Source organism: Haliotis rubra, unplaced genomic scaffold (assembly GCF_003918875.1).
Source record: "Haliotis rubra isolate DU_JTF1 unplaced genomic scaffold, ASM391887v1 Scf138, whole genome shotgun sequence".
Classification (NCBI taxonomy): domain Eukaryota; kingdom Metazoa; phylum Mollusca; class Gastropoda; order Lepetellida; family Haliotidae; genus Haliotis; species Haliotis rubra.
In genome coordinates this window covers 290,295-411,583 of record NW_025765314.1, presented here as the reverse complement: position 1 = coordinate 411,583, position 121,289 = coordinate 290,295, and the positions used below count along the sequence as shown (strand labels likewise).

The window sequence follows — 121,289 nt, the reverse complement described above, 5'->3', positions numbered from 1 at the left end:
CTCATGTACAGAGCAGTAGAGCTGCAGAGCTGAATCGTCCTGTACACGCACGCACGCACGCACACACACACACACACCACCACCCACAACCATCTCCAGATGCGCCCCTCCAACAGTTAACACAGATATGGTGGTGTTCAGTCACAAAGCTGAACACAGGTCACCTGCTTTGCTGTATATTCAGTCTCTTATGATGTAAAGAGATGGCACAAGCTGGATAAGAGTGTTTGCTCTGCAACATGTTCTTTAAATCAGCTATCTTATAAGGCCATGGAGCACCTGGCCAACATTGGGTCAACAGTTTTGTTTGTGCCTTACAAAAGATCTTGGGCGTAATAGCATTCAAGGTCGTTCCACCGCGGAGCAAACACGTTGCTCCTTCATTACCATTATAATAGGTACCATGTACGCCATACATCCAGTCTGTACACGGTGCATGAGTACTGTACAAACCTGAATAGGGCCAGGGTACAGCTTAACATCTAGTCCCTGAAATGAAAATAGTTGTTTTTTAAGCTGTAAAAAGTAGGCCAGCAACTTTCTCCAGTTTACAAAACTGCTGGAATCTCGAGTGAGTGAGTATGGTTTCACGACGCTTTTAGGAATATTCCAGCAATATCACGACGGCAGATACAAGAAATACGCCACATTCTGCATCCCCAAACTAAATAGGAAGCATCACTTATTGTCAGTTTCAACTAAGAAATACCCCAAATTCTAATGGTTGACGGATTCGTCTTCCAACGGGTTTGACAAATACAGAATAAACCATAGTCTGGAGCAAAAGACTCGTTGTTAAAGGGTAATGCCAATTGTATACACAAAGCTGACATAGAATAACCAGGTCTCAGTGTGTTAACATCAGTTTTATGTAAGGCGGTGGAGTAGCCAAGTGGTTAAAATGTTCGCTCGTCACGCTGAAGTTCAATTACCCACATTGGTACAATGTGTGGAGACGATTTCTGGTGTTCCGTGATATTGCTGGAATATTGCTAAAAGCGGCGAAAATCGAACTCGCTCACACACTTGTTTTAAGTAGACCCTCATATGTCTCGAAGTGGACCCGTGTTCTGGCAGTCCTATGTTTAATATTATATTACGTTTTTTCATTGTACCTCCAACTCAGAACACTGTCATTGGTTCACTTTGAAACATGTTATTAAAAGGTTACCTTATTCCACCCCACCGACCGTATGTCGTTTTTGATTTTGCTTAGGAAAGAAAACAAAGCAAATTAAATCAGAAAACTGACGCCTAACTCTGTTTGTCCATTTGTGCTAGACTAGTTAGTATGTTGGTTGGGTTGTTGAACGTACTCAGCAATATTCCAGCTATATGGCGCCGGTCTGTAAATAATGGAGTCTGGACCAGACAATCCAGTGATCAACAGCATGAGCGTCGATCTGCGCAATTGGGAACCGATGACATGTGTCAACCAAGTCAGCGAAAAGTGAGTGAGTGAGATTAGTTTTACGCCGCACTCAGTAATATTCCAGCTATATGGCGGTGGTCTGTAAATAATCGAGTCTGGACCAGACAATCCAGTGATCAACAGCATGAGCATCGATCTGCCCATTTGGGAACCAATGACATGTGTCAACCAAGTCAGCGAGTCTGACCACACAATCCCGTTAGTCGCCTCTTACGACAAGCATAGTCGCCTTTTGTGGCAAGTATGGGTTGCTGAAGACCTATTCTACCCCGGATCTTCACGGGTCTCAGCGAACAGTCACCGAAACAATAAAGCATAAAGACCGAAACACAACTATATGATATCTGTATCAGACACATCGCCATCAAATAAAAGTTTATACACACCATCAACTACGGGCGTATACTTTGTTTTGCCCGAGAGTGTATATCCGATTGAATTCCCGTGTCAACGACCAACATGTGCAGAACATCTATTTAGTTTTAATAGTACACCATCTCCAAGCCTTCCTTTACAGCTAGAATACATTTGAGTAAACACGTAGTTAAGTATTCCCGTCGTGACTAACTTTCTAAAGCTGTACATACCTGCATTGTTATAATTGTCATTTAATTTCTTCTCGGCGATGGCACGGACTGTCTCCATTGACATGATCGCTGAAAAATGTATGGAACACCAGTGTGGTGGAACTGGACCTAACGCGTGGTAACTCTCATCCGGCTTGTTGGTTAAGGCCACACTCAGCAGTGTTACAGCTATGTGACGGCAGTAAGCTCATGATCGAGTCTGGACCTGACAATTCAGTGATTAACAATATCACAGCTATATGTCGGCAGTTATCTCATAATTATGTCTGGATCTGACAATCCAGTGATTAATATCATCATTGTTTGTTTGTTATTTTAAGCAGCACTCGGCAATTTTCCAGCAATATGACGGCGGTCTGTCAATAGTAGAGTATGGGGCAGAACATCTTGTGATTGTCATAATGAGCATCGATCTACTCAAGTTTGATTTGATGACAAGCATCAGTAAAGTCAGCGAGCCTGACCACTCGATCTGGTTGGTCGCCTTTAACAATAAGCTTGGGTTGCTGAAGTTCTAATCCTTATCTTCAAGGGTACCCTTTATGTATTTACATACATATTGCGTTTGTTGGTATATTATATCTCGCTCTACAATAAACATACAAAGTTCTACCCACATGGACAACAGCTCCCGATAAACGGATTCTCACCAAACGCTGCAAAATATCTCCCCACTATAATGCGTTTTGTTTGTTTGTTTGTTTGTTTGTTCAACGCCACACTGAGCAATATTCCAGCATCTGTACGGGTCCACTATAATGCCATCTAGCAACGTTTAGCTAAATGGTGTTATTTGACCGCCTGGTGAACCTGATTTTATCTCAATATTATAATTTACGTTCAAATATATTAACCATCTTGCAGGTCATATATCTGCTTCATCCACGCTCGGGCACACTCACATATCACACACTCTCTCAAACACACACATACAGCCAGCAACAGTTACAATCAAAACATTATAGTCTGTAATAACCTTTCGTTTCAAACCGGATGCACTACACTATAACTATAACACAGCAAAACAATATTATTGACAAACATTCTTCCGGCTAACCGTATGTAGGTGACGTCATATATATATATACTTCCATTCAAAAGTTTAGACTCACTAGTGTAAATACAGTCACTTACATCATGCAAGTTTGTTCCAAATTACATATTTACTTAAAAAGCAACTGTTCCCATACTGTTTAAAAATATCCCATACTATTTAAAGGTACTGTTTACACATGAACTGATGTATTGTAAAACAAATTCGTAACGTTGAAAAGATTATTGTCATTAGTTCAATAAAAGATAAAAATCAGTGAAAATTAGCGAATTCTTAACAAAACTTTACACCAAAACGCAGCTGTTCACATGCACGATATTTGCACATATATTTATAGTGAGTGTTTTAAGTGAGTCAACTTTAAAAACTAAGTATATATTACGTCATTTTCATAACACTTCGCCATCTTCCAACGCGGTACTCTCTACATTACAAAACAATTCTCGTCACCGGAGGTCCACCCAAGTATGTTCTCATACACATTGGATCCAACAACTTGGGAACATACCTGGCCACTTGCTTCACCAAAATATCAATGAAGTTCTGTTTTATGCAAGACTGATTTTTCCAATACCCCCACCTTCTGGTCAATGGATGATGCCACGGCGAAACTGAGTGGAATGCGGAGAAGTTTGAACTGTCCTGAAAGAATCTGAACAGGCACGTAGTTAGAAGAGTTGGGGAATTAAAGGGACTCGTCGTGCGCCATGACCATGTAGCCCTAACTTATTCCTGGTCATCAATAAACAGATGGCGTTCACCCGGGTGGCAGTGCAAGGCACGTGCACAGTTACGTGCATAACCTTGTACCTAGTGCTGTGTCAAACTGCAACATGGTATCTTCGTAGACAAATCCGGAATATTACAAGCTACCAAACCTACGCCTACATTTACATTGCTATGTATATTTGATATATAGTGAAATTGGCCTACCTTTAGAATACAGCACCACTAAGTTTACAAATTACATCACAATACCTTATGACATAATTTGTGAAATTTTGTTACCAAAAGCAATGCTCTTTGACGTCAGTCTGTTGCTAAAGCTCCTCTCAGTGTTCTGTCGTCTCTATACGCATTGTCATTGAGTAAGCCAAGGGATGTAGGGAGTTTGTGTGCTAAAACATGGACGACGGCGGCGCATTTTACAGAAAGAACTTTTATTTTAAATATATTTTATAGTTCAGACAGACAGAGACAGTCCGAACGAGAAGTTGTGGTGCTGTATTCTAAAGGTGCTCCGTGAAATTATCTGAACGTGACGTCATACACGTAACACACAATAACGCACCATACACCAAGTCTCACCGTGCACTGTATCCCACAGAACATACTAACCACATTATCAATTATTTTACTAACTGCTGTCACATAACTAAAAATTACTCGTCAAAAACATCTCTCCATTCCGCCTGGCATAATTCAAAGTAAACCATATCTCACTACCCAACAGTGCATTAGTCATGTATTGTGGTTTGAATTCAAATTGGTTAATGTGTCTAAATCAATCTCACCTATTAAATCTAACACCATATTAATGCAAACATGGCAGTTGGACCACTGTTATTCTTTACCCGTGACGCATTACAGAGTCATCTTATCCCCAAATCAATACGCGTTGTAAAAGAGAATTATGACCCGTACAGAAAACCATACATCGCTGTATGCAGCCAATCATTTAAACGCTCTATATTTAGATCTTGAGCTGCGCTTAAAGAAAACAGAATCGGACAGATACCGTGTGGACCAAGAACAGACAACAGCCCCCACGACGTGGTAAGTAAATCATGTTTAACAAGACAAGAATGTTTAACTGTGTGACGCTTTTCTGCAACACTGTTTTACTGTGTTATATCGGTTTGCGGTCATTATGACGTGATATTCACCAGGATGGAATGAAAACATTACCATCAGTTTCACTCCCACAGACATCCATGTTATTACTTTGGTCCATTACTTGCAGCGGGGAATGAGAAAATATATCATCAAACATTTCGGCTCCAAATTGCCTCAAATGCTGTCATTCTTGAGGTGAAGGTGTAAGGGTTTGCTTAGATAGGAGTGTTTGTAAAACCCATGTCAATGTGTTGATGAGCCATTATGTTTTGACATTGTGACTGTCGACAGATCACCAGCTTCCGTTACTTACCTTGTGGGTAGCACTGTCAACATTGTGGCTGGTTAATTGCTGGGTATACCGGCAAAGGAATGTTCCTGGAGAGTAACATTATGTTACATTCCTGTTGACAAATCATGGTACGAGGAAAATCGTTAATTTGCCATCTTATGATTTACTCCGATCGTGGGAATCTCGTTAATCCATTCGCGGCACTAATTAAATAACGAGACATTTGGCAACCTAACAGTAGTTACTCACAGTATTATATTCTTTCATATGTTTTTAAATTATCACTGTTGTTGTGTTCTTGTAGGGATTGGGAGTATATCTCAGTGTGTCAGTTCTCAGCATGTAAACAGCAACATGGAGCCGGGACACATGCGTTGGCACTAGGCCGTGAGGTAGTCTCTCTTGGGATGTTTCTGTAATACATCATTATGCATTAAGATAAATTACGATAAAAGGTTTTCGAAGTGAGCAGTGTCAAAACATATAGAGTGTATTCCCTAAAATATACAAAAAATTAGTACATTGACACCGTTGCTGTTGAATTAACTTTAGTCTAAAACAGGTATTTTATTACCAACAAAAATGCATGGTATGTGACATAAGACCATGGCCTAGATTTTCGAACCTCTCTAAGCTAATATAGTCGTAAGTTAATGTTAATATATGGCACTTATGACTATCTTAGTGCTAAGAGAGCTTCGAAATTTTAGGCCCAGATCTTGTAAACATCCCTATACCAGAATCATGTCCACCTCAACTCAATAGTGAAACCTCCAGTCATGGAGGCAGTCCAGGAACCAGTTCCAGGCAACCCTGATCTATATGGTGCTCATCCTGTGACTCACAATGTTATATTGATGATGTGATATATGTTGATGTTATCAGTGAAACATGTTTCTATTGGGTATACTCTTATCATCACAGATAAGGAGTATCATTACTCAAAATATTAATCACAGGATTGTCTGGTCCAGTCTCCATCATACAGTTGGAATATTTTTGAGTGAGATGTTAAACAAAAAGACAAACATACACCAAGTAGTGTTTTGGTACGACTAATACACACAGAAGTGTTGAACATGCATTTGTTTAGTTTAAACATATTTTATTCACAAAGTGAAAAGGATCAGGGACAAGTTCTTACAACTTATAAAACCCCTCTCCAAAGATATACAATAACAATTACATCACAAGCAGTTATTAGAAACAGAGACAGAAAAAGATTGACAGTTCAGGGGAAATCTTATAATACGAAAGGTGTATAGAGAGGAGTTTACTGGAATCGTTTAGATTTGCTTATATACTGATGTACGTTCTTTAATATGGTTTCATTTTTATGATCTGCAATGCCTTTTAAAATAACAGATAGTGTAATGCATTTGTCACAAGTGGTGGCCCTTCAGCGTGGTACATGCCAGTATTTTGGACAGGTAGTTCTCCACCACAGACAGGCTTGTTTACAACACACGAAGCCTGAGGCAGTGCGTGTGACACTGTTCCAGTTGAGTGCATCACCCATGCAAGCCCGTCCCTTGTGCACACTGCCCCAAGCGACTGTCATCTCTTACTTACTCACATGCCTTCTACATTTACAACTGTTTTCAACATGCAAGTAGAATAACACACACACTGGCAGGGTCATGTGATCATATGCAAGACTGCCTCCATCTCACCATATGGCGTGATGGGGTAGCCTAGTGGTTAAAGCGTCCGCTCGTCACGCTGAAGACCCGGGTTCGATTCTCCACTAGGGTACTATATATGAAGTCCATTTCAGGTGTCATGTTCCATGATATTGCTGGAATATTGCTAATAGCGATGTCAAACCATATTCACTCATACCATCTCACCATGGAGCAGATAGTCGGTTGTTCGACCCCCAGTTGGGGTTGTGTGTGAAGATGTAAACATATGGTAATTGTTGTTACCTTGCCTAGTGCTAGCCATTAAGGGGATAAAACATGAACTGCACAGCTCTTTCAGTGTACTGTGTCGGAATGGGTATCTATGTTATTGTATCTCAGTTATGTTGGGGTAGCCCAGTGGTTAAAGTGCCTGCTCATCATGCTTAAGACCCAGGTTCGATTCCCAACATGAGTACAACGTGTGAAACCCATTTCTGGTGTCCCCTGTGTGTTATTGCTAGAATATTGCTAAAGGTGGCATGAAACTACTCTCACTCACTCATTTGACCTAAAGAACCTGCATCTTGAGACAGACCACCACACATGATTGTGTGTAACTTGCTATATAACTGCAATAGTCCTGCATGGGACTTTAAATGTCATTTCACGGCAGCATGTTGAAAACTCAAGATGAACTCATTCTCTTTTATTAGAACAGGGGCGGTAGGGTAGCATAGTGGTTAAAGCGTTCACTCGTCACGATGAAGACATTTATACATGGGTACGAAAATTGCACATTTCTGGTGTCCCCCACTGTGATATTACTGGAATATTGCTAAAAGCGGCATAAAACTAAACTCACTCACTCACTCACTTTATTAGAACAACAACACTTGCCGCTTGTCATATGCCCGTACATTATTTCAGGAGCTGTTCAGGACTACTGTTTGTCACAGCCCACATCCACAGGGATTCATAGCTGGACACAAATAAACATAGTATATATTCCCCTTATGTCCTTCCACTCAAAGGTTATATGCTTCATAAAATATTCATGGTTTTTTTTTATTTTCATTTTTAGTACAACTATGAATTTCCTGTTTTAAGACTCCAGTGAGAAAGCTGGCTAGTTCACAATAACACAAACACCTGCCCATACATTTCCCTCACCATGTAATACTTGCAAAAAGTTATTTACTCCCAATGTTAGACATTCTTGGCCTTGCAAAAGCACTTGGTTTAACCGGAAACAAAATAATACAACTTTTACACATAAAAATAGAGAATGAGTACCAGAGGATACAAAAAAGTATGTTTGAATTATTGCAACCTTTCCATTTGTTGCTATGGTAACATGTGCCAAACAATATTACTTCGCCCCACACAAAGTAATTGTAGCACTATGGTGATCATAACTCCCACCATAACTCCCATACATTAACATTAACATAGAAATATGACAGTTGTAGCGCTAAGTAACGATCGCTTTGAGGAACGGGCCCCTGGACATGTCTGATTTTCTTCACTCAGTCATATACATTTTTTTCAAACCACACTCTGAATGCCTATGATAAACGTTAAGTTTCACACATTCAATTTGTTGTTGGTTAAACTCTTGGCACTGGGTCCCTCTATTTCATGCATGAGACCCCCGGGCAACATTAATTAATGATCATCTCCAAGAGTCACAACTAAAAGACCTACTTTGGTTTGTTGGTTGGTTTGTTTAACTCCAAACTCAGCAATATGCCAGCTCCTTGGCAACGGTCTATAAACACTTGAGTCTGGACCAGACAATCCAGTGATCAACAACACGAGCATCGATATGATGACATGTGGCAACTATGTCAGCGAACCTGACCACCTGCCGTAGTTGCAAGCATGGGTAGCTGAAGACCAATTCTAACCCAGATCTTCACATGTCAGACTGACAGACCCCGAGTAAATACCTGCATTCAAATATATATGTTATTCAAGGTCTTCACTCAGTGTGTGGAATGAGGGAAATTTTCACTTGGGCAGTTTACAATTTACATGCTTAAATATCTCCGTCATTTTACAAACTGAATCATATGTCCTTGTATTTCAGAATGAAAGTCGGTGTATATCTCTTCTGACTTCTATTCATAGCTTCAGTTTATTGTGATGTTTAAATCCTACTGAACTTTTGACTTCTTAATAAATTTCATTCGGTCTGTCAAATAAATGGACAGACATATAAAGTGGGTGAATCACACATCACTCATACACATTATCTAAATCCCCTCACATTTCTGGTTGGACTGGTCGATCTGTAATTAATCCTAAACATTTGTAATTGTCTGACATTATGCCACAAGCAAATGATGGAACTGTCCTTGTGTTTGTGTACGTAATGTGGATTGAGGTTTAGTGACTGTGTAGGCCCACAGCTTCATCCAAGCTATTAGATGCAGGAATAAACCCATCCATCTAGTTCCTAAGTAGCATGTGAACCGGTCAGGTATGACAGTTATACTACGGCCCATTAGCAATGACCTTGTGATACCATGAATAATGACCAGTAGTGGACAGAGGAGGGATGATAGGGTCTGACCAAGTATGTACCTGGTAGACAGGTATATCTGGAGGAGGTATGTGACAGATGAGGATGTGGACACATCCAGGATGAACTGACATCAGCCAGCCTCATGTGACAGTACCATCTGTCTTCTACATGAGGAAGTCTCTGGTGACCTTGAACTTATCAGCTGTTAATCAAGTTAGGCTTCACTTTACTCCACTTTAACCAGTGTTTCAGCAAGTAAGAAGGTAGAATTCAGAGGTGGTTATAATGTTGTAGTGTTCTTTTTTATGCCTCACTCACTCAAGGGAAGTGTGTGAATTAGGTTCATTATTGGCGTCTTCCAGGTCAGCATTGGAATGCTGATAATCTTGGCGTGGGACTTTGCAAGCTCAAAAATCTTTCATACTTTCCTTCTTAATTTACACATATAATTTTGTCTGGCCTCAGACACTGATGATTTAACATGTAAACACTGCCTGCAAACATGCTGTTTCTTGATGCAAGCTAAACCTGAAGCATAATGCATCAATCATGTAGCTATTCCATACTGTGAAAGTTAGCTGTTCAATAATATTTGTTTTGGCCTAGATAAGTAAAGTATTGTGACCATAATAACAAAAGCTTATTATGATGTTAATGTTTTCTTGACACGCTCAGGGTTCTTTGATTTAGGGGCTGCCATGCCTTTTATGATGCAAATTTACATATGTGTTGTGGCCAAAGCAACATCTAGCAAAATGTCACAGCGAAGTTGTCAGTGCGTGAGAAGTCTATGAAATAATCCATGTCATACCAAAAAAAGAAAACTTGATCGTCGAATCAAATTTCAGATGGAAGTAGGCATGCATTATGTAAACATATTGCAATAAATATATAATTACTGCAATTAATTGCAATTCAAAAGTGTTGGGAATTGGTTAAAATCTCATGATTGATGATTAGTTTATTACAACCAATCAATCATTGAAAATAGTTGGTTAGCACCTTTTATCAATGTTCCTGTTATGTTTGTTAGGGCACAAAAATAAAGAAAAAACACGTAGTTCTTTTTGCAAATTGCACAAAATGCATTTGCAAATTTCACATCTTGAAAGGACGACCAGTATGTTAAGGAACATAAATTTCCTTGAGTCTTCAAGATAAATTCAATCATGACTTTGAACAAACCAGTAGTTAAGGACACAGACACAACCAACCTTGTGAAAAATATTGTTAATGCAAACAAGTGTTCCAAAATTGTTTGTTTTCAATTATATGAAAACATGATCAATTGTTTGGTCATTTAGTACTTGAGACCAATCTTCGATTATTTCAATTAATTGGACCACCATAATTCAACCATAATGTTGCCATTAGTGTAACAAGATCTAAAGATGTCCTAAAGCATGAGGTACTCCTCTTGTGATCTTGTTCATTATGATCAGCAATGTAGTATGAACTGAAGGCCAGTTAAATTATCAGAGGAAATTTAACATTAACGCAGTCATGGAGACCATAGTCCATGTAGCATTTCAATAGATGACCTTGGGCTTTTGGCATGCTTCATGCATTTTTATGCATCTAAATCATTTAGTATGCAGTTCATTAGTAATTTAAAACATAACTGTTGGCAATAAATTCAATATTAAGCTTCGCATCAAAGAGATACTTTTTTGTAAGTGGATTCATCTTGGCAATATTGTCCGTGTGATGTGAATGCTATGTTGCTAGCCATTGTCAAGAGAGTTGTGAACTCACCAGCTCATGTTTCTATGTCCACTATGTTTTAATTATTAGAGTTTTATATTTTTTAAATAACATTTTGAAGCAGGAGGAGATTTGTTTTGAATAGTTTATTGTAGTTAGCAACACATTTCAAGGCATATATGTACATTTAATGTACATGTTATGAAAGTAGGGTGATTTAACATACCTGTGGCGTAGTTGTCATGCTTTTTAACGAAAGAAATACTGGAGCTAGCATTCAGAAAAAATAACAAACATTTTTTAAAGAAAATGAACTCTCGAGATCCAAATTGGGTTAATCAGGAAACCATAAAAACCTGTTTGTTGTTGGTCTAAACATGATAAAGGGTTAGTCTTGCTTAAAGACTCCCTGTCTGGGCTAGGCTGTGACAGGTTCCAGTTGAAACACAGCCCATTGTCGTCATGACAAGCTTCAGGTAATTTAAATTTCCATGGAAGTTTTTCAGTTTTTACTGTGATATGCAGAGCTTGTGTAACCTCATTCCCATGACAGGTTGTATGAATAAGGTGAAGACATAATATTGATAAAAGATCATCTCAGTAAGTGCCTGTACCAACATGCAAACACCACCACGTTGTGCCAGGCACTAGCTGCTGTTGGAAGAATGGAGGAGGGATGGACAGAAAAAAGCAGTTGTCTTAACACATTTGTTTTTTAGTTGTTTTTACGTTATTTTTTAAGTGGGTACAAAATTCCAAGATGTTTACTTAGTAACAAGTTGGAGACAAGAGAGTAGTGTTAGAGTGTAACCATGGTGACAGGAAGTTGGATGTTTCGACTAATGACTCAAGCCTAGGGAAACACAATTAACTGGACCATTTCTTCAACGAAGAGGTGTTCTCGTTCAGTAAGTGAGAAAGGTATTTCGCATCATCCAGGGGCTGGATGCATGTGAAATGAAGGAGTGTCATATCCCAATCCGCCAGAAGCATGGACGGGATGTGTGGGCCAGTGTCATCCAAGGAGCCACTGATCCCTTGTAATGTACTTCCTGTCTGTAGACCTTCATGTAGATCATTACAGACTTAATGGCCAAGCAGCCATCTTGAATATTTTCAAATGTCTCTGTTTGTACATGGTTTCATCTATAGTCTGTGAACCTTACTTTTGACGCCCAGTTTTAAGCAGATGATGAAAATTAGATATATATGCTATTTGTATCCTTTGACCTAACTAGAAAAATCAGTATTACTGTTTGACATCACAAATATTGATTTTTCCTTTCATTGTTATCCTGTCATTTCATGACGAGATTCGCGTTCCCGTCATGGGGATAACATCAGATGATTGAATGTCAACACTGACGGAATGTTTGACAGATACTCACCTACGTTCATGACAAACCATCGGCTATCATACTCAAGCAAATTAAATCGCTAAAATCTGTGTGCCAAAGGTAAGGTTAGCGGACTATTAATTATGTTTGGGCAGGAAAGCTTTAAACATGATAAATACACCTGCCAGCTGATAGTATTACGCATAAAAGAAAGTTCAGACCACATTTATCGTGTATATATGTGTATATAATACTCTAAAAAGTGAATGAGTGAGTTTAGTTTTATGGGATCGGGTGGTCAGTTTCGCTGACTTGGTTGACACATGTCATCGGTTCCCAATTGCGCAGATTGATGCTCATGCTGTTGATCACTGGATTGTCTGGTCCAGACTCCATTATTTACAGACCGGCGCCATATAGCTGGGATATTGCTGAGTGCAGCGTAAAACTAAACTCACTCACTCACTCATACATTTTCAAAGGTAATAACCTTGCAAAGAGAGATAACTTAATCAGGGATTGACATTGACATCCAATGATCGAGGGAGAAAAATACCAGCACCCTGAGCATGCACTAGTGCGTAGATATGTGCGCTATATAAATATCTAATAATAATAATAATAATAATAATAAATTAATATAACTGGGCCAAGTTGAGTTTCCACTTCAGTGAGTATGGAGGTTTGGAAGCAAGTCTGGATACTGTGTGAATTAGTTGGCCACAATGTCTCCTGACAGTGGGCAGTGATAGTGTGTAGGAAGAGTGCTATCATCCATTCAGGGACTGTCTAACATTCAAAACCATTTTGCCTCCGCAAATCCATGGAGAAAAATGCTTGTTCAAAAAGATGGATTTTAAAAACTTTATATGTTCTGTAATTCATATTTAAACATTGTATTTTACCTGTACATTAAATGCAGTAATGTAAAACTGAGCAGTAAAATCCTGTTTGCCCTATGTTTGTCCTGACTGGTTTCTGTGAAATACTGACCTCCTTTGATATGTCAGAATAATAACATGTCATAATCAAACAAATACAAATAGCTAAATATTTTATTGTAGTTAGGGAATATTTACTGACATTTCCCGCAGTCTTCAGCCAAATATTGGCCATTGAGCATGTTGATCAAGCCTATATAATCCCTGTGATGACACGATGCAGGTCTGACATCTTCTGTGCTATATACCGTTGTATTGATTGACCTGCTTTCTGTGAACTGCAGAATTTCACTTAGATATTTTTTTCAGTTCTGTTGACAGTCGATCTGGAGAGTTAGATGCATGATATGAGTCAACTCACCCAGGCAACTGAATGTCAACAGAAACTGTCTAAACATGCTAAATAATTGAATACTTTGTTCCACGATCTGTCCTAATGATGAACGTGATAGGTGTGGCTCTAGATAAGTGTTTGAGAGAGCGTGAGCCATGCTTTATGTGATATTCCAGCAATGCCATGATTGGGTCAACCAATATAGGCTTTGCACAGTGTACTCAAGTGAGGAATTGAACCATCCGTCGGGACTGACGAGCAAACGCTTCAACCACGAGGCTACTGCGTCGGATGACTGTCATCGATTGATTACTCACAAGTGGTTATTTACGTTCAGTATTGAGAATTGTCTTTCGGTAATCATTATATTTTCATTCCTCAGTCTGTTGTTTTTTTTCACCAAATGAAGAATGTGTTTGAAATGTTTCTGTTTAAATGCTGTTTCAAGTGACTTCTACTTTGTATCTGTTCATGTGATGCCCTATTTAAGCTTGTAACATACCGTACAAGTTGACAACAGTGGCCATGGTGACTAGGACTGGCTATTGATATAACCGATCATTGAGATCAATGATTCTTTACTAAATCATATAAATATCAATAGATATCTTGATAAATACCAGAAAAGTAACTTTGAGCAAAAATGCCAGAAAAGTATGAAATTATTAAAACTGTCATGCATATTTCTGTGGAATAACTGAAATAAAATAAGATTGATTAATGATTAAACATTTTGCAGTGTTAACACAAATATTCAGCTTTTCTTGAAACAAATGGTGTGTTTCCAAGCATCATATTTGTTGTAAAAAACATTCATATGAGCTGCCACCAAGCTACAACTGTCTTCAAATTATGCATTATTTATAAGATGTTAGGAAATCTCTGAATCTTCAAAAGCGGTACAACAAAAAGAGAAGTGGGAGATTTAAGCAGCGTCGGAACTGTTCTAACTGAACACAAAAACAATGTTAGACGAGGGTTTGAAGAGGGCACTGACTAAACAACACATGCAGTACAAATGTTTTGAGAATGTCTGGCCAGAATGAAAATCTGATGTGAGCCTATCCCGCTGGGCCTGTTTGGACGTTAACACGCCACCTGTCCAGGTGAAACTAAACAAGTGTTCTGTGTTCCCTGCCAGTTTTACCTGTATCTGGCTGATCGTTACTGCCACTGATGATCACCCTAAACCTTGAAACACTCATTATTTGACCGTTGATTGTTCGCTGGTCATTCATGGCTCTCCATTCCGGGACTGACCTTGCCATGGTGGAAGATTGCATCGCCTAAAACAACAATGATGTTGCCTGTATGTGTACCATTACATTACCACGTGCCACGGAGCTTGATGGTATGATTTGTACTTTGCCTCACTGATTTGTGTCAGTGTTTGTAATGACCCATCATGGCTAAGTTATTCTTTGTGATTAACAGAACAATTGACGTGTTGGTCCTACTTCCTTTCTTCCATCAATTTAGTTCAATGTCCATTGTGGACAGCTTTCTAATTCATTTCTTTCTTTATTACTGATTTACTTTATTACTTTATTACTTGACTGAATATGGTTTAAAGAAACCAGTGAAGCTTAAATAAGTGCTAAATCTCTGGATGAGGCTCATAGACAAGAAGGAACAGGATTGGGCTTATGATCTTGTGAGATTACACAAAATACATAAAAAAAATTAATTCTCTGAAACAAACATTTTTGTAATTATGAAATCTATAGTATTATCTTTCTCTCTGACACTTGTGGTAACAATCTAAAAACAGAAGTAGGAAACCTGTTTCCTATATACCATTATATATTCATTATGTTCACGAGTCTCTTGGCCTCCATAGTCAGCTCGTTTTGTGGCATAGCCTAGTGGTTAAAGCGTCCACTCGTCACGCTGAAGACGCAGGTTTGATTCCCCACATGGGTACAATGTGTGAAGACCATTTCTGGTGTTCCCCGCCGTGATAGTGCTGGAATATTGCTAAAAGCAACGTAAAACCATACTCACTCACTGACTCTACACTCAGCTGCCTTTCATGGAAGGCTTCACCTGATGTACGGGAAGATGGGATGGCCCAGTGATTAAAGTGTTTGCTCTTCAGGACTCGGGTTCAGTTCCCCACTTTTGAAGCCATTTCTTGTTTGCAACCAACCTTGATACTGCTCAAACATTCCTAAGCATGCTAAAAGCACTGTAAAACCTTCCCCTCACTTACTATTCCATATAAAAGAGCATCGTATCCCAATTGCCTAGATCGATGCTCGTGCTGTTGATCCTCTGGTTTGTCTGGTCCCGATTATTTACGAACGGCCATCATATACCTGGAATATTGCTGAGTGCAGCATTAAACAATTAACAAACAAACATATAAAATTCAACAGGTGCACATGAAATTCTACAAGACACAGGTGATTGACACATATTAATAAGCAAATATGAAATAATAAGTTGACCCTTTTCATCTTTGGCCAACGTGGTCATGCTACACACTGAATGAAGTGTGATACACAATTTGACAGTGCTGTCAATTTGTGATATACATAAAATGGTTAACTGTGAACAGCATAGATTTTACTGTTCATGGATGTCTTTGTCTGTATGCAGACTGTCAGCATGGTTAGGTAGTGGAATTGTCTTACTTTCAAAACAGTGTGATATAATGCCTGTTATGTTTGGCCAGCACAAACGTCAGTACATGACTGAGAGTGATTGTCCACATCGGTTTTGGAAAAGTGTCCCCTGGATGAACTCGCAAACAATTTGTGAACAATCTGTTTAACGACCCTACTACTTCAGCTCAATTGTCCATGCCATGCTAAACATGTGTGATATGCTGCTCTCATGTTGCAGAACAGTGTATAATGGTTCACAAGTTTTGACTAGTTGTCCCATGGTCACACTCATATATTGTGACTTCCCGAGGTATATTTTCACATTAACTCAACGGATGGACCCATGAAGATCTGGGTTAGAATTGATCTTGGGCAGCAACTCATGCTTGTCGTAAGAGGCGTCGTTAACGGGATCGGGTGGTCAGACTCACTGACTTGGTTGACACATGTCACCGGTTCCCAATTGCGTAATTTGATGCTCATGCTGTTGATCACTGATTTGTCTGGTCCAGACTCAATTATTTACAGACCACCGCCATACAGCGGAATATTGCTGAGTGCAGCGTTAAACAACAAACAAACATTGTGTATTTGTGTCTATGGACTCATGAAGATATTATTTGTCCTCGGCAACCCATCCTTAAGCTTGTTGTGAGAGATGACTAACCAGATTGGATGGTCAGACTCACTGTCTTGCTTGATGCATGTCATATTATCTCAATTCAGTGGATTGATGATCATGATGTCAATCACTGGATTGTCTGGTCCAGGGTTGATTATTTCTGAGTGCAGCATTAAACAGCAAACGGATGGTGTTTAATGTTTAGAGATGGAGAGCAGTGGACTAAAAGATGGAAGAAATTTATCCATACTTCAAATATTCTCATGATCATGATAAGATGAGGTACATATTTGTGTATGAAGGTGGAATTATTTGTTTCGGAACATGATAACCCATAATAACTTGTATCCTGCACATTATGGTCATTTAAGAAAGGCTGAGGATGAGAAACATACAGATTGTCTATTATCAGAGTGTTCTGTCTGGTTACAACAATGGATCCATCACAAAAATGGGGTCATTTTCAGAAATGGCGGAAACAACTACCACCCACCCCTTTTCTTGGAACAAAGAATAATCTGAGATTATCCTAGCCCATTGTCATCGGCTCAGTGTTTGACATTTTGTTGAAAGGATTTTGCAGTGGGAAGCTTTATTTGCACTATCATATTCACCACTATCAGTTTCAATGTAAACAATCAGACTGGAAGATATGCAGACAGTTGTGTAACAAGTGCACGGGATGTTTATGATCTCTGTTTATGAAACCACGCCCTACTACCACAAGACGGTGATACGTCTTGTGCCACGACATATTATGATGATGCTATTGATTCCTCAAATATGACCTTGTACACAGCTGTTTCTCGTGTCACTGATGAGTCAAGACTTACGGAATTAACTATGGATGGATCTACTGCTTAACTTCCTATATATTGTTTTACTGTAGATACAGATGGTCACTCTATCTGTATGTATCTGTCACTTATACAGGGTATTTGTAGTTGTCTGTAAATGCTACATACAATAGTCCTTCTATGTGACAGAGCTCTGTGTACAGTAATAGCATTGTTGTAGGCAATGTGTGTTAGTTCATCTAATGATTTGTAGATAACAGGAATAATGAGAACAGGCTGTCCACCTTAAAAGATTGGCATCCTTAGAGACTACTGTCCACTCCACTAGACTTGGAGAGAATGACTATACATCCATGAACTTATCATTCAGCACAGTCCCAAGATTAAGCTTTACATTGCTGGTGTCCAGTTCAAACTTGAAATGCCAAGGGGCTAGCAATTGATGACATGGAATTAATGACTTAATATGACCATACTGTACCTCTGCATCTCACATGTTTAACACTGTTTACCAAACTGGAATCCTCAACGGATTTCTTCTGAGATCAGATTTCTTTTATTTCTTGCTTTATGATCTGCTTTCCTTATAGAGGCATAAACTGTCCAAGTTAGAATGAGGAGAACATTTTCTTCTTGCATTGTGATCTGTGTTATAATGATCCGAATTAGAATTGGTCTTTCTTAACGAGTGCTTGTCATATGAAGCGAGTACTATAGTGGGTGGTCAGATTGTTCATTTGGTTGATGTATGTCATCATATCCAAACTGCATATATAATAATAATGAGAATATTTGTAATGTGCCTTTTCCAGGCTAGATGTCCTGCTGAAAGCGCACAATCTGATCATTATTACCCCAGATAACCCAAGCTGTCGGTTAGGCGTTGGAAGGTTAATTGCCTCGATCTCGCCTTATTTCACCCGGGTACCCATTTTCTGCTGGGTGAACTGAGGCAATTTTAAACAAACTCACTGGCCTAAGGTGAGACCACATGTATCACATGTGCTTTGTTTTAGGGCAGGACTGAAGTCTTAGAAACTGTTAGGAGTCACCCATCCAAGGACTCATCGCGCCCAACATTCAGTTGATTGTGACCTGAACTCTGTCCACAGGACCACACAATCAATGCTGATAGTGTTGATCACTTGAGACTCTGGTCAAGATATGAGACATTACAGACTGCCTTCATGTAGCTTGAATATGTATGATTGGTGTTAAACATCAATCAAGCAATCATATCTATATTACTTTGAAATGCATCCTATTGTAACATATGCCAGGATGGTCACAGGGTAGCCTAGTGGTTAAAGCATTCGCTCGTCACACCGATAATCCGGGTCCAATTCCCAAAATGGGTACAATGTGTGAAACCCATTTCTGGTGTTTACCCTGATAATGCTAAATTACGTTGCTAAAAGCGGCGTAAAACTAAATTCATTAACTCTCACTCACTCACTCACTCACTCACTCACTCACTCACTCACTCACTCACTCACTCACTCACTCACTCACTCACTCACTCACTCACTCACTCACTCACTCACTCACTCACTCACTCACTCACTCACTCACTCACTCACTCACTCACTCACTCACTCACTCTTGTGACATATACAAGATTTTCATTTTCTGGTGAGCATGACATGACTTAATAGTTCTGTTGTGTTGTAACACTGTGCACCTTGTCCTGTCCAATATTAAAATCAATCAGTTTCCTTTAAGCATGTTAGTTGAACTTTCAAAAGAAAAGAAAATGTTTGCATGACCGGATGACAGAAGAAGCCAAATTCAAGCATCTCGCAAGAATCTGTCTCGGACACACGATGTACAAATAACATCAAGTAATTGTAGGAAATCATTACACAAAATAATCTGACTTCAAGAAGGCAAGTTTTGGGTGCAAATGCAAAAGTTACAAAGGTCATTTAGAATAGTCGCGTTTGACAATCAGAGCATTGGTGTATTTATCATGATATATATTGAAATCTTTTGTGTTAACCGATGAGTCTGTAGATTCACCAAGTTGTTTTGTCTTATAGCCTGTATTTCTACGTCTTAAGTCAGAAGGATTTTTAAACCTTGGTTTATGATTCTCATTTTCCTATATATTCAAATGTTTTATAATAAATGAAAAGCAATATCTTTAGATTTTGCAGACCAAAAACAGTTAAATTTGAAAACAAATTGCTGTTTCTATCCAGATAATATATATTACTGAAAATACTATAATCATGTTAATTAAAACTTGATATCAAGGTAAATAATTTTTTTGTCTAAAACACTACAAACTCCCTTGAAATTTAAGTTCAATAAGCCTATGTTTTTTCTCTTGTATCGAACATTTTGGGAAATGACACAGAACATGTTTGAAACACGCTGTGGGGGATGTTTGTCAAACAGATAACGATCATGTGGCCTGCGTGTCTGTTGCAGGGCTGCAGTCACTTCAGTCAATAGTGGCGTCCTTACTATGTATTGACAGGCTTATAACTTGGTGAACCATCAATATTATGACAGTTTAATGCCACGGTGGCCAGTAGGTAATGGGAATTTGAACATATCATGCAGTGTACAGCATAAGCATTGATCATCACCATTAGGTTGTAAGGAGGCTTTTACTGGACGAGGCAGAGGTTAGTTAAGATGGCATAAGCCTTGATCTTCACTCTCGGGCTGAAGTGGGTCCTTTATTGGACGAGGCAGAGGTTAGTTAAGATGACATAAGCCTTGATCTTCACTATAAGCCTTTGGATCTCGGGCTGAAGTGGGTCCTTTATTGGACGAGGCAGAGGTTAGTTAAGATGGCATAAGCCTTGATCTTCTCACTCAGGCTGAAGTGGGTCCTCAGGCTGAAGTGGGTCCTTTACTGGACGAGGCAGAGGTTAGTTAAGATGGCATAAGCCTTGATCTTCACTCTCAGGCTGAAGTGGGTCCTTTATTGGACGAGGCAGAGGTTAGTTAAGATGACATAAGCCTTGATCTTCACTCTCGGGCTGAAGTGGGTCCTTTATTGGACGAGGCAGAGGTTAGTTAAGATGGCATAAGCCTTGATCTTCACTCTCGGGCTGAAGTGGGTCCTTTATTGGACGAGGCAGAGGTTAGTTAAGATGGCATAAGCCTTGATCTTCACTCTCAGGCTGAAGTGGGTCCTTTATTGGACGAGGCAGAGGTTAGTTAAGATGGCATAAGCCTTGATCTTCACTCTCGGGCTGAAGTGGGTCCTTTATTGGACGAGGCGAGGCAGAGGTTAGTTAAGATGGCATAAGCCTTGATCTTCTCTCGGCTGAAGTGGGTCCTTTATTAGGACGAGGCAGAAGTAAGATGGTCTTTGATTTATTGGTCCTTTATTGGACGAGGCAGAGGTTAGTTAAGATGGCATAAGCCTTGATCTTCACTCTCGGGCTGAAGTGGGTCCTTTATTGGACGAGGCAGAGGTTAGTTAAGATGAGCCTTGATCTTCACTCGGGCTGAAGTGGGTCCTTTATTGGACGAGGCAGATAGTTAAGAGCATAAGCCTTGATCTTCACTCGGGCTGAAGTGGGTCCTTTATTGGACGAGGCAGAGGTTAGTTAAGATGGCATAAGCCTTGATCTTCACTCTCGGGCTGAAGTGGGTCCTTTATTGGACCCGAGGCAGAGGTTAGTTAAGATGGCATAAGCCTTGATCTTCACTCGGGCTGAAGTGGGTCCTTTATTGACCGAGGCAGAGGTTAGTTAAGATGGCATAAGCCTTGATCTTCACTCTCGGGCTGAAGTGGGTCCTTTATTGGACGAGGCAGAGGTTAGTTAAGATGGCATAAGCCTTGATCTTCACTCTCAGGCTGAAGTGGGTCCTTTATTGGACGAGGCAGAGGTTAGTTAAGATGGCATAAGCCTTGATCTTCACTCTCGGGCTGAAGTGGGTCCTTTATTGGACGAGGCAGAGGTTAGTTAAGATGGCATAAGCCTTTGATCTTCAGGCTGAGAGTGGGTCTTGATCTTATCATTAGGTTGTAAGGATACAGGCAGAGGTTAGTTAAGATGGCATAAGCCTTGATCTTCATCATTAGGTTGTAAGGAGGCTTTTACTGGACGAGGCAGAGGTTAGTTAAGATGGCATAAGCCTTGATCTTCACTCTCAGGCTGAAGTGGGTCCTTTATTTGACAAAGCAGAGGTTAGTTAATACAATGGGTCTTCACTATCAAACTATGGTGACAATCAGTTCGACAAGACAAAGAATGTCATCATGATATGTGTGGTCAGTTTTGAGATTAGGACAACCAAATGTTGTATTAGTATGAACCTTGCTGTATGTTAATCCTCAAGTTAGTGAGTCAGTATGGTTTGACACTGTTTTGACAGCAATTTTACAGTAGTTTTTCTGCCACGTGGGGTAGCCTTAGGTGGTTAAAGCGTTCGCTCGTCACGCCAAAGTTCGATTCCCTACATGAGTATGATGCGTGAAGCTCATTTCTTGTGTTCCCCGCCGTGACATTGCTGGAATATTGCTAAAAGCGGCATAAAACCAAACTCACTTACTCACTACAGTAGTTCTTCGCACATTTTCCACATGTGGGGAATTAAACCAAGGTACAGCATGAAGGGAATATCTATGAAAATTCAAAATTGACCAATACCTATACAATATTTAAGTTAACTGGACTTTTCCAAAGGAAAAGAATCCAAGAAAAAATTATTATTTTGCCTCAAGTGTTACATGTAAAACTAATTCTTTTTGCTGAACATGTTTGATTTTCTGAAAAGAAGAAGTTTTCAAGCAGTGACCTAAAGAGAATTCTGACTCCTAACAAAAGTATGTATCCCACCTTCAGAATGGTTTTTTGTGTCTGTCATGCAGAACAAGTTTTACTTGCAATTGTCATGATCATTATATAACTATCACCATATTAGTCCATGCGGAACCTAGTTGGGGGTAAGTCAGTAACCAGCTCATCGTCAACACCCAGGGGTTGTCATTAGCTCAGGTATCACCTTCCTCAGGTCTTCCTGTCTAGAGCAAACTTCCAAGCTGTATATTATCCTTTACATACACTGTCGGTCTTGCTCTAATAACCAGCTACCTATCTCTGGGCTGTTATAATGCATGGTGTGTATGGTGTGATTGAGAAAATAGGAAGTTATTTTCACTGCTCAGCTTTCTGCTCTAATAATCAGTCACCTATCTCTTGTCTGTTTTAAGTGGACATTGGTTCAAATGGTGTGACAGAACCAGTAGTATATCCATAATTTCAATTCGGACATTTGGAAAGGTTCTGCTTGATCTACCTGTCACGCTACAGGTGAGAAAGATTGACAGATGACCCTGACAGAAACCAGGTCATCAGAACAGGTAGGGCGAGATCCAATCACCGCAGCCCGTCAAGCATTGTTGCTGCTGGTGTCTAGTTCTCCCAGGTGGGTTCGCTGTCTGTGAACTAGTTACTGATGTCATTTCTTTCACAAACAACCATGTCAGGGCCGGATTCATTTGGTTTTTCAGTGATTTGTTTCCTCAGTGGAGTGGTTTGTAATTCATTAGTCTCAGCATGGCCAGCAAGTAACTGCGGTAACTAGCATGTCAGGATTATCTTAGATACATGAATCAGTTGCATGGCAACAGAGTCCAATTCTCTTCCAGATGAACATGTTGAAAGAACATTTGATATTCTACAGCGGGATTTGGTGTGGTCACTGTATTTTTTTTAGCTATTAATTGCAAAACCAGATATTTTATTAATTAACAGTATGCCCCTAAATATTATTTTTTCAACATTCTGAAGCATCCATGAAAATCCAGGTTTGAATTGGTATTCAGTAGCCCATGCTTGTCGTAACAGGCAACTAATAGGATCGGGTGGTCAGGCTCGCTGACTTGGTTGACACATCATCATATCCCAGTTGCAGAGATCGATGCTCATGTTGTTGATCACCAGACTGTCTGGTCCAGACTCAATCATTTACAGACCGCCGTTGTATATTTGGAATATTGCTGAGTGCGGTGTTAAACAACTAACAAAACGTTTTTCCAAGCATTTCCTGGAACAGTTGGTATCTTGTTGAGAAAGCCCCAACACGACAAATGCCATTTGTTCCGTGCGAGCCAACTAAAACACCATGCCAAAGTTGAACGCACCCCAATCTGACACTGTATATTGACATAAGCCGACCAGTACTATTGTTATCCTCTGATGCCAGGTGGGGTGGTGGGATAGCCAAGTGGTTAAAGCGTTCACTTGCCACGCCAATGCCCAGGTTCGATTCTCAACATGGGTACAATGTTTGAAGCCTATTTCTGGTGTCCCTTTCTCACTCTGATGCAAGTCACAAGGCAGGACTGACTGAGTGAGTTTGGTTTTACGCCGCTTTTAGCAATATTCCAGCAACATCATGTCGGGGAACACCAGAAATGGGCTTCACACATTGTACCCATGTAGGGATTCGAACCCGGGTCTTCGGCGTGACAAGCCAACACTTTAACCACTAGGCTACCCCACCGCCCCCACAAGGCAGGAAAACGAGTATCAAGGTGAATGGTTTGACTTGTCCAGCTATGAAACTGTGACTCACTCACTCTGGAGTCACGATATGGCTGAAATATTGCCGATGTGACGTTAAATATTAACTCACTCACTCACTCACTCTGGCTAATGCTTTATCCACTACACCATGGACACTAAAACAGGTTAAAGTGGACCCTTGTCAGGTCACTAACAGACTGCATGAGGAGCAGATTATGGTAAGATGCCAGTTGAGCGTGTGGTTAAGACCATGCATTCTGGTAACCCCACTTTGTTACAGCAGTGTTGCCAAAACATTTCTTATGAATAGATTGCTGGAAAGTGCTCCCGCTACTGTATCATGCTGTGTGACAAGCAGGTGTGTGTGAACTCACCTTCTGTGTACAGGGGACAAAAGAGACGTTTAGAAAGCTCTTCAACAAATGTAGAGTGTGAATCGTGTATTGACTGAAGTTTCAGGAGGACGGCTATTCTTAGTATTGATCAAAGAAAGGCGAGGTTTTGCAAATGTGTTTGCCTTGCAAATATTATATGTCATTCAATGCATATCTTTCTATGGGAATAATGCCAGGCACAAAAGAGTGAACTGAAAACAGAAATCTTAAGCAATGCTACATACATGGTTATTGTCTTGTATATTTTTGAGGTTCCATCTGAGGTTAAACATGCGTGAATGGCATATGTCTCCTTTGTGATGTCATGGCATTTATATAAGCTAAATGAGAAATGCAAATCTGACTCCAGACTGACCTTGACCTCCTATGTAATGTTTGACATGTTAATGTTTTGGTGGTGGTGCCTGGTACTCAGGACTACTTTCATTGTTCAGATTTCTAGATAGGTGTAGAGTTGCAGTGCTGTGACTGGTGACTTGTATCCTTGTGTCCCGGGTTTGGGAATTGCAGAAACACCCTGATTCATCTGGGTCTCGCTGTGTGTGTGACAGGTGACTTGTATCATTGCTGCCCGGGTATGGGAATTGCAGAAACACCCTGATTCATCTGGGTCTCACTGTGTGTGTGACAGGTGACTTGTATCATTGCTGCCCGGGTATGAGAATTGCAGAAACACCCTAATTCATCTGGGTCTCACTGTGTGTGTGACAGGTGACTTGTATCATTGCTGCCCGGGTATGAGAATTGCAGAAACACCCTGATTCATCTGGGTCTCACTGTGTGTGTGACAGGTGACTTGTATCATTGCTGCCCGGGTATGGGAATTGCAGAAACACCCTGATTCATCTGGGTCTCACTGTGTGTGTGACAGGTGACTTGTATCATTGCTGCCCGGGTATGGGAATTGCAGAAACACCCTGATTCATCTGGGTCTCACCTGATTTTTTAATAAACAACATAATTAACATTGGAAAGTCAACTGGACACCGGTACAGTGTGATATACAAATTTGCTTGCCCGACAGAAAAAAACACTGGACTTGGGCGTCGGGCAATGGGTTATTTCCACCCCTGACCATTGCTGCCTGGGTATGGGAATTGCAGAAACACCCTGATGCATCTGGGTCACACTGTGTGTGTGACAGGTGACTTGTATCATTGCTGCCTGGGTATGGGAATTGCAGAAACACCCTGATACATCTGGGTCTCACTGTGTGTGTGACAGGTGACTTGTATCATTGCTGCCTGGGTATGGGAATTGCAGAAACACCCTGATACATCTGGGTCTCACTGTGTGTGTGACAGGTGACTTGTATCATTGTGTCACGGGTATGGGAATTGTAGAAACACCCTGATTCATCTGGGTTTCACTGTGTGTGTGACAGGTGACTTGTATCATTGCTGCCCGGGTATGGGAATTGCAGAAACACCCTGATTCATCTGGGTTTCACTGTGTGTGTGACAGGTGACTTGTATCATTGCTGCCCGGGTATGGGAATTGCAGAAACACCCTGATTCATCTGGGTCTCACTGTGTGTGTGACAGGTGCTCACATACCTTGTTGTTGAAACTTAAGTGTTGTTAAATCTGTTGTTGAAACTACAGTGTTTATTGTTGTTTAAAGTGTTGGTGAAATTAAGGTGTTGGTGTACATGTTTTAGTTCAACATTGTTGAAACTTGTTCCTGAAATAGGTGAATAGTTAATGTTTTTGTTGAAATAGGGGTTTACTGTTGAAGTTTAAACATAGGTGTTGAAACTGTACTAACTAAATGTTCATGTGAATATGGACTTGAGAATGAAACAAACATAACAAATAATATATATATCCAAAATGCATATAATTTGTGTTGTTTGTTTGCACTGACCTGGGGCTCCTTTCACGCAGCAACCTTTACTAAGGTTAACCTTAACTCCCATTCTTTAACATTGCACTAAGGTTACCTTAGTGACTTACGATCACCTTAGTGCTTCGTGAAAGGAGGCCCAGTGCAATTGGGGAAATATGGACAAGTAACACTGGTTGAATCTAACAACATAGTTGATGAACATATATTAAATTTAGGATTACACTTGGGATTTACAGATTCTAGTACTTTTGTAGTGTAATCCCAAATGTAATATAAGTTACATTTGACCACTTTCTAAATGGCCTTGTGTAATCATAGTTGATGAAGATCATTTCTCACCTGGATCTCCTTTCAGGGATATACATATCAGTTATGGTACTGATCTGCAATGTGTTCTTGATAACATTTTAGATCTTACTGAGATGTTTGGAAAGAGTGAGTGAGTGACTATGGTTTTACACCGCTTTGAGCAGTATTCAAGCAATAACATGGCAGGGGACACCAGAAATGGGTTTCACGCATTTACCCATATGGGGAACCGAACTCTAAGGTCTTCAGTGTGACAAGCAAACGCTTTAACCACTAGGTTATCCCACCACCATGAGATCTTCGGAACAATAACTTTAAAAGACTTTGGATGTTCTTCCAGGCATGGAGATGGCCTAGTGGTTTATTATTAATCAAGCATTCACTATGTTCACAGGTTGGTTTAGAAACCCATTTGTCCGCTTGGGTCGTGGCACACCCTCTTTCATGTCACCTGTGGGGAAGTAAATGGGATATTTCTAAAAGTGTAATAAAATATAACTGCAGCATGTAAAATATAACTGCAGCTTGTACCAATTCAAATATTTTATAAGGACTGCTTCAGTTTGTGATCCACCTTTGTTAAAGTCACGTTCATGTGTTTTCATCCTTCCAGATGCCACGACTGAGTTCACACAAGGGGCATTTCATATCTACATTAGTTTATGTGGATGGTTGTTTTTGTAAACATGCATACTACCTAAACTAGCTAGACCAGTTTGGTTACCTGCAGGTGATGAGCGTGTGAGGTGACTTCTTGGTGATACACTTGTCATTGCTGATGTCAATACAGGTGTCAATATATATGTTGCATCTCTGTATGTCCATTTCGCTGCGAATAGCTGCAAAATTGCTGATGTGGCGTAAGCAATTTTCACTCACTCACTCACTCACTGTATGTCCATTACCTTTTTTCAGTCAGGGGTTTGGTCTATTTATCTCTTTTTATCTCAATGTATTATTTTTCTCTGTGAAATTTTCCAAAATAAACATGTTTTATAAGTGGTGTTTGTATTACCTTTTTGAATGGCCTACAGAAGTATTACTGTTGATACTATCTTAAATCTGCTTACCCACTTTCATCATCTCAAATGTTGCAATTTGTCTTTGGCATGATTTTTGGTGTTTAAGGTAACTTCCTTAAAGGTCACATGCAACGTAAAACACAACTTTACAGATTCTGATACCTTTCGGTATGGACTTATCGAAACAAAGCGTCAAAAATGCAAATTCAACTTATACAGTTGAAAAATAACGCGATGAAAAAAAACGCGTGTAATCGGAGTTCAAACGTTTCACTAATTTTCCCCAGACTTTTCTGGGAATAATGGTTTCAACAGCTGACTGGCGCTTTCGATAGCACGTCGCGCGCAGTGAAATAGGTTCGCGCTACTTGTTCTTCTTACCGAGTCATTTTCTCAGTTTGATATTTAAAAGCAATGTCATTATTTAGCGTTGACAGAATTTCTAACTGTGATATAGATATCTCGCTGTCACAGACAAAACTCAATGTCTTGTTTTATTGACACCTGTGTGTCTGCCTGCCTGTCTGCTAATGACAATATTCAATACACAACTGCTATCACTGACCACATGCAATTTGAACAAATCAGGCTATACACCATAAACAAAACGCATTGATTTATGGCACGAGTTCGGTCTTTGTCACATTATGTAATTACACAGACAGGCAGGTGTGATACTTGAACACATGACATGTTATGATGTCTGTTGATTGCAAAATGTTATACACAAAAATTGAGCATGTATTTACAAAACCCAACTTTCTATATATACACACACAATCTGCTAATGAACCAGCCGTTACACTTGAGTGCACACCCACCAGCTCTGACTGGGTTCGGTATCCCGGCTGCTTCGTTTCGAGGGAGGTAAACCCAAGTACAAAAAATTGCACTTTTGATTTGCGATTATACGCTTATAATTTTGTTTGTTTGTTTTTTCATAATCAGCAATGCATATTATATGTCATGAATAAGTGATAATTGTGTTTTAATTATGTTTGATTTTTTGGTTGCATGTGACCTTTAAGTTTCATTTAGAAGCTGGATTGATGGAGAGGAACACTTTTTATGGATAGACAACTTCTTTATTGCAAGAGATCTGATGTTTGGGTTATCACTTGCTTGATATCAGGGTTAGCATCTTCACCAAAACGTTGCATATACTGCAGCAAAGAAGTTTTCTGTCCATAAAAAGTTGTCCTTGTTCAATGTTTAAAGTAGTTCAAAAATAAAGTTCATTTTGTCTGTTCACAGTAAAGTAGAGTAAGCATTTGACATGGTTTACCGGGAAGCTTTTTGAATGCAAAACAATTTTCAAATTTACAATATCCCAGTTATAATGATGTTTTTACCTTGCATTTTATGGGTTACATGTACTGAATGTTACTTGGGTGTGGGGTAGCCCAGTGGATAAAACATTTGCTTGTCCGACCAAGTGCTTGGTTTAATTGCTCACATGCATGGCAATAGTGCATGAAGCCCATTTCTTGTGTGCCTTTGCTGTCAAAGCAGCATGAAATGTATCCTCTCATTCATGACTGACTGTCACTGGATGAGCCTGGCCATGGCATATCTGTTGTCATGACAGTAATTTTTATTATCAGCCTACAGAGCATTTGCATGAAAATAATAGAGAAGTGTATCCTGAGATCTGAATTATTCTGCTTGTTTGTGTGTTTGTGCGTTGGTGATTAATGGCCCATGCTGCAATGTTCAGCTCTATAGTGTGATAGCCATCATCACACAACCCAGTGACTGATATCATGAGCAGCAATCTACACCCGATTATGAACCTTGATTCTAACCACCAGTTGAGTCTCCTATTATCACCCTGCCATATAGCTGGAATATTGCTAGTGTTGGGAATCGGAAACCAAATCAACTATCGATCATCGGAGGATTGTGGTGAAGAATTATCGATTATAATCGAAATGTATACATTTTTAATGTAATCACCAATATTAAGGGGTTTTCCCCAGTTTTTGTCTAATTAATGGGGTTTTTTATAACTAATTCTGTCATGCAATGAAATGCACTCAGTCATATTACTGGAACAAGTCCAGATTTAGTACCCAGGCACTCGACCCTAATTGCCTGTCCCCAACCCTCTGTTTCCCAGCCCAATCCACATACCCACCCCTATTGCCCTACGCTGTCAAGGTACCCGGCCCTCTGTTTCCAAACCCAACCCATGTGCCCACCCCTATTGCCCTACTCTGTCCAGGTACCCAACCCTCTGTTTCCCAGCCCAACCCACGTACCCACCCCTATTGCCCTACCCTGTCCAGGTATCCGGCCCTCTGTTTCCCAGCCAACCCATGTACCCACCCCTATTGCCGTACCCTGTCCAGGTACCTGCTGTAGGTCTCATAGATAGGTACAAAGTTGGGTACAAAATGTATGATTGAATCTACCAGGCCAATCGTGTTGATAGAATCTCTTCCTCCTTTTCAGATATAGCAGTCTACAAGAAAGAGAAACATGTTACCATCAGGACTCATGAGCGTCCTTCTGGTGGCAACATTCACCACAGTTGTACAGGGGTAAGTCAACATTCACCACAGTTGTACAGGGGTGAGTCAACATTCACCACAGTTGTACAGGGTAAGTCAACATTCACCACAGTTGTACAGGGGTAAGTCAACATTCACCACAGTTGTACAGGGGTAAGTCAACATTCACCACAGTTGTACAGGAGTAAGTCAACATTCACCACAGTTGTACAGGGGTAAGTCAACATTCACCACAGTTGTACAGGGGTAAGTCAACATTCACCACAGTTGTACAGGGGTAAGTCAACATTCACCACAGTTGTGCAGTAGTAAGTCAACATTCACCACAGTTACACAGGGTTAAGTCAACATTCACCACAGTTACACAGGGTTAAGTCAACATTCACCACAGTTGTACAGGGGTAAGTCAACATTCACCACAGTTGTACAGGGGTAAGTCAACATTCACCACAGTTGTACAGGGGTAAGTCAACATTCACCACAGTTCTACAGGGGTAAGTCAACATTCACCACAGTTGTACAGGGGTAAGTCAACATTCACCACAGTTGTACAGGGGTAAGTCAACATTCACCCCAGTTGTACAGGGGTAAGTCAACATTCACCACAGTTGTACAGGAGTAAGTCAACATTCACCACAGTTGTACAGGGGTAAGTCAACATTCACCACAGTTGTACAGGGTAAGTCAACATTCACCACAGTTGTACAGGGGTAAGTGAACATTCACCACAGTTGTACAGGGGTAAGTCAACATTCACCACAGTTGTACAGGGGTAAGTCAACATTCACCACAGTTGTACAGGAGTAAGTCAACATTCACCACAGTTGTACAGGGGTAAGTCAACATTCACCACAGTTGTACAGGGGTAAGCCAACATTCACCACAGTTGTACAGGGTAAGCCAACATTCACCACAGTTGTACAGGGGTAAGTCAACATTCACCACAGTTGTACAGGGTAAGTCAACATTCACCACAGTTGTACAGGAGTAAGTCAACATTCACCACAGTTGTACAGGGGTAAGTCAACATTCACCACAGTTGTAAAGGGGTAAGTCAACATTCACCACAGTTGTACAGGAGTAAGTCAACATTCACCACAGTTGTACAGGAGTAAGTCAACATTCACCACAGTTGTACAGGGGTAAGTCAACATTCACCACAGTTGTACAGGGGTAAGTCAACATTCACCACAGTTGTACAGGGGTAAGTCAACATTCACCACAGTTGTACAGGGGTAAGTCAACATTCACCACAGTTGTACAGGGGTAAGTCAACATTCACCACAGTTGTACAGGGGTAAGTCAACATTCACCACAGTTGTACAGGGTAAGTCAACATTCACCACAGTTGTACAGGGGTAAGTCAATATTCACCACAGTTGTACAGGGGTAAGTCAACATTCACCACAGTTGTACAGTGGTAAGTCAACATTCACCACAGTTGTACAGGAGTAAGTCAACATTCACCACAGTTGTACAGGGGTAAGTCAACATTCACCACAGTTGTACAGGGGTAAGTCAACATTCACCACAGTTGTACAGGAGTAAGTCAACATTCACCACAGTTGTACAGGAGTAAGTCAACATTCACCACAGTTGTACAGGAGTAAGTCAACATTCACTGCAGTTGTACAGGGGTAAGTCAACATTCACTGCAGTTGTACAGGGGTAAGTCAACATTCACCACAGTTGTACAGGGGTAAGTCAACATTCACCATAGTTGTACAGGGGTAAGTCAACATTCACCACAGTTGTACAGGAGTAAGTCAACATTCACCACAGTTGTACAGGAGTAAGTCAACATTCACCACAGTTACACAGGGGTAAGTCAACATTCACCACAGTTGTACAGGGGTAAGTCAACATTCACCACAGTTGTACAGGGGTAAGTCAACATTCACCACAGTTGTGCAGTAGTAAGTCAACATTCACCACAGTTACACAGGGTTAAGTCAACATTCACCACAGTTGTACAGGGGTAAGTCAACATTCACCACAGTTGTACAGGGGTAAGTCAACATTCACCACAGTTGTACAGGAGTAAGTCAGCATTCACCCTAGTTGTACAGGAGTAAGTCAACATTCACCACAGTTGTACAGGGGTAAGTCAACATTCACCACAGTTGTACAGTAGTAAGTCAACATTCACCACAGTTGTACAGGGGTAAGTCAACATTCACCACAGTTGTACAGGGGTAAGTCAACATTTACCACAGTTGTACAGGGGTAAGTCAACATTCACCACAGTTGTACAGGGGTAAGTCAACATTCACCACAGTTGTACAGGGGTAAGTCAACATTCACCACAGTTTTACAGGAGTAAGTCAACATTCACCCGAGTTGTACAGGGGTAAGTCAACATTCACCACAGTTGTACAGGGGTAAGGCAACATTCACCACAGTTGTACAGGGGTAAGTCAACATTCACCACAGTTGTACAGGGGTAAGTCAACATTCACCACAGTTGTAGAGTAGTAAGTCAACATTCACCACAGTTACACAGGGTTAAGTCAACATTCACCACAGTTGTACAGTGGTAATTCAACATTCACCACAGTTGTACAGGGGTAAGTCAACATTCACCACAGTTGTACAGGGGTAAGTCAACATTCACCACAGTTGTACAGGGGTAAGTCAACATTCACCACAGTTGTACAGGGGTAAGTCAACATTCACCACAGTTGTACAGGGGTAAGTCAACATTCACCACAGTTGTACAGGGGTAAGTCAACATTCACTGCAGTTTTACAGGGTTAAGTCAACATTCACTGCAGTTGTACAGTGGTAAGTCAACATTCACCACAGTTGTACAGGGGTAAGTCAACATTCACCATAGTTGTACAGGGGTAAGTCAACATTCACCACAGTTACACAGGGGTAAGTCAACATTCACCACAGTTCTACAGGAGTAAGTCAACATTCACCACAGTTGTAAAGGGGTAAGTCAACATTCACCACAGTTGTACAGGGGTAAGTCAACATTCACCACAGTTGTACAGGGGTAAGTCAACATTCACCACAGTTGTACAGGGGTAAGTCAACATTCACCACAGTTGTAGAGTAGTAAGTCAACATTCACCACAGTTACACAGGGTTAAGTCAACATTCACCACAGTTGTACAGTGGTAAGTCAACATTCACCACAGTTGTACAGGGGTAAGTCAACATTCACCACAGTTGTACAGGGGTAAGTCAACATTCACCACAGTTGTACAGGGGTAAGACAACATTCACCACAGTTGTACAGGGGTAAGTCAACATTCACCACAGTTGTACAGGGGTAAGTCAACATTCACTGCAGTTTTACAGGGTTAAGTCAACATTCACTGCAGTTGTACAGGGGTAAGTCAACATTCACCACAGTTGTACAGGGGTAAGTCAACATTCACCATAGTTGTACAGGGGTAAGTCAACATTCACCACAGTTGTACAGGGGTAAGTCAACATTCACCACAGTTACACAGGGTTAAGTCAACATTCACCACAGTTGTACAGGGGTAAGGCAACATTCACCACAGTTGTACAGGGGTAAGTGAACATTCACCACAGTTGTACAGGGGTAAGTCAACATTCACCACAGTTGTACAGGGGTAAGTCAACATTCACCCCAGTTGTACAGGGGTAAGTCAACATTCACCATAGTTGTACAGGAGTAAGTCAACATTCACCACAGTTTGTACAGGGGTAAGTCAACATTCACCATAGTTGTACAGGAGTAAGTCAACATTCAAGTTCTCTATTGCCTGTGCATGTAGTTGATATGTATATACTTTTTTATCCCCCGCAACCCGTTTTGCGGGGGGTATTAAAATGGACTCTGTCCGTGCGTCCGTCCGTCTGTGCACATTTGTCTTTTCCGGAGCAGAACTCTAAAAGCATTCAATATTTCTTCACCAAACTTGGCACATACATTGATCTGGTGGTGTACTGGGGCCTTTTGGCAGTTTTGGAATTCTGAATACAATATTTTTGGCGTTTCCATGGCAACAAGTTCGACTTAGACTGAAATTGGTGGTAGTGCTCTTTTCCAGAGCAGAACTCTAAAAGCCTTCAATATTTCTTCACCAAACTTGGCACATACTTTGATCTGGTTGTGTACTGGTTCCTTTTGGCAGTTTTGGAATTCTGAATAAAATATTTTTGGCGTTTCCATGGCAACAAGTTTGACTTAGACTGAAATTGGTGGTTGTGTTCTTTTCCGGTGCAGAACTCTAAAACCGTTCACTATTTCTTCACCAAACTTGGCACATAGATTGGTCTGGTGGTGTACTGGTGCTTTTTGGCAGTTTTGGAATTCTGAATAAAATATTTTTTGGGTTTCCATGGCAACAATTTCGACTTAGACTGAAATTGGTGGTAGTGCTCTTTTCCAGAGCAGAACTCTAAAACCGTTCACTATTTCTTCACCAAACTTGGCACATAGATTGGTCTGGTTGTGTAATGGTGCCTTTTGGTAGTTTTGGAATTCTGAATAAAATATTTTTGGCGTTTCCATGTCAACAAGTTTGACTGAGACTGAAATTTGTGATAGTGCTCCTTTCAATGCTCTCCTTCCACTTTTCTATATACACACCTAAATATTTGACATAATCATAACTCGTAGACATAATCATGAAGAGTATTTTGCCATTGCAGGGGATATTGATGACTTTGTCTTCTTGTTATTCTCATTTTGTAATTAAACATAATTTGATTATATTATGACATATTTTTTTACTTTTTGTGCTGTAGAAATTAGCTTGTCTACTAATTATTTCTTGGACACTTGTATGAAACAAATACCGATCCACAATAAAGTACTGACTTGTTCCCTATGGTGTTTGTATTGCAGGAACTATTTCATTGTGAGCCCCAGTGTATTCCGACCAAATGAAGACTTTAAGGTTGAAATCACCTACACTGGATCTGGAACAGCATCCGCAAAGGCTACTATTGGCATCATGGGTGGTGCTGAGGTTGCAACAAGCACAGAGCAAACTCTGACCAATGGTAAGTGTCATAGCAACAGCCGTTTTGCAAACTGCTACAATAAACATGATAAACAAATTTTCATCTGGGAAGATGGTGACGGACTGTCACTTTGCATCTCAATCTCTGTTTGTATTCAGATTTTGGTTAATGATAAATTCAGATGTACATTGGACAGATTTGTTGAATGTGTTTTGATGATAGTTCTGTGTTGCTGTGTACACTATGTAAGGCCTAGACCAAGCAAGATGAGCCTACAACATATCGCAATCAATGGGGAATGGATGATTTCAGTGGATGCTCGGAATGAAAACAGCTGATCGAGATGGGAAGTAAACTTGTCAACTGCTGAAACTAATCTACAAATGAACTGTTTGGAACTAATCATATATATATAGTTTTATCATGTTTTCAAAAATACAAAAACACTAATCTGGACCAGATGATCTTGGTAACAAATGTCCAAAGTGATGTGTACATGATAATAACCCCAACCTTGTTTTAACTGCATGATCCTTTTAGCTCCCTCAGCCATTGAATGAGGATCTAGTTAAACCCAGAATTCCCAAGCTGTTTTCATTTGTTGGAAGGTAATCAGAAATAATTATCCTATAATGATTTTAATCAGTAATTGATTATCGCAATTATAAGAGAAGTTATTTGTTTTCAGGTCAAGGTCTGCTGGTTGTGCCGGTGAGTAATGTTGCCTTATACATCTTACACTCCACAGTATATAACCATGGGGGCAGTGGGGTAGCCTAGTGGTTAAAGCGTTGGCTCGTCCCCCCGAAGACCCGGGTTCGAATCCCCACATGGGTACAATGTGTGAAGCCCATTTCTGGTGTCCCCCGCCGTGATGTTGCTGGAATATTGCTAAAAGCAGCGTAAAACCAAACTCAGTCAGTCAGTATATAACCATGATAAAGTTTTTGAACATCAAAACAGTTTATAAGTAAACCCATTGTTTATATTTTATGAATGCTTCATAGCATCGCCCTAATCATACAGAAGTAACCTCATTAGAATAAACGTCCTCTGCAGTCCTTCAAGTAACGTACATGGTGGCACACTTGCCAACACAAATGATTTTTCCCAACCCACCCACCCAATAGCTTTATTGGTGCTATTTACTTTCATTGTCGATTGGTACTTACCTAATCTAAATCTATTGGAGTTGGGCAGTATTTCTATGTGAGCCATGGCATGCTGGTGCCTCATGGGTGCAGACTGTGGCATTGTTGGTTACAGTTACAGTTCCTCAGGGGGAGTGGGGTAGCCTAGTGGTTAAAGCGTTGGCTCGTCACGCCGAAGACCCGGGTTCGAATCCCCACATGGGTACAATGTGTGAAGCCCATTTCTGGTGTCCCCCGCCGTGATGTTGCTGGAATATTGCTAAAAGCGGCGTAAAATGAAAACTCAGTCAGTCAGTACAGTTCGTCACAAAAGTCAGTGATGATGTAGATTACTGTCACAATGTAGGCCATAGTATTTCCAGGTTGGCTTGTGTTTGGTGAAATTGTGTAGGATAGTATGCAGTGTATTTGAAATGATTGTGTGCCAGGCTGGGAATGTTATATACTGTGTTGGATATAGAACATGATGTCGGGAGTGTGACATACAGTGATATGCTGTATGGAATGAAAAGGTGATTCAGTCCGAGCTAGACGTCAAGTTCCTCATCACCATGATTATCATCTTAACTTGCTCGCTCTAACCATCCATGAATATAAAATGTTTGGTTTATAAGCCTGTGTTCCCTGAGAAGCAAGCCACGGAGATTGTGGCATAATCATAACAATAATATGAATGACATTACGTAAACTAAAGTATTATAGTTTAGTCACGCCGAAGACCCGGGTTTGAATCCCCACATGGGTACAATGTGCGAAGCCCATTTCTGGTGTCCCCAGCTGTGATGTTGCTGGAATATTGCTAAAAGCGGGGTAAAACCATACTCACTCACTCACTCACTCACTCTTTTGAAGATTTACCTGTGAAGAGCTGAGTTAGAATTGGTATTACGGTGTAAGAATCTGCATCAAAACATCGCTCTATGCAATAAGCAAGAAGTTGTCATCCATAAAGTTGTATGTTTCATTTTTGGCTCACCAACTTCTAGAATGCCCATTTAACAATTAGAATTGGTCTTCAGCAACCCATGCTTGTCATAAGAGGCGACTAGCAGGATCGGGTGGTCAAGACTCGCTGACTGGGTTGACATGTGTCATCGTATCCCAATTGGATTGATCAATGCTCATGGTTTTGATCACTGAATTATCTGGTGAAGTCTTGATTATTTACAGACCACCGCCATATAGCTGGAATATATCTGTTAAACAACATACCAACCAATGAAATCTTTTGAAGATTAACAGATTTAGGCATCAGTTTTCAGAGAATGTCCAACTTAATGGCAAGTCTGGCATCTCAGAAACTTACTTGACATTTCAGACGAAGCTACATTATATTTTTTATACATAGAAGTGATTTATATGCCCTCCCTTTGTTCCCCTAGATATCACCAAATGTGGAGAAGGGCTCCTACAAACTGACAGTAGTGGGCAAGGTGAATGGACAAGAAGCGTTCCGGAATTCCACTGAAGTACGCTTGGTGATGGAGAACAGCTTCGTTTTCATTCAGCTTGACAAGAGTATGTACAAGCCTCTGCAGACAGGTGAGATACAGACGTGTTTAGCACAGATAGTGGACAATGCACCTTGGAAGGTAGTGGGTTGATAGTGGACTATGCACCTTGGAAGGTAGTGGGTCGATAGTGGACTATGCACCTTGGAAGGTAGTAGGTCGATAGTGGACTATGCACTTGGTAGGTAGTGAGTCGATAGTGGACTATGCACCTTGGTAGGTAGTGGGTCGATAGTGGACTATGCACTTTGGTAGGTAGTGGGTGATAGTGGACTATGCACTTTGGTAGGTAGTGGGTCGATAGTGGACTGTGCACTTTGGTAGGTAGTGGGTCGATAGTGGACTATGCACTTTGGTAGGTAGTGGGTCGATAGTGGACTGTGCACTTTGGTAGGTAGTGGGTCGATAGTGGACTGTGCACTTTGGTAGGTAGTGGGTCGATAGTGGACTGTGCACTTTGGTAGGTAGTGGGTCGATAGTGGACTATGCACTTTGGTAGGTAGTGGGGATAGTGGACTGATAGTGGACTGTGCACTTTGGTAGGTAGTGGGTAGTGGGTCGATAGTGGACTGTGCACTTTGGTAGGTAGTGGATGATAGTGGACTATGATAGTGGACTATGCACTTTGGTAGGTAGTGGGTCGATAGTGGACTGTGCAGTTTGGTAGGTAGTGGGTTGATAGTGGACTATGCACTTTGGTAGGTAGTGGGTCGATAGTGGACTGTGCAGTTTGGTAGTTAGTGGGTCGATAGTGGACTGTGCACCTTGGAAGGTAGTGGGTCGATAGTGGACTATGCACTTTGGTAGGTAGTGGGTCGATAGTGGACTATGCACTTTGGTAGGTAGTGGGTCGATAGTGGACTATGCACTTTGGTAGGTAGTGGGTCGATAGTGGACTATGCACTTTGGTAGGTAGTGGGTCGATAGTGGACTATGCACTTTGGTAGGTAGTGGGTCGATAGTGGACTATGCACCTTGGAAGGTAGTGGGTCGATAGTGGACTGTGCACCTTGGAAGGTAGTGGGTCGATAGTGGGCCAGGACATGTGTCAGTGTAGGTCTGTTTAAATGTTTTGATAGCCTTTGATTTGACCTGTGAATATGTATCACTGTAACATTTCTGTGTCTGATGAAATTCATCAGCCAGTCCATACTGTCAGAATGTATGTTGTAGTCTAACTTACTTTGTGAACTATTTTTCAGTACGTTTTCGAGTTTTGTCCTTGGACCAGGAATTGAAGCCAGTGGCCCAAACAGTTAGAACAGACATATCAATTGTTGTAAGTAAATAGTTATGCTGCTCAAACCCATAATGCCTTGCATTTGCTGCCTGATGGACGTAACAGCCTGACTGTTAGCTCAGGGTAACTGTTTGATGATGGGAATATTTACATTTAAGTGACAGCTTCATCTGTTCATGAAACACATGACAAAACAGGACAATATGAGTTATTTTTACAGTTTGTGATAGCAACTATATGAGAAAACCTATGCCAAATTTCTTCTTTGCAAATCTTCAGTTTCTTAAATTTAGAAAGCTTTCATCTCAAAACCCCTTAACAGTAAAATGCTTAGCAAAATATTTTGTTCTTGCCATGAATAGAAGCAAGTTCTTACACTTGAGATATATGTTCTATTTGATGTTCCATTGATGTCCAGTACCCTTCAGTCTGCAGCTAACTGCCAGTGATATTCTGTTTGGCTTAACAGGCTAAGAATCCATGTTCTAAAACTATAATCTGCTTGTCCCCAGAAGTTGTGAACATGGAACTGTGGAGATATTTGCCCTGGCCGCTAGCCTGAGGTGTGTACTGTTTTGTTCCAGGATGGCAATAACAACAAGCTGGAGGAGTGGCTGGGCGTGGAGAGCATGGCAGGTCAGGTTGCTGACATATGCACACACATTGCATGTGATACATTCCCCCTAGTACAGTGGGTGCAGGGAAACTGAGTGTATGAAACATTCCTGTGATACACACAAGCCCAGGTTCAAATCATAAATGGGTCTTCTGTCTATCTATTGCTGTGATACACACAAGTCCAGGTTCAAATCATACATGGGTGTTCTGTCTATCTATTGCTGTGATACACACAAGCCCAGGTTCAAATCATACATGGGTCTTCTGTCTATCTATTGCTGTGATACACACAAGCCCAGGTTCAAATCATACATGGGTCTTCTGTCTATCTATTGCTGTGATACACACAAGCCCAGGTTCAAATCATACATGGGTGTTCTGTCTATCTATTGCTATGATATTGCAGGAATATTGATAAATGCAACGATGTAACCACCCTCACTCACTCATATATTACCAGAGACATTGGGTAGCCTGGTGGCTAAATGGTTTGCTCATCACACTGAAGATGTGGGTTCTATTCCAAACATGGTTACAATGCCTGAAACCCCTTCTGGTGTGACCGCCTCTGTGGTGTAGTTGTTGAGCATCCACCGGAGAATTGTTGGTCAGTTCCATCCCCTGGCGTCATACCAAAAGACTTTGTTGGTCCCTGCCTGGTGCTCAGCATTAATGGGTACAACGAAGGACTGGTCTGCTCGGAGTCAGTATAATGTGTCTAAGTGGGGTATTCATGCTTCACTGCGGCATGGTATTTCAGTGGGCTAGCACTATAATTACATCCACACACATCCACAGCTTCACGGCGAATTAATCTTAAGTGCGATGTTAAACCCCATTTCACCCTACCTCACCTTTTTGGTGTCCCCCAGCCATGATTTTGCTGGAATATTGCTAAAAGTGATGTAAAAATTTTATAATCAGCCTCATCTACTCTATACACCAAAATCAGTACAATGTGTTAAGCCTGTTTCTGGTGTCCCCCGCCATGATATTGCTGGAATATTTGCTAAGGTGGCGAAAATCTAAACTCACTCACTATACAGCAAAACGTTTTTCTTTGTAGCATTAAGTAGACTGCGTGTAGAATCTTGCACCTAGAATTATACAACATAAATAGTTACTGTATGGTATATATACAAGAGGATAACTTTTACGAGTGACAATTAATATAAAAATCACAACATTTGTGCAAATTTTGAACCCTGACAGGCACTATCGTCAATGCCACACCACCACAGATCTGACATTACGCTGCATGAATCTGTTCCAGGTGTTATCGAGAATTCCTATCAGCTCTCTGATCAGCCACCACTTGGAAAATGGAAAATTACTGCTAAGCATAAGGTGTAGTATTTTTACTCTCTCAACATATTTTACTTCCTTCCTTCAGACTTATATAACACATGCTTTGAATTATTCTATATAGTGTCCACAGATATTGTGCTTTCATGAAGATATCTGGCAAAACATGGACTTCAACCCCCCACCTCCCCGACATGACAAGCCCAAAATTAAATGACCAGTCCCTCACAGTATCAAAGGCACCTTTATTGATATTTAGCTACATTTCATTCTCTTTACAACATTATTGTTTCAATTGTCTCACTGTTTGATTCTAGTTTGGAGAAGACACAAAGGAATTTACAGTGGAGAAATATGGTAAGTCATTTATATTTTCAAAAACTTCTGATATAGAAATGATAAGAAAACCTTAGTTTCTGTGTTTGTATATTTACTGTAATGTAAGGATTCCATTTGAGCAGATGCATGCTCTCCAATCTATGCACACAGTCTCACTAAATTACAATCAAACAATGTTGGAACAGGTTTTCTGAACAGTCTTTCCAATCCTGTCACTTTTGATTTCATTTTCCGATCCTAGCTGTCACTTTTGATTTCATTTTCATTTCATTTGTTCTTCATATTTTGCCAACAGAGGATTCCTTAGTACACAGTTCTTGTCTCTCTCTAGGTTTCCAAGGGGAAGCATTTCATCCTAGTGGTTAAAGTGCTCCCTCGTCACGCTGAAGGCCCGGGTTTGATTCCCCACATGGGTACCATGTGTGAAGCCTATTTCTGGTGTCCCCTGCCATGATATTGCTGGAATATTGCTAAAAGCGGCGTAAAACCCAACTCACTCACTCACTCATTACTCCATGGCTGTGAACCTCTCTGACACCTTATGTAATTCGATTCTCTGGAATATGTGGAATCTCACCCTATCCACCCATTGTGTTACTCCCCGAATCACCCCGTTTCATTGATGCCCTTGATCATGTCCTCCACTGAGCCCTGTGATTGATGCTTGCAGTGTTGCCCAAGTTTGAGGTGACTGCTGAGGCTCTTCCAGACTACATCGTTGATGGGGAAAAAGAGTTCAACATCAAGGTCACATCAAAGTGAGTCTTCCAGCAACACTTCTACAGGAATATGAGTAGACATAAAGAAATAAATGGATTCTCTGATTTTCTAAACATTTTTCAGGCAATTCTTATGTCTGTGACATTTAATATTTAGTTTCAGATATTTGCCATCTAAGTAAAAACAATGTTTCTCATTGGTATTCATTCATCTTACATTTCAGATACACATATGGCAAGCCTGTGAAAGGAAAGGCCAAATTCATCTTTGGTAATGGAGAGGTCGTCAAGGAAACCATGGTAAGTATTAAAAATTCGCTCTTTTAAAAAGAAAGGCAGAACTTGGACTTATTAAATCAGATTATTTGCTCTGATACTATACCAAACTGTGCATAATTTGTAGGACTCAACTCAAAAGTACTAGAATTTGCTCTTTAAATGAAAGTGTAATCCCAAATATGACGTGTTACATTTGATCACTTTCTAAAAGACTCATGGTTTCATGGTTTTCAATCATGGGAAATGTGCCATTTTACTGTGCTAGGTATGTTGTCTAGATAAGCAGTTGTCATACTCCCATTTCAGTGGAAGCCATGGTGGCTGAGTGAGTTATGTCACCAACTTGGTGTGCTTGACTTGGTGTGCTTCACTTGGTGTGCTTCACTTGGTGTGCTTCACTTGGTGTGCTATTTCGATTAGGTGCCCCACTCTGTCAGTGTGGGTTCGAATCCTGGATGAGACTCAGCCCCAAAAGTGATAGAGCTTTTACTTAGTGAAGAAAGTGGATAAAATGCGACAGGTTACATTTAAATTTGATCAGTCTTTGAAAGGCATTTAGAAGTGAACGAATTATGTTTACCTATTTCTATGTCTTGAAATATGTTTGGGTGAAATATTAAGTCATAATATGCGTCGACTTATCAATATTCCCAGGGATTAAGTATGTGCATTCCCTGTGTGAGAAGTAACACTCATCAGGCCAGGACATCAATTCAGACAATCCCAGGAAATCAGCATTGGTGGAAGATAAGCCACACCTGCATGCAGAAATATACATTACTATTATTACAATGTCACATAGTAACCACAAATCTTGACAGAGCTACAACCTTTGTTTGTGCCAGGATCCTTGGTTTCAATCACATATTTGCCTTGATGAATTCATTTGTATGTTGCCATCATACATTGCTTATGAGTTTCACCAAAGAGGTCTATGTCTTACATGCTCACTCACTCACTCACTCACTCTTACTCACTCACTCACTCACTCACTCACTCCCTCACTCACTCACTCACTCACTCACTCACTCACTCACTCACTCACTCTACATGGTCTGTGCTTCAGTTGAACACTGGTGAAGACGGGGTGCATACTGAGAAGATAATGATGAGAGATGTATCGACAGCCAAGACATGGAATGGCCTGAAGGTGGCAGTTAATGTCACAGAAGAACCGGCACAGGTGACCGAGACGTCCAACCAGCTGAACATCCCCGTGTACTCACAGCGTGTCAAGCTTGAGTTCCTCCCTACCTCGTCCCAGGTGTACAGATCCGGTCTGCCTGTCCAACTCCGGGTATGCTCACACCCTTTGAATGGATTATGTATTAGACACAATTATACTGGCGTAAATAATAATATGCTTCATTAAATAACTTTCAAAAATTTTGCATTGACTTATGATTGCATCATCATCTATGAAATGCTCCTTCAAAATGACCAATGAATTCCTTGAACAATATCAACTATAATGACAGTATCATCCGATTTGTTTAGAGTTTCTATTGAATGGTTTTACACTATTTCGACCCGTGAAGATCCGGGGTAGAATAGGTCTTCAGCAACCCATGCTTGCCCAACAGGCGACTAACGGGATTCAGGTGGTTCAGGCTCGCTGACTTGGTTGACACATGTCATTGGTTCCCAGTTGTGCAGATTGATGCTCATGCTGTTGATCACTGGATTGTCTGGTCCAGACTCGATTATTTACAGACCACCGCCATATAGCTTGAATATTGCTGAGTGTGGCATAAAACTAAACTCCCTCACTCACTCATTTGACACTATTTCAAGGTTCATACATGTATACTGATGGAAATGAACAAACATTTGTTGAATGTACAGGTGTTCCTATATTCTTTTCCAGGCTTTGTAATGCACTTTTATATTTATATTTTGTACTTTCTTGTGTTCCTTTCATTTCCAATCTAATGTTTCATAGTCCATGCCTGGATTTATCTAGTCCCTCTCAGAGAACAATATCAGCTGTAGATTTATGCAAAACGTTATTTGAAGATGAGTGTTTTATCATTTGGTTATTCTAGGATTACTGCATTATTATCAAGGTTAATATGACTCTAAACCTCTGGGTGCCTTTGTACAAAGCGATCTTAGTGCTAAGGTGACCGTAACTCCCATACCTTAACTTAGACTTATCTTTCAGCACCAAGGTTGTTTTGTACAACGGCACCCAGGTTGATCATTACATTATGTTTGAAAATTCTGGACAAAAACACTCTTTCAATAGTATTTATTCTATTGGAGTATAGGCATTGTGTGTTGACAAATGTGAAATTATGGCTTTGTGCCATAGTTTCCAATGCCTTTAAAGGTCGGGATTCAAACCTATACACAAATGGGGTGCGCGGATTGGTGGGTGTATGTGTGTGTGTGCCACATTGCCTTGTCAAAGCTGTCTTTCAATAAAGAACAAAGCAGTATCAAAGTACAAATATCACAAAATCAACTTACCTGTTCATGATGATATTAAGCCATAGTATAAAGAAGTATGTTATGAAGACTCCCTTCAAAAAGTATTGATGCTGGCAGCCTGCATGGCATACATTTTGAAAATATAATTCATTTTTTAAACCTTATTTGAATTTCCCACTGTCAGTAAAAATTACCCCCTCTCCACTCCCCTCATCCCCTGCTGTTCAGGGTTAGGGTTGTAGTAGCCCTTGATGCTGACACCAACATGATAAACATTGTCTCTCCCTAAAGGGGGTGACCGCCTCTGTGGTGTAGTGGTTAGAGTGTCCGCCTTGTGAGTGGAAGGTCCCGGGTTCGATCCCCGACCACGTCATACCAAAAGATGTTAAAATATGGTACTTGTTGTTCCCTGCCTGGCGCTCAGCATTAATGGGTACATCAAGGACATCAGTATAATGTGTCTGAGTAGGGTATTCATGCTTCAATGCGGCATGGTATCTCAGTGGGCTAGCACTATAAAACCAGTCTGGGCTAGTACAAGCAGCTGCACATACACATACACACACATGCACGTGATCATATGAGCGAAATATTCTGAAGCACGACGTTAAGCACAATTTCTCCTCACCTCACCTTAAAGGGGGGTGATAATTGTGCAGTATATTGGTTGTCCCTGCAACGCGTTTTGTGGCAGGTATTATTTTGGACTCTGTACATGGGTCTGCGCAAATTAGTCTTTTCCACAGCAGAACATCATAACCATTAAATATTTCTTCACCAAACTTGGCACATAGATAGGTCTGGTGGTGAACTAGTGCCTTTAGGTAGTCTTGGATTTCTGAATAAAATATATTTTGCGTTTCCATGGCAACAGGTTTGACTTTGACAAATTGGTGGTAGTACTCCTTTCCAGAGCAGAATTTTACAGCCTTCACCTGATGAAGGAGCAAGCCTATACTCCCGAAACGTAGTGTTAATCACAATAAAGAAGTTGACATCCATAAATATTTCTTTTGTTATGGGGCGGTGGGGTAGCCTAGTGGTTGAAGCGTTGGCTCGTCACACCGAAGACCCAGGTTCGAATCCTCACATGGTTACAATGTGTGAAGCCCATTTCTGGTGTCCCCCGCAGTGATGTTGCTGGAAAATTGCTAAAAGCGGTGTAAAACCAAACTCAGTCAGTCAGTCTTTTCTTATGCATTCCACTTCTAAATGCCCTTCAAAGATTTGATTGATGACTTTGTCTTCTTGTTGTCATTATTTAACTTTAACCAGTTAAATTTAGTCATTTTCTTCTGGTAAACATTTGTTCTTTATGCTTATCAGTCTGTCTTTTGTCTTCAAAATATATAGAGAAAAGGTTGTTGGCCATTTAGTAACCTTTGACATCGCGAGGCTCTCGCAATGCACCGATAACTATTACAATCGGAAATCGGATCACTCAGGGCTGATAACATCTTTGCTGAGGAGAAGTTAATCAGAGACTAGTTGGAAAGCCATGGGATTTTTTATAGTTTGAACTCTAGCCTTTGGTTTTAAGTTAGTTATTGAAATGGATTTTTGTTCCAGATGAAGGTGTCTAACCTTGTGGACAAGACTCCTGCTCACACAGGGAAACAGCTCACTGTGACCACATTTCTAGGAAGCAATCAGGAGAAGACACTGACCATTGACAGCCAAGGAATGGCCACCACAGACTTTGACATTCCTCCCAGTTATACGAATGATATTCATTTTACGGTATGTAATCACGTTTTGTCACCTTTTCCTGATGTCATGGTTACCTACACTTGTGTCTCTACAAATAGTGACAGAATTCTGGTTAAACATTACTATGGCAGCCATATTAAAATGTACATTTTGCCACATGTGTACCCTTTGATCTGTTGGGTGGAGCATCTTCACAGATCATGGAAGGTCAGTGATTCGATCCCGAATGGTATTTGCTGTTACCAGGGAGACTTGTTCGCTCGGAGTCTGTAGACGAGTGTGAATGGGTATTCTTTAGAACTGTGGGGTCAGATGGGAACTTCTATAAAACCACTGGAGATGTGTGTCACTATGAGGGCATCTCAACATCCATACAAAGTATATTCATGTTGCTGTGTAATTGAGGTACAGTCAAATCCCGATGAGTCGAATCGCTGGGGACCAAGTAATAAATTCGACTTATCGATGTTTTCGAGACATAGGTATGTCTATGAGGGTAGAAAAAAAAATGACATTAATGTTTGTTTCTGTGAATTTCCCTTACATTTATCTACAAATTCGCAGACGCTTGCCAAGTGGGAAAAATGTTCATTGTTTGTACCTGGGACTGACTCGAGAAATTCCTCCGCCATGATATACAGATCATGAATAGTAATAACCAAATGAGAGCTGCTATATAACGCAACCGATTTGATAGAGTTAACTCAATGTCATGTGCTAATTCTTCCGTTTCCATAAAATCACTAATCTGCCTTTTGAACTCACCCGACAATAGCGGAAAGGTGCGAGCCGAGCTGGTTTGTTAATTGGATCAGTTAGCAACACCAATTAACTTCTCATTGACTGGGGCAGTGGGGTAGCCTAGTGGTTAAAGCGTTGGCTCGTCACGCCAAAGACCCGGGTTCGAATCCCCACATGGGTGCATTGTGTGAAGCCCATTTTCTGGTGTCCCCCACCGTGATATTGCTGGAATATTGCTAAAAGTGGTGTAAAACCAAACTCAGTCAGTCAGTCTCATTGACTGACTTCGGCTTATGTATACAAGATTACTGTTGTTTGAATCTCATGGGACCAAATTTTCTTCTCGAGTCATCGTGTGTATTTATGAGACGAATTCGTGTAACCGGTAATCAAATGATGACAACTATAACAGGGAATGGTCGGGACCGACAGGTACTTCGAGTTATGCATAATTTCCGAGACACCGGCATTCGACTCATCGGGATTTGACTGTATATTCGAATGCAACGAAAAGTCATTTCACCATCCTTGTTTCAAGTCATGTACAGTCAGGTCATGTCGGAAGTATATGAACAGTACTATCAAATACTCTATCTGGCAGTCAAATATTCTTGTGAATACTATGCCTCTTTTACATAGACGCCATTAAAACAGGAAGAAGTCCTCTTCACTTTTAGCTAGTCATAACTAGTTGCGCATTAGTAATAGTATCTCTGTTCCAAAACGTCTGGACATGCACAGACATTCCACAGTTGTTTCCAGGGTGTGCTACTTGACACCAGAACATAATTCTTACTCATCATAGTAACGCATGGCCTGCAAAATCAGTATTTGGAGCAATGATGTGTTGGACAATGGAGGTGTTATTCTTTGAACTGTCAGTGATGTTAACTATTGTTTCATGTTTGAAGCATCAAACAATGTTACCATTTTTTCTTTGTTTCTTTAGTGGCGGTGGGGTAGCCCAATGGTTAAAGCATCCACTCGTCATTCTGAAGACCCAGGTTCGATTCCCCACATGGGTACAATGTGTGAAGGCCATATCTGGTGTCCCCCACAGTAATATTGCTGGATTATTGCTAAAAGCAGCGTAAAACCATACTCAATGGAAGGTCCAGTGATTTGATCGAATGGTATTTGCTATTGCCAGGGAGACTTGTTAAAACGAGGTCTGTAGACGAGTGTGAATGGGTATTCTTTAGAACTGTAGGGGTCAGATGGGAACTTCTATAAAACCACTGGAGATGTGTGTGTGTCCACTATGAGGGCATCTCAACATCCACATTACAAAGAATATATATTCATGTTGCTGTGTAATTGAGGGTACAGTCAAATCCGATGGAATAGATATGAAAACAGGGACCAAGTAATAAATTCGACTTATGCGATGTTTTTCAGACATAGGTATGTCTATGAGGGTAGAAAAAAATGGCAGTAATGTTTTGTTTCTGTGAATTTCCCTTACATTTATCTACAAATTAGCATGGCGCTGGCCAAGTAAGGAAAATGATGTTCATTGTTTTGTACCTGGGACTGACACCGAGAGATTCCTCGCCATGATATACAGATCATGAATAAAGTAATAACAAATAGGAAGAGCTGCTATCCCCACAGTAATATTGCTGGATTATTGCTAAAAGCAGCGTAAAACCATACTCACTCACACACTCTTTGTTTTTTTCCAGGCTCGTGTTGTTGGTGTGGATGGTCTAAGTGAAAGTCACCAGGTTAAAGAATACAGAACCAAGCTGAACACCGTCCTGTCTTTGGAGGTGTCAACTACTCAGGTAACAGACACCTGCTTTTCACCTGCTGACACTGTTAACAAAGCAAGGTGCTGTAGCAGTCATAGGTTTGGCACAAGTCAATGATCTTGGGTTCAACCTTGGATTACACTGGTCGTGTTTCTATCTCTACCAGCACCATATTCGTATGTCTTCATGGATTACACGAAAGGTGTGATCCATCCTGATCGAATCTCTGCAGAACTTCTTCCTTCATCAAGTTGACACATAGCGATGTATCTAAAATACTGTTCCAGGTAGTGCCAGACTAAAACACTCACTCACTCTGTGTTCTGTAACTGAAGGAGGCTTTGTTTCATAATTACCATACGTCGCTGCATGTAAAGTGGCGCCATGTATAAGTCGACACCCTTTGGAAACCTTAAAAATCGATGCTAATGTATCTACGCCATCTCTTAAGCATCCCAGAACACAGATGATTTAAAAGCATTTTAGTTGACACCCTTAGATTACAAAGGGCATCTACATTCCCAAAGACAAAATATACAGATCTAAAACGTTACAAAACAACAATATTTTGGGGATATTTTCTGTAGCTGAACCCACAGTTTTCTACCCAAGCATCAGCTAATGGAGGGTGTTATCAGTGCAGTAAAGCAAGCTGATAAACTTTGTGTCCAAATCTGATAACTATGCAAATTACGTCAATCCACATACTACTTCACAAAACTCTTTACACACCTTGCGAATCCTAAAATGTTAACATTAAATTGATGAAGTCATCGCGAATTTACATTGCGTGGACGAGTTTGTAAACAAACATGGCTGCTCCCATTATCAAAATTGGTGATTCTGTAAGAATTGATGACAGAGGTTCTGGAGTCGTTACTGCAGTAATTGACTTTGGAAAACATGAAACTGAAGGTTTGGATTGAAGGCACGGATTACGGGGCACGAGTCAAAAGGTGATCGTCTAAGAAAGGTACCACCCAAGGATTTCAATCTATCAATCACAATTACAGATGACAAATCGATTCCGTCAGGTTTCAGAAACTGATATTGATGAGGTGATTACCCGCAATGAAAATAGAAACACTGCCAGGAAAACCCTGCCGATTTTGTTTTTTTTAGACACAAAGATCTTATTTTAAGCATGAGTTCTGTTTGCACTGTATAGCGACTAGTCACAACCATATCATTTATGCCACTGTCATGAATGACCTTCACCTTGGTGTACCTCTAAGTATTCTTATGCAAATGCTCAATTCTCTTCGTATAAATTCACGTACGATTTGCTTCTTGTTTTAGAGTAATTTCAAGAATGACATTATATGATAAAGAGATTAATAACCTTGTGTCTTTCTGTATCATTAATATCATATATTAGGAATGGGGTATTCATGCTTCACTGCGGCATGGTATCTCAGTAGGCTAGCACTATAAAAACAGCTTCAGTCTGAGCTAGTACAAGCAGCCGCACATACACATACACACGCATACGCGTCGTCATATGGTAGAAATATTCTCAAGCATGACGTTAAACCCAATTTCACCTCACCTCACCTCACCTCACCTCACCTCACATACCAACATGATGTGATTACATTGTTTCACACTACACAACATGCATGGGTTTAAGTTAATACAATAGTTACATTAAATGTGCTCGGATGATTATTAAACCGGTTTAAGAAGAATCCGTCATGATATAGCTTCCCTACATAAGTTATATATTCGTCATATATATAGTAAGTAGACTATATCATGTCTACTTTACCAGAAACAGTAGCAATAAAACACCTTTATACTTTTATGTATGCATATCAAACAGATATCTGTGGGGTCGGCTTATCTACGGTAATATACGGTACTGGTTAACACATTAAAACACAATATACAACAGTACAGATGGAGTACTAACCTTGGAAATATACACAGGTGAGCTGATGTCCAGTTACTTTAGAAACCTTTCCCTGTAGTGTAGGGCTGCTTACTGCTCAAATGCATGCTTCAGTTGTATTGTAAGATAGGGCAACCACATCTAAGAATGCTAAAATAACCATATTTAATTACATAAAAACAGGTACATCTTCAACTAGCAGCACCTACTAAGATAAAATATAACACTGTAACCCCAAAATACTACACTGCCACACTAGCAATACACTAGATTTTTCCTTATCCAGACTCCTGCTATATTGGTTATAACCCTTCTCCTTTTGATGCGTTTTGGCGGAAGATAAGGGAGGCAACTCCAGTGTGAGTGATTGTTCGCTTCAGGAAACTAAAAGGGATTCAAGTTTCCACTTAACCGTCGAAAGGAGAAGGGTGATAAGCAATTAAGCATGAGTCAGGATAAGTATAAAATATCAATTTTAATCTAAAAATTACATTTATCATCAATATATTACTGATTTTGAAGTAAATGAACATTGTAAACAAAAGCATTTTGTTCATTTGGAGAGTAGGATCATTTTGATCACCATTTTATGTTGTTGTGTATATTTTGCTTCTGGTGCCTCGCTGACTTCTGGTTGAACTGACATGAAACTCAGACACTGTTTTAAAGTCTGTCCGTCCTCCGTGTTATGATGCAGAGTTATAGTATGCCCCAAGTGACATTTGCTGGGCATAAGAAGTTACTAGTTGATCATGTCATCATTTCTGGGACTCTGTTGACAGCATGGCATCATGCCCTGCTAATAGTAGCATAAACCACGTCATTGTCAGGTCCAACATTGTCTAACTTTACACACCAAACAAGTTTTTTTCTTATTCAGGCAATTGAGGTGGGCAACAGCTTTGACATAGCTATCAAGTCCACCGCCACACTGAGACATGTTGCCTATATGGTGAGTAGACATATATTGATGGGGTATAAAGCACATGGTATAAGGCAATAAAGATAACATTACTATAGGTGTTACAGAATGTGTCAGACAAGGGTGTGCTCATATTGCTAGATGTGTTACAACATCCATTAGACAATGGTGTGGTCGCATGGCTAGATGTGTTACAGCATCCGTTTAACAAGGGTGTGGTCACATTACTAGATGTGTTACAACATCCGTTAAACAAGGGTGTGGTCGCATTACTAGATGTGTTACAGCATGTTAAACAGCATTGCTAGATGTGTTACAGCATCCGTTAAACAAAGGTGTGGTCACATTGCTAGATGTGTTACAGCATCCGTTAAACAAGGGTGTGGTCACATTACTAGATGTGTTACAGCATCCGTTAAAAGGTGTGGTCACATTGCTAGATGTGTTACAGCATCCGTTAAACAAGGGTGTGGTCACATTACTAGATGTGTTACAGCATCCGTTAAACAAGGGTGTGATCACAAAGGTGTGGTCACATTGCTAGATGTGTTACAGCATCCGTTAAACAAGGGTGTGGTCACATTGCTAGATGTGTTACAGCATCCGTTAAACAAGGGTGTGGTCGCATGGCTAGATGTGTTACAGCATCCGTTAAACAAGGGTGTGGTCACATTGCTAGATGTGTTACAGCATCCGTTAAACAAGGTGTGGTCACATTGCTAGATGTGTTACAACATCCATTAAACAAGGGTGTGGTCGCATTACTAGATGTGTTACAGCATCCGTTAAACAAGGGTGTGGTCGCATGGCTAGATGTGTGACAGCATCCGTTAAACAAGGACTTTCCAGATACTGATGCCATTAAAAATCATTTATCTCAGAAATAATAAGGTTATGGCTAAATGTTCTCAATCGTTCATGGTGATTGTAGTAGACACATATGAGTTTCAAAATGTCAACAGGTACTTGCTCGAGGTGTCATAGTAGAAGGAGGCAAGCTGAATATGCCTGGGACAGGATTGACACACACGCTAACGGCCACTAGACCTATGTCACCAATGGCCAAGGTCATAGTGTATGGAGTTGTGGACAATGGAACAATGTCAGAGATCATAGCCGATTCAGAAGACATTGAAGTGTCCAGTGTCTTTGATAATCAGGTGAGTATGAGACAGGTACAGGTACAGAATCATATGTTGCTGGTAAAATGTGTGTTGTGACAGAATGTTATTCTCAGAGGTACGTCTTCCAGTACGCCAAACTGAAACAGGGCCACGGTCTCCCAAACACACTGTAGTAGGAACAGCATTCACTGATGTGTTCACGTTTGCAAATTTTCACTTAATGATATTGATGAAAGCTATGCCAAGTCGAATATCCCTTCCACATGAGACATCATTTATGTGAAATCAAGCAATGATATTTCAGCACAATTCTTTGAGAACAAAGAGATGTCATGAGTTACCAAGTCTCAAAGAAACGACATCACTAAAGATGTAGAAGCTGTTTAGTTGTACTCATTACAAGGATGACACTGTTTACAAACTGAAATAGTTGGAAGAAGGATTTTGATAGTAAATAGATATTTTTAATGTGGCATATGTCAATGATTGTAGACAAAACTCTAAGACTCACAAGCTTGCAGATTCTCTGTATGAATGAGGACACCCCTTGAGCCCAGCCAGTAGTTAAGTGCTATGTGTTGATTCAGGTCGGACTGCGCTTCTCGGCGGATACGAGGAGAGCAGGTACAGCTGTTGACCTAACCATTACCTCCGCACCCAACAGCAAGTACTACCTTCTAGCTGTGGACAAGAGTGTGCTGCTCCTGGGCACCGGCAATGACATCACACAGGGCGATGTAAGTACATATCTGTACAACATCAACAACAGACATGGATTCGGGAGAAATCATTGTTGTCAGTCACTGCATCACTTTAACTGCTGATTGATGTTTTATATGCCACAGACAAGTTATTACCTGGTATAGACAAACAGGTGTACATGGTAAATGTACCTAGATCCATAGATTCTCCAAAACTTGAAAAACATTATTAATGTTTTAGTTGGCCACATTTTGAAAAGCTTACAACAACTTGAATCTGATGCTGGTATTTTTGAAAAATAGTCATGCTTCAAACATATTCATTGTTTCATTTACTTTGGTGGCCTGCATTTGAATGCATACATAGAGATACAGGCAATTCACACAAAACTGTAAACATTTTGTTTTGAAAATATCAACATCAAAGCACTATAAGTAACTGTTACTGATGTATATGCGGGCTGTGGGGTAGCCTAGTGGTTATGGCGTTCACTCATCATGCCCAAGACCCAGGTTAGATTCCCGACATGGGCACAATGTGTGTAGCCCATTTCTGGTGTCCCTTAATTGATATTGCTGGAATATTGCTGAAACTGGCCTAAAACTAACCTAACTCAGTCTCTGATGTATGTAAGTGACGACATTTGAAATGTTGCTTCAATTTAAAGAACAAAGTTATCTGCAAACAAATAAAGACCTGCAAATGAATCAATTTCTCTATACCCTTTGTTAACACGACTTTCATATGCTTTGATGGGTGATGGGTTAGCCTAGTAGTTAAAGTGTTCGCTCTTCATGTTAAACACCCAGGTTCAATTCCCAACATGGGTACAATGTGTGGAGCTGTTTCTGTTGTCTCCCACTATGATATTGCTGGAATATTGCTAAAAGTGGTGTAAAACAATAATTACTCATTCACTCATATGCTTTGTACAGGTGATCAGTGGTTTTCACAAGTTGGGCATGGGGACACTCCTAGCCAAAACGAGGGACAGCCTGAGATGCTGGGTGATGTGATCATGCCCCGCTGGGAGGAGGAAGTGAATCTGACCTGCCCACCAGTGCTGGAGAAGTACTCAAGGTCAGTGCTGATGGTCACAGATTATGTGCTGTCCATTAAGTCCCCCACAGCTAGACTCAGGTGAACTTGTAGTCTAAGCGAGGAATCATACCACAGAAATAATGTCTGCCTGGTACGAGCAATTATTTTTCTCTTGTTCAGACTGGTGATGGAGATTGTCAGTAATACACGGTCGTCCTTAGCAATGTAAGATCATCTGTAGCATGTTGAGGTGACAAATGTCGAGTGTTTCACTCTAATGCTTCAGCTTCCACTTAATGCTGGACTTCAGTCTATTAAGCTGAATACTCTTATAACACTCTCTTTGATTCATTATGGGTTCTCCGACTGCCTGTTCACCTGAGCCTAGTGCCCCTTTTTGTGTATTTCCTACAGTGTAACTGTCTATGTATACTATGGTACCTATGTTATATGAATTTTTTTTCAAAGTAAATTGTTGTCTGTGTTTTGCCGATAAAATGCATTATGGTGTGTGCAGTATTTCTGTTGAATATGAAATTGCTATTGATCAGAACTTTGTAATGTTGAGTCAGTGCTCCTGTGAACATGAGTGGTAAGAAAGTTGAGAGAGATGCAATACAAGGTTGATCCACGGATCACAGTGACGTCTGCTACATCTGGCCAGTTCCTGTCTATCAGGACCAATACGTAATTTCCATACGGGCACCATTGGCTGCTTTTTGGTTTTTCCAGAATTGATGCTGTTGCCATGTTTTGATTTCCCAAACATGATCTGTCCATTTAACCTAATGCACCTCCTGTGCTGATTTGACCACTGTGACTCAATTCCATTTAGCCTAATTTTTCAGACTGTAATATGATGCCATTTTGTGTACAGTGACATCTTGTTAATCCAGGCCCTGGTAGAAACACGTGTGTTGATTAGCAGGGCTTCACTGTGCAACATCTGAAGGTGGGACTCGGGTTACCCACTGTATTAGGTCATGCCATGTGAAACCCCACCTGACCTCTTTGTACGGTCCAAGTCCCAATGCTCCCATTTCAAAACATGATGCCTTCAGTCAGGAGTATTTAATTCATGATAGAACAAGGATTCTGTCGCCAGTCCTGTCATGTATCAACGTGAAACACTTACTAAGTGTCCAAAGTAGTGGTCAAAAACAGCAAACCAAACGTTAGCTGAAATGGAGGCAAGAGAAGTTGACTGAAGTTGCGTTTTGAGAATCTCCTGACAAGATTTCATTCAATTGTCTCAGATATTAGTTGGGGATTGTGTGTCTGATTTGAAAATGTGTTGCTGTGTTGACAAGTTTTGAGCGTCAAGGAAAAGGTGTGAAAGGGGTGCTAGCACTGTTGTGTTGTTGTCACTGTGTCTTTATAACAATGGCTGTGAAGGATGTTTAGCATCCGTTTACTGTTGTATCAAAGCAGTCAGAGTTATAATGTGGGTGAAATGCCTGAAGTGAATGAGTTCAGCTATAGTGCAGCAAAGAACCTTTGAGCACTATTGCAGCTAACGGAGATAACTGATGAACCCTTGGTGATATTTCTGAGTAACGTTTCTTCATTCATTGCTCCATGTAGAAGCAGGACTTGGTGTACATGACAGACATTGTTGTAGAAGAGGAGGCTCCACCCCCTGTGTATTACTATGACGACATGGATGCTTTTATGTTTGATGGTGAAATGGATGTAGACAGTAATATCCTGTTCTTTTATCAATGAATGGTGCATGGGAACAGTTTAATGGTACCCACAAGAGTTGTAACCATCTGTCACACCTAAACATTTTGCATGCAATGCATGTAAAGCATCACATGCTGTCATGACACTTCAGAAAGAATGATGAAATGCCTTTGCACAAAGTACATCAAAAAGCTGATGCTTCAGGCAATAGTTCCAACTCTTGTGGTTAGGTTTGCAAGTATGTGTGCATTGTGATGTTTTGACCTGTGTTGTCTGTAATAACCATCTCTAGCTCACCTAAACAACCCTTCACTTCTAGGGATTTGTTGTTTTCGTCACAGGAAACATTTAGTTCTGTGTTTCATTCCTGTTGTGTCACTTTCCATTCGTAGTTTGAATTTATTTATGGATTTCATCTTCTTTAATTTGTCAAAACAAACATAGGGCACAGATGCTAGTTCCTTACCCAGCAAGTCGGACTGGTAGTTCCTTACCCAGCAAGTCAGACTGCTGGAAACTTACCCAGCAAGTCTGACTGCTAGTACCTTACCCAGCAAGTCTGACTGCTAGTACCTTACACAGCAAGTCTGACTGCTAGTACCTTACCCAGCAAGTCTGACTGCTAGTTCCTTATAAAGCAAGTCTGACTGCTAGTACCTTACCCAGCAAGTCTGACTGCTGGTACCTTACCTAGTACCTTATACAGCAAGTCTGACCTTAGTCAAGTCTGACTGCTGAGTTACCCAGCAAGTCTGACTGCTAGTACCTTACACAGCAAGTCTGACTGCTAGTACCTTATACAGCAAGTCTGACTGCTAGTACCTTATACAGCAAGTCTGACTGCTAGTACCTTATACAGCAAGTCTGACTGCTAGTACCTTACCCAGCAAGTCTGACTGCTAGTACCTTATACAGCAAGTCTGACTGCTAGTACCTTATACAGCAGGTTACCCAGCAAGTCTGACTGCTAGTACCTTTACTAGTACAGCAAGTCTGACTGCTAGTTCCTTATACAGCAAGTCTGACTGCTAGTACCTTATACAGCAAGTCTGACTGGTAGTACCTACAGCAAGTCTACTTATACAGCAGGTCTGACCTAGTACCTTACACAAGTCTGACTGGTAGTACCTTATACAGCAAGTCTGACTGGTAGTACCTTATACAGCAAGTCTGACTGGTAGTACCTTATACCCAGCAAGTCTGACTGGTAGTACCTTACACAGCAAGTCTGACTGGTAGTACCTTATACAGCAGGTCTGACTGGTAGTACCTTATACAGCAAGTCTGACTGGTAGTACCTTATACAGCAAGTCTGACTGGTAGTAGTCTGACTGCTAGTACCACAGCAAGTCTGACTGCTGGTACCTTATACAGCAAGTCTGACTGCTGGTACCTTACCCAGCAAGTCTGACTGGTAGTACCTTATACAGCAAGTCAAACTGATAGTACCATATCCAGCAAATATGACTGCTAGTACCTTATCCAGCACATCTGACTGGTTGATGAATGTTGAAGTATCCCGATGCTGGATGGTCAACCTCACTGACTCGGTTGATGAATGTTGTAGTATCCCAATGCTGGATGGTCAACCTCACTGACTCGGTTGATGAATGTTGTAGTATCCCAATGCTGGATGGTTAACCTCATTGACTCGGTTGATGAATGTTGTAGTATCCCAATGCTGGATGGTCAACCTCACTGACTCGGTTGATGAATGTTGTAGTATCCCAATGCTGGATGGTCAACCTCACTGACTCGGTTGATGAATGTTGTAGTATCCCAATGCTGGATGGTTAACCTCACTGACTCGGTTGATGAATGTTGTAGTATCCCAATGCTGGATGGTCAACCTCACTGACTCGGTTGATGAATGTTGTAGTATCCCAATGCTGGATGGTCAACCTCACTGACTCGGTTGATCGGTGTGATGAATGTTGTAGTATGACTTCGGTTGATGAATGTTGTAGTATCCCAATGCTGGATGGTCAACCTCACTGACTCGGTTGATGAATGTTGTAGTATCCCAATGCTGGATGGTCAACCTCACTGACTCGGTTGATGAATGTTGTAGTATCCCAATGTTGGATGGTCAACCTCACTGACTCGGTTGATGAATGTTGTAGTATCCCAATGCTGGATGGTCAACCTCACTGACTCGGTTGATGAATGTTGTAGTATCCCAATGCTGGATGGTCAACTCCCGATGTTGGATGGTTAACCTCACTGACTCGGTTGATGAATGTTGTAGTATCCCGATGTTGGATGGTCAACCTCACTGACTCGGTTGATGAATGTTGTAGTATCCCAATGTTGGATGGTCAACCTCACTGACTCGGTTGATGAATATTGTAGTATCCCGATGTTGGATGGTCAACCTCACTGATTTCGGTTGATGAATGTTGTGTATGTAGTATCCCAATGCTGGATGGTCAACCTCACTGACTCGGTTGATGAATGTTGTAGTATCCCAATGCTGGATGGTCAACCTCACTGACTCGGTTGATGAATGTTGTAGTATCCCAATGCTGGATGGTCAACCTCACTGACTCGGTTGATGAATGTTGTAGTATCCCAATGCTGGATGGTCAACCAACCTCACTAGTATCCCGATGTTGGATGGTCAACCTCACTGACTCGGTTGATGAATGTTGTAGTATCCCAATGCTGGATGGTCAACCTCACTGACTCGGTTGATGGATGTTGTAGTATCCCAATGCTGGATGGTCAACCTCACTGACTCGGTTGATGAATGTTGTAGTATCCCATTGTTGGATGGTCAACCTCACTGACTCGGTTGATTAATGTTGTAGTATCCCAATGCTGTAGATACACATGCTTAAGATGTCAATCACTGGATGATCTGGACTGGAATATCATCATATATGATGGGTTTTCAAGCAAACAAACACACCAGTTATCAGTTCCATCTGAGATGGAAAAAGATGAGGACCTATGGATCTATGACAATTTAAAGCATTGCCAGTGCCAAGAAGGATAGACGTGGGGAATCAATGAGACTCAACCCAAACATCAATTATGTTTCCATGGGGTATCAAAGACCCAGGACTCCTGGCAATCACATGTATTAACCACAGCCTGATCCCTCAAGAACAACTCATCAAGGCATTTTCTGCAGCATGTCCACAATCTGATATCATTTAGATAGTTTCAAGTCATTTCAGGTGTTTTTCTATTGTCTAGAGATTGGGTCTGGTGTATATGACTGACCTAGTCGTGGAGAAGAAACACAAAGCACCTGTGATCATGTGGGCAATGGCTGACAATGAAGTGAGAAGAGGTAATGATGGTTCTGTTTATAGAAACCTGGCATTGAATCCTGGACTCAAGAAATGCTCACTGAATGTCATAAGGGAGACATGTGCATAATCAACACAGTTATTGGTGTCAGTTTTCTTAATTTTGTGGAGACTAGATTCTTATCATCAATATATAGGAACGAGCAGAAAAATGCGACAAAAAACTTTATTCTGTAGACTCAATCCTACTATCCAAAAAGCCGAAATACATTGTTTCTAGCCGCCAGTAGCTTGCCTCGTTGGTATGGAATTATCTCCCTTGGGTTCAGGGATGGCTTGATCACGTGACCTTGTTGCTAGCAGACGATACCGAAGCTTTGCCATGACGTTACAAAACAACAGAAATCGACTCTTGGCATATTATGAAGCAGGTATTACATCCATAACTAGACTTGTGAAACGGGACTGCATTTGGCCTCTGTTTACCAAAATTTGAAGAAATTTGACACAGGGTTAGTGACAGAGCAACAGGCTGGATCGGGACGTCTTGCTACTCTTGGGGCAAATGATAGACGATGTATCTCGCGTCTCGTGGCGGCGTACCCAAACTGGTCTGCAAAACAGCTTGCCGTGAAGGCGTCAAGTCAAGGAACCCCTAAGGTATCAGAATGGACAATCAGAAGATCTTTAAAGCAATCTGGATATGTCAAGCGAGTGCCGAAGAAAGTTCCATTAATGACAACAGCACATATGGAGAAAAGGCTCGAGTGGTGCAGGGAAATGCAGGGTTCAGACTTTTCAAATGTGATTTTTATGGACGAATCAAAGTTTCAGTTTTATATGATCACAAGAAAGAGGTGGTCAAGAGGTGGACGTAGCTGCAAAATGGTTCCGAAGTTCTCACCCAGTGTCATGGTTTGGGGTGGTATAGGCAAAGTCAGGGTAACACCGCTGCTAACTATTACAGAAAGGATTGATTCACACAAGTACTGTCAACTTATACAAGAAGGCATAGTGGAATCCCATATAGGACAGAGTGGAATACCTTTCAAACTTTTACAGGACAATGCACCTGTACACAAGTCAAGACACACCTGTAACTGGTTTGAAACAAGTCACGTGACCTTACAGAAATTTCCAGCGGCATCACCAGACCTGAACCCAATTGAAAATGTGTGGCAGATTATGAAGGACAAATTAGAAAAGTTGGAACCGAAGAGTGTCGTTGACTGGTCTAATCTCATCAGTCAAATATGGGTGGGCCTACCCCAGGACTACATAGACAATTTGATTGACAGCATGGGACGCCGTATTCAGCAGTCCATCGAGAGAAACGGTGGACTAACAGACTATTGACTTGCATAAATGTAAACTTCAGTATCCAGAGTGGATGTATGAAAAATATAACCGAATTTATCAGTAAATAAATTTTGAAACTACGTCTGTGAAATGTCGCAATTTTTCTGCTCGTTACTGTATATACTGTTCATATAGCATGTGCAAGATATTTCCAGGGGGGTTAGGGTGAAATTATTTCTCCTGAGATCCGAAATGGAAAAAGTGAATTTACAAACCCTGGTAAAGAGAACCTACATATTGAGACTGGTGTATGTGTTATGTATTTTGTTTGATGAAGGGAAATGGTTAAGTATTGTGGTGGTGGGTGGAAGATGCGAGAAACTGGTGTATGTGTTATGTATTTTGTTTGATGAAGGGAAATGGTTAAGTAGTGTGGTGGTGGGTGGAAGATGCGAGAAACTGGTGTATGTGTTATGTATTTTGTTTGATGAAGGGAAATGGTAAAGAAGTGTGGTGGTGGGTGGAAGATGCGAGAAACTGGTGTACTTGCCACAATATGTTTAATTAGCTGTGACGACAAAAATGTTTGTACTCTAATGAAGTAAAGTCCTTGTCTTTGTCACACTGTGAAGTTTATGCTTTGGTCCAAATGATTGCAAACCTCCTTGACCTGGTTCATCATGTAGGAGGGGCGGTGGGGTAGCCTAGTGATTAAAGCGTTTGCTCGTCACCAAAGACCGAGGTTCGATTCCCACATGGGTAAAATGTGTGAAGCCAATTTCTGGTGTTCCTCCTTTTCCCCACCCCCACCCCGTGATATTGCTGTAATATTGCTAAAAAGTGTAAGTAAAACAACACTCACTCACTCACTCATGTAGGATGGTTCTGTTTCTGTGTTTCTTGCAGAGGTCCTATTGGTCAAGGTCTGTTTCTGTGGGTCCTTGTAGAGGGCAATGGTCAAGGTCTGCTTCTGTCGATCCTTGTAGAGGGCAATGGTCAAGGTGTGCTTCTGTGGATCATTGTAGAGGGCAATGGTCAAGGTCCTGTTTCTGTGGGTCCTTGTAGAGGGCAATGGTCAAGGTCTGCTTCTGTGGGTCCTTGTAGAGGGCAATGGTCAAGGTCTGCTTCTATGGGTCCTTGTAGAGGGCAATGGTCAAGGTCTGTTTCTGTGGATTCTTGTAGAGGGCAATGGTCAAGGTCCTGTTTCTGTAGAGGGCAATGGTCAAGGTCTGCTTCTGTGGGTCCTTGTAGAGGGCAATGGTCAAGGTCTGCTTCTGTGGGTCCTTGTAGAGGGCAATGGTCAAGGTCTGCTTCTGTGGGTCCTTGTAGAGGGCAATGGTCAAGGTCTGCTTCTTTGGGTCCTTGTAGAGGGCAATGGTCAAGGTCTACTTCTGTGGATTCTTGTAGAGGGCAATGGTCAAGGTCCTGTTTCTGTAGAGGGCAATGGTCAAGGTCTGCTTCTGTGGGTCCTTGTAAAGGGCAATGGTCAAGGTCTGCTTCTGTGGGTCCATGTAGAGGACAATGGTCAAGGTCCTGTTTCTGTGGGTCCTTGTAGAGGGCAATGGTCAAGGTCTGCTTCTATGGGTCCTTGTAGAGGGCAATGGTCAAGGTTCTGCTTCTGTGGGTCCTTGTAGAGGGCAATGGTCAAGGTCTGCTTCTGTGGGTCCTTGTAGAGGGCAATGGTCAAGGTCTGCTTCTGTGGGTCCTTATAGAGGGCAATGGTCAAGGTCTGCTTCTATGGGTCCTTGTAGAGGGCAATGGTCAAGGTCTGTTTCTGTGGGCCCTTGTAGAGGGCAATGGTCAAGGTCTGCTTCTGTGGGTCCTTGTAGAGGGCAATGGTCAAGGTCTGCTTCTGTGGATCATTGTAGAGGGCAATGGTCAAGGTCCTGTTTCTGTGGGTCCTTGTAGAGGGCAATGGTCAAGGTCTGCTTCTGTGGGTCCTTGTAGAGGGCAATGGTCAAGGTCTGCTTCTGTGGGTCCTTGTAGAGGGCAATGGTCAAGGTCCTGTTTCTGTGGGTCCTTGTAGAGGGCAATGGTCAAGGTCTGCTTCTATGGGTCCTTGTAGAGGGCAATGGTCAAGCTCTGCTTCTGTGGGTCCTTGTAGAGGGCAATGGTCAAGGTCTGCTTCTGTGGATCCTTGTAGAGGGGCAATGGTCAAGGTCCTGTTTCTGTGGAGTCCTTGTGAGGGCAATGGTCAAGGTCTGCTTCTGTGGATCCTGTGAGGGGGCAATGGTCAAGGTCCTGTTTCTGTGGGTCCTTGTAGAGGGCAATGGTCAAGGTCTGCTTCTGTGGGTCCTTGTAGAGGCAATAGTCAAGGTCTGCTTCTGTGGATCCTTGTAGAGGGCAATGGTCAAGGTCTGCTTCTGTGGATCATTGTAGAGGGCAATGGTCAAGAGTCCTGTTTCTGTGGGGTCCTTGTAGAGGCAATGGTCAAGGTCTGCTTCTGTGGATCCTTGTAGGGGCAATGGTCAAGGTCTGCTTCTTTGGGTCCCTTGTAGAGGGGCAATGGTCAAGGTCCTGTTTCTGTGGGTCCTTGTAGAGGCAATGGTCAAGGTCTGCTTCTATGGGTCCCTGTAGAGGGCAATGGTCAAGGTCTGCTTCTGTGGGTCCTTGTAGAGGGCAATGGTCAAGGTCTGCTTCTGTGGATCCTTGTAGAGGGCAATGGTCAAGGTCTGCTTCTGTGGGTCCTTGTAGAGGGCAATGGTCAAGGTCTGCTTCTGTGGATTCTTGTAGAGGGCAATGGTCAAAGTCCTGTTTCTGTAGAGGGCAATGGTCAAGGTCTGCTTCTGTGGATCCTTGTAGAGGGCAATGGTCAAGGTCTGCTTCTGTGGGTCCATGTAGAGGACAATGGTCAAGGTCCTGTTTCTGTGGGTCCTTGTAGAGGGCAATGGTCAAGGTCTGCTTCTGTGGGTCCTTGTAGAGGGCAATGGTCAAGGTCCTGTTTCTGTGGGTCCTTGTAGAAGGCAATGGTCAAGGTCCTGTTTCTGTGGGTCCTTGTAGAGGGCAATGGTCAAGGTCCTGTTTCTGTGGGTCCTTGTAGAGGGCAATGGTCAAGGTCTGCTTCTGTCGATCCTTGTAGAGGGCAATGGTCAAGGTCTGCTTCTGTGGATCATTGTAGAGGGCAATGGTCAAGGTCCTGTTTCTGTGGGTCCTTGTAGAGGGCAATGGTCAAGGTCTGCTTCTGTGGATCCTTGTAGGGGGCAATGGTCAAGGTCTGCTTCTTTGGGTCCTTGTAGAGGGCAATGGTCAAGGTCCTGTTTCTGTGGGTCCTTGTAGAGGGCAATGGTCAAGGTCTGCTTCTTGTAGAGGGCAATGGTCAAGGTCCTGTTTCTGTGGGTCCTTGTAGAGGGCAATGGTCAAGGTCTGCTTCTATGGGTCCCTGTAGAGGGCAATGGTCAAGGTCTGCTTCTGTGGGTCCTTGTAGAGGGCAATGGTCAAGGTCTGCTTCTGTGGATCCTTGTAGAGGGCAATGGTCAAGGTCCTGTTTCTGTGGGTCTCTTAGAGGGCAATGGTCAAGGTCTGCTTCTGTGGGTCCTGTAGAGGGCAATGGTCAAGGTCCTGTTTCTGTGGGTCCTTGTAGATGGCAATGGTCAAGGTCCTGTTTCTGTGGGTCCTTGTAGAGGGCAATGGTCAAGGTCCTGTTTCTGTGGGTCCTTGTAGAGGGCAATGGTCAAGGTCCTGTTTCTGTGGGTCCTTGTAGAGGGCAATGGTCAAGGTCCTGTTTCTGTGGGTCCTTGTAGAGGGCAATGGTCAAAGGTCCTGTTTCTGTTGTAGAGGGCAATGGTCAAGGTCCTGTTTCTGTGGATCCTTGTAGATGACAATGGTCAAGGTCCTGTTTCTGTGGGTCCATGTAGATGACAATGGTCCTGTTTCTGTCCTGCAATGGTCAAGGTCTGCTTCTGTGGGTCCTTGTAGAGGGCAATGGTCAAGGTCCTGTTTCTGTGGGTCCTTGTAGATGACAATGGTCAAGATCCTGCTTCTGTGGGTCCTTGTAGAGGGCAATGGTAGCCTAGTGGTTAAAGCATTCGCTCGTCATGCCAAAGACCCGGCTTGGATTCCCCACATGAGTACAATGTGTGAAGCCCATTTCTGGTGTGCCCAGTCATGATATTGCTGGAATATTGCTAAAAGTGGTGTAAAACCAAACTCACTCACTCACTCAGAAGTGGTGAGTGTTCGAATTAAACATAAAGCAGTTGGGGGCTTTAAACTTTAAACTTGTGATTTTGTTTCATGACTTCAGGACAGTGGCCTGGTATATTTAAGTGGGATGGTCATAGAAGAGAGAGCTGATATTCGCATTATTATGTTTAATCGGCGACCTGTAGCTGCTGTCAATGATGGTAAGAGGTTACTAACACCAAGAGTATTTCACGTTCATGTTCTGTAATGATTCATTGTATATAGAGGCCTTCTGCAACAGGGTCTCCCTCAAGATCACTGTCACAGATAGTCTAAATCACTAACTACCCAGGGGCCGTTTTAGCAGCGTATTACCACAATGGCTACAGATTCTTAAATTGCTCCCTAACAGATCAATGTCACAGCAAATGAAATTGCTACACATTGAATTTCATTGCACACACTTTCCTTGATATACTCTTTTGTTAAATTTAGAAAATGTATGCATTATTAATAAATATAATCAACCTATGGATGATAAATGGTATTGTGTTTAACAGTTGATAAAGCAATTCAGTTCTATAAACTATGGTATGTTGAAATGTGGGGCAGTGGGGTAGCCTAGTGGTTAGAGCGTTCGCTCATCACCCGAAGGCCCGGGTTTAGATTCCCAACATGGGTACAATTTGTGAAGCCCATTTCTGGTGTCCCCCGCCATGATATTGCTGGAATATTGCTAAAAGCGGTGTAAAACCATACTCAGTCAGTCAGTCAGTTGAAATACTTTGTAGCTATTTGGACTCAAGCTTAAGCTTTTATTTGTAAAGTTTGCTCATCATAAGCTTCATCTCAGCATTTTGTTAAGCTAGACTAGAGTCATTGAGTGAGTGCCAAACCCCTGTATATATTGACTACAGTACTGATTATGAGTCCTTGTGTGTGCTTGGCATCTGAAAGCTGGCAACTACTATATTCATATTGCTTCAATACACACAAATTATCTTACTTCATATGAGCTAATTCCATTTTCTTCTTGCACAAACTGTATGATGTAACACTTCAGTACACCATAACCTATGATGTGATTACAGCAAATTATAACAGCACTATTTCTCTGTATAGCATCCTGTTTCTGCCAGATTTTAGTCCGTACTTCACCCTATTACTACATCAGCAAGACACCTGTTGACTGTCTACCTGAGCATTTAACCCAAATAATGTGCATGATAAAAGCAGATGGAAACATGGGTAGCATTCTCACAACGGAAGTACGAGATAATGAGGATAAGACTTCTCTGTGGATGGCGTCGTGTTTCTGCTTGATATGTTTATGATGTGTTGTGTTTCTCTTGACCCTTCCATGTTTTGTGTGTTGTGTTTCTCTTGACCCTCCCATGTTTTGTGTGTTGGTGTGAATGGTGAGAGGGTACTGGATGGTCGCATTGTGTGAATGGTGAGAGGGTACTGGATGGTCGCATTGTGTGAATGGTGAAAGGGTACTTGATGGTCGCATTGTTTGAATGGTGAGAGGCTACTGGCACTGTGTGAATGGTGAGAGGCTACTGGATGGTCACATTGTGTGAATGGTGAGAGGGTACTGGATGGTCACATTGTGTGAATGGTGAGAGGGTACTGGATGGTCGCATTGTGTGAATGGTGAGAGGGTACTGGATGGTCACATTGAGGGTACTGGGTGGTGTGTGAATGGTGAGAGGCTACTGGATGGTCGCATTGTGTGAATGGTGAGAGGGTACTGGATGGTCGCATTGTGTGAATGGTGAGAGGGTACTGGATGGTCGCATTGTGTGAATGGTGAGAGGGTACTGGATGGTCGCATTGTGTCAATGGTGAGAGGGTACTGGGTGGTCACATTGTGTGAATAGTGTGAGAGTACTGGTCACACTGTGTCACTTTGTGTGAATAGTGAGGGTACTGGGTAGTCGCATTGTGTCAATGGTGAGAGGGTACTGGCACTGTGTGAATAGTGAGAGGCTACTGAATAGTGAAAGGGTATTATGTCGTGACTAAGTTAATACACTCACTGTGTTTCCGTGACAGTGACTGCGATACATGTATGACTGAAGTGAATTCTAAGCTCACCTTTCTGAAAGTCAAATCTGATTGTGGAAATGGTGGTCACTCCAGTTCCAACTGTCTAGATTTGTTGTGCTCAACATTCAGTACAATGTTCATCCCTTTATTCATATGCACAACACATGTCATCGTATCCCAATTGCATAGATTGATGCTCATGCTGTTTATCACTGGATTGTCTGGTCCAGACTCAATAATTTACAGACCACCACCATATAGCTGGAATATTGCTGAGTGCGGCGTAAAACACCAAACCAAACTAAACCAAACCCATCATATACTCAAATCTCTCTTTCCCTCCTCTGAAGATGGAAATGTCATTCGTCTCTAAACCAAATGCAACACCAGTGCTGAGGAAGCCACGGATGTTGATTATATTGAAGTAATAAACATGCAAATGTAAGCATGTTATATGGAGAAATGGCAGTGTACTAGCAATTGGATGCTGGAAGGACCCAGCAATCTTGTGAACCAGTGATGATGCTTAGTCTTCTGTCATTACTATCTGTAGTATTACTTTGTTTTCAACAGAAATCTGACAACTGTGTTCTCATTGATGCTTCTTGTTCTTAACACTTCTGATTGACTGGCCTCAAGTCAACCAATGGCTCTATTTCAGGCATTATCATTGAATCGTGTCGGGTTGCTTTAAAGATCAAGTTTATCAACTGTATGATTTGCAAAAACTACTTTTAATTAAACTTGCCCAAGGGACCAGTGACGAAGTCCGTGACTTGCATGTGACAACTGGTTTTCAGTTCCCATGAAAATGGATCATGCAAAAACCAAAGGTCATTGATGTTAGCTCGAATACAATTAAACATCATTCTATTTTAAGATAATGTAAAGTAATTTAAGGTCGCTGTTTTGTTGTTTAGAGACTGGGTCTGGTGTTTATGACAGACATTATCGTGGAAAAAGCAGCTCGTCGAAGGGAATTTGAGAGGGTGATGGACGGTGGCATTATGTTTAAAGGTAACAGTGGCTTCTTCAGTACAAATATACTGATGTTTGATTGCAGTCACAGCTTTCACAGCTTTCAGTGTACATGTCTAACCGGCATGTTGAACTCTCCTGGCCTGCTAGTTGTCATTGTTCATGCACAAGTCCTCCCTGGGTTTGTCCTTTCTCTGTTGGTCCTTCTTGTCTCAGTTCAAGTACAGGCTGGTCTTGCCAGAATGAGTCTCTGCTATTCACAAACCTCATTGTACAGGTCCTTTCTCTGTTGGTCCTGCTTGTCTCAGTTCAAGTACAGGTCTTGCCAGAATGAGTCTCTGCTATTCACAAACCTCATTGTACAGGTCCTTTCTCTGTTGGTCCTGCTTGTCTCAGTTCAAGTACAGGTCTTGCCAGAATGAGTCTCTGCTATTCACAAACCTCATTGTGCAGGTCCTTCCTGTGTAAGTCTGCTTCTCCTGCACATTGTCCTGGGCCATTCACTGTGGGTCGACATTTTCTTCATGCGAGGAAGCCTACCTGTTTTGTTTCATATAACCGATAAAGCATTTTATTATCCCCTGGTTTGAAAACCCGAGGGATATAATGATGAGCATGTCCATCCATCCAATTTCCATTCCCGAACAAACCTCTTAAACTTGTAAATATTTCAATTTGAAACTTGCTTCACAGATCATTCAAGTAGTGCACAGTTGCCTTTGATTATGGGGTATTTTCAAAATGACAGGTAGGGAAATGAGGGTAGTGCTTGTTTTGAGAGCATAACTCCATTTAAAATCAATATGTTTTATGAAACTTAGGAAATTGAAACATAATGAATGTCATTTTTCTTACTCCATTGAACCAAAGTGTCATATAACTAATCAAACTGGATGGTTATTTCGATCACCGCTTTATAAGTCATGTCACTCAACCACAGCCTGCTAGCTGCCTGGTAGATATGATTATACTTTCAGGTACAGGTACGCTTAATGATAGTGTCAGATTACAACTCACGCATTGTGTTTTAATGACAGAAACAAGGACTTCAGTATATGACTAATTTGATGATTGAAGTGGATCGACCCATTATTATCCTTCGCAGAAGAATGTTTAAGAATTTGGGTATGACTGTTGATTAGACCTTTATTAGAGGGTTGATTGTTTGGTGTGTTCTGCTGGGTGGTGTTGTGGAGGGGGTAGTTTGTAGTGATGTACTAAAGTACTGTCGGAAATAGAAAAACTGTTTTTAGGCTGTTACTCTGTATCCCTAAACTTTACACAACTGCAAATAGCATATGTCGAAATAACCCACTTGGGCCTAACTTGACATTCAGTGGGATCCATAATAGGATATCAAGAAATGCATGTTTACTCGTAAAATCGGGCAAAACTTAGAAAAAAATATGAATAGCTGCTGAAAACAATAGATCAGACTATAGATGTCAATTAGGTCACTTCAGCCAGGTATGACGACGGACCGTCGACTCACCTGGCATGAAATGCATGTGCTGCCTACAGGCACAAGAGGTCATCTCAAAGATATTTTGTGCTTTTTCATGTGTGTTGACTATGCCCCATCTTTTGATTAACATGTTACGTGTCTTTTTTTAATGAAGTTTATGTTGAGATATGTAAAAGAGTATGATACCTGATAACCATAGAAACGCATTGTATTAAATGTCTCAAAATAAATAGGTGGCATGACCACACAATCGCAAAGATCGACAGGACTGGATATTATTTGTAAATTGTTATGACATGCCGTGTACTTCCCCAGTATAATTGCCCTAAAGGATTATCTTATCTTAGCTGATATCTCTATCCCTCAGCCCGACCCCGAGGATCGTCTGCCACATCCGTCTAGGTTTTGCTATTGAGACGAACCCTCCTATCTGTGTCTTTTCATAGTGACAGTGAGACTCCATGGTAGCTACATCCTTAATAGTTTCAGCATGAAAGTTATTATTTTTTATGCCAGCTATCGTTTATAAATTTCAATATGGGCATTTAAAAAATGTCCTTTGTAATACAATATCGTCGCACACTAATTTGCATAAAGCTATGGTCTGTTCCAAATAAATCGTTTTGGACTTTTGCTCATTTCTGCACTAATCTCTCCTCAGTAAAGTCCTTTTTCTATGATTCCTATCTCTCTACCACTGAGACTGTAACTTCCTTAAGTGGCATTTAGAAGCTGGTATGATGAAGTGGAACAGTTTTTATGGATAGACAACTTCTTTGTTGCAGTAGTAGTTGTGATGTTTCGGTGTAGATCCTAACACCGTTATCAAGCAAATAATGTGCTTGATAACGGTGTTAGGATCTACACCGAAATGTCGCAACTACTACTGCAACAAAGAAGTTGTCTATCCATAAAAAGTGTTCCACTTCACTAAGACTGTAGTTAGGCTGAACTTAGTTAAACAGATATTTCACACTTGCACATATCAACTACATAAATTGTAGAGATAAATGAGAAAATACAGTTTTCTTTTCCGACAGTACTTTAGTGTTGTAGTGTATGTTGTAGTGTTGTAGCATGGCACTATGTTGCAGTGTTGTAGCATGGCACTATGTTGTAGTGTTGTAGCATGGCACTATGTTGCAGTGTTGTAGCATGGCTATGTTGTAGTGTTGTAGCATGGCACTATGTTGCAGTGTTGTAGCATGGCACTATGTTGTAGTGTTGTAGCATGGCACTATGTTGCAGTGTTGTAGCATGGCACTATGTTGTAGTGTTGTAGCATGGCACTATGTTGTAGTGTTGTAGCATGGCACTATGTTGCAGTGATGTACCTTGTACTATGTTGTAGCATGGCACTATGTTGTAGTGTTGTAGCATGGCACTATGTTGCAGTGTTGTAGCATGGTGCTATGTTGTAGTGTTGTAGCATGGCACTATGTGGCAGTGTTGTAGCATGGCACTGTGTTGCAGTGTTGTAGCATGTACTATGTTGTAGTGACTGAACCATATAATGGTGTATTCTAGTGTAGCTTGGCACTGTGTTGTAATTAGGCGTATGTCTAGACTGGGTTTGTGTGTGGATACCAAAGACAATACTTTATGAACACTATGATAATATGGGCACTGTTTGTTGAATATTTAAGACTGGTATAAGGACATTTTATGTTCACATAAAATATATATACATATGTATAAAATTATGAAGTGCAGTATCCCTTTGAAACATTTCCTTATACATTCCAAGGCAAATGTGATTTTTTTTTAAATATATTTATTTCCACTTCATGTTTTACAATTTTTAGGATGTTCTCCAATATGATATTATGTAGTATCTTCATTTGTAACCATTTGAGATTACTGCTGTTGGTACATCTGTTTCCCATCATGTATACATTTTCAATCATTTCACTATCATATTTTCTTTCAAATATGCTCTCCTACTTTTTGTGCACATATGATTTTTCATAACTTGGTTCCAGAAGGGAAAGATAAAAATATCTAGTACCTTTGCTGTTATTAATAAGTTTTGATATATTGAAAGGCATTATTGGAGAAGTGGGTAAAGGGTGGAAGTGACAGATATGATGTTAACTCATGCATCCTTTAGTGGCTGATTTTATGCTTTGATATCTAAGGCTATTTATCTCAATGTCAAAAACATCCATGCAATTCTTCATGTGTATAAAATTCATATGTATTTAAGTTCATGAAATCATAAACAAAGTGTATCCCTAAAATATAGTACCAATTATAAAATATAACTGTTTCATTACCCACTTCAAAAATATGGTTTTAAACCAAAGAGGTTGATTTAGGAAATCTGTTGTATTCAGTACTGTTTGTTTAAATGTAATCTATATGCGATAACTATGTCTTTCCAAAACATATATCTTATGTTAGGGACAATAATATTTCTTATATATTCAGGGTTAGCTAACCATAATCTATAATGATTTGGTATGCAGTTATCAACTATTTACAATGTGCTGGCATAAAATCTTTTTACCCATGAAATTCTGAGCATTAATGATGTGTTTCACAATTGGGGCACTAATTGCACCATATTCGGATGGCATAGATAATATTTCCCTCTTAATCTCATCCATTGTAGATTTCCATATAAAACTAAAGCATTTTTTTTTAATCTCTTTCAAGGCAAGTGTGATGGTTTGTGGTGGTATGTTTTAAGTATCCAATGGGAGGGAGGTTATTTCACTCAGGCTATAGAATCCTAATTCTCTCAATAGGATTTTGTGTGGGATTACTTGTAGAATGGAATGACCTGTGTATGTGTTGCTAATATCAATGGTAGGAAAGCTTGTTAAGATAAGAGCTATGTCCCCAGGTGAGCGCTGGTGCCTTGGCACTATTTCTTCAGCAGAGTTGGGCTTTTAGGTTTTGTTCTGTATCAATAGAAATAGTGCTTTTGGATCCACTTTGCCTAATACTGACTAGAAGTGTGTCTGTGTCTGATAATGCCCATCTGATGTGTCCCACCAACAAGCACCTGTTGGCATCAGGAACTACTTATGCACAACTTTACCACGGACTTGACAAATGGCTGTTGTTTACTCCAGGGTAGTGGCTTGGTCTATATGAGTGGCATGACGGTTACGGAACCTCAGTTTAGGGGAGGGATGATCGAAGAAATGGTGCCCATGATGGCCAATGCAGGTAGGCTCTCAGCTAGTTGCCATGGAAATAAGTCTTCGTGGTCTTCACAATAAGCAGTTGATATGTTGTAGATTTTTTGACTGATATCATATATCAGCATATTAAATTAAGAATGTAGATCAGCTAGCAAGCCAGATTTATAGTTTATCCCTTCAGTTTTGAGTGTGGTGTTGACTTCACCAGATGAGTTGACAGTGTAGTTTAGGGATGCCGTTTCATCTGTTACACTTCTTGACACTCATCTGAGCAAGCATGGTCATCATGTCTAACCCGCAGAGGACACTTAAGATATCACTGAGATATCTGCGGCAGTTGAGTTCCTTTCTTGTAATTGTCCCAGACACTACTTCCACATATACAGGAGCAGTGTTGAGGCCTTGATGTTAGAGAAATCATACATCACATGAAAAGTCGGCTTCAGTTTCCTCATAGGAGTAAATGTGTGGAGCCCTTTTCTGGCATCACTCACTCACTCACACTGTGACCATCAGCATCTGCACAAAGTATCCACCTTGTAAACAAGTTCAGTAGTTTGAATCCATCTCTTTCACTTTAAGCCATCATTCGTCTTTGCTGGAAGAACTATCTGCTTCTTGGTCTTGCAGCATCTATCCACCTGTTTCTCTGTGACTCAGTACATAATGGTAGACCTACCAGATATTTTCTATCAGGGTGTTCCATTCATCACACAATGTAAACTTAGTGTGGTTATAACCTTCCTGTTCTCTCCGTCCTCGTGTTGATGTGTTGTGAGGTGTGCTTCCCATCCAATATCTTGTTCCACATCTTGAGAAGTTACTAAACCATTGTTTGCAAGAGAATTATTGGTTTTTATCCAAATGCTTTCCCTCTGCTTTTATGAAGTACCCACAGCTTATATGTTCCTAACAACTACTATATTCCTCCCCTGGTGATGGTATTTCCCTCAGCGCATGCTATGTATCATATACCCGGGAACTGCTTGTAGCTAATACTGTAGATGAAACTAATCATGTTTAATGTATAAGCATGCTTGGATAATGTTACCATGGTAACTGACATCTGACTGTATTTTATTTTGTTTCACGGTCAAGCATATCTTGAACTGTGCAGATCAAAAAAAAAAATGAAGAAAGAGTGCTGAAATTGTTATTGGTCTACTGCAACCCGGCAAAAATTGATGCTGAAATCTGTTGAACTTGGGCCATGTATCTGTCTCCATAGAACTTGTTAGATGTTGGAAACGAAGTAACTTTGAAGCAACAGAGAGTTAAGGGCAAACTTTCTAAAACAAATGGCTCAACTGAAAATATTCATTGTTACAGTCTTTGTATTCATTCAAGGACAATTTGATTAATCTAATAAGATTCTGTCAAGGAGATACATGTGTTCTCCCAGTGGTAATTTCAGAGTGTATCTAAAGTATACCTACATCGTCAATGCAATGGCCTTTGCTCAACTTAGAAACGCTTTGTTTTAGACAGCATATTTCTTGATGCCAGGTTTCAAATACCAGAGTGATGATAATCATTTGATTTCTTTATTTTGATCTACAATGTAAAAACCTTTTATATATATTTGCCTCAGATTTCTCAGTGATTTGTACAGAACCATATAACTACATGATCACTAGTAAATTATATCTTTTCTTTTCAAGTCAATAATTTAACTGCTGATTTTCTTTTCATGGTGTTTTAAAATCTTTGACATATGTAAAACTGATCCTAATCTTGATATATTCCGATGTTTGTTGGAGTATAGACCTGGTTACTAGGGCATGTGTGTTTCATGTCAGGTATGGTCCCAGAAATACAACAGTCTCCTGAAGCTGGAGCTGGAGCTGCTGCTAAGCCGAAGTATGCCGAGGTTGGCCGCACTCGCAAGTTCTTCCCCGAAGCCTGGTTATGGAAGGATGGAACCGTGAGGTAAGTCCTGTTGGTTCGTTGTTATACCTCCACACGGTTAAGCTGAAAGGGCGGTGGGTTATCCTAGTGGTTAAAGCGTCCGTTGGTCATGCTGAAGACCAGGGTTCAATTTCCCACAAAGGTACAATGAGTGAAGCATAAAACTAAACTCACTCTGATACATCTAATTAAAGGCTTTCCTTGTTTATGAAGTCATCCAGTAGATACGATTACTATGTGAATGGGATCCAGACTAGCATGGTTCCGTGGTATATAACTATCTGACAATGTGATAAAATATCATTTATTAAGTATGACATCTATTTCAGTGGAGATGGTACAGTGACAGTCTCCGAGACAGTGCCTGACACAATCACAACTTGGGTGGCAACAGCATTTGCTATCAGTGCTGAGAAAGGGCTTGGTATCACGGCACAAAGTTCTAAGGTAAAGTTTGATGATCATATTTACACCTTACAAAGCTTACTCTTGTCCTCTGATGGCTGAACATTAACACAATGCTAGGATATATTTCTTTGGGTTAAATAATAGTATTCTGTATTATATTTTACTGGCGACTCGTCAGAATTCATCCCGTTATATTATTGTGCATGTTTGAACTTGTTTAGCGGCGTGTGCAAAAAATGCAGCTGATTGCTATTTCGCCTCAAATACACACAGATATCTTAATTAATTTATAGAGAAATAACTGTAACTAAAATTACACAATGCTAGGATATATTTCTTTGGGTTAAATAATGGTATTCTGTATTATATTTTACTGATGACTGCGTCAGAATTAGATCCCGTTATATTATTAGCATGTTTGAACTTGTTAAGCGGAAGCGATGTGCACAGCTGATTGCTATTTCGGCTTTGTGTACTGCTGAGACAAATCATACGGTAATCTTAATCCCTGCAAATAATACAATGTCCAGCAAAAACAACTTATACTAGTAACTTAAAAGGTAAATAATCTTGTCTAGTGATGTTTAATTGCAAATTTGGCGTCTTTATAAAGCGAACCCCATAGAGTTATGTCCCTTGGAGCGCTCTTTACAAATATCCTATAACTTCTTTGGACACAGAACTCAGCCCTCAGAACCAGATGCTAATGTCTGGTGCAAAAACATATGCACAGCTTGTGATTGAGACCAGTTCGGCAAACACCAATAACACTGCGTGCGATAGTTGTCGATGTACGGAGCAATTGTTTACATTCCATATATGGCAAGTGTTCTCTGTTTGAAAGCTGTTTGCCTCGAAGTTTCAATTATCAATTTCAGGCAAGTTGTAAGGGATAATTCGTCTTTTATTGCATCGAGAGGAAGCTAAAGTGAGTGTGCATGTCCCAATTATATAATATTGTCAAAATATTGTGGAAAATGTTTGAAATTGTGCCTTTAAGCAAGGCTGAAACTGTACATGAAGGACACCTTCCACATGTGGTTTAGTTGATTTGTTTCTGTTTTATAGTTCCTATGAACATTACAGATACAGAAACCTGTCCACCCACCCAGTCAGGTAGGCTGAGTTGGACTAACCTTTGTTATAAATCAATATTTCAGATAAAAGCGTTCCAGCCATTCTTTGTGTCTGTGGCTCTGCCATATGCAATCAAGAAAGGTGAGAGCTTTGAGATGAGGGTGACCATCTTCAACTACATGGACCGGGGCACTCCTGTAAGTATCCTCTTCTTGCTGGACCCGTGAAGGTCGGGTTAGAATTGATCTTCAGTAACCCATGCTTGTCGTAAGAGGCAACTAATGGGATTAGGTGGTCAGGCTTGCTGACTTGGTTGACACATGTCATCAGTTCCCAATTGCGCCAGACTGGATTATAGATAGATACTCATGCTGTTGATCACTGGATTGTCTGGTCCAGACTCGATTATTTACCGACCGCTGCCATATAGCTGGAATATTGCTGACTGCAGCATTAAACTAAACTCATTCGCTCACTCACTCACTCACTCACTCACTCTTCTTGCTGACCTGGTACTTGATTAGTATCTGGGTCACAGGGACTTTCATTGCTGCAAATTCTTAGAATCATAAATAGTGATCACTACATATCTTGCAAGTTGTTTGAAAAATATCCGACCGGAGAAACCAAGTTCAATATGTTTTGATTGGTCAAGTCATAAGGAAAGTTGTATCTTTAAGGCACTGAAGAAGTCATGTTTCTTGCACCCCCATAAAACTGCACCACTTAAGTAGAATCAGCATATACTCAAGGGCAAAAGTTATTGTGATTGACTTGAAGTTAGATATGTGAATTAAGAACTGATATTTTTTTGTGAGATGTTTTTAATATTCCAAGAAAATCATTCCACAATAGGATTTGCAAATGGAACATTTTTAATTTTCTGGTGGACACATGCTTATGAGGTCACAGTGAGAGAGAACGGTCAAAATGAAATTCACACAGTCAATAATGTGTATGTCCACCATACTCATGCTGTTGATCACTGGATTGTCTGGTCCAGACTAGATTATTTACAGACCATTTATGTCCACCATGAGCATTGATGCATGCTTGACACCTGCACCACATAGAGCCAATCAAAGGTCACAAGAAGTGGAATGGCATTAAATATCTGTGGAAGCACCTGGCGGAGTTCCTGAAGGGTGACTGGCGGATTTGGCCAACGTGTTCGAATTTGGACTCGTCAGTGAAGAGAACATGTCTCACTCACGTGGTGATTTCCACCGCAGATGTTGTCTGCACCACTGGAAAGGTCCGTGATGATGTCAAAATTTGTCGTCTTCAGGAGGTCTGGCATGTGTCCCGTGTACTGGCAGGTTGGAATCTTTGGAGCATATAGGTGGTTCGATCCCAACGATCATTGCGTGGCGAGGTTACAGGTGGACAGAAACTTAGGGGACGGTCTGCAAAGACAGCATTTTGTTGCGGCATGTGGTGTTCCTGTGGACGTTAAACTGCTGTGTTTTTGTTTCAAGCATTCTAATGGCTCACCATGTTTCATTTTCAGTTAGCCGTTGGATAGAGACATGCAAGCAGATTCTTCCAAATTTGTGTTTTTCGGATCCCTCGATGTCTAATCAATAATTTGGGTGACAATGATTCGAAGTTTAGAGCCACACTTTTTAAAGGGCACATTTTATGCCTTTTTTCCACACACTTTTTCAAAGCATGAAAAACAAAAACAACTGACAGGGCCCTGTGTGAGTTTTTGATTAAGTGCATTATATAGAAAATTAAAATGCGTCATAAACATTTTCTCATTTATACGAACAAATGTGTTGATCACACCAACTTTTGCCTTTGAGTATACATTTTGCTTATTTTCATTATCACAGTGGTGCATGAATACATAATACAATCATCGTTTATGACATCATCAAGCTAACTGCTTACTACTCATACCTAGTGTGACTCTCCACACAAACGTTTCCGTCATATCTGTGGATTGTCAAGGAAAAGATGATAATGAAAACTATATAAGACCTAAGAATATTTATCAACTCTCTGAGACCAGAACGTTGTGATGCTGCCATAAGTGAGTCTGACCAAAGTATGACTAACTTATCAATAAGATACAATCAGGAAAGCAGCCAATCAAAATCTGACCTTAGGACATAACCGCCATGACATGATGCCACAGACATGGAATTGTTAAAGTAACTCTCCCATATACGTTTGATGCTTATCATCTGAAGATAGGTTATAATAAATCTGAGAACTCTTATTATTGGAGGGCAGTGGGGTTGCCTAGTGGTTAAAGCGTTCACTCGTCACGCCGAAGACCTAGGTTCGATTCCTCACATGCGTAAAATGTGTGAAGCCCATTTCTGGTGTCCCCTGCCATGATATTGCTGGAATATTGCTAAAAGCAGCATAAAACCATACTCACTACTCACTCACTCACTTCACTTCACTTACCTACTCACTCACTCACTTACTTTATTATCTACGAGGGCGAACATATCAGGGTTCATATTTTTCATACGATGCCGTAGGGCAAAATATCACTTTGTCATGGTGACATGACGTCATGAACAATGCTATGACGTCACGTTTCTTCTGTGACTTTGTGTTCTACATGCGGCGATGGCGGGTGGACAGCCTATGTTTGAAAGTAGATATGGGTTATTTTCCTCCATTTGACTACTTCGTTAATAAACAGAATATTATATTCGTGCCCATATCATACTATGTTTACAACACTCGTGCCTAAATATCGGTATTCCCTCACTCTCGCTCGGCAAATACCAACATTTAGGTACTCGTGTCGTAAACATAGTATGACATGGGCACTCATATAATATCCTCCATTTATTATTGAATGACATTCTTTTTCATAGAGATCATCCTTGGGGTACATATATGCATTTTCTGCGGCTGAAAATGTCATGTGACAGTTGTATCAATGTTTTAGTAAAAATATTGTACAATAAATAAAAATCTTCTTTATCTATTATATGGCCCCCACCACGTGGAGTTACCTCCCTGCTATGCATGCGCAGCCAACCAGATAAGCACCTAGGCCTGTATCATCATTCCTTCTGCTGTCACTGTAGCATTCACACGTATTTACTCAAGAGTTACTAGCTGATTTACTTCTTGTAGAAGAATGTCTGAGACTTCAACAACAGTATGTATGGTCTTTATTCGTTTTGACAACGTTTTATGGACTTTGCAGTCTGTTATTTCTCATTTATGTGACTTTGTATTAAACTTTTACGCTTGCTTTCCCGTGGTTTATGCACGTGTTGCTATTCCATGGCGGGAATTTAGCATGCCACGTGGTTAAAATATTGTGTTATTAACCAAGTATTTCATGTCGCGCTGTCGCATTCATGTAATTTTCAATGTTTTGTACGTGTATATTTATGTTGTTGGGTTATGCCGTTAGCTACATGCATGCGTGTTTGCTTTCAGGCGTTTACGGGATTTGCTGCCTGCGGGCAAAATATTCCCCGTTCCTATAAGCATGACAAATGATTATGCTGCATGGAGAAGGCAGGGCATAACCCTGACATTTGTGAGTTGTGCATGGGCTTCTCCCGCCAGGCCCAGAAGAGACGGGCGGCTTGATTTGTCACTAATCACTCAATTGTTTCAGCAGCATATGGACTCTGTGAAGTCCCTCGTTCATGAGTTGATTGGAGGTCTCTCTGATCGGGGGACTGAGAGTCCAGGGTTGGGATCGCCGAGCTCGGCTCGATCCCTTGGCCTGGAGGCGTCTGTTGATCCTTTGCCGTTGGCTTCGGGTCCGGATGCCTCTGCTGCCCCGGAGGGGAAGGTTCGCTCCCAGTCCCCTTCTCGGTGTTGGCTCAGGGTCCGTTGAGGATTCCTGGGGTTCCGGTCTCTGCGCCACCCCCGCCCCATGAGAGCGGCGGAGACAGTTCTGTCCGGCCTTCCTCCCGTGTCTCGGGACCGGGGTTCGAGTGTTGTGTCGGTAGCCGGAGCTGAGAGTTCCTTCGGCTCTTCCCTTCCCGCGGCATCTGTGGCTCGGCTTCCCACCGGGTCGGGGTTCGGCTCCTCTTCACGTGGAGATCCGAATTCTGACTCGGGCTCGGGTGCCGAGTCTATGGAGGTTGGGGAGGTCGAGGAGTTGGAGGGTTCTTTCCATTTTTCATAAACTCTCCAGGAGGTTAGGCAACATATTGCCGAGTATATTCCCCTAGCCGCTGTGCCGAAATGTTGCTCGGACTCTGCTGGGTGAGGCGTTTGCCCCTAGGCAACCCTTTCAGACACAGCTCCGTATCTTGCCTTCCCTGGTGCAGGACGTGATGGATCCCCTCCTGGTTCTTGGTTCTCGCCTCCAGTGTGATCTACCCAAACTTGTTAAGAAATATCAGCTGGGGGATAATTCTCTGTATTCTGTGCCGGTGGTTGGCGAGTGCATGTTTACTTCGGTCGCCCTCGGGGGAGGTTCGGCTTCCTCAGGTGCAGCCCCGGTTGCCAAGCAAGGACGGTTATTACCACCGTTTGCCCTAGCGGGCGCCCCCCTTCACCAGATATACCAGACTTACAAGGAAGTCTACCGGAATGCCATGCAGCAGGTGCGGGTCGTGGTCCACGAGGCATACCTTTCCTCGATACAAAGGTCGGCTCTGGAGGCGGAAGGGAGCACTGGTGACGAATGTTGTTTTGCTCCGCCCACTATCCGAAGTACAGGCCCACCTGACGTGAGATTCTTTGCGGTCTGCCGTGTCTACGGTGATGTGCCCAGTCATGGGGATTGGCAAGCTGTGGCTGTCTACATCCCGTTATTCGGCAGCAACACAGCAGACCTTGCTGGCCCTTCCGTTTCGGGCTGGGAGCGGCGTTGTTTCCGGGGGCACAGCAGGTCATTCAGGAGGCTGCTGCAGCAGCCACCTCCTTCAAGGACTCTAAGGCCTTGTTGGAGCAACCGCAGGCTTCTCGCTCCCGCGCTCCTGTAACGGGTTCTTCCTCCGGGGCGCAGCCTACGCCTGAGTCTGCCGGCTGGCTTAGGACGCTGGGTAGAGGTAGGAGGAGGAGCTGTCCTGCCAAAGGTAAGGGCAAGGAGCAGGCCTCTTGTCTGGCTCCCAGCAGCCTTTTGGCAGTCGCGGGGGGTCTGCCCCGACCTCCAATTAAACCTGCAGGCTGTCTCTGTGGGTCCATCCCAGCCAGGAGGACGTGTCTCTCTTTTCCTACCGGAGTGGGAGAAGGCTACCATCAACACTTGGGTGCTATCAACCGTCAGTGTCTGCCATCTACCACTGTGGAAGCGAGGCCCGCCAGAGTTCACTGGCATAAGGCCCTCTCCGGTGCCGTCGTGTCAGGTCAAGGCAGGTATACTGCGCGATGAAGTTCAGGCTTTGCTGGACAAGTCCGCAATAGAGCGCATACCACCAGGCGAGGAACAGGCGGGGTTTTATTCCACGTACTTCCTTGTTCCCAAGAAGGACGGCGGGTTCCGTCCCATTCTCAACCTCAAGGGGTTGAATCGCATGTTAGAGGTTCCATCCTTCAAGATGGAGACACTTCGCTCGGTGATCTCTGTTCAGCCTGGCAATTTGCTTACATCGATCGACCTAAAGGATGCGTATCTCCATGTGCCAATTCATCCTTCGTTCAAGCAGTACCTCCCGTTCTCTTAAGACGGGATCTGTTACCAATTCACGGTGCTCCCCTTCAGCATATCCACTGCCCCCAGGCTGTTCACCAAGCTAATGTTAGTGCCGGCTACCCTCGCAAGGTCGCAAGGAAGGCATTGTTACCCTTAGCTAGACGACTGGTTGCTCAGCGCTCTCACTTAGTCAGCGAGCCTAGATTCTACCAACACGGTGATAGACATTCTAGTTTGACTGGGCTGGTTCATCAACCTCAAGAAATCCGACCTGGTACCCACCCAGGACTTGGTTTTTCTCGGGGCGCGGTTCACAACTCAACAGGGTCTTGTCTCTTTGTCGCCCGACCGGGTTACCAGAGTACAGGAGATGGTGTCTTCGTTCCTCTCCCAGCCCCAGGCACCAGCGCTGACTTGGCTCCGTCTACTGGGTCATATGGCGGAAACTATCTCTGTCGTGTGGCGAGCAGGTGGAGGATGCGCCCTATACAGCAAGCTTTGGCGAGTCTGTGGGCTCACTTGGAGGATCTGGAGAAGTGTCTCACAGTCCCCGGGTGGTTGTCTCCTCACCGTCAGTGGTGGACCAATGTCAGGAATCTCTCCAAGGGGGTCTCTTTGGAAATCCCGATGCCAGCTCTTACAGTTCAAACCGATGCGTCCCTCACGCGCTGGGGGGTGTGTTCTGGGCAGTCTGTCGGTGTCCGGACTCTGGTCTGAAGCCGAAGCCCTCCTTCACATCTTGTCTTAGAATTGAGAGCTGTGCGGTTGGTTTTCGAGCTGTTCAGGGCCAGGTGGTTCGTCTTCAGTTGGACAACCATACGGCCATGACGTACATCCTGAAGCAAGGTGGCACAGTGGTGCGACTGTCAGGTGATTCCTGTTTTTCTCCTGGGGGCTGGAGTGAGTGAGTGAGTGAGTTTAGTTTTACGCCGCACTCAGCAATATTCCAGCTATATGGCGGTGGTCTGTAAATAATCGAGTCTGGACCAGACAATCCAGTGATCAACAGCATGAGTATCGATCTGCGCAATTGGGAACCGATGACATGTGTCAACCAAGTCAGCGAAACTGACCACCCGATCCCGTTAGTCGCCTCTTACGACAAGATAGTCGCCTTTTTACGGCAAGCACATGGGTTGCTGAAGACCTATTCTACCCCGGATCTTCACGGGTCCCTGGGGGCTGGAGAACCTGCGAGCAGACGCTCTCTCTCGCTGGATACTGGCCCCTGCATGAATGGATGCTCGACCGCCAGATATTCGGAGTTATCTCCCAGTTGTACGGATCGTTCCAGGTGGATCTGTTTGCATCCGGCGGGACAAATCAGATACCCGTGTTCTGCTCTAGAATACCGGACCAGAGGGCGTTGGCTTCCGATGCCTTCCTGCTGGATTGGATGGGCAAGGTGCTGTGGGCGTTCCCGCCTCTACCACTCATTCCCTGGCTCCTCTCCTAGCTGTCCACCCAGCCGGCTCGGCTACTTGTGCTATTGGCACCGCTATGGCCGTCACAGAGCTGGTTTCCGGTAATACTCAGGTTTCTGGCTCAGCCTCCTGTTCTATTACCTTTACGACCGGACATTCTCACTCAGAACGGAGTGCCCCACCCAAATCCACGGATTCAGTGGGTGGCTTGGCCTTTTCTGCAGATTTAGTCCCGAGTATTGGAGTTTCTGCAAGCTCGTTTGGAAGAAGGCTTGGCAGCTTCGATCATTCGTGGCTATTTCCCTTTTCCACACCCCTGTCGATGGTGCTCTTCTGGGGCAGCACCCTCTTATGCAGCGCTTTTTAGCTGGCGTGGATCAGGTTCGACCTGCTGTCAGGCGAACCAGCCCACCTTTGGATTTGTCAGTGGTGCTAGATTGGCTGTCTGGTCCTATGTTCTCACACCTATCAGCTATTTTCATTCAGCTGTTAACATGGAAGGCCGTATTTCTGGTGGCGGTAACATCTGGGCGAAGTGTTGGCGACTTACATGCTATGTCGGCAGACCCGGTGCTGACTTTGTTCCATCCAGATCGTGTCAGTATTCGCCTCCCGGATACTTACCGTCCAAAAATCGATCACGCTTTCCATGTGACAGCTTCTATCGAACTTCCTACTCTTACCCAGCCTTCCACATCGGGTCCTCTGCAACCAGCAACCAGCAACCGTTGGATGTCCATTAGACTCTCAAGGTCTCTATCAAACGAACACAATGGATCCATACGGGTACCCATCTGTTCTGCTGTTACGGTGGCGGGAAGGCTGGCATGCCGGCTAGCAAACAGACCCTATCACGCTGGCTTGTATCAGTCATTTGTGCTGCTTATCAGGCTAAGAGCAAGCCTCCCCCTGAGGGGTCGACGGCTCACTCGGTCAGGGCAGTGGCCGCTTCAAAGGCTTTTGCATCCGCACTGCCCATTGAAGAGATATGCTCTGCCACTATTTGGAGCAGGCCTAGCACTTTTATCAGGCACTATCAGCTCCATACACATTCTCGTGATCGTGCCGTTTTGACCGTTCTGTTCTCTCCAGTGGATAGTGTCCTGCCACCCTGACCGAGTGAGTCTTGGTTATCTGGTTAGTTGATGCTGCTTTCAATTGTGTATAATTGATATATCCGCTGTTATCATATCTAACTACTTTCGATTTCTCTCATGAGATTATAGTCGGTTGTGAGTTGGTTTTCCCTCTGGGCGTTTTTTTTTACTTTCTCACTGTGTGCGATTTGCTTTGCTTAACCTGTGAGGTCGGGTCTCAGTACTTTCCTCCCTGTTGGTTACCCTCCCATCATGCCTCTCGCGGAACCTTTGGGACATGTGACAGGTGAGTGTTGTGGCGTCTGTTACATTCTTCCTAACGATCGCTATTTGTGTGTACTATGACAGAATTCCCTCCTCCCTAGCCTCTGGTCTTTGGGAGTCTGAGTTAATGCATATATGTACCCCAAGGACGATTTCTATGAAAAAGGAATTAGCTAAACCTGTAGAGGTTTCCAAGCCTTTGAAGAGAATCATCCTTGGGGTAGGGCCACCCACCTCCCCGCAATTCTGTTCACTGATTTATTCAGCAGAAGGAATGATGATGCAGGCCTAGGTGCTTACCTAGTTGTCTGCGCATGTGTAGCAGGGAGGTAACTCCACGTGGTGGGGGCCGTATAATAGATAGATAAAAAAGATTTTTATTTATTGTACAATATTTTTATTAAAACATTGATACAACTGTCACATGACATTTTCAGCTGCAGAAAATGCATATATGTACCCCAAGGACGATTCTCTTCAAAGAATTGGAAACCTCTACAGGTTTAGCTAATTTTTGCTTCACTACAGTGCCGTCTAGATAGTTGATTGACATTAAAGAGATTTCTGTTGTAAAAAGTATTTTCGGACAAAACATTCTTCAGTTTTCAACTTGTGTTACTTTTCTTCATGTATCCTAACACTCACAATTGTTAGGTCTCCATTTGTAGGAGATGCTAGGTATACTGACAATCTCATCTTATTCAGGTGAAAGTTACGTTGAAGAAGTCCGATGACTTTGGAGTGGAGGAGATCGTAAATGGAGTCAAGAGTGTGGTATCTAAAGAGGTTGTGACTGAAGTTCAGGTAACGTGACCTTGTGTTTAATGGATATCATAGGACTTTGAACTATGGTGCATGCTTTTGCTCGATCTAAGTTACACAAAAAGTAATATATCATAGTAAGCAGATTTCTATAGGAGACATTGCTTGAGTGAGATCCTACATCATTTCACTACAATTTAAGTTAATTATAATGCATCAAGGAAGATTTTGACGCCCTCTGTTACCATGGCATCACCATCAAATGACATCAGTGATCTGTCTGCCACTGAAGCTGGTTATCTCTACCTTGCACACTCTAGACACTGCATATTACTGTTTAGAAACTAAAAATGTTTGAAGAATTAGTTTAGATGATAACTGGGATCATACCCCTGTAGGTTGTTTTATCTCAAATACTTCTTCACTTGTCAACTCTAGTCAGAATTTTAAAACTTTATGATCTCATGTTGAAATATTTGATCTGAAAAGACATGTGGGTAATATTGTCTACATGTCATGAAATATTTTTCCCTCTGATCTTAAACATTTCTAGGTCGAAAGCAATGTTCCCAAAGGAGTCACCTTCTGGATTTCTGCCAAAACACTTGGTCCTATCAAAATAAGTCTAGTAGCCCAGCCAGACGAGTCTACTGGAGAGAAAGGGGACAGCCTTGAGAGGGTGGTGGAAGTCAAGGTATGGTCATCCACTCCTCAAGACGTCACAGCACAAAATGATAATAATAATAATAATCCAAACTGCTGACGTTTGAGGAAAAACATTTTGTATGGTCCCCAGGGAGTTGAGATTGAAAAATATGATGTGCTGTTGAAATTGACATCCAGTTATCGAGGGAAAAACAAAGCACCTGTGAGCAGCTGAGGTGGATATTGGCGCTACACAAATATCATATATAAATTGATGATTACATTTGGGTGCACAGGAAAGTAGTTTTTCTAAGTCATGTGTGCACAGTTGCATTTCCTGATAATTATAGGGTTTTCCTTACAACTATTAAGTATGCTGGCTATGATGTGATGGGGTATTTTCTCGGAATTATACACAGACACAACTATTGTTCATCTTCTTCCTTGTGATAGCTGGAAGATCGCCATATTTGCCTAGAACCGAACTCACTCTGAAAACAAAACATGATATGCAGATATAAAACATAGCAACTGAAAAACCTAATGACTTATGATGTTGTAACCAAGTGAGTAAAACATTCACTTCACATCAAGGACCGTCATTTGATTCTCCACATTGATATAAAATTTGAAGCCCTCCACTGGTTCCCAAAGTCATTGCTGGATGATCCACTCACTGTCTCACAGTCCCTGAACCATGTTATTTTCCCTACAGTCTAACCCTCCCTGCAATGAAGCCTGTCTCATGGTCCCTGAACAATGTTATTTTCCCTACAGTCTAGCCCTCCCTGCAATGTAGTCTGTCTCACAGTCCCTGAACCATGTTATTTTCCCTACAGTCTAGCCCTCCCTGCAATGCTAAAGCCATAAATAAAGCAAGTCTAGATTTCCCCAGGTTCAGAATCTATGGTCTCCCTGGGGCTTCTTTTCATTTTAAAAGGTTTTTTTTGTTACAATCAAAATTATATATATTCAGAGACTAAGCGTTAGTCGAGATGATTCATAATAGAAGCGTCTAACTTCCTCATGAAGAGTAACAATGACCTTCATGTAATCTCTCCGTAGCCTCCAGGTATTGTACAGAGGATGGTAGTTGGTGAGACAGTGGAACTTGATGCGGAAACTACTCTATATAACAAAACTCTTATGCTGGACTTCCCGAACAACGTTGTTGAAGGCTCAAGGAGAGTGGAAGTCATGGTCACAGGTGCAGTATATGTATGGTCTTATATGGGACATGCTGATTACCTGCATATGCAAATATACCTACTGAAACAAGCTATGGTACAGTACAACCAGAAATTATTGAGAAATTAAGATTGAATTTTTTTTTTTTTTCACTCATTACTCACGTATTACATGTGAATATTAGCAGAACATAACTCTAGATTCAAAGACAGGTGAACAGTTAGTATTTTGTCAAGTCACCATGGGCAGCAATGCAGGCTTCAATGTGGCGGGGCATACTACTGATCAAAGAAGTTAGAAAGTCGTGGTCCATGCTGTCCCAATATCGGACCACCTCTTCTTTCATTTCAGCAATATTTGTCAGATTTTTCTTATTGACACTTTCCTTCATAAGTCCCCAAACATTTTCTATTGGATTTAGGTCAGGGCTATAGCTTGGCCAATCTAATAATGTCATATTTTGGGTCCGAAACCAGGCCTGTGAATGCTTTGAACGATGTTTTGGGTCGTTGTCCTGCTGGAAAATCCAAAAATTTCAATACAACACGTGAGTAGATGGAAGTAAATGTCCCTCGAGAATATCTAAGTACCGCTCACTGTTCATATTCCCTTCAAATACACAGAGGGGCATTGCCCCTAACACAGATATGCCACCCCACACGTTATATTTCGGACTGTACTTTGGGCGCTGATACAAAGGTTTTTCAGTTTGTTTGGTCCAGATTTTCAGTGTATTAGGAAACAGCCACACAGAACTTTCATCTGAGAAAATCACATTGTCCCAGTTAAAATTTCTATGCTGTAAGCACCAGTTCAACCTTCGCTCCTTTTTGTTCAGGTTTCATGATCGGTGATGGAATTCCTCGACTTTTCTGCCAACCCATTGCATGCAGCTCAGTTCTAATTGTCTCCTTACAGACAGCCACAATTCCTCTATCAATCATATCCAGCCTTAAATTTTCTAAACCCCTTCGTTTGTTTTTAGAAACAAGAATACCAAACCGCCTCCTGTCACCGACAGTCAATTTTCTGGGCCTACCTGCGCCTCCCTGGTTCTCAATGCCATATCCATTTGCAATATTTTTCAAAACACGATAAACAGTGGACAAAGGGATGCCTGTTCTACTTGAAATCACTTCAGCTGATCTGATGTCCTTGTTATAATACTCTAAAATCAACTTCCTCTTCTCTAAATCATCCATACTGAGGATCACCGAAAATGTCGTCTGCTAGCAAGTAAACAAAGGGGGATAACTCTTCACAAGCTAATGAAAAAAGATTAACATAGTTGTCTCTCTTGAATGAAACCAAGCACTTGATAGCTGGTCAAAGTTGTTTATACTAGAAATCAAATTAAACATATTCCTAAAATTCTCAATAATTTCTGGTCATACTATCCATGGCCAACTGTCCAATATGTCAAACATGGACACATATCATTCACTCCTCCTATTACAATATACATGTATGTCATGGACATATGCTTATCTAGTTAGTAAGCTTCTGAAATGATTCTTAGAGCCCTGGAGAGCGGAAGGTCGCGGGTTCGATATCCGACCGCATCATACCAAAAGACGTTAAAATATGGTACTTGTTGGTCCCTGCCTGGCGCTCGGCATTAATGGGTACAACAAGGACTGGTCTGCTCGGAGTCAGTATAATGTGTCTGAGTGGGGTATTCATGCTTCACTACGGCATGGTATCTCAGTGGACTAGCACTATAAAACCAGCTTAAGTCTGGGCTAGTACAAGCAGCCGCACCTACACATACACATGCATGCACATTGTCATATGAGCGAAATATTCTCCAGCGCGACGTTAAACCCAATTTCACCTCACCTCTGAAATGATTCAGGCCTGTGTATACTGCTGGTAATGATGGCGGACAACAAGATCAGACCAACACTTTGACATATGGAAATAACTAGCATGTGATATGATTGTTTGACAGGAGATGTAAGTGGGTGACATATGAAGTTAATGTTTGACAGATGAGGTTAATGTGTGCCAGGTGATGTAAAGGTATGAAAGGGAGTTAAAATGGTACATGGGGTTGATAGGATGTACATATTTGATATATGCAGTAAATGTTTGATGAGGGATGATATTGTTTAGTTGTAAATGTTTGTAAATAAAGTAACTGTTTGAAAATGGATAAAGGGGATGTGAATGTGGAAATTGCAGTATGTGTTTAAAGATGTAAATGTTTGATGTCCGACAAGGGATGTTTTACAGTAACTGATGTAACTGTTTCATAATAAATGTTTGACAAGGGATGTAAATGTTACACTATAAATAATTTTATGTTATTGCAGTAACTGTTTCACAAGGGATGTAAATGTTGCATGTGATATGATAAATGTTTGACAAGGAGATGTAAGTGTTTGATATATGAAGTAAATGTTTGACAAGAGATGTAAGGTTAATATTTGCCAGGTGATTGACAAAGGGATGAAAGGGAGTTCAAATGGTACATGGGGTTGATAGGATGTACATATTTGATATATGCAGTAAATGTTTGACAAGGGATGATATTGTTTTATATTTGCAGTAAATGTTTCACAAGAGATGTAAATGTGTTATATTTGCAATAAATGTTTGACAAGGGATGTAAATGTTTTATAATTGCAGTAACTGTTTCACAAGAGATGTAAATGTTTGACAAAGGATGTGAATGTTGTGAATGTCTGACAAGGGATGTAAATGTTTTATATTTGCAGTAAATGTTTGACCAGGGATGTAAATGTTTGATGTGTGATGTAAATGTTTGACAAGGGTGATGTGATGGGGCCAAGAGATATAAATGTTTGACAAAGGGAATTGGAAGGGCTGGAGAAACTGATCCGGATGCCTACTGGTTGTGGAGAACAGAATATGATCACCCTGGTGCCCAATATCGTTGTCTACAAGTACCTGAATGCTGTCAACAGGATAACTGATGAGATTGGAAGGAAAGCTATCCAGAACATGAAATCTGGTACACGCTTTGTCGTATTTGTCAAATGGATGAATGGATGTAATTGTATTGATCCATGTACAAGAAATGAACAAAAGATTATGGACAATGAGGAAGTCATTCATTTTGTTCGTGTTGAGAGCTCATACCAAATATCGTTGCAAATCTACCGACTTTTTACTATTAATTGGTTTTATTTATAGGAACTATTAAAACTGTCAGTTGTTACAGTAAAGTCTTTTTTGGTTGCACTGCGTTCTACATTATGTGTCATACAGTATTAGGACAGCATGAATCGTTGGTAATGGTAGTGGGCCAAGCATCACTCTATCCATGTCTTTACATTGTACAATGTCATTCCAGGTTACCAGCGTGAGCTCAACTACAAGAGGGACGATAATTCATTCAGTGCCTTTGGACAATCAGATGAAAGCGGTAGTACCTGGTAAGAACTAGTTCCTGCAACAACGAGTTCTCCCTATTTGTTTATTGTATAACACAACATCATTTTGCAGGGGGTATTAAAATGCTCTCCGTCCGTCCATCTGTGCGTGCGTGTGTGCGTCCGTGCACACTTGTGTTTTCTGGAGCAGAGCTTTTAAACCGTTCAATATTTCTTCACCACTCTTGGCACAAAGATAGGTCTAGTGATGCACTGGTGCCTTTTGGTGTTTTTGGATTTGTGAATAAAATATTTTTTGCGTTTCCATGGCAACAAGTTTGATTTTGACTGAAATTGGTGTTAGGCCTTTTTTCCAGAGCAGAAGTTTAAAACCGTTCAATATTTCTTCACCAAACTTGGCACATACATTGGTCTGGTGGTGAACTGGTGCCTTTTGGTAGTTTTGGATTTCTGAATAAAATGGGGTGTTTTTTTTAGCGTTTCCATGGCAACAATTTTGGCTTCAACTGAATTTGGTGGTAGTGCTCCTTTCTGGAACCTTGAAACCTTTCAGTACTCTCCTTCCACTTAGCTATATACACACCAAAACATTTGACATAATCATAACTCGTAGACATATTCATGAAGAGTATTTTGACATTGCAAGGGATATTGATGACTTTGTCTCCTTGTTATAATATTTTTACGGTTAAATAATTGCCGTGACAAAAGGTTTAAGAGTCCCCTTTGAACCAGCAAAATATAACACAGACAAGTCTAAAATATTCAATAATATATGGTGCAAACAATGAGCAAGCTACAATGAATGACAATACAGATATTAGTACAATGCAATTGAGTCACAAATCTAAAGTAATGGGTAACAAATATGAAATATTAACTCACCAGAGTCTTGGCATTTACAATGAGAGCACATATTCTAATTGAAGGTAGTTTACAATGTCAGTAGACAATCGGTCTTGACGATGTTGACAGACAGACGACGACGGTAGGCAGGTGACGGCAGAAAGGTGTACACAACTCCAGTGATATGAAAAGTCCCGTGTAATTCCATGTGTGTTGTCAACACAACAACCAGCCTTTATATATATACTGACACAGTGTCTAGAACATTCAAGCAAAGCGTGACTCTATCATTATTCACTTAGTACTTTCTCGAACAGCAGAAGTCAACAAGATAAACAAAAGATTGTCAAGGGAGCGCTATCAAATAGGCGTACCGCTAAAAATAGCATTGCCATTGAACATATATGATGCGAAATGTGACCCACAACCCACACTCAAAACTTTAAACATTGTGACCCATAATAGCTATCACTTAATCAATGATAGTACAAATTGCAAAAAACACACTCTCGTAACAGTATTAAAATGCACTCCGTGCGTGTGTCCTTGCGTCCATGCACATTTGTCTTTTCCGGAGCAGAACTTTTAAACCGTTCAATATTTCGTTACCAAACTTATCACATAGATAGGTCTGGTGGTGAGCTGGCGCCTTTTGGTAGTTTTGGATTTCTGTTTATAATATTTTGGCGTTTCCATGGCAACAAAGTTGACTTTGACTGAAATTGGTGTTGGTATTCTTTTCTGGAGCAAGACTTTAAAACCGTTTAATATTTCTTCACCAAACTTGGCAGATTGTTAGGTCTGGTGTTGAACTGGTCTCTTTTGAATTTCTGATTATAATATTTTTGCATTTCCATGGCAACAAGTTTGACTTTGACTGAAATTGGTGTTGGTGCTCTTTTCCGCAGCATAACTTTTAAAACCATTTAATATTTCTTCACCAAACTTGGCAGATTGTTAGGTCTGATGTTGAACTGGTGCCTTTTGGTAGTTCCGAATTTCTGATTATAGTATTTTTTGCGTTTCCATGGCAACAAGTTTGACTTTGACTGAAATTGGTGTTGGTGCTCTTTTCTGGAGCAGAACTTTACAACCGTTCAATATTTCTTTACCAAACTTCTTACATAGATAGATCTGGTGATGGACTGGTGCCTTTTGGTAGTTTTGAATTTCTGATTATAATATTTTTGGGCGTTTCCATGGCAACAAGTTTGACTTTGATTTCTCACCAAACTTGGCACATAGATAGGTCTGGTGGTGAAATGGTGCCTTTTGGTAGTTTTGGATTTCTGAATAAAATATTTTTCGTGTTTTCATGCCAACAAGTTTGGTTTCAACTGATTTTGGTGGTAGTGCTCCTTTCTGGAGCAGAACTTAAAAACCTTTCAATACCCTCCTTCCACTTTACCATATACACACCAAAATATTTGACATAACCATAACTAGTAGACATAATCATGAAGAGTATTTTGCCATTGCGGGGACATTGATGACTTTGTCTTCTTGTTGTGTTCTGTAGGCGCTAACTTACCACTCTACCATTCTGTGTATATGATTGTGCCAAAGTAACAATCTGTATAAATAAATGTACCCCCTGTTTGTTTTCTGTTTACCGCTGTTTACACTAATTCACTGCTGTACCGTTCTGTATACATGATTGTGCTGAAGTACCAATCTGTGTGACTAAATGGTCCCCCATTTTGTTCTGTTTACACTAATTCACTGCTGTACCGTTCTGTATACATGATTGTGCTGAAGTACCAATTCTGTGTGACTAAATGGTCCCCCATTTTGTTCCGTTTATAATGATAATAATAATGATATATAATTATAGTCCACTTGCTTCCACACATTAGTATGCTCAAAGCACTGGAAGATAAGAGAAAAGTCAAAGTTCTTAGTTTAAAGGATAGGCGAGAGAAAACAGATAAGTCTTTAGTGCGGTCTTGAAAGATGAAAAGTCTTGGCATGTTTTCAGTTCTATAGAGGGCAGTTTGTTCCACTCAGTGGTCCCAGCATATGAGAATGATTTCTCGCTAAAACATGTCATCTTGACAGAGGGGACACTCAATAGATGACTGTCTTTAGATCTGGGTGTCCTTGTCAGAATGTATGGTTTTATGAGTTCACACAGGTATTCTGGAGCACTTATATTTACACTCTGGAAGGTTAGGTTTGTAGGTTATCCTGCATTGCACTGGAAACCAATGTAAGTCTTTCAAAATGTGAGTGATGAGGTCATGCTTGTTGCAGAGGGAGACAATTCTTGCTGCAGTATTTTGAATGCGTTGAAGTTTAATGATGAATACTCCGCTGGAACATTGCAGTAGTCAGTTCTTGACATTACCACTGATAGTAAATTTCAATGCAGCATCTTTTGTGAGATATTTGCAGATGTGGCTGATGTTCGGAATCTGTAGAAAGCAGATCTTTGAGAGATGATTTTCAACTTTACACTAATCCCTGCTGTACCTTTCTGCAAACATGATGAGTTTTGTGTAATTAGTCATGGGCCTGAGTATAGGTGTTTGTTTTAGTTTGAGATATTTTCTATTATGATCTTCATTTGACCTTGCACTTATGCAATGGTCTCAGTTCTCTCAAGGTGTCTTTCTACTCAGTGTTAACATCATCTTCTTAGAAACCACCCAAACAATGAAGTCGACACTTCAAACGCTTCTTCCCACCATTATTGACAGGTGAATCAGTTCATTATTGTGGCTGTTGACTGGCAGGGGCGTAGCTGCCATATAGGAAAAAGGCAATTGCCTACACATAATTTTGTAAAATAAATATTAAAGAACTGACATGATAAATTTGATTAAAATGTTTACACGTAAATCTGTTTCAACTTGAAGCATGCATTTGTACGGAATTATGAACAATTAGTCTAAAATAAAGCAGAGAATCGTGTTTTTCACAAGGCATATTTCAAAATTTCCTTGGGGAGAGGTAGCATGTTAACATTTTGTCTACACATAATAACTGGCTGAAATACGACCCTGACTGGCATTTTCCTTGTCATCCCACCTGTTTTGTGAGAGTGAATAAATATACCAGTTATTTATGTTGGGATACATTTGTGCAGTACCGCAATGTCCGCAATGATCCCAACACCCATACCAACCACAGCTATTTCTGTGAACCTAAGAAACTGATTAGCTGGGAACTTCCACACAACAATATTCATTCTGTCACTGAAGCTCTGTTGACAAATTTCTTATATTTTGTTCATTTTCCAGGCTGACAGCATTTGTGATGAAGTGTTTCTCCCAAGCCAGAAATCAAATCACAGTGGATAGGGATATCATGACAAAAGCTTTTGCTTGGATAAAGACTAGCCAGAATGGCGATGGATCTTTCCGAGATAAAGGCAGAGTAATCCATCAAGAGATGCTGGTGTGTGAGATTCAGATTGATTACTATTGACAAGAGATCGAATCATGGTCAGGACATCGCTATGAAGTTGCATGTTCCTCAAAATCATCTCTTAATGTAAATTCCCCAATAGATTTTCTATTTTACAAACACATGGTTTGTGTATGTTTGGCTCTAATTAATGATATACATCAGTTTCTAAAATCATTACCAAATTAGAAAAAAACAGTCAAACATTCCGACAATTCATAACTATACCTGAATAGAAATGATCCTCAAAAGGTGTAATTTTTAAACTTATCCTATCTCACGGTATGCACTTCTCTCTCTTGATTCGACACTGAGTGGAACGATGTCAACTTTTTCCCTAGGCCTCTCTTGTCCATCCGCCCAAGCACTCCATGCTACCCTCAATATAAGACAACTTCCTAGCTCTCATGCAAAGCATGCAGCATGCACCACTAGCTGGCCACTTGACTATCTCTGAATCATCATTCTCTTTCTTGTCGCACACGAGTGTGGACGTATTTTACTTTGCTCAACGTTTTCACTTTAGTCTACAACATGGGGAAAGTTGACCAGCCAATGAAGAGGAAAAATGCTCCCGATGTAATAAAGTGTTCTCCGTGAGTGATCCACGTGGGTATTGTGTTGACTGAATGGGACAGTATATATGGGACTCTCATTGCGATAAATGCAAGGATCTTACCTTCGAGGCGTTTGGTGACTACATTCAGGCTTGAGCTCGTCGTGTTGCTGACAGGGTTCGTTATGTCGCTTCACTTGACGGACCCAGTCCCTCCAAGAAAGGAAAGTTTAAGCATCCTACTTTGTCTGCTCGGCGGTCACAGTCCCCTCCCTCGAATGAAGAGGTTTTCATGAGAGTGTCATCAGATTCTTACTTATCGGAAGATGTTTGGCATTTGTTGGGCTCTCAACATTCCAGCCCGAGTCCTTTCTTCGACCACGTCCCGGGTAGTGGTTGTCGAGACTGGTACCACCCCTCAGGATACCTCTACACAGTGGGACCTTCGACCTATACTCTCTGTCTCTCGTTCACCGGACCAGTTATCTCGGCAACCTGACTTATCTGTTTCGGACAAGAATCAGCTGATCTCTACACCTGACTGCGCAGAACGCATGCGCAGAAGCCGTTCCTCGCTCTCGTCATTCATCCAGTAGTGAGAGGAACCAGTCTACCTAGCCTCAACGCCTGTCAGTGGTTACTTCACCATCTCCTTCCCATTCTGCGAAAAGAAGTGTGTCTTGCATCCAGCTACCTCGATCTTCTGCTTCGCCGAAGCCTTCCAGATCGAATCACAGTTCGTGGGATCACACTTCGCCTGTCCGCTCCCCTCCACCTCGACTTTCGCGGACTGTCCACCTTCCCCAGAATTAGACCGACTCTCTACGAAACAGCTTTCGCCGAACCGATCTTCATCGAAACACCAGTCTAAGAGTCGGCATTCTCCGGATCGATCATCTGCTAAACGGACTTCACCTAATTGTACTTCGTCAAAACTATGTTTGCCGAAACAAAAGACTTCACCGAAACGGCATGTGGTGAATAGACTTTCGCCGAAACGGCCTTCTTCGAAGCGGTATTCAGGAGAATGCCTCTCTCCGGATCATCTGAGTATTTCCTCGAACTCTGTTGGATCCCACAGTCACGCCTCCTCAGCACGGATGCGGCTTTCACTGAGTCGTCTGGATCAGTCTCCTATTATTATTCAGATTTGTTCACCAGATAGACCTGATCGGTCTACTTCACCGCCGAGACGCCACTCTTCAACTCGTTCACATTCAACTAAGCACACGCCACCCTCTGCTTCGTTGAAATCGGTTCTTCGTTCCAAGTCACCGCCTCGGAATTCGACTTCTCGTCATCATGGGACTCCCAGTTCTGCACACTCGACTCGTCAACCTAGATCTCCTACACGGTTGACTGCTGCCTATCATTCAAGATCCAGGGATCATCGTTATCGTTGCGATATCTCCCCTCCTCACTCCCGTTCTCCTCAGTGGGTCTCCATTTGTGCATCCTCTCCCGGTTCATCTCCCTCCAGACATAGATATGGTTCTACGGATCGTCGATCTAATCAACGGTTTTCCGAGTTGCAATCTCAGCGTGCTATGACTTCTGACGGGACTCCTGCCTCCTTGCGTCTCTCTACTCAGATTTTACCAGATTCCTGGACTCCTGCGCAGGAAACTACTCCTCCCCCAGATCTGGCTGCAATTTTAAGTGCTCTTACTACTGCTTGGAATCAACAACAGGCTGCTCACTCTACGGGGAATGCTCCTCCCCTCGGACCATCTGTTACAGCGCCTAGTCCTGGTGTTCCACCTGATCCTACGTCTCCAGCACATTCGGTTGTGGATTCCCCAGAGGGAAGTTTGGATTTTGTTGATGAGCCTCAAGTTTTAGCTTTGATAGTGGAGAAACTCCACCTCCCTATGTCACAGAACCCGGAGAATTTATGTCATTCCTTCTCCATGAGACAACGAGGCTTGACATCTATTACTTTCCCGCCACGGCCTTGTATTGCTCATCTCACTACGTCCTTGGATCATGCTTTTAAAAGCCTTAAACGGATTAAGGATGACCTGTCTTCACCTAGGTTTTCTCTACCAGCAGCTCACTCCAATGGTTTCCAGTCCTTGGCTACTACCCCTTCAGTGGATGAGGATGTCCAAACACTTTGCGGGAGGACTTGTTCAACTATTCTAGTAGACAGAGAACTGTCTCACATGGACACAGCTTACCCTCGATCAACTGCCTCATCTCGGCGGTGGACGCGGTTGCGGCATCGGTGGAGCACTCTTTCACCAATCAGGATGCTTACATCAGAGGCAGTATGTCACTTATACTGGACCAATTTCAGATCGTACTTGACCAGCTGTCTCGTTTCCTTGGCTATCGCCTGGCAGTTCGACGTCACGGCCCACTCAATTTGTCTTCATGGGAAGACAGGTTTAAGGCTGAACTCTTCCGTCAACCATGGTCTGCAGAATCCTTGTTTAATGGCATGATTGGGGAAGTTTCGACGAAGGTGGATTGGGACACTCAATTTCAAGTTTCGGTCGAATTATTGAAACTCCAGAAGTCTCATCTGCAAGTTTCCATGATACAGAGGAGGCCTCCACGGTTCATGCCATCTCATTCGGAACTGCATAAGGGTATTCATGGCCATTCGTCCTGAGTAAGAGGGAGCAGGTCCTCCCGTGGCACTTCTTCCTGATGTCCTCCCAAGTCCGACTCCTGAGCTGGGAGTGGGGCCCCCAAGCAGTAACTCTTCGAAACAAGGGCACGACTGGGAACTCCCGCCTTCAGCCGTCCCCATCTACGACTCTCTGGTGGGCGGGAGACTAGGGAGGTTTGCACCCAACTGGACCATACTGGACGATCCTTTCGTGACCGACCTCATCGCCACAGGCTATCACCTTCGGTCATCGGACATCCGGCGCTGACAGTGCATCCAGTACACCGCAGCTACCCGTCGGACCAGGTCCAGGTTCTCCACTCCACCATAGGTATGCTCATAGAGAAATGTGCAGTCCAGTCTCTCGGTCTGGCGCCCAGCACTCCGGGGTTCTATTCCCCCATCTTTCTGGTTCCCAAGAAACACTCCACAAAACTAAGACTCATTTTCAACATGAAACTTTTCAATGCCTACTACCTCCAGCGCCCACCTCAATTCCGGATGGTATCAAATGTCCTTCTTCGCACCATCCTGAAGAAAGGGTATCTTCTTAGACCTTCAAGATGCTTACCTTCATGTGCCCATTCTTCCCGATTCGTGGAAATTCCTCTGATTCATATTCCAAGGGATCCATTATCAATGGACCGTCCTGTCTTTGGAATTTCCATGGCCCCGTGGCTATTTACCAGGATCACCAAGCTGATCACCAGGTTTCTTCATCTCCACGGGGTCGTGATTGAAAGTTACATAGACGACTGCATGCAGGCACAGAGAGACCAAGCCCTTCTTCTATGTCAGTTGGAGTTCAGTACAAAGCTACTCCAGTAACTATGTTGGTTGTTAAACACTGTGAAGTCGTAACTGACACCGACCCACACCCTTCAATTCATGGAGCAACTTTCGACATGCATCAGGGCCTGAGTTTCGTCCCCCAAGACAGGTGGCTGAAGATTCAACGGCTAGTTCCGTTAGCACTGTCGCAGGCCAGGACCTTACGACAGTGGCAGGAACTGTTGGGCCTCTTGACATCGGCACAGGCATTGACATGGCGGGGACAATTGCAACTGCATTCGTTGCAGCGTTTCCTGCGTCCGTATCTTGTCTCAGAGAATCTCCAGGAGTTGATTCATCTTCACTTTTCTTCAGTGGTGGCTTGTCAAACAGAACGTTTTAGCGGGGAGTTTGTTTAATGCGCACACCAAATTTGGCCTCGGCTCCGGACTATGAACCCCTAGCTCAGAAGGACTTTGAAAAGATCTCCTTCAAGACCTTCTTCCTTGTGGCCTTGGCTACAGCTGCTCAGATTTCTGAACTCCACGCTTTGGACGTTAACAGAGTCCAGTTTGAACGGAAGAAGCATGGCAAAGTCTTCCTCGGTCTCCGTTGGCATTTGTAGCAAAGAATCAGTTGCTGGGACAACCTGATCGTACTTTTACCATCCCATCGTTGTCCCACGCGATCCTTGGGCCGCATGACAATGAAGACCTGCAGCTTTGCCCTGTTAGAGCTTTGAAGATTTTTTTTGCTGCTTCTAAAGATCGCCGCTGTCTCAGCAAAGTTTCTTCATTCCATTGTCCTCAACATCCAGGGCGGAAGTGTCGCACCACTTTATCCTTCTGGATGAGAACCACCATCCTATGGGCTTACACCTTTGCTGGGTTACCACCCCGACAGCTTCCAATCCACATGAGGCACGGGCGTTAGCATCTACAATGGCTCTGCATAGTAACTGCTCTCTCCACGCCATTATAGAAGGATGTTTTTGGCGATCCGACTCGGTCTTCTCCTCGCACTACCTTCGAGACCTCTCAGTCAAGGATGTCCAAGGCCTGCACCAGTTTGGACCCCTTGTGCTCGCACAACAGCTGTCTACGGCCCACCAACACAGATAGGGAACTGTCCCTCGTGGTTGCTGCTTCCCTGTATTTTCTTGAATATGAATCTGAACTTGCTGTCTGCCTTATGTTTTGATTACTTTGGGTTAGAACTACTTCACTTTGGATTTCGTTTGCATTCCAACTCCGAAGTTGCCGGGCACATCCTTTGACTAAGCTTATGACTGAGGGTCAATTTGATGCTGTTCCGGAACTGAACTTTAAAACTTGGGAGTTCCCGAGTTGTGCTTCTCTTTCACCCACCCTGGTCGGTGTCTGTGGGGGTCTTCTCGAAGCAGGGGCTGGCCTGATTATTGTCGGGGGTACCTTGAAAATCGTGGCGAAGTGACATACTTTCTCGCTGAGCTGCGTCCTTCTTCGGAGGTTGCGGCCGAACACCACATCGCTCCCAGGGAGACGTTGTGCTTAGTAAGCCAAGGAGTTCCAGAGAACTCAGCACAAGCATAGGAGTTGCGTGCATGCGTAACAGGCCTCCCTTGTGCATTGCTATCTACAGTCATTTCCAGTCTACACAGTTCCTGCTGTTCGCACTGTCAAGACACAGGGTATCTGCGTCCCGCCTTCCGACCGTGGGATACACGGCAAACCGTGCATACCATGAGATAGGATAACTTGAAAATTTTGAAAATTTTAATATAAATTGTATATTTATATACTTATCCTATCTCACGCGACGGATTCCCGCATCCTCCCGCTATGCAGATTCTCCAAGATGGATATTATCCAGTGGCTCCAAGAATGAGAATGATGATTCGGACGGAGATAGTCACGTGGCCAGCTAGTGGTGCATGCCGCATGCTTTGCATGAGAGCTAGGAAGCTGTCTTATAGTGAGGGTAGCATGGAGTGCTTGGGCGGATGGACAAGAGAGGCCTAGGGAAAAAGTTGACATCGTTCCACTCAGTGTCGAATCAAGAGAGAGAAGTGCATACCGTGAGATAGGATAAGTATACACTTTATTTTAAAATTTTCAATTTCTTATTTTGACTCCCCACTCAACCTGCACACCCACACCCACACCCACACCCACACCCCCATCCGCACCTGAACCCACACCCACACCCCACCCGCACTCACCCTCATCCACATTCACACCCACACCCACACAAACTACACCCAAACCCAAACCCACATACACACCCACACTCTCACCCACACTCACACCCAGATCCACACCCTCACCCACACCCACACCCTCACCAACATCCACACCCACACATTCACCCTCACCCACACCCTCACCCACAACCCATCCCACACCCTCACCCACACCCTCACCAACCCTCACCCACATCCACACCCTCACCCACAACCACATCCACACCCTCACCCACATCCACACCCTCACCTACACCCACATCCACACCCACACTCTTACCCACATTCACACCCACATCCACACCCTCCCCCACACCCTCACCTACACCCTCACCCACATCCACACCCACACTCTTACCCACATTCACACCCACATCCACACCCTCACCCTCCACACCGACCCCCACACCCACATCCTCACCCTCACCATCACCCACATCCTCACCTGCACACCCCACATCCACACCCACTCACCACCACACCACAACCTGCACACTCATTCCTCTCCTCTCCTCTCCCCCCCTCCCCCTCTCATCCAATCTAAGCCGCACCAACCCTACCTGAACCCCTATCGTGAAGGAAAGGCAACATGAACAGAATAGTATTTGCTGACAACTTGTTTTACTGTAGGGTGGATCAACAGGAGAGAGAGCTCTGACAGCCTTCATCTACATAGCACTAAAGGAGAGTGAGAGCTTCCTGGCTGAAACGGTAGGTGATGTCAGTTGTGACGCTATTCCAGGTCAAGATTGTTATAGGTCCCCAGTATATGCTTGTTGAAAGATTCGACCAAATTCTGTGGGAAATCAGGTTTGGGGAACTGGCCTTTTCCAGATATGTTAATATTGCTCATGAAATCATTCAACTGGCTCGATGATTGACAGGCAGCCATAAGTAACACAAACAGTTGAAATAAACAGGTAATAGTGGAGCTATACAAGTGCAGGAGCACATGATTTATGAACTGAGATTGTGCATAGTATTGATTTGGTCTGATTTACTGCATGAATGTCATATCTTTCAATCTAGCCAAGCTTTCAGATATTCTAATGCTTCAATGTGCAATGAAATATATGGATAAATGGATAAATCTGTTGTCTCATCACCAACATCAGTGTATCATCGCCATTCTAATATGACAAATACAGAGGTACAGATAAGCTGCGCATATCTGCATAAATTACGCAAATATTTATGTGAAAACTCAATTCCTATTAAGTCTATTGCGTACAAGTACGCTTGAATTTTGGTAAATACTCAATAAATGTGATCTCACATGCGTACACACAAAAATGTCAAATCTTAGTTTGTGTACCGGTGGATAGATGCAATAACTGAGGTATATTTGAGAGGTTCTATTTCAGGATATGGACTTGACAACTTGCAGTCCTTCTTATCGTTTCTCATATTACAGATCAAATATAAATAACAAACACTAAAATTTAAACTTTATTATATTTTTAAAATTTTTGGAAAATGGCAAAATACCCATTTGAGTTTTGAGTGAAATGAGTACAATTTATTTGGTTACTCAAAGGAAAATTTGAGATGAACACAAGCAAGTACATAACTCAATGACCTAAATAGTTATCTGTAGCTCTGCAAATAGCCTGGGCCCTGACAGTACCACTGAGTCATTTCAGGAGTGACATCATCCTTTGCACATCTCCTAGTTTCTTCCAATACACTACCTCTATTACATGACAGCCATTATATATGTGTAACATCAGTGCTCACAATATACAATCTGGGGATTTTTAACACATGTATCGCTTCATTTTTAGCTCTCAGGGTCAATAGGGAGGGCTAGTTGTCGTAGCATTTGTTCGTCATACAGATGACCTGGGTGTCCCCCGCCATGATAATGCTGGAATAAGAGCAGCAAAACTAAGTGATTCAGTAAGCTGTCAACAGTCCACATGGCAGACTCAGTCATGCTGAGTGGAAACTTGTCACACTGGATCAATTCAACTTCCTGGCAGATTGTCTTGCACAGAAGAACCCATGTAATTCTGACAGAATGCCCTCTCCATCCGGAAGTGTTCAGTTGGATTACAGTAGAGAGGACTCCTCATCTAGATCTCTTTACCACTTGCCTACGCCACAGACTCCCAACTTGTGTGCATTTGGTACCAGACACAAGCTCTGGAAGTGGACACTCTATCATATTTGCTAACACATTCCTTCCTTTGTCTGTCACAGACAGATTCATCTATATCAGTGTGACTAGAAGAGACTGATAGCCCTGTCTTGGCCAATCAGGGCTCTGTACCTGTCATTTGTATATAGAACAACCCCTCAAGTTGTCAGAACATCACAATTTTTGCACTCAACCCAAATCAAACAGAGTTTATGGCAATCTTCATTGCCTCCTTTGATTATCATGTCCAAGACACAGGATTCTATGGGGTTTTTTAATTGGGCCTTAGAAAAACCTATTGGAGTTGTTGTAACAGAAAGGTGTTTGTTTAATATAGCTGAAGGCTGGTTCACTGTTTATTGAATGAAATGGATTAATGAAATGGAATGGCAGGATTAATGCTGGAAACTATTTTAAACTCTTCTCACTCACTTCCACATACCTGCTGTTGAAGGACAAGTCTTCCCTGACCAGAGCTGTGACCTACCTAGAAGGCCTGGTTGACAGCAACCAACTGACCGGCACATACGAGATGGCCATTGTAGCATACGCCCTGACGCTTGCTGGCAGTACTCGTGCCGCACCGGACTGCTGAGTAAACTAGAAGGTACATAGCTATACATCTGGTATAGTCTGGCAGAAAACTTTTTGTGACAGTGTTTGGTCACTTTACTCAAAAACTACAAGTACAATCCTATTTTTCTAATTTGGCATGATGCTTAATAATTGTTCTACCATTGTGAATTTTGAATTTCATGATTTATGATTTAATGATAATTAAATATAAGCTATTATTATGTCAAGACACAGTAACATCTTAAATGTCAAGGGCGTTAGGCAACTAATCGGAACAGCTACCTGGCCATGCAAATGTAGTGACACCATGCACATTTGCATGGCCAGGTAGCTCTTCCGATTATTCTCCTAAAACTGACTTGAATATGAAAACAGCATAAAGACATATTCACTTCCTCACTCTTAGTGTTTCACAATTTAAGGTCAAACCAAGCCATGGGAGGAGACGGTTGAGCCGGTCAATAGTGGTGGTAAAATGATGGGCCGTCAATTCATATATCACCCACCTCAGGCCGCAGCAAGTGACATCGAGACCTGGTCATACGTTCTTCTGGCATACGCTCATGGACAGCAGCTTGCTGAGGGCAGGCCATACATGAAGTGGCTTCTGACGCAACAGAGTGGAAATGGGGGATTCCGCTCCACTCAGGTCTGTACAGATTGTGTGCCCACGGTGATTGATACAGGTGTGATTGTGTTCCCATGGGGATTGATACAGGTGTGACAGTGCTTGATACAGGTGTGATTATGTGCCCACGGTGATTGATACAGGTGTGACAGTGCTTGATACAGGTGTGATTATGTGCCAACTGTGATTGATACAGCTGTGATTGTGTGCCCACGATGATTGATACAGGTGTGATTGTGTGCCCATGGTGATTGGTACAGGTGTGATTGTGTGCCCATGGTGATTGATACAGGTGTGATTGTGTGCCCACGGTGATTGATACAGGTGTGATTGTGTGCCCATGGTGATTGGTACAGGTGTGATTGTGTGCCCATGGTGATTGGTACAGGTGTGATTGTGTGCCCATGGTGATTGGTACAGGTGTGATTGTGTGCCCACGATGATTGATAAAGGTGTGATTGTGTGCCCATGGTGATTGATACAGGTGTGATTGTGTGCCCATGGTGATTGATACAGGTGTGATTGTGTGCCCATGGTGATTGGTACAGGTGTGATTGTGTGCCCATGGTGATTGATACAGCTGTGATTGTGTGCCCACGGTGATTGATAAAGGTGTGATTGTGTGCCCACGGTGATTGATACAGGTGTGACAGTGATTGATACAGCTGTGATTGTGTGCCCACAGTGATTCATGCAGCTGTGATTGTGTGCCCACAGTGATTGATACAGGTGTGATTGTGTGCCCACGGTGATTGATAAAGCTGTGATTGTGTGCCAACGGTGATTGATAAAGGTGTGATTGTGTGCCCAACGGTGATTGATACAGGTGTGACAGTGATTGATACAGCTGTGATTGTGTGCCCACGGTGATTGATACAGCTGTGATTGTGTGCCAACGGTGATTGATAAAGGTGTGATTGTGTGCCCACGGTGATTGATACAGGTGTGATGACGGTGATACAGCTGTGATTTGTGCCCACGGTGATTGATAAAGCTGTGATTGTGTGCCCAGGGTGATTGATAAAGGTGTGATTGTGTGCCCAGGGTGATTGATACAGGTGTGACAGTGATTGATACAGGTGTGATTGTGTGCCCACGGTGATTGATAAAGCTGTGATTGTGTGCCCACGGTGATTGATAAAGGTGTGATTGTGTGCCCAGGGTGATTGATACAGGTGTGACAGTGATTGATACAGCTGTGATTGTGTGCCCACAGTGATTCATGCAGCTGTGATTGTGTGCCCACAGTGATTGATACAGCTGTGATTGTGTGCCCAGGGTGATTGATACAGGTGTGATTGTGTGCCCACGGTGATTGATAAAGGTGTGATTGTGTGCCCAGGGTGATTGATACAGCTGTGATTGTGTGCCCACGGTGATTGATACAGGTGTGATTGTGTGCCCACGGTGATTGATAAAGGTGTGATTGTGTGCCCAGGGTGATTGATACAGGTGTGACAGTGATTGATACAGCTGTGATTGTGTGCCCACAGTGATTCATGCAGCTGTGATTGTGTGCCCACGGTGATTGATACAGGTGTGATTGTGTGCCCACGGTGATTGATAAAGCTGTGATTGTGTGCCAACGGTGATTGATAAAGGTGTGATTGGGTGCCCACAGTGATTGATACAGGTGTGATTGTGTGCCCACGGTGATTGATACAGCTGTGATTGGGTGCCCACAGTGATTGATACAGCTGTGATTGTGTGCCCACGGTGATTGATACAGGTGTGATTGTGTGCCCAGGGTGATTGATACAGGTGTGATTGTGTGCCCACAGTGATTCATGCAGCTGTGATTGTGTGCCCAGGGTGATTGATACAGGTGTGATTGTGTGCCCAGGGTGATTGATACAGGTGTGATTGGGTGCCCACGGTGCCAATAATTATTAAGGCAAAGCCAATTTGTGTGCCGGTTTGTTCCAAACCTGATTGATAGAGATCTGGTTAGTGAGAGGCCATTTGAAATAGGAGTGAGGATCTGCTGAGATTAAGCAGGGGTGACAAAGTTTGACGTAGTCCTAAGACTAATCTCACCGGTACTCTCATCACTTCTGCTGTGAAAGTTATCTACTTAAATCGATGTTGTGTCTCTGTTATTGTCAAATGATTGATACGATTGATGCATGCATGGATCTTGTGAAAATAGTCCTGCCAGTGTCATTATTGCACTGGGGCTGTGGGGTAGCCTAGTGGTTAAAGCCCTCACTCGTCACACTGAAGACCCAGGTTCGATTCCCTACATGGGTACAATGTGTGAAGCCCATTTCTGGTGATATTGCCGTGATATTGCTGGAATATTGCTAAAAGCGGCTTAAGACTGCACACATGCACTCACTCACTCACTCACTCCCACCATATTGCTGGAATGTTGCTGGGTGCCGCGTAAAACTAAACTCACTCACTCACTCACTCATTATTGCACAGATTTCGTCACATGTTTTCTACAGTGATCTAATGCAGCTAAAATGAGAACATTAATGTTTCTGATCTAGGACACTGTGATAGGACTATCAGCCCTAGCGGAGTACGCAGCCCTGGTATACACCTCGCCTCAGACTGAGATCTCACTGACCGTCAAGGCCAACGCTGAATCTGGCACAGAGTCCAAGGTGTTCATGGTCCAGAAGAATAAATTGCTGTTGCTGCAATCCTATGTGGTCTGTATCACTCTCTTCTTCTGCATGGAATAGCAGTCCTTGCCAAACCCGTGAAGATCCAGTTTTAGAATTGGTCTTTATAGAATAGCAGTGCTTGTCAAATCCGTGAAGATCCAGTTTTGCAATTGGTCTTTATAGAATAACAGTGTTTGGCAAACCCGTGAAGATCCAGTTTTAGAATTGGTCTTTATGGAATAACAGTGCTTGTCATACCCGTGAAGATCCAGTTTTAGAATTGGTTTTTACAGAATAGCCGTGTGAAGATCCTTGAATTGTTTTTACAGAATGGCAGTACCAAACCCGTGAAGATCCTGTCAAAGGCTAAGGCACCAGGCTAGTAATCCAGCGAGCTTGAGGTGCAGGGATCGAGCCCACCTGTGACCGGGTGTAAAAACCTTGGAGTCAACTTTCTGTCCAGACTCTTTCAATGTTGTCACAACCCCTAGTGTACAGTTACACAACCCTGTGCACTTAAAAGAACCCACTAATCCGTTGGTATATGACCAGATGGTGGCCACATGAATACGTGCAAACACCTAGTTGCGGGTACAGCAACGTGCAGTAAACTTGGACAAAGTACTGTGACTATGTGTCCCAGTCAACCCAGCTGTGACTGGGTACCTCGTAAGGATGTGAAAGCCACATTAACTCAGTGTGCCTAGTGGCTGCAAGAGTTGTATACTCCCCAGGGAGTTGAGATTGACATCCTATGATCGAGGAAAAAAAAAGCCTGTGAGCAGCCTAGCTGGAACTTGGTGCTATAAAAATAGATGATAATAATAAATAATAATAAAAACCTGTGAAGATCCAGTTTTAGAATTGGTGTTTACAAAATAGCAGTGCTTATCAAACCCGTCAAGATCCAGTTTTAGAATTGGTCTTTATGGAATAACAGTGCTTGTCATACCCATGAAGATCCAGTTTTAGAATTGGTCTTTATAGAATAGCAGTCCTTGTCAAACACGTGAAGATCCTGTTTTGCTATTGGTCTTTATGGAATCGCAGTGCTTGTCAAACCCGTGAACATCGGGTTTAGACTTGGTCTAAAGGTTCGGGTGGTCAGGCTCGCTCACTTGATTCACACATGTTATCTTATTCCAGTGGCATTAATATTCATGCTGTTCATCACTGGATTGTCTGGTCTAGACTAAATTATTTACAGATCACCTCCATATAGCTATATTGCTAAATGCTGTGTTAAGCAACAAACAAAGAACAACATACTTGTCAAACTTATTGTCAAACGTCTTATTCCTTTTTTCAGTAAAACTATTTACGTCTGGAGCCCCTGTATATTACTTTCTTGTCCATCTAAAGTTTCACCAGATTGCCCACTTACTTGATTATCATCCAACACTGGTCCACTAGTGGTGTAGTAGGACTCTCCAATTTGTAACCAATGAAATGGCATGGAATCACTTTCAATGTATTTGGTAATGAATCTTGTATTTGCAGTTTCCAAAAGACACTACATCTCTTGAACTGACTGCCACAGGAATGGGCTTGGCTGTTGTCAAGGTAACAACATTGCTGCATTTACATCATTGTTGTACTTAGTACTGAGGTGATAGTGATAAAAAAACAAATAACACTAGCATGTTATAGGAATAATCTGTGAATGGCTGCTAACAATATGTTACTTGTGTTAAGCATGGAATATATTCTTCTCTATGCAGCCTAATAGCAGTTGGCTGCACAGGTATAGGGTTTGCCAGTTGTACACGGTCTGAAGATCAGTGTATGACTGTGTGTAAAGCCCAATTTTTAAACTTATCCTATCTCACGCCTTGTACTCTCTCTCTCTTATGTCGACCTTAGAATGGAAGCATGTTGTTTACAATAAAGTTGAACAAAGTTTCTGACCTCTTTGATCCTCTCGCCCGAACCCTTCTTACTGCACTTCTCGGACGTCTGGGCAGCTTCCAAAGCATGGAACACGGCCTCCGGTTGGTCACGTGACTCCCCTGTCTAGTCATACTCTTTCTTGTCGTATACGAGTGCAGATGTGTTTGTTACTCTGTCATTGGATCACACCCGGCATTTATGGGTAAAGACAGGTCTTCAAGAAAATGCAAAGTTTGTGATAAGTGCAGGAAGAACTACTCTTCTGCGAATCCTCATCCATTATGCAATGACTGTCTGGGTTCATGTGCATGGACTAAAAGACACCAAATAGATTTTGTTTAGACAGACGTATTAAGAAAGCTCATTGGACATCCCCTTCGCCAGAGCAGGATGACTTCCTTGATACCTCATCTGACGCATACCTCTCGGACGTTTCCACCAGACATCAGTCTATGGTTTTGTCTAGCGTTGTTGTGGTGGGTCACTCACTAGATTAACCTGCCTTGATGTTACCTCCATCTTCACCTTCTACTATGGACGTCACTAGAGGATCGGCATTATCCTCCTTTACTCAGCTCAGCGTGGATTCAGGACACATCCCAGGAGCAGGCAATCCCATCGTCATGACAAGTGTCAATCTCTACAGCATTCTGCATGGGATCAACGTACTCCCCGGCATCGATGAACCCATCAACGACAGTCTTCTCTGCACCTTTGGCGGTCTTTCAGGGATCTTGGATCCCACCTTCAGCACTTTAAGCAGGATCAGCGAATTTCCAGGGATTGTCTTTTCCTCCAGCACCATTGTTCCCGACACAGTCATCGTTCCTACGGGGATTGGCTATCCCGCCTCCTTTAATGCTGTACCCAGGATCAGTGAATCTACCAGGATCAGTGCTACAGCCTTTCCTTCTCCATTGGCCATCCTGTCGGGATCAGTGACCCCACCTCCTTCGATGCTATATCCAGGATCGGCGGATTGCCTGGGATCAAGGATACCGCTTGCAATTACACCTTCGGCGACTCTACCGGGTCCCATCTACATCGATCTCCACTACATTCTGGTGATCTTGTCTGGACTTCTTTACCTCCATTGTCTTCTTCTGCAACTACTCAACTACATCAGCAATGCCTCCGGATTCAGTGACTCCCTCCCGCTCGATGATCCCTACTACTCAGACCATACCGCCAGTTTTGTGGATCTTTACACACACAACCTCCGTAGACTTGCTTTCGCCCTTTGTTATGACATTGAGGGATCTTTCCTCCATCACCTTCCCTCCCAGGCGATGCATCAGTCAGTTGGCAGCCTCCTTGGATGCATGGTTTGCTACTCTCAAGAGTGTCAAGGATGCTTTCTCAGCTCCTAAATTCTACTTGGCTGATTCTGAAAATCTGGTGAGGTGAGACAGCTGCTGATCTTGCGAATGATAACAACATTTACTCGGGACGCCCATTCCCTGGGAGGTTTTGTGCTGTGTAAGTCAAGGGGTTTGTAAAAAGAGAGAGAGATAGAGAACTTTCAATTCTTGGTGAAACCTTATCGTCAATATAAAACAGTTTAAGGTAGATGTCTTAGTGTGATCTGCATTACTGAGAAATAGATTTTAAAAAACACCTTGTTACTGAGAAACTAACTTTAGAAAAATCAGCTTCTTACTTTCAGTGTTGATTGCTAGAGAGGTTTTCTAACACTGCATCCCCTTGGATGCTACTCTGCCTGTGTTGAGTCAACATAAGGGATACACATAGAATGTCAACGTAATGCATACCACGCCATTGTATAGCTTGTCACACAGTCCTCTGCTCCAGGGGTATTTCCATTTTCTACAGAAATCTGTATCAAAATACATATACATGCCAGTTTTTCTCAAGCTTGTATTTAAATTTCCTGCAGAAATCCATTTAAAAACGCATATACCTGCCAAATTTTCTCAAGCTTGTGTTTCCATTTCCTGCAGAAATCTGTTTCAAAACACATATACATGCCAAATTTTCTCAAGCAGAAATCTGTTTCAAAACACATATACATGCCAAATTTTCTCAAGCTTGTGTTTCCATTTCCTGCAGAAATCTGTTTCAAAACACATATACATGCCAAATTTTCTCAAGCTTGTGTTTCCATTTCCTGCAGAAATCTGTTTCAAAACACATATACATGCCAAATTTTCTCAAGCTTGTCTAGCTCTAATGTTCATCTGTGGTCGTAGACTTTGACAATGGCTGCTTTACCACTTTCAGATTCTGTGGCAGTACAACACAAATACCACTGTTGTGAAGAAGACCAATACTACAGAGATTGATGTGTCAGTTGTGACATACAAACTCCAAGAGAATCTCTACAATCTGAAGGGATGTTTCAGGTAAAGCTGACATGTAGGGATGATGAGTACATATATACATAACGAGTTGTATGACTGGTGGAGACTTGGATCCTGACTCACATCACTTGTGTATATGCTTCATGTTAGTCAATTGACTTGCATTGATCTTTCAGCTCCCAACAGTCTAACCTGGGCATGACCGTGGTGTCATTTGAGATGCCGACAATGTCGTCACTGGCTAATGAAGACATGCTGGCTGGAAATAGAGACGTCAAGCGTGTTGACAATGATGGCGATCATGTTCATCTCTATTTCAATGAGGTCAGCATTTTAGCATAGCATATCATATCAGTATGGGAATTCCAAGCTTAGAATAGGTCGGCAGAGACCAATTGTTATAGCTTGTAGGGCTGTGATGATGCATTGAACTATGGATGCATTGCAATTGTTGAGTCTCCAATAGCAATTAATCAATGGTAGATACTGAAAAAACTGTCCATGCATCGATAGTATGTGTGACTATCAATAGCTTAGTAATTGACTTCCGTTGATAAATGCTCAGTGCAAAATACAGGATGTTTGGGTGCAGACTTGCAGCTTCATTGAGTTTATGTTTCAACTACCAACTCTGTGGTGTAGTGGTTAGAGCATCCGCCCAGAGAGCGGAAGGTCGCAGGTTCGATCCCGACTGCGTCATACCAAAAGACGTTAAAATATGGTACTTGTTGGTCCCTTCCTTTATGGCATTAATGGGTACAACAAGGACTAGTCGGCTCGGAGTCAGTATAATGTGTCTGAGTGGGGTATCTCAGTGGGCTAGCACTATAAAACCAGCTTCAGTCTGGGCTAGTACAAGCAGCCGCACATACACATACACACGCATGCACATCATCATATGAGCGAAATATTCTCAAGCACGACGTTAAACCCAATTTCACCTCACCTCACCTTATGTTTCAACTGTTTATTTGATCTGGATTTCAAGTTTCTTGTCAGTTATTAAAAGAGACTGAAACTACTTCAACCTGCTTTTATTTCATATAAACTATACAATCATTTGGGAAAAAACTTCAAATGAGACAATTCTAATAAAACTATTGTAATGGTATTGGAATAGTTGGTCTAGATAGACTATCGCTGTCGTAATAGTTGTTTTCCCCTCAATAGTCACCCTTGATAGCCTGATCAGAGGATCAGACTCATCGTACTTGAGTGATGTCAGATTATCCTCATTAATCAAATGAGACTCAATTACCTAGCTGGAATATTGCTGAGTGGGGTGTGAGGCAACAACACATGCATGTATGTATGTACATAAACAAGAGATTTCTTCATAGACATACTATATAGACTTTTGAATTTTGATTATATTAGTGTTCAGATATTGCGATAATTTAAAAACGACACACAATGTATTTGTTTGTATTTAGAATAACCATGGCTACAGCAATCTAAGGTGTTAAAGTTGTTCAGCACTTGTCTACCTGTGTCTTACATGAAACAGTTTCTGCCTTCAGCCCCGCAAGGAACCTCAGTGTGTGGACGTCCACGTCAGGAGAGATGCCCCTGTGGCCAACCTGCAGGCAGCCTCCATGAAAGCAGTCGCATACTACCAGCCAGGTACGTGGTTACTTGTACTCTGTCGCATACTACCAGCCAGGTACTTGGTTACTTGTACTTTGTCATATACTACCAGCCAGGTACGTGGTTACTTGTACTTTGTCATATACTACCAGCCAGGTACATGGTTACTTGTACTCTGTCGCATACTACCAGCCAGGTACGTGGTTACTTGTACTTTGTCATATACTACCAGCCAGGTACGTGGTTACTTGTACTCTGTCGCATACTACCAGCCAGGTACATGGTTACTTGTACTCTGTCGCATACTACCAGCCAGGTACTTGGTTACTTGTACTCTGTCGTATACTACCAGCCAGGTACTTTGTTACTTGTACTCTGTCGTATACTACCAGCCAGGTACTTGGTTACTTTTACTCTGTCATATACTACCAGCAAGGTACTTGGTTACTTGTACTCTGTCGTATACTACCAGCAAGGTACTTGGTTACTTGTACTCTGTCGTATACTACCAGCCAGGTACTTGGTTACTTGTACTCTGTCGTATACTACCAGCCAGGTACTTGGTTACTTGTACTTTGTCATATACTACCAGCCAGGTACGTGGTTACTTGTACTCTGTCGCACACTACCAGCCAGGTACTTGGTTACTTGTAATCTGTCGTATACTACCAGCCAGGTACCTGGTTACTTGTACTTTGTCGTATACTACCAGCCAGGTACTTGGTTACTTGTACTCTGTTGCATACTACCAGCCAGGTACTTGGTTACTTGTACTCTGTCGTATACTACCAGCCAGGTACTTGGTTACTTGTACTCTGTCATATACTACCAGCCAGGTACTTGGTTACTTGTACTCTGTCATATACTTCCAGCCAGGTACTTGGTTACTTGTACTCTGTCGTATACTACCAGCCAGGTACTTGGCTACTTGTACTCTGTGGTATACTACCAGCCTGGTACTTGGTTAATTGTACTGTCGCATACTACCAGCCAGGTACTTGGTTACTTGTACTCTGTCATATACTACCAGCCAGGTACTTGGTTAATTGTACTGTCGCATACTACCAGCCAGGTACTTGGTTACTTGTACTCTGTCATATACTACAAGCCAGGAACTTGGTTACTTGTACTCTGTCGTATACTACCAGCCAGGTACTTGGTTACTTGTACTTTGTCGTATACTACCAGCCAGGTACTTGGTTACTTGTACTCTGTCATATACTACCAGCCAGGTACATGGTTACTTGTACTCTGTCATATACTACCAGCCAGGTACTTGGTTACTTGTACTCTGTCCCATACTACCAGCCAGGTACTTGGTTACTTGTACTCTGTCGTCATACTACCAGCCAGGTACTTGGTTACTTGTACTCTGTCACATACTACCAGCCAGGTACTTGGTTACTTGTACTCTGTCGTATACTACCAGCCAGGTACTTGGTTACTTGTACTCTGTCCCTGTCCCATACTACCAGCCAGGTACTTGGTTACTTTACTTGTACTCTGTCATCATCTTTATACTACCAGCCAGGTACCTGGTTACTTGTACTCTGTCACATACTACCAGCCAGGTACTTGGTTACTTGTACTCTGTCGTATGCTACCAGCCAGGTACTTGGTTAATTGTACTGTCGTATGCTACCAGCCAGGTAGGATATTACCATCTTGACATACTCCAGGACGTACTCTGTTGTGTATTACCAGCCAGGTAGGATATTACCATCTTGACATACTCCAGGACGTATACTCTCTGTGGGATGAATTACAGGCTGTCCTGTCCCCAGATATGATCCTGACTGCTACATAAAACAACAGTCACCCCTTCCACTTCCAAGTAGCATCAGTGATCGACATCTTTTGACTCTCCTTACACATTACGCTGGCACCCCTTAACAATATCGACATGCTTTCTGAATAATGTTACACCTCCTGATGCATTTGTCCTCGTTTTGGTTTTCAGAAGTGGAGAAGGATGTTCTGTACACACTTGAAGAAGGTGAAGATATTTGCAGCATGTGTGGTACATCCTGCCCTTCAAGCTGCGACACCAGTGCAGCCAGCATCCAGAGACTCCACAGCTTCCTCCTTGCAGGTGTCATCTGCCTCCTCCTCAGCCTCATTCTGGCCCTGTAACCATGGAAACAGCTCAGTGATTCATGACAAGGAGACAGCAGGGGTTGCACATGATGAAGAACTTGATAAATTCTGAAAATTTTGTGACTGCCATGTCTGTTTCTATTCATGTTCACGGTGAATTTTATTGAGTATGTGCTCCCTACGTTACGGTTCTGATAGTGTAGACGTTTTAGTCGTAATATGCTTGGTTACTTGAGAAGAGGCATTGTAAATATTCCTTTACTATCAAATACCAAGTAATCACTTTGTTTCAACCTTCAAAATGTATAAGATAGCTGATTTGAGGAAAATATTCTAAAAATTTGGATTTTATTATTATATAATCTACTGGCTGTAAATATTGGTCATGCACTGGTACTAAACTAATGGTAAAATGAAGACTCAAATTTGTTTTGTTTTAACCTTGAAACTGCTGTGCATTGCTTTAGAGATTTAAAAATAATCATAAATTTAACCATGACAACATAATGTACCACCGGTTTGAGTTTGTTTCAGCCAATTGGGCTAATAAAGACCTGGAGATAAATGTTCAATGTGGCTGCTAAAGCCTTTAGAGAAAGTGTGATCACATTTGAATTTGTGCTTGTTCACTTGGAATTGTTATAGATCAATACATATTCACCAATAGCAGGTTGTCCAGACACAGATGGCAATAAAAGAGTGAGACTTTTGTAAATTCGTACAACAAAAATGTCCTAAAGATTGATGAATCCATATCTTAAAGAGACTGACGCATTCATGTATAAAATGAAATTATGTTAATGTTTATGGTGTTTGATCAAAGAAAAGTAAAGCATTATTATTTATGTTCCTAGGCAGTAAATAGCCAAATACAATATTCAGCCATTCCATGAAGACTGTGATTAGCCATGTTCACTCTGATGGACATATCTGTTTGATATATATATGTACATATTTTTTTCTATATTTTTGACATGGTAATGGACTTTATATGAGGATCAGTGTATGAATGATTCAGAGTAATCTGTGTTCAGGATCCGTAGGCTGACAATACCATGTTAAAGTGCCGGTCACAATTTTGGATGGTGCTTATTGGCCATTTTTTCACACTTATATGTCTGTCTGAAAATATCAAAAGCATAATAATTGCTTACCTTTGTGTCTTCATTGAACAGTACTATAGTACTACATTAAACAGCACTGAGGTCATTATGATCTAATTATGACTGTGGTGTCTCTACCAGCAGTAATTGTGACTCTTCATGTCAGTAGCATGTCATCCTTCTTTCATCATGTTTGTTTCCATTAGCAGGATTGAGGAACATGGAATGAATGGCGTGCAATAATATCTTTCAAAATAACTCCTAAATACAAATATATTCATAAATATTTTCTTAGCCATGTTATGAAAAAATAATTCAGAATCAATCTATTGATGTTTTGGCCTCACCATAGAAACAATTTGAATGATTCCACTTCAGAATCTAAGGAATTATGAAAATATTGATTTGTTGTAGCTGTGTCATAAATATTGTGGTCGCATTGTTAAACAGTTCATGTGGTCATGGTGATATATGTGTCCTTTGAACTTGTACTTTGTTTGTAAACAAACTTACATGTGACCTGAATCTCCTTGTCATCAATGAGTGAGTCAGTATGGTTTTACGCTGCTGTTAGCAATATTCCAGCAATACAACCAAGTGGTTAAAGCATTCGCTCGTCACACCGAAGACCTCGGGTTCGATTCCCCACATGGGTACAATGTGTGAAGCCCATTTCTGGTGTCCCCTGCCATGATATTGCTGGAATATTGCTAAAAGTGACATAAATTAAACTCACTCACTCACTGCAGTTGTGAAAAGCTGTCTTCTTACGTTTACCAGTAAGCTGATGTATGACATTAATTCCCGGATACTACTTTCTTTTAAGATTCTGGTGCTTTATGATTTTGAACTTAAACTTTTTCCCTAAACCACATGTACAGTAACCCAGTGATGTTTCCATGTGCTGTTTTGTCTGATAACTATATGTTATTAATAGTTGATGTCAAATTGTTTCAAAGACACTTTTCATAGATGTTATGCAAACTTGCTGGTTCCCCATTGTAATTGTTAACATTTCAGCAGATTCTATGAAATTTTATACTTATCTTTTGAAACATATTTTATGCAATGCCTTTGTTTACTGTGAAATTTCATAATGAAGGTGATTTTCATGTTTGTTTTTAAGTGCCGGTTTCTACAAATTGGATTTTTAAAATGTTTTATAAGTTGAAGAATTATTGTTTCAGGAATGTATTTGGATATATTTCAACATGTGGGTTTTCTTTACACCTGCTTTTGGTGTTGTATTGTCGTTTTGTTTTCAGTACCATGCATTTTGGGGGTTGTGTTGTTTTAGAAGTGCCTTTTATGACATATCCTCACAGTGCTTTGAATAAATATTTTTACTGGAATAAACAGTTAGAGCATAATGATGGTGTGTGTTATGTTTTAGGGGCCAGTATCTTTTTAAGACACAAGAGTAAGACAATCTTTAAACTTATCCTATCTCACGGTATGCACCTCTCTTTTTCTTCTACAACCATGTGTGGAAACGTGCTGTAGGCTAAGTTGAATCAAATCTTACTGGCCTCTGACCCCCCTGACCTCTGCCCCCACTCCGATATCAGCACCTGTCAATCATCTCTATAAGCGTGCAGCTCGCTCAGATGATCATGTGACTACCTGTGCCTGTCATTCTCTTTCTTGTCGCTACGTCGTGTGGACGTGTGCTTGTCTCTAAGAAAGCTTGATTGTTGTTTCAACATGGGTAAATCAAATCGTAATGAGTAGTATACACAATGGGACCACGGGACCAGGTCCCCCCCCAATGGCTCGATTGAGCCCTTGGGAAGTCCCTAATGCAGTAGCCCCATTGTGTATACTACTACTGAGGTGCATGCAAAATTTGATGAAAATCAGTTGAATAGTTTCTGAAATATTGACTTTTAAGTGAGCATGGGGTCGGTCGGGAAAAGGCAAAATGTCCAACTTTTTGTCGTAATTAAGTCTTAATTAATCTAATGAAGTCATCGAGAGTGTTCCGAATGCCGTTTTGCTATAGCGTAACCATCTGCCGAGATGCATGCAAAATTTCATGAAAATCGGTCAAATAGTTTAGGAAATAATCACTTTTTAGTTATATACTAGGCACATAAAGAAACTGTGCATTGTCAAAATATTATCCCAGTTGATAAGTACGATAACAATGTCAAAGGTACATATAAACTTTAGTGGAGGGATCATGAGACCATAACAAGTCGGGAGAATTTCAATTGAAAAGTCAATCACAATGACGTCACGAGTCCACAATGGCCTCATGACGTTGTGCAGACGTGAGCTTTGGCATGCTATGCGTTTCAATAGCCGTTTAATTTTTTGAACGATCGCAAGGGAAGGGTTGAGCTTTCCAAAGTGACAGTATTGTGTGGCATTCATTTGCTCTGTTTCTCTTTCCCGGAATGCACGTGCAACAACGTATTGCACGTCTCAAGGACGAACCCACTGACGTCACGGAACGTGGCACGTGCATGCATGTTGGATACATGTCACTAATCTCTGAGTTTGAATCCTTATGTGTCTACACAGGTTTGATAAATTTGGATTTTAAATTTTTGTATGCACAGTTTCTTTATGTGCCTAGTATATATTATAGAGGCGAGAGGTGTTTTTAGCTGAATGAAACGCAGGTCTCGGCAGTCATCACCTCGATACCGTCTCGGGGGTTGCTTTGAGCAAGTGTGTGTGTGCGCTTGTGTCTCTCGGCTCGGCTATGATGATGCACAGCCGGCTGACTAGCGAGGCTACAGATGTCTGAAAGTGAATGAAACGCATCTCTCGGCAGTTTCCCCCCGGTTCGTCGTCTCGGTATCACTGAGCGAGCGTTTTGGGCGAGTCACATTGTGTGGCTCGTGCCCTACTGGCCGCCCAGAAGTTGGTTCGTAAATCTTCAAGAACTAGCCGAACCAAATTCCGTACCACTTCCCGATCGACTCAATCTACTGGTTCATCTGCACTCCGGCGAACTTCATTGGTCCCCGCACACGCTCCATCTTCACGCTTGCCGCATTTACATCGGTCGCTAACGGCCAAGGGCTATGCGAAGCGTGTTGCTACTGCCATCACTACACCGCATCGCACCTCCAATAGGTCACTCTACAATGACAAGTGGAAGAATTTTGAAGCGTATTGCAGGAAGAAGGGCATAACATCTCCCACTACGGCATCCCCGCAGATGGTAGCAGAGTACTTTCAGCATCTTCGAACCCCCAGAAAACTCCAAGGTTCTACGCTATCTACTTACCTGGCTGCCCTTAACACTGTTATTGCGTTGGCCTCAGGTGTGAAGGTGTCCACTGTCCCTGTTCTCCAGTCTCTCCTCAGGTGTTATAAACTTGCTGACCAATCCCGGAAGTTCCGGCCTCCAGCTTGGGATCTTTCCGTTGTGCCTGCTCATCTCACGTCAGCTGATTATGAACCTTTGGAGGAGAAAGATTTCGAACATGTCTCCTGTAAGAACTTCTTTCTCCTGGCCTTGGCTACTGCTGCCCGTATTTCCGAGTTGCACACTCTCGATGTCTCTCGGGTACGATTTGAGAGATCTAGACATACTAGAGTTTTCCTTGGTTTGCGGTGGGATTTTCTCGGTAAGAATCAGTTACCAGGACAGCCGGATCGCACGTTCACGATTCCACCGTTGTCCACTATCTTGGGCCCAGATGACATAGAAGATCTTTCCTTATGCCCGGTTCGAGCATTACAGATTTATCTAGCTGCCTCGCAGGATATCGCCACAGACTGCATAAGAGATTGTTCATTCCATTGTCTACTGCCTCCGCCTCGGAAGTCTCACGCACTACCTTGGCGTTTTGGATGAGAACTACGATCTTGCGTGCCTATGCCTTTGCTGACCTGCCTCCACCGTCGACGGCGAAGCCTCATGAGACTCTCGCTCTCGCTTCCACCATGGCGCCTACAGGAATTGTTCCCTCCATTCTATCATGGAGGGATGTTTTTGGAAATCAGATACTGTGTTCGCCTCACACTACCTGCGTGATCTCTCGGTTACAGACGTGGAAGGTCTACATCAATTCGGCCCCCTGGTCCTGGCGCAGCAATTGTCATCGGCCCGCGTTCGCAGATAAAGCAATCCTTCTTTGGTCGGTTTTGCTCTGTACATAATAAAAGATATCGATATAATCCATGTCTTGGTACTTTTTTCATTTGGGCTTACATCATTCTCACCTAGGGGACTAGGGCGTGTTTGCACTGTCATAAATATGACTGGATAGACTGTGAGGCAAGTCTTGTGCTACATGCAGAGATGGTCGACATTCCGCTTACTGACCTTTACTCTACCTTTGAGCAATCACGTCAGTGAAGTGTTGATTTCCGATTACCTACATGGTTTTCGAAGCGTTCCGCTCCTAAGTCCATTCTCACCTTTGGTAAGTTGGGGGGGATTGGTACTGAACGTTAAGCTAGTTGAGCAACCGGGCTATTCCCTCTTTCACCGCCTTCCAGCGTGTGTCTGTGGGGGGTAGTTTGGAAGCAAGAACTGGCCAGATTAAGGTCTTCGACTTTAATTCACCTGTTAAATCGCGGGGCGGGGGGGCCTACTTGCCAAACTGCGTTCTTTTTCTTGTCAAAAGTTGCAGCATTAATTCGGGAGCGCCCACTCCCCAGAGTTTTTGTGCTATGTAAGCCAAGGGGTTACCTGAAGAAACACATCACAAGTTTGGAGTTTGCATATCGGGAGTTGGTGCTTTCTCCTGGCCTCCTTGGGTTATGCGTCTTCACGGTTGTAAGTATTGACAGGGTAATCTGCGGCCCTCCTACCAACCGTGGGATTGTGCATACCGTGAGATAGGATAAGTTTAAAAATTTGGAAATTTTACTATAAATTGTATATTTATATACTTATCCTATCTCACGCGATGGATACCCACCCGACCTGCCCCACATCACAGATTACTGGAAGCTCCAAGACGAGAATGACAGGCACAGGTAGTCACGTGATCATCTGAGCGAGCTGCACGCTTATAGAGATGATTGACAGGTGCTGATATCGGAGTGGGGGCAGAGGTCAGGGGGGTCAGAGGCCAGTAAGATTTGATTCAACTTTGCCTACAGCACGTTTCCACACATGGTCGTAGAAGAAGAAGAGAGGTGCATGCCGTGAGATAGGATAAGTACATAAATATACAATTTATAATAAAATTTTCAAGTCCTTGTTTCCCATACCCTTAAAAGTGTAGGGTTTTGTGTATGAGGCCCCATAACAGGGAATATTCATGACCCTCGCCTGTAAGATCAGAAGCTGCCAAGACCTGTCATATTGCTGATTGCTGTTTGATGTGACATACTGCAGGCCACCATGACACCAGAAATAGCCGTCACACATTGTACCCATGTGGGAATCGTACCCAGGTCTTCAGCGTTTCGAGAGGACGCTTTAACCACTAGGCTACAGCACTGCCCCGAGCTCTTGATGAAGCTTGGTGACTTCAGTGTTCACCAACTGTAACTTTGACTGGTTAAAAA

General features: G+C 42.0%; 2 protein-coding genes across 7 annotated transcripts; both read left to right on the top strand.

The window, feature by feature from the left end:
- The first annotated feature begins 4,765 nt into the window (after positions 1–4,765).
- Positions 4,766–72,741, top strand: LOC124268401 (CD109 antigen-like). Of its 5 annotated transcripts, none has more exons than XM_046703369.1 (19): positions 4,766–4,849; positions 30,223–30,311; positions 35,113–35,270; positions 35,920–35,942; positions 37,765–37,924; positions 39,096–39,172; positions 39,718–39,769; positions 41,025–41,098; positions 41,374–41,413; positions 42,066–42,153; positions 42,339–42,414; positions 43,460–43,690; positions 46,396–46,566; positions 48,963–49,064; positions 51,803–51,874; positions 52,807–53,004; positions 53,556–53,705; positions 54,606–54,750; positions 72,651–72,741. In XM_046703369.1, the coding sequence occupies exons 2-18, from the start codon at positions 30,250–30,252 to the stop codon at positions 54,684–54,686; spliced, it is 1,815 nt and encodes a 604-aa protein (XP_046559325.1). In that variant the 5' UTR covers positions 4,766–4,849; positions 30,223–30,249; the 3' UTR covers positions 54,687–54,750; positions 72,651–72,741. The 5 variants fall into 5 exon arrangements, with proteins under 5 accessions (XP_046559325.1, XP_046559323.1, XP_046559324.1 ...); XM_046703367.1 differs by lacking the exon at positions 72,651–72,741 and adding an exon at positions 68,048–68,134; XM_046703368.1 differs by lacking the exon at positions 72,651–72,741 and adding an exon at positions 65,197–65,282.
- A 28,739-nt stretch (positions 72,742–101,480) lies between these two features.
- LOC124268402 (CD109 antigen-like) lies at positions 101,481–117,178 on the top strand. 2 transcript variants are annotated; one of them, XM_046703373.1, is made up of 10 exons: positions 101,481–101,562; positions 103,446–103,598; positions 103,990–104,216; positions 106,691–106,855; positions 108,311–108,373; positions 110,942–111,063; positions 111,198–111,345; positions 112,542–112,625; positions 114,023–114,041; positions 114,569–117,178. In XM_046703373.1, the coding sequence occupies exons 3-10, from the start codon at positions 104,043–104,045 to the stop codon at positions 114,739–114,741; spliced, it is 948 nt and encodes a 315-aa protein (XP_046559329.1). In that variant the 5' UTR covers positions 101,481–101,562; positions 103,446–103,598; positions 103,990–104,042; the 3' UTR covers positions 114,742–117,178. The 2 variants fall into 2 exon arrangements, with proteins under 2 accessions (XP_046559329.1, XP_046559328.1); XM_046703372.1 differs by lacking the exon at positions 114,023–114,041 and having other exon boundaries at positions 112,542–112,644.
- Positions 117,179–121,289: the final 4,111 nt, after the last annotated feature.

Coding starts and splice junctions, on each gene's coding strand:
- LOC124268402 (XM_046703373.1), top strand. CDS start 104,043: ATGATGGGCCGTCAATTCATATATCACCCACCTCAGGCCGCAGCAAGT. Junction 108,374..110,941: donor TGGGCTTGGCTGTTGTCAAG/GTAACAACATTG, acceptor TACCACTTTCAG/ATTCTGTGGCAGTACAACAC. Junction 111,346..112,541: donor TTCATCTCTATTTCAATGAG/GTCAGCATTTTA, acceptor TTCTGCCTTCAG/CCCCGCAAGGAACCTCAGTG.
- LOC124268401 (XM_046703369.1), top strand. CDS start 30,250: ATGTTACCATCAGGACTCATGAGCGTCCTTCTGGTGGCAACATTCACC. Junction 37,925..39,095: donor GTACAAGCCTCTGCAGACAG/GTGAGATACAGA, acceptor ACTATTTTTCAG/TACGTTTTCGAGTTTTGTCC. Junction 43,691..46,395: donor GTCTGCCTGTCCAACTCCGG/GTATGCTCACAC, acceptor TTTTTGTTCCAG/ATGAAGGTGTCTAACCTTGT.